This window comes from Schistocerca gregaria, chromosome 2 (genome assembly GCF_023897955.1).
Source record: "Schistocerca gregaria isolate iqSchGreg1 chromosome 2, iqSchGreg1.2, whole genome shotgun sequence".
In the NCBI taxonomy this organism is placed as follows: domain Eukaryota; kingdom Metazoa; phylum Arthropoda; class Insecta; order Orthoptera; family Acrididae; genus Schistocerca; species Schistocerca gregaria.
In genome coordinates this window covers 761,934,144-762,078,322 of record NC_064921.1, presented here as the reverse complement: position 1 = coordinate 762,078,322, position 144,179 = coordinate 761,934,144, and the positions used below count along the sequence as shown (strand labels likewise).

Genomic DNA, 144,179 nt, shown 5'->3' with positions numbered 1-144,179 from the left:
AAGTGATAAAATCATTTTAAAACGTTATTTAATTTAAATCTGAATGGTGCCATGAGCTAATTTTCAGAGAGTTCAAATACTCTCAGAGATACCATTTGTCATAGATCTGTGAACTTTGACCTTGACTGTATTTAGATGAAAACCCGTTATGATGATCTTGTGGGGAGACTGGCGCTCATTTAAATTGAAAAAAAAAACACATTTATTTTGACCTCCTATAAGATACTCTGCTTCTAATGGTCTCACCTACTTAAAGAAAATAATTAATGCTAACCTCTTATCTTACATAGTATCAGAAAGCATATAATCAATATAGAATATTAAAATAGAACCGTTAGAATGTCTATGAAACAGGTTGGATGCTGCACAAAGATAATGCACGGCTGCATATTACATATGTTATAACTGAATATCTTGAAAAAATCAATTTGAAATGCATCTAGTCATCCTTTGTCACTTTTTTTCTATTTCTTAGCCTGAACTACCATCTTTAAGAGAGGCATTCTCCATAACCAGACTCAGTTGTGAAGTGACCGGAGCCGATTTTGAAGGATTTTTCAAAACACATTTCCAGCACATCAGTCAGACTCACCGAAAGATTAGGCCAAGTCCATCACATACAGAGGAGCCTATTTGGAGAAGGACCACCAAAATTATGAGAATGAATAAAGTATTTTGTAAAAAAATCTTTATTTACTGAACAGCCCTCATGTCATGCTCATAACAGTAGGACGTAGAGGAACCATGGGTGAAGTTTATAAGAAAATGTGGCCAAGCATCAGGTACATATCTACCTAATAGAATATTTCGTCATGGGAAGTATCTATAATGATACGCAATTTCTATAAATAAACAGCGAGTATGGTACAACAGGTCTTAAATAATAAATAGAACTATAGATAGTCAGACGCTAAAGTAATTCATTTGACTGTCTAAAGGACCATGCTTGAAACCTTGACATCAAATGTAACACAATGTTATCAAATGATCTTTTATAAACCCCAAAGATATTCTGGTCATATATAAAGTTTGTTAGTGTCCAGACACTCATGGATGATACAGAAACTGAAATGTTAGGTAGCAAAGATAAAACAGAAATGCTGATCACTGTTTTCAAATCTCCCTTTGCAAAGAAAAATTCACAGTGACTGTCTCACTACTGCAAAGGTGATAGACACAAATGTTAGTGGCAGTGGTGTTGAGAAACAACTGAAATCTAAAAAAAAATTAAGAAAGTTCTAGATCACAATGGAATCTCAATCAAATTGTATAGAAACATTTCGTTAAGTTAACTCTCTTTTAACCATAATATACCATGGTTTTTTATATTGTGCCCAGTAGTCAGAAGAGAGTATAGGCTGCACATGTCTCCAAAAATGTTAGCAAAAGTGATCCACAAAACTGTCATCCAGTATCTTAACCTTAAAATATATTTCGATCACTAGATTAAAGAGGTACTACGATCAGAATCACCTCCTACATAAAAAAACAGGCAGTATCAAGCAGTGCAGACGTTTGATACATGCTTTAAACGTAAAAGTGTACACTTTACAAAACACAAAAATGTACTGTACTATGAATAAAATATCAACGATTTACAACTGGAATCGGTCAACTACCAGGATGCAACAACTTGTGAGGAATGGAATGGAACGACCTCATAGCCTCAGTCACATGATATTGGGAAAATGCAAACTGTTTTAAAAGGAGATTGGTAACAAATCCCTTCTATATTCCTCATAAAATATTACACAAGTGTGTAAGACCCATACCTTATAAGTCTAAATGGAGATTTCAATTTTTACAAAGAAGTATAACTCGAGCAATTACAGGTTCGTTTCACCTATGGTAAATCTAAAAACCAGAGGCTACAGACGCTTGGAAATGAGGCATCTATGAATTTACTACAACCCACTGCGTATTGCTACCTTAGGTATCACTATTACAAAATTAATTACATTAAACCACCTATTTGAAGTTCCTCCTGTTCTATTCGAGTGTGAAGTGTGGGAAGTACCTTAGTGAACAGAACAGTGCTTACCATACACCACAGTCAAATGGAACAGGATGAACCCTAAATAAATGATATAATGGGATGTACCCTATGCCAGAAGCATAACAGTGATTTATAGAGTACAGACGTAAACGCAGTTCTCAGCAGACAGGCAGTATCTATATCAGCATTTAAACTGGCAAAAGAATTTGAGCACACATCGCCCTAGTAGTAGGGCAAAGCTGCAATCACCTCACTCTGCATTGTTGCCAAAGTTATTCAAGATGGAATTGTGGTATCACACCAATCTGCATGGTTACCAAATTTATAATCCCCTCTTAACCTATTGCTCTGCCCCAAGTCATCCCCCCTTCTATTGTTCCCCTTCCATTTCACCGACCCCTCTGGGAAATCCCCTTGCTGATACAAACACACTTTTGATATCAAATTAAGTGAATAATTAATTGAACTGACAAACTAATAAAACCCCCTTGTGGTCAATGCCCCAGCCCTCCCCTCCAATCCCCACTCACCTTCCCCTCCTCCATCTGGAAAATGATAGGAAAAAGACACAATCTCTGTTGGAGAGGAAGGATCTCACGATAGAAAATTCAAATAAATAGCAACAAGTACATAGCAAAGGATGTACTTTTCATTTATAAAATTCAATTCACGGGGGTTGGCTCCCTTTTTTATTTGGGGGAGGGGGGAGATCTCATTCTCTGCTGTTTCAGAAGACGCAAGTCTTGTGAAGTTCATTGAAAAGAAGTAGTTAAATGGATTGCTTTTTTCGGATTGTACAAGGAGTATTATCACAAAAGAGACTTCAAAGTAACTCACCGCACACAACTACACTGATAAAAATCTCTCGATCCTGTCTTTCCACTGACAGCAGGGCAGATGCACCAACAACTTTGCCAGGCTAGCCACGTACCAGTCTCTGAGAGGCTGCACTACACCCACTAGGGTTCTGAGACCACTGTCAGCCACCTCACCGACAGCCGTCTCATGGTATTACCACATCCCAAGTGGCTACTTCCTGTCATATACCATACTTGGGAGAAATAAGATCAATCTGTCCAAACCAGAAGACCATAGTGTCTCAGAGTACTGCATGCATTTTTTTGTGACTGTCTGGCAGGTAGGTCACCCCCACAACAGCAGTCCCCTTTGTTAGCACCGGTGTGCTGTGCCACCTCAAATGACTACTTCTGGTTTCATCACCTGCACAATGTGCTCCCAAACACACACCTTATATACTACGTTAGTGGAAGCAGCTGCTCTACGTGTTCACCCTGCTGTATAGATACTTACTGAGTTAGTTCAGAGTACTTTCAGCAGAGGACGCTAGAAGACGGAACCCACCACCCCTTCTACATCCAATTCCTTCCTTTCCTCCCCCTCATCCCTCTGGTTACTTCCAGTTGTTCAAATCATCGGGTGGTGGCAACTATTTGATACAAGTGGTGGCAGCTCTTTAATATTGATATCTGGGAAATTCCTCTCTATACATATGTTTTCTCTCTTTCTCTCTCTCCCCTCTCATATGGCTACTTTCCACCCAGTGAGAGTCTGTCATGCGCCACACTAACGCCACCTTTGTCCTGAACAAAGTAGTGGATACCTGGCAAATCCTCAGCTGTGGATGTCTCGGAAAGACTCCCTCATTCTGTCAGATTGATTGACTAATTAACTAAATCGATACCCTTTGTGTGCGGCCAGATTTTGCTTGCATCCTATTGGTGAATACTAGGACTGGTGTATTTGGCGGGATTAGATCCAGCAACTGGCTGGTTTCCAACCTCTACCCTTTCCCCTTCTGGATTTTCCTCCTCGCCTCCTATTGGTGGACAATGGCACAGTTAGGTCATTTAGTAGGTAGACCATTACGTTGAAGGTAGCTAAAAATTTCAAATTGCAACTCTGTTGCATGTTATATATTTAAACAATTTGTGGGAGCAGCTGGATAGATGTGCACTGGCAATACCACTATTGGAGACAATAAATTGATCAATCGGGAATTTGACATTGCAATTAGGTTTTAAAAGCACTATCGAATTCCGAAGTTGATTCTCTCTGCTACATTCAGAAGGAGGAGGAAGGGCGTACTGTGTGATAGGATAGAGACAACAACAAGTACCACTGCAAGGCAGAGTCCACTGCAATGTATTGAGAAGTAGTAAACACAATATTCTTAAACCACAATCCAATCCATGTCAGTAATTGCCATGAGTAGATGTCACGGATCACTGAAACACTCGTACATTTCACGCGCTCGTGTTCTGCTGTCCACATGTAGTGCTCCAGGCCTGAGACTAGGGCAGCACTAATTGCCACCCATACGCGTGTCTCAGCGATCGTGCCAGGTCAGCGGCCAGGTTCGGCCTGCTGGAGAGGAACACCCAGTCGCGTAGGGTGGCCAGGGATGATTGGTGTGGTAAGAATTCGGATGTTATCAATACCTCCAGCGCCGACACAAGTGTTGGTGCTGGAGGTATTGGAGGGACGTATGTACCCAAGTCACTTGCACAGACTGATGTAAGGTTCGTCGCCCATACTGTAGGAGGACCAAATCCCATACACTATCAGTGACAAGAGAGGGTTCCTCTGTCATTCCTTCATAAATAGTTTGGTACTCTGTTTTTCTGTTGTAAAACATTTAAGCAGTTTATGACTATAGCTTTGTACACCACCATATGCTTTGTTTTTCCATCACTTCGAGATCTGTGTCAGGTGGTAAACCAACAGGAACACTTTTCAAACCGTTGGCTCTCACAGAAAGCTGGTCATCACATGGTGTAAACTATGTTCAAAAAAATGGCTCTGAGCACTATGGGACTTAACATCTGTGGTCATCAGTCCCCTAGAACTTAGAACTACTTAAACCTAACTAACCTAAGGACATCACACACATCCATGCCCGAGGCAGGATTCGAACCTGCGACAGTAGCAGTCACGCGGTCCTGGACTGAGCCCCTGAACCGCTAGACCACCGCGGCCGGCTGTAAACTATGTTGCTCCTACATTTCAGAGGATGGTCGAAATAAAAGACAGAGGCAGTGTTTCTTATTGACAAAAGTGTGGAGCACATCGCGACTTATGGAAACTGGAAGAGTTTGCGGTATTGTGGAGCGTTTCCAGACAGCTATCTGAACGTGATAATCTGTACATTTAATCTCAGCTTCCACAATGATGGGGTAGCAGTTGCCTCAGTATTCCGTTTTTCGAAGAGGCTCTGTGCATTCACTCCTCATATTGGTAATGTATATTGCACCCAGGTATATGATCCACGTTTTACTGTCCTAGGCGGCAGTCATCCTGACCTTCAAATGTTTGGACACTGTGTTTTTCGTTTTCATAACTTACAGTGCATAGCCACATGTAAAACAAGGGGATATTCTGCAAGTCTTAAACTCATAGAGCATGGATAAGCACTATTAGTTGTCCACCTCACTGGTGGAGGAATAGAATGCTTTCCATACACTAAGGCAAGTATGTAAGCACCTTCATCCCTCCACATTTTTTGTTGTATCTTCATCAGTCTTACATGTTTCCATCAATTTTCGAAACTTTACCAGGTTTTCCATGATTTCAGTGCATTTTACTTAATTAGTCACGGTGCAAACCATCACTCTCGATGAGCTGTGGTATCAAGAAATGACTCATTTCATCGTTCTTATGATGCTATCAACCAAAGACATTGCAGGATGGATCAGTTCCTGTATCATTTCTAACCCGCCCCCTACTTTAGCTTGCAAGAGTTATATACATGTGGAGAGAGCTTGTAATGAGGTACGATTTAATGGTAAACCAATGATGCACTCTAAAGAGAGAGATGTTGTGGCTGGTCATTTATCATGCATTTAATCATTTTTTCCTGTTGTTTTGCGAGGTATATCAGTTGTGTGGTATAAAATGCAGTTGACTTATGGACAGGTGTGTGTTCTGTGTGTGATTTAGATTGCCATCTACTTGCAATCATTAACAGCAAACCTTTCCATACCACTGTCAGCAGGGGATTTCGAAAGCATGTGTGATGAATCATGCCCATCGATGGAAAACCTGTTACAACACCCTTGTCTATACGAATGAAGATGTATGTGAAGCACTCCATTTCTCTGTCAAATCATACACATAAATTGTGCCTTGAGTTTCATAACTGCAGTGATTCTATGATAGTGACAGGGGTTTGTGAGGGACTGCAATCCCTATGTATATGTTTCATTGACAAAAAAGTTTTCTATGTGAAAGAGAGTGTGTTCTTTTCATGGAGTTACTGCAGCAAGGCATGTAATTTCACATTTCAAACACCATTGCTATGTGTATGTGTTTATGTTCTACAATCATTTCTCTCTCCCCAGCACCTTCTTGGTATGGAATGCAGACACTACAATAATTCTACAGAATTGATAGCACAAGTGATTTATGTTAAGATGTTTGAAACTCCTTCCATCTGGGGCTCCAGCTAGCATAACTAAAATTTTTATTCTTCTTCGTTATCCTCTTCTTCTTAATCGTCTGTCACATCACCACAACACTCTCAAATGTATCAGGCCCATATCTACTATACACCAATCAAGAGTACTAAACTCCTCAGCACAGAAGCATCTCGAGAGGCTGTGCATAATTGGATGAATGGCGTGAGTAAGATTGGTATGGACAAGCCTTCACAGAATGGCAGTCATAGTACTGGAACGAGAAAACTGGTCTATATCACTGGCACTGGTCAACATAGGTGTTATACTCTTTGTGAATGTAACCGTTGTAGTATCCTCCTAGTTCTGGTCAGTTTCAAATTAAATTGGAGACAGTGTTGTAGGGGGTAGGGGTTGCTTAAAGACAGAGGAAGAGTTAAGAGATGCATAGAGAGAGGCCATGCTGAATTTTGCTCTTTGTCCTTAGCCTATTGGTTCAATGAAGGGATGGGTTGTTTCGAAATAGAGGGCCGAGTGCTAGAAGTTTGGATCACCGACTTTATCGCATAAATTCAAGAATACTTTGCGACTCCATACACATAGTGGAAGGTGGCGAATCAGAATAAAATCTTATTGAATTTATAAAGTGCTTCGGCTGAGGAATGTAGTTTTTGCACGACTATTCCCTACACTAAGAAACAGTATTTGTGTCATGTGATGTAGGCTGTGTAACAGGGTTTGCTATGTGCCCACATGTATACAGGGTCTACATACAGTCCGGGAACACTTTCAATTATCTATTGCACAAGAACTAAACGTTGTACAGATGTCATACATATTGCATTTTGAAGAGAAAGTATGAAAGGTTTTTTACAAACATTCTATATGTGAACCATGAGTGACCCGGCAGATGTCAATATGGTAATCGAATTCTTGCCATATCAATCCTAGCATGGCATCGTCAACTGTGGCAGTCGCTTCCTGCGTTCTCTCTCAGAGCTCTGCTACATCAGGTGGTAGATGCACTACACACACCAGATCTTTAATGTGTCCCCACAGAAAAAAGTTACACAGACTGAGATCTAGTGATCAGTGAAGCCGTTTCATGAAACAGCTCGCTGCGCACCTGAACTCGCCATGTTTGCGACTATCGGCAAATTACCAAACTACGCTGTAGCGGTATACAGGATTTCTCGTCAAAATGACATATGGACGATGTGTGTACAATGTTTGTTTCTTCTGCAAAAAAATAATGGAAAGTGTTCCTGGTATTTATGTACAACCTGTATAGGCCCTGCAAAGTAATGGAGAGGGTGATTTAATAATAATACAGGAAGTGATAACCATCCTGCAATGTCTTAGGTTGATAGCATCATAAGAACGATGCGATTAGACGTTTCTTGACGTGACAACTCGTCGAGAGTGATAGTTTGCACCTCGAGTAATTATGTAAAATGCATTGAAATCATGGAAAACATAGTAAGATTTCGAAAATTGATAAAATACGTAAAATCGATGAAGGTACGACAAAAAATATGGACGGATGAGGGTACTTACATGCTCACCTTACTGTATGAAAATCATTCCATTCCTCCACAGGTGGGATTGACAACTGTGGGTGTATGCTGTCCATGCTCTATGGGTTTAATACCTGCAGAATATCCCTTTGTCTCACATGTGGTTATGCACTGTAAGTCATAAAAATTAAAGATGCAGTGTCCAAACATTTGATGGTCAAGATGTCTACCACCTAGGACACCGAACATCGATCATATACCTGGGTGCAGTATGCGTCACCAAAATGAGAAATGAATGCTCAGGGTCTTTTCGAAAAACGGTATACTGAGATACCTGGTACCTCATCACTGTGGAAAATCAGATTAAATGTATAGATGATCACCTTCGGACAGCTGTTTGGAAATGCTCCACAGTACAATATGTCGCGATGTCCTACACATTTTTGTCAATAAGAAACACTGTCTCTATCTTAGGTGTGGCAGCAGCATAGTTTACATCATGCGATGTCCAGCTTTCTGAGAAAGCCAATGGATTGAAATGTGTTAATATCAGTTTAGCACCTGACACAGATCTCGATGTTGCTGTGGAAAAACAAAGTGCATGGTGGTGTATAAAGCTGTACTCATGTTATGCTTGGAAGTGTTGCAGCATAAAAACAAAGCCATAAAATGTTTATGAAAGAACAACACAGTCATTGATAGTCTGTGGGATGTGGTCCTTCTACAGCATGGGCGACATAACTTTATACTGTTTTGTACAAGCAACTTGGATCACTGGGCACCTGCTCCAATGGACCAAAAGATGTGTATGTAATAGGATTGTCACATATTCTCGATGTCAGCACACAGATGGTATTTATTTTCATTATATCGAAAGAGAGGGATGTGGTAATATCTTATGACTAGATGATGTTGAGGAAGCTATTATAGTTCGTAGTTTTTTCTCTGTTGGATGCCACAAAGTAACGAACAGGAAGAACATGTTTGGGTGACAGACATGAATGCACCCTAAGAGATATAGATTTCATTTAGACATGTATCTGTATGTACTCATAGTTTGAAAACATACCACAATGCAGTAGCAAAATTCTCATCCTTCTTCCAGTTTCCGTATGATGTGTAGTCTTCCTAATTTTCCCTAAGATACACCACAGTAACTGTTTGCACTGTCTTTTCTACTACCTCTTTCTACAGGAGAAAACTTCATTTGGTGTCTGCCTTACGCACTGTACATGGTTGGTGGAGCTATGACAACATGTTCCCATTTCCACCAAGTGGTCAAAACAAGGTCCTGTCGCATTAACTCAGCTCACCCTGTTTCTCCACGGCATGCAAAAGGTAGTAGATACAGTCCTTTCCGACTTCCACTCAGTTTCAACTCAAACTGGAAAATCACATGGACAATGCTGCAGGGAGTATGGGGCAGAGACTGAGGAACAGTTAGGGAAAGAGACTGTCTAAAACATTGCTGGGTTTTGCTGTATGGAATCTTTAGCAGATAGGTTCAAAAAGGTGACTCGTTTCAAGATATGAGAGTGCCATGAATATGGTTCAACAATGACCATACTCATTAAAAGACACCTCCATGGCATTCAATGCAATTGTGTGGTTGAGTGAAGAGACTTAATTCTAGATTGCAGACAGAATTTCTACCAGAAAGGAAAACACTATAGATCTGGAAGGCTAGTGTATTGGCCATAGGCTTTTGTACGTTTCTTATGACTACAATATAGCGTTGCATTTTTTAAACTGGTTCCTCACATAGCGAACCATATACTATAAGTGATCATACTCAGTCATCCATTGTCTTCCCTCAGCTATAACTCCATGGATATTTCGCAGAACCTCTGTTACACTGTCTACATGACAGTCAGATAGTATGCTTTACAAATATTATTTGATAGTATGAGAAATATCTAGCACTGACATGAGGGAGTTGAAAATATCGGCTTAATGCCACGTTGCTTAGCAGAATCACTTTCTAAATTTGGGGAGAAGGGTGATTTTATAAGGAGCTTACACTGCTGGCGACGCGCATCAGCACTTTCGGTCTGTTAATGCACACCCCATCTACATTCAACGTCGCAGTACTCCTGTGGAAGACCACTTCATTTAGAAGCACTACCATACCTCTATTTGTAAAGCATGTACTGTTTTTAACGTGGATATTGTTAGCAACTCTTTTGTGTGCCTGTAGAACCAAGATCGTGTTTCGTGCAGGATGACAGAAAACTAGTCGTTGCGATCGTGTTTTTAATAGCTGGTCGATCATAAGACGATTACATCTCTCTTCGCAAGACACACTGCCGGCCGGTGTGGCCGAGTGGTTCTAGGCGCTTCAGTCTGGAACCGCGCGGCCGCTACGGTCGCAGGTTCGAATACTGCCTCGGGCATGGATATGTGTGATGTCCTTAGGTTCGTTAGGTTTAAGTAGTTCTAAGTTCTAGGGGACTGATGACCTCAGAAGTTAAGTTCCTTAGTGCTCAGAGCCATTTTTGAAAAGCGGAAGGCTGAAAGTTATATAAGATATGGCGGTCGACTTTTGTACCAACGATGTGACAATCGATTACCTTCAATCTAGAATAATGACATTAGTCAGAGATAGACTTACAGTTGGCCCCACATAACATATGGTGGTGCCCTCTATGTGCTTCACATAAATGGTCCCTCCACGGCCTGGCAGCCAGTTGCTGACTCAACTCGAAGATGTTGATTGCAGTTGGTAACAAAATGTCAGGAAGAAGTTTTACAGATCGACCATGGTCTCAGCCTGGAAGTTTTAACGAATGGGGTTAAAATACCCATTTTTAACAATGCTGGTACGATGGATGCAAGCATACATCTGTAAGCTGCCAATTCCTGAAACAAAAGGGTGAAGATACATGAATTAACAAACTGAAGAGCGTATTTCTTACTTTGTTTCACACAGATATTTAACAATGTATCGAAACGTTATCCTTGCCACAAAACAACTCGTTAATTTTCTTTTGGTGGTGTCTTTGGTTTAAAGCTAATTCAATTGTCACAGCTTATATATAACAAAAGAAAAGAGAGAAAATAATATGATTCAATACAGCGCCTAGCATGCTGGGCATTGTCTTTCAAGAATATTCATTTGAAGTAATGCACGTAGCAGGAAAACAAAACATTGTAGCTCATCCATGGTATAGACTGAAACAAGATCAAACCGATAATGCAGAAACCCTATAACAAGTAACAGACTGTCGCCATCTTACTCATGGAAGACAAACACTACCGATGTAGTGTATTAACTGTTCCAGAGTAACGTCAAGCACCGGCACATTGGCCAGGAATGTTACATCAGACAGGGCTGTGACAAGACATCAGCCAATTGTAGGCTGATTGACCCCTCTCTAGGGCTACAACGAGACGGTAGCACCATCTACATGAAGAGAACATCAGCGTCGCCCATCCTGACTGTCTCCGAGATGAAGTCTTGCCTATCTACGAACTCTACAGCAGTGACTTATGAACAGTATTACTGGACTTGTTTTGGAGTTGTATATACTGAAGAGATTGCTTGTGTTTCATATCGCCCTTTGCTTGCGACATCCCATTGTAAATTCGCAAAGTTAATTATTGTCAATTATCTTACTGTGTTAAAAATCAGTTAATACTGTTTGCTTAAATTGTTGTCTAACGATCCGAGAAGCAAGTTGCCTAGGCAATTCATATTAGATGAGTGGGCAGAACACAACACCAACAGGTGCAAGAACATGAAAGAACTACAAGAAACAGTTCCACTTTGGCACAAGGTTAGAAGGCAGCTGAAACAGAATAGTGCAAGCAGTTTGAAATGATGTTACACCTTGTTGTATATGAAATCATCTGAAAATGTAGATAAACTTATTTGGTATACGTCATGTCTGAGGACATTACAGTGTGACAAAGTGTGTAAGGAAACTTAACCTATTTTGCTAGTTTTCCAATATGTGACGAAAAGACGAGTACATCGATTACTAAGCACTTGTGTCACCTGTCAGAAAGCAAAAGCCATCAATCAAATTAATAGGATTGAATTGCGCTCTATTTTGCGTAGCAAAACACTTGACATATTTGCTCTTGAAGTTGCCTATTCATAAATTACTGAATTATGTGATGTTTTTTCAAAGGCTGTAAAGTTATATACTGCTACAGCCCCTTTGACCAATGAACTAAAACACATGAAGCATCACAATCGTGATGCTCATTCCAAAACAGGAATGAGCATTTTATTTGCAATATGTTTACACATTAGTGACCCAGGATCTATACTAGCAGGAGTCGTATTTATACATTTGCAAGTGTAGACTTGTATTAATATGAAGAAGACGTGCATTGCAACAACTCAGTATTATCTATGGTTTTTCCATGTTTATTATGATACTAATTATTTTCACCTGTATAGGTATAACGTCGTTTTCTCTGATTGCAACAGTGCATCTCAGACTTACACACAGCTGAATACCTTCTATGTTTAACGCGTTTCAATATTATGACACTTATTTTGTTGAAATAGTAAAGGATGGTCATGAAATGATGGAATTCAGCAAATAGCGAAACACCAGAGAATGATGTCATGTCAATAAGTGAAAGTATTTATACAGATATACTGTATTGTGTGCCATGTGCATCCAAATGTAATACAGTCACATGTCTTTACATAAAGCCTATTCATAAAATAAACATCAGCAGTGCACTCTTACGAAATGAATTGTAGTGTACTGTTGATGCAAAACTTAGAATTAGAAGTTTTGTCCTCTGGTCCTTTTTGGCGAGCATCAGGTACTGTGCTATTTGCACTCACATACTTCAGACAGTTGTGTGCTGTAGTGACTGAGCTGACTTTTATGTGTATGTAAGAAAATGAAATATTAGCTTCATGATATATGAACCCTACACCCAGATTCTAAAGTATGTTTTAAAAGACTGGAACTAGGATAAGTGAAATTTATAAAAATTATGTGACTGGTTAAAAAACGGATTTAGTACATGACATAACTTGGGCAGAAAATCTTTAAATATTGTATAAGAAATAACATATGAAAGTACCTGAACTTCTATTATAGTGAAAAAACAAACTAGTAGTGTTTAAGTGATAAACAATGACCAATTGCATATTGGGGTAGGAATTAGTGCATTGTGTGTAATCCTGAACTCTGACCGGGTGCTAAAGGAACATTAGGACAAGAAAACAGAATTTCTGTCAGATTCTGATGTATGCACTTGCCACAAGGAAAAACTGAAGCTACATCCTCCAAGAGGGTGTGCTACCAAAGAGCAATGCACACTACTGGACATTCAAATACACATGCTAAAATATGTATATGTAAATAAAGATGGACACAGTAATATTCGTGTCAACTTATCAACTTCTAACTCTTGTAGATAAGTAGCATATTATAACAATAAAAAAGGAGAAACGAATGTTTAATTTTGTCTTAATTAAAACTGTGCTTTTACGATGGGCGATGTCAAAGGTTCTTCATTAAGAAATAACTCATATTGTTCATAGTATGGAAGTCCGAAACTCATGTTACTACTCAAACTTTACCTATGGTATACGTATTTATCTGCATATTTTATCTCTGTATGCACTGTAGAAGTGCATCCTTTTCAAGAGACAGATAGATAGAACAAATGTTTCATTTATTCTGTAGCTTTGACACTGTTGCATGAGAGCAAGCAGACACTGGGGTGAGAAGCAGTAAGACAGCGCTGTGTACATGGGCCTCAGATGTACTAAGAAAACCAAACTGACTGACCTGACGTCGCCTAGGTAACAGTAATGCAACCTGTGCCTAACGCCACAACCTACTCCTGAAGTCACAATCCACGTCTGATGTCACTCCTCTGATAGACGTACAGCCAGCATTGTGTCATGTACACAAACCCACAAGTGCTTAGAATCAACTGACATCATCAGAACAACCTGTTGCTCATTTATGTTGTTGACCACAATCCTTTGCCAAGGATGAACGAATTGAAAATTTATTGAAACGTTTCTTATCGAACAAGTAACATAAATACATAGCCATTAGATTAACTATTCTTTATATATATATATATATATATATATATATATATATATATATATATATATATAAAGTTGAATGACTGCTCAAAATAAAACAACCCACCGTTTTGTAGTCATTCAAGGGGGGACTATAAGGCCTTCTTTATATGAATTATTTTGTGTGTGTGTGAAAATTTCATGTGTCGATTAATAGTCAGAGATTTCATGTTAAATACTTCTGTAATAAAAGAAAACACAGCCTTCAAATTTTTAGATAGCAACTAGAGAAGCCTGGCTGTTCGTGTTTGTCCCTCTATTTCCAGTCATTAGAATGTAAGCATTGTGGGCCATAGTTATTAAGGATTTCTGATATAAGCAACTGATTTTGTATTACCGAGTGTTGTATCTTTATTCGTCCTCCAGATCACATGTTTATGTCAATATTTATTGTATTACAAATTTATTTTTTAACTTTTCTCAGACTGTTTCAGTGTGGCACCAATCTCCCATTAGTGTGATTTTATTACAAATGTACAATGTCCATTTGTGCCTATTGCACATCTAGAACCTGTAGTCATTCACAGAAGAAAACCGAGATGTTTTCAATCAATCATACAGCATAGAGTGGTTATCAAATTGCGATATGCAATGTGCATTTTCTAAAATTCGATCAGTCTGTATCTCTAGTGTGTCACTCCCAACACCAATCTGTGACACTTACAGAATTGATGTCAGTTACGTTTTTTTTAATGTTTTAATGAGCAGAGATGGAAGCCAATTTGCAACAACATTATCCAATATTAAGCACATTAAACACTTCAAACAGTATTAATAAGGCAGTAAACAGAGTCTGTTTACATTAGCCATTTTTCCTTATGTATTTAATAATGTCGTAAATAACTGTATTTTTTTTGGTTCATCAGAGCTGACTTTTTTGCTTGAAATGCTATTTAATAAAATTGCATCATCAACTTATGTTCTTATTTACACACAGTGTGGGTATTATATCTGCATCTGTTATTGTAAAATCTAAATCATTAGTGGCTTTTAATATCTAACATCGCTTGTGGAAGAACACTCAATGGAAAAAATATCATAGTCGTCATGGAACATTTGCAATATGCCACGAAAACAAAGCGAAATAATAAAAAAGATTAAAATGACCATAAAACACGAATTCCACTATTCCACTTCTATAATGTGAGTGAGTGCGATGAAAACAGGTTAATGTCCGACGTAGACAGACGATGACACCACCGAAACTTTCTCCCAGAGAACATTCGACAGGAATTGGCGTGACATGACGTGACGAGACTGTCCGTTGAGCGTTAAGGAATGTTTTGACATGATGTGATGTGAGATGACGTCAGTGTGAATTGGCCTTTAGCTGTAACAGTTAAAAGTACAATCAGCACTAGATCCTGCTGACCATTTCACTACCAAAATGTACGATTTGCAAATTGTAAGCACTGACATGACTCTGTTAGTTACAGGGATATGACAATGTTGTATGGAAATTTTTGACTGACTATAGATTCAAGTAAGCATTATCACTAAAATCAAAGGCTTACACTAAATATCAAATAAAGCCTCTCTTTGACTCTATTACAGATTTTTTCACTTCTAAGGATGTTTAGGTCATTCTACGTATTATCAATTTCACTTGAGAATTTTAGAATTTTATACATTCTGAAATGCATATTTTGCCGGCCGGTGTGGCTGAGTAGTTCTAGGTGCTTCAGACTGGATCAGCACGACTGCTACAGTCACAGGTTCGAATCCTGCCTAGTGCATGGATGTGTGTGATATCCTTAGGTTGGTTAGGTTTAAGTAGTTCTAAGTTCGAGGGGACTGATGACCTCAGATGCTAAATTCCATGGTGCTCAGAGCCATTTGAACCTTTTGAAATACATATTTTAGCAATAATTTTAGCTTACCATTACAATCAGCAGTGCACGTATATTCAGTGCTGATGTCTGTAAAAAGGAATTTCAACAAAAATGAGCTATACACTTAAATTATTGTTTTATATACAACAAAACAATACTCCAGTGCTTTGTAAAATTATATCTTTATTTCATGCGCACAAAACAAAATAAACTTGCAAACTTATTCACTGGTGCACTTTATCACAAATCTAGCTCACTACCCTTCAAGTAGAACTAAATTATTGTAGTTGCATTTGCTTTTGCTTATGTGAGAAAAGACTTCCAGTATTCTCACTGCATGAGTCTTATTAAACTATAATACTGAGTGATTATCAACTGACCATTGATGTCTCGAGTTCAGAAATAAAGACTTGTTTACACATTTACTCATACCAACCATTAAATCAACAGAATTCTGTTGACTTACACATGGCACCATTAGTGAAAGCAGGTGCCCCACTTTGCTATCACTTATTGTTCTAGGATGTGGCAAGCAAGTATTAAATATAACCCTGACATAATAATATGCCCTTATAGAATAAAAGTTAAGGTTTGATGCATAAGACCTTCAAGTTGAGTAATATTTTGTAGGAATGACAGAATATGTTGTCTTGGCAAACTGATGTGATAACTCTTACCCTGGATACATAATTAAGCACTGAAATACCATTCATCTATGTAGTTCTTCTTCTGCAAGACCTTTACACACGAATCATGTAACTAGTTTGCTGCCTGAGGCAATAATTCGCCTGCTGAAGAAGCTGGATTTTCTTCATATTTTGCACATTTATTTCACATATTATATCGATATGAACGACAGTGTTATGAGGTGGTGCACCTGGATTGAAGAAAACAACTTTTGACAACACCAAAAAACAAACAAATGCCCATGTTAATGTTTTTGATGCACAAAAATTGTTATTACTTACTGGAGCAGTTGTTCTCAAAATACAGAATACTATTTCAGCATGGCAATCAGTGCAGCGCAGAATAATAACATATGCAAAAAAGTATCAATATGTTGAAGTTTTTAAACGAATAATTTGTTTTCTATTCGCAAAATTCACTCAGTGGGTTACCTGAAAAGTAAAAATTTAAGTAAGGTATACAATACGTGGACAGTTGCTGTAAAACTAGCTGGCAACAGCAAAGGTATACAGGTTGAGCATCAAATTCTGTCAAACAAATAGGTATCATACACTGAAACATTAGAATTATTTACGAAAAATGTTGTGCCACTTACCTTCTACATGTGATTCTTCAGTTTCTCCAGGCATATTTTATGACGAAATAAATCTCAGGTGAACAGCCTGGTATGAGTATGCATAGGAAACAATATTTCGGCAATCGATCACCTGATGATGGCAACATGGTCGATTGCCGAAATATTGTGTCCTATGCACACTCATACCAGGCTGTTCACCCAAGATTTATTTCCTCCTACCTTCTACACGTATGAAAGAAACGATGAAAAAATACAAGATTCTGACATGAGCATATGATGTTGATATTCGATCAAACTGAGATTTATGGAATAGCTCTGAATATATTGTGCTTTATTTAACTGCGCCCTCCTTCGCAGACATACATATTATAAACATAAATGCTTGTGAGTAAAAACATCGAAACAAATAATCCATATTTAAACCAAGAGAATCATTTCAGCTAAAGCATTTACCTGTAAAAAGTAGCAGCAGACATTCTGCTTCTCTTTGTCCATCCAAAGGTAACACAAGCAACAATTTTTACACAAATCTGCATCTGTTTTTCGTTGAAAATTACTACGGCATGCTCAAGCTACTCACATTGTTTTGGTCTCCAACATATGGTGGAGTGCATATGTTGCTGGCTTCATGTTTATAGTGTTAGGGAATCTCCATAGATTCCAACCTCCTGGGGAAAAGTCAAATATCAGTTTTTTTTCTCCTCACACTAATTATCCATATACATAAAGAAACGATTCAAGATCTTCGACACTGAATGAATAAATGCAGAATAAGAGGAAGCCCATCTAGTGGCAGCTGCTGAAACTCTTGGGCGGTGGTGGGGTAAGGTTCATGAGGTTAGTTAGTTAAAAATATGTTATCTGTTAATGCCATATGTGCACTTGAAACTGAACCAGTAGTGTGGAACGACACACACTGTTTCAAATAAATTGACTACCTCTGTGGAAAAAAAAGTTCGTTTTTGTTGATTAATAAAGGCCAAATTACTTTAACAAATTAACAAAATTAACTTCACTGTTCATGATGACGTTTTATGCTTGATCTGCTATAATAATAATAATCTAGTGTGGCACAGTGTTTGGGTACAAGTCTTCGGTGACTTACACATCCTGAACATACACCAGTTATCTGACCAGGGAAATGTAATCGACGATTTAATGTGGGGACCGAACTATAAGTTGTTTCTGGGGATTCTTCATATCATTGAGAGATGAAGGCTAGGCTAAAACTAACTGAAGAATCCGTGCTCTGAGCGAGGTTTTATCCTTCAAACTCTCTCTCTGTTAACAGGCGCACATTTTACCCTGAGATCATCAAGCCCGACGTTTAGAAGTTGCTAATATAGTGAAAATAGTCTTCTGTAAATATGAGGATGTGTTTTATCTCCCTTGATAGCTCTGTCACAGATATATGTTTTGTTTTTATTTCATGTGAAAGGTGTGCGTGAAGTAAAAACAGAAAACAGGATAATAATGATATCTAAATAACTTAATCATAGCTAACACTTGGTTTAAGAATCATGAAAGGAGGTTGTCTACATGGAAGAACCCTGGAGATACTAAAAGGTATCAGATATATTATATAATGGTAAGACAGAGATTTAGAAACTAGGTTTTAAATTGTGAGACATTTCCAAGGGAAGATGTGGACTCTAACCACAATCTATTGGTTATGAACTGTAGATTAAAACTGAAGAAACTGCAAAAAGGTGGGAATTTAAGGAAATGGGACCTGGATAAACTGAAAGAACCAGAGGTTGTACAGAGTTTCAGGGAGAGCATAAGGGAACAATTGACAGGAATAAGGGAAAGAAATACAGTAGAAAAAGAATGGGTAGCTTTGAGGGATGAAATAGTGAAGGCAGCAGAGGATCAAATAGCTAACAAGACGAGGGCTAGTAGAAACCCTTGGGTAACAGAAGAAATATTGAATTTAACTGATGAAATGAGAGAATATAAAGATACAGTAAATGAAGCAGACAAAAAGGAATACAAACGTCTCAAAAATGATATCGACAGGCAGTGCACAATGGCTAAGCAGGGATGGCTAGAGGACAAATGTAAGGATATAGAGGCTTATCTCGCTAGGGGGAAGATAGATACTGCCTTTGGAGAAAGTAAAACCACTTTTATGGATATCAAGATCTTTGATGGAAATCCAGTTCTAAGCAAAGAAGGGAAAGCAGAAAGATGGAAGGAGTATATAGAGGGTCTATACGAGGGCGATGTACTTGAGGACAATATTATGGAAATGGAAGAGTATGCAGATGAACAAGAAATGGGAGATATGGTACCGCGTGAAGAGTTTGACAGAGCACTGAAAGACCTAAGTCGAAACAAGGCCCCAGAGTAGAAAACATTCAATTAGAACTACTGACAGCCTTGGGAGAGCCAGTCCTGACAAAAATCAACAATCTGGTAAGCAAGATGTATGACACAGCTGAAATACCCTCAGACTTCAAGAAGAATATAGTAATTCCAATCCCAGGCAGGTATCGACAGATGTGAAAATTACTGAACTATCAATTTAATAAGTCACAGCTGCAAAATACTAATGCGAATTCTTTACAGACGAATGCAAAAACTGGTAGAAGCCGACCTCAGTGAAGTTCAGTTTGGATTCCGAAGAAATGTTGGAACATGCAGAGGCAATACTGACCCTACGACTTATCTTAGAAAATAGATTCAGGAAAGGCAAACCTATGTTTCTAGCATTTGTAGACTTAGAGAAAGCTTTTGACAATGTTGACTGGAATACTCTCTTTCAAATTTTGAAGCGGCAGGGGTAAAATACAGTGAGCGAAAGGCTATTTACAATTTGTACAGAAACCAGATGGCAGTTATAAAGAGTAGAGGGGCATGAAAGGGAAGCATTGGTTGAGAAGGGAGTGAGACAGGGTGTAGCCAATCCCCAATGTTATTCAATCTGTACATTGAGCAAGCAGTAAAGGAAACAAAAGAAAAATTCGGAGTTGGAATTAAAATCCATGGAGAAGAAATAAAAACTTTGAGGTTTACCGATGACATTGTAATTCTGTCAGAGACGGCAAAGGACCTGGAAGAGCAGCAGAACGGAATGGTCAGTGTCTTGAAAGGAGGGTATAAGATGAACATGAACAAAAGCAAAACGAGAATAATGGAATTAAATCGGGTGATGCTGCTGGAATTAGATTAGGAAATGAGACACTTAAAGTAGTAAAAGAGTTTTGCTGTTTGGGGAGCAAAATAACCGATAATGGTCGATGTAGAGAGGATATAAAATGTAGATTGTCAATGTTAAGGAAAGCGTTTCTGAAGAAGAGAAATTTGTTAACATCGAGTATAGATTTAAATGTCAAGAAGTCGTTTCTGAAAGTATTTGTATGAGGTGTAGCCATGTATAGAAGTGAAACGTGGACGATAAATAGTTTAGACAAGAAGAGAATAGAAGATTTCGAGGTGCTACAGAAGAATGGTGAATATTAGATGGGTAGATCACATAACTAATGAGGAGGTATTGAATAGAATTGGGGGAAGAGGAGTTTGTGGCACAACTTGACTAGAAGAAGGGTTCGGTTGGTGGGACATGTTCTGAGGCATCAAGGGATCACAAATTTAGTATTGGAGGGCAGCATAGAGGGTAAAAATCGTAGAGGGGGACCAAGAGATGAATACACTAAGCAGATTCAGAAGGATGTAGTTTGCAGTAGGTACTGGGAGATGAAGAAGCTTGCACATGATAGAGTAGCATGGAGAGCTGCATCAAACCAGTCTCAGGACTGAAGACCACAACAACAACGATAAAATTAGTTACGTTGACAATGTCCCTTCTCACCCAACCCCCATCCTCCCAAACGTCTCATACAGGTGTACTGATGCGCAAACTTAGCAGTGTGGGTGTGTCAGAAAATTTTTCTCTGGGTAGGTTCTGGCTGCTTGCTGCTCATTGCTTAAATGGCTAACAGCCACACTCTTAGTAGCCAGAAGTTGTTGCAGTTCTTGCATAAATATGACTACAGCCATACATATGCAAGTGAGCCCACTCCCAGGTGCTTAAATGGACTTATCACACAGGGCCATGAGCAAGTATGGTGTTTCCAGAGGCCCATTGTCTGCCTAGTGTGGCAGAGGTGGGAAGCTTGCGCAGCTTATCGTCGACCTTGGGAATACAGCTTTAAGGCAGGTTTCCATATGGATGAATTTCTTACAAGTGCATGTCCCCACCAGTACATTACGTGCAAGATAGCGTTTCGACAAGCCGAATTTGGAAATGCTACTTACATGATTTTTAAGATGATGACAGCTGAAATTATTTCTATGGCAGTTGTACTGCTTTTTGCTGTAGAGATTATATAAATGTCGCTGAAGTAAAATGGAACTACAAATGTCTGGTATGGAAATGGGTATCTCATAAGAATCATCTGGGAACATCCAAGTCCCTAATAAGGGAGTTATCTGCCGAGGACGATTTTTCGTTCTAAAATTATTTTTCAGTGTGTAAAATCAATTTTGGAATCTTTTTGAACCGTATTTGTGACACTATACAAATGTCTAACAAATATGTATATATGTGTGAGATGCTGTGCAATTTTGCATTTAATTATAAGGGCTATCCAGAAAGTAACACACGTTTGGTCTATCGAGGCCGTAGTTGGGGCTAGAGTCTCATAACCTTCCTATACTCAGTACGCATCCAGCGATGGTAGCATGTGGTCTGTGTCTCTGCTACTTTGCCTTCTATGATGTGTTAAAATGTGTGTTGCATGATAAAATTCAGACACTTGTGAGGTGTATTCTGTGGTTTTTTTGTTGGCAATAAGTTGCAAACCAACTGAAGTTTATTGTTACCTTTGTGATGTGTATGGAAAAAGATAATGAGTGAAAGCCGAGTGAGACAATGGTGCCTTGATTTTAAAGATGGCGCTACCAGTCTTCAAGATGAGGACTGCAGTGACGAGTGTAGCCTAGTGACTGATGAACTGGTGATGAAAATGAAGAACAAAATTCGTGAAAATCGTTATTTCACGATTTCGAAACTTTTGCAACATTTTTTCCTAATTGCATAGAGTTTGGTGCATGAAATTGTAGTGGAGAAGCTTGGTTACCACAAATTTTGTGCTAGGTGGCTTCCCATAAAAACAAACCAGCTGCGGCACTGACTTTCCTGGACATTACGAGCAAAATGGTAACAAAGTTATCGATCGTATCGTAACTGTGGGGGAGACTAGGGTGAAGCATGTCAGTTGAAAAACAAAAAGAGGCAGTCAATGGAATGGGGATACACAAATTCTCCCAACCATCCAAGGAAATATTTTCAAATGCTTTCATTAAGAAACCTCATGGCTATTGTGTTTGGGGACATTAAGGGAGTGATGTTTGTTGATTTCCATGAACGTGGCACAATGATTAACTCAGAAAGGAATTGTGAAACACTGACAAAGATAAGGCGTGCGATACAAAACAAAAGTTGGGGAAACCTTAGCGCAAAAGTCTTATTTTTTCTCAACAATGCACGTCCACAAAGAATTAATCGTACCCGTGAGCTTCTACAGGCGTCTGGATGGAAAATGTTCGATTATCCACGATGCTGCCCAGATTTGTTGCTGAGTGACTGCCACGTCTTTCCAGCTATGAAGACATAGCTTGCTACACAATGCTTTGATATTAATGCCAAACTTTATGCTGATATAAAGGAGTGGTTGCAATCAGAAGTGGCAGATTTTTACAGAGACGATATTGAGACAATTGTGCCACAGTATTATAAGTGTCTCAATTTGAATGGTGATTATGTATAAAAATAGCATAGGAGTGTATCTTTACAAGGTATGTAATAAAATTAGTATTTTCTATGTTGTTAATTTCTATTTCAAAACGTCTGTTACTTTCCAGATAGCCCTTGCACAAGTTACATTGAAATATCTGGTTACTGGATTCACTGCAGTATATGTATTGTATTATGAAGAGCATTATCTATCAGTTACATGTTATCAACAATACTCTGAAGGTACACCAGAATGTAAGGTTTTTACCTCGACATTGCAGCTTTCTTTCTATTTTCAGAGTTAATCAAGGTTCTGATAAGTCACAGGTGCTGTAAATACACACTTGTTTTACCAGTAAAGTACTCAATGTTGTAACCATTTGATTTGGTTTCTGCAGGATGACAAAAAAAACAGTGATCTTAGATGACTATTGCCTGCACTGAAACTGAGTTTATTGTGCCTTTTTCTCCCTTTAATTCTACTAAAGCCAAGTTATGCCCTGAAGAAGGAGTGGGAGACCCTCCCCTGGTTCCTTATTAGAAATTATTTCTTCATGCCCTATCAATAAGAATATTATGTATCATTTGCCCTCCAGAGCTGCAGTCTGGAGGATTAAATGTGGTGTGGCTATATTCTCCTCACCACATACACTACCCTTAGGGGTTTCTTCCTCTACATCCATTGTGTATGCGTGTTCCTTACAGTTCCCATGATCAGTCATTAATACTTACATGAATTGGAACTGTTTCCTGTTCAGATTCAGAATTATATGGCTTTGGCACCATTAACTTTCCATGCATTTGTTTTTGGACTGTAGTACAATACTCTACAAGCACATGTTGCATCCCAATTCAGCTACATAGTTTTGATTTTACCATCACCTTGTGACAATTAGGATAGGTTCTGGCCAAATAAATGGAGTCGTCACACCTGTATTGGCCAGTCTATCAGCTTGTTCACTGCCACTAATGACTCAGTGAGCAGGGATCCACAGCAGCTTTATCCTGTTGCTTTCCTCTTTACTGGTAGAGTTTCACTGAAGAGTTTCAGATTCCAATATTTGTGTTAGATTTGGTTCCCCATAAATGGTACTGCAACAGGTGTCTTGGGACTGACCCTAAGATGCTGTTTTCTGCACCACTTTGATACAGTGTCTAATGCATATTGTGCCATCGTTCTGACAGTACTAGTAAATTTGTCAAGTATTATTATGGCCAAATCATCTTTGTATCCTAGGCAAAAGTATCCTCTAGTACTGAACTCTTCAATGACTTCATTCACCAATAGCTTCCACAGTAGTAGTTTCAAGACGCCCTCCATGTGGACACTCCCTGGTAGTGTTGATAGAGATTTTTTCATTCATCGTGGTGGGTCCTACCTTTCTTCTACTTAGCATGGCCTAAATCCATCTGCATATGGTGGTCTCTGTGCCATGCTCTTCAGTAGCTCTAACCGCAGTTCCAAATGTCATATTACTAAAGTCTCCCTAGACATCCAGGAAGAAGCAGAGAGCTATTTCCTGAAGGTGCAAAACTTTTCCCACTTTCCCTACAAGCTGGTGAAGTGTTATTTCACATGCTTCACCTGGGTGATATGTATGTTGGTTTACATTCAGAGGAATCACAGTTAACATCTTCTCCCTAATGTGCACATAAACCAAGTTGTTTAATGTCTTTAAAAGAAAGGCAGACAGATTGGTTGATCTCATACCATTGGTCTTGGTATTATCAGCTCTTCATGGCTTCAGAATGAAAGCAACCTTCTCTGTCCTCCAAGCATTAGGAATGATTGCTGTTGCTGGTCTGACTCTACGCAATCTACAAAGGAATCGAATTACATCCTCTCCTGGTGTTGTAGCACAGCTGGAAAGATGCTTTCTGGGTCGGGTGACTGAGCAATTGAAATATTCTCACTACCCACTGGTTTTTTTTTTTTTAAATCAACACATTCTCTGGCAGATTCCCTGTTTTCCCTTTGATTACCTGTAAAATGGTGTCTTCATTGACTCACTCCTGACCTGTGTTCTCTGGCAGCTTGCATTGAGGGAAGTGAGTCTTGAGGATCACGTCCAGCATCTCATTCACTGTCCTTGTATACTCACCATCCTTCGTCCATGCAGTACATATTGGATTAGTTAGTATTCTAGTGAGGATTTTATGAAGTCTAGTGTAAGTAGCTATACCTTTCACATTTCCTCACAGAATAGCCTAGAGGAAGATAACTTTGCTTGCTTAATCACAAGTTTGTATTTGAAAAGGGTGTCTCGATATTTTGGCCATTGTTCTTTTTGTTTTTTGCAAGGCTGAAGAGATTTCTCACCTGCTTCGTGCACTCTTCCAGATTGTTGTTCCACCAAGGACATTCCTGTTTGTGCACTTCTTGGTGATAAGACAGTCTTCTAAATGTGAGGTCGTAATGGCTGCCATCCCCCCAGAATCTACTGGATTCCTTATCGAAGTTCTGACTCTAGGTAAGCTTGAGTTTATGTCTTTCCTATAGGAATCCCAGTCTGTTTTCCCAGGGTTCCTCTAGGTTATGGTCTGTTTAACACCATTTTCAACCTCAAACTTAGAATATATGTTGTCACATAAGGGTGGCTCCTTCAGCAATCTGTGATCAGTTTACATAGTATTTTAATGAGGGTCAATACTAGTTTAAAACCTCTAAAGTCACAAATAATTTTCAGTTTCATCATAGTATTTACTCTCAGTGACTGAAGCAAGAAATTGTTATGATTGCAACGGGATAAAAAATATTGTAGGTGATGGTGGACGAAGCAATATTGTGTAAGTCAAGTTTCCAAAGCCTGAATTTCTTACATGTGCATCATTCCACTGCTACACTTAAATTAAGATTAGTGTTTCCACACGCCAAACTTGTAAATGGTACTCACGTGTCTTTTGGGGTGATGACAAGTGAAATTATTTGTATGGGAATTGAGCAGATCTTAGCTTAAGTGCCTATAGTGGCGTTGACGAAGGAAAAAAGTACCCACAAACGCTGCATATGGAAATCAGCATCTCATAAAAATCGTTTGGGAACTTCCAATACGCTAGGGAGGGAGTTATCTTCCAAGGACTATGTTTGAATTAGAAGTCATTTTCAAATGAGTAAAATCAAATTTGAAATCTTTTTGAGCCGTATTTGTGGAACTGAACGACGAAATATCTGGCAACTGCAGTCTCTGCAATAGAAGTATTGCATTCCGAACAGCAATATTTCTAAATTTTCATGTTATTAACAATACACTGAAGAATCATCGGAAAGTGAGGTTTTTGTCTCCACAGTTCAGCTTTGGTTTTGTTTATAGAGTTAGGCAAGGTTATGACAGATCCTAAGTGCTGTAATTATATGTTTGTTTTACTGGTACAGTACTTAATTTTGTAACCAAAGTCTGTGCTACTGTGCAGAACACTAATTACTCAAACATCACTCCAATTCGTACATTGTTATATTTAGGTAGGATTTTAATGATGGTCAAGATTAGTTTGAAATCTCTATAGCCATGAATAAGTTTCCAATACACTGTGTTATTTACACTCAATGACTAAAGCAAAAATTTATGATCATTATTAGAAAAAAAACACATTTACATTACTAGCTGTTCTGCAGTAATACGAATCTCAGCAAGTTCGCTCTTTCAGTTACAATTATTTTTATCAATTTCATCGCTTCAAACCATGGCATGTTACTTTATGATAGATTAGTAATAATAAGAACTTGTTGACTGTTCGAATGATATTTATATCACAGCACTGATGAGCATTTTGTTACTTGAGAAAAGATTAATTTACATAGTTGTAGACTAACCAGTTTATTTTGGCATGACCCTAGCTTTTACGTGCATACGCAAACGATTACCTGTGCTGTCGAACGAATCTACTGGTCGCTGCCGAAGCTCGTGGGAAATGCTGGGAGTAGCGCCATCGTGCAATAAATTAGAGCACTTTTTAACTTTCGTATCTTAAGTGTAAGTTGGCATGACTGTGTGCAAATTGAGTTTCTCAACATATTCGTTGAGTTACGGTACGTATCCAAAAGGAGGTGGAGGTATGCACTTGTAAGGAATTCATGCCTGTGGAAACCTGGTTTAAGAAAGTTAAAGCGCCTTTCAGCTTTCGTAACATGCACATGACAGTGTGCAAGCAGGCTACTTCCACATGTTGCTCGTCATACCCAACAGGTTGTGAAGTTAACGTGCGTGCAAGTAATACATGCCTATGGGCGCTAAACTTTTCTCTAAGAATGTGATTAGTATCTTTGCGTTGATAAGGTTAAATGTATCTATTATCTGTGTATTTTGAAGTGTCGCTGTCAATGTTGCATGGTTATATGTAACACAATACAAAAGCCATGGAGGAATTTACGGAGGAGGATTTAAAGCTGCCGCCTGTGAAATATGAATGTGAGTGAAGACCATTGTGTCCGAAAATGATCAGTCGTCTGTGGCTGGTGTGTAACAGCATTTCTATTTATACTGACAATGCAGATGCAGTGTGGATTTGGCTGCTTGTTATTGTTTCAATTTTGAAGTGTTACTAATAGGAGGTAAATATAAACATGTTATGACATGTTTTGCGCTGGGAAGAGTGTCATGCACAAGCATCTTTATCGTAAACCACATATGTATTTGTATGTCGTCTGTGATGGCAGCCCTTGAAAATCGCCGTAGAGGCATGCCTTGATGCAGGAGGCACTTGCCTTCAGAATACGTGTTGTGTTGCGTGAGTACCAGATTGTTGTATTTGTATTGCAATTACTTATTTTATCTAATAAATTGCAGCCAAATAGCCATGTACAGTTACTTTGCTTAACATTTTACATTTACATATTCATTTATCGATTTCGCTCTTTTATTGCACAGTTCTATGTGTTATCGTTCACAGGCTTCGTTACACAGTTCACATACATATGTTTTGTTTCTGCAGATTAGATGATGAAAGCCGTGAATAGGAAATCTAGTTACATGTCGCTGTTCGAACTTTGCTGCTGTTCATGTGCGGTTCGTCATTGCTTCGGTGCCATAGAACTCGGGCCATAATTTTTCCTCGTTTGTCCTCCATGATATTCAGTTGCTTTCTGGAAACCCTGGTGTGTGGCAGCATATATCGAAGTCTGATGTCTTCAATTAGGAACGTCTCTCTCGGTAACAGCTACACTAGTCTAGATCTTGTTGTCTTTGAGAGACCTAGTGATCTTTTTAGATAAGTCGATTTTACCTTTTCTATTGTTTCTAGATTTTTTTTCCTGTCAGGTGGTCCCATATAACCTCCATCTCATAGGCCATGATTGGCAAGATTTTTGTGTTGAATAATTTCATGGCTGTTTCTAGACTGAGTAGGCGGATGTTTTTGATGTCCTGTATTGCTATTATTGCTTTGGCTGCACGTTCTGTTGTATGTTTTGTGAAGCATTTGGCTGTTGGTTGCAGTGTCACTCCTAGGTATTTAAAGTCTGATGAGATATTTACTTTTTGTCCTCTGATGCTGATTTCCGCCTTAGTGGGTGAAAATTACCATTTCTGTCTTTGTTATGCTTATGTATAGTTCGTGTTCACTGCACCATTTGTCTATTTTTTCAATGATTCTCTGCAGCTTCTGTATATCTGTTGTACTTACGGCTATGTCGTCAGCGTATGCATACACATATACATATACATCTTCTTCACTTTCTCCAATTTGGAGTACTTCTTCAGTGGCAAGAATGTACAGCAAAGGGCTCATTGGGTCACCCTGTAAGACTCTGTTCGATTGCAGAACGGGGTTCGAAAAAGAGAGGTTGTCTGATATTGTGACTAAGTTGTATTTGAGGATTGACCTGATTATTCTTGCCCATACACTATCTTCTCCCATTGTGTTTTCCAGTTTTCGGACTGAGAGAGCTCTTTCCAGTAGGTCTAAGGCTTTGGTAAAGCCTATGAACACTGTGTAGAACATTTGTTTCTTTTGTAGCGCTTTGGCGATGTTGTTTAGAAGAAGATCTGAAACCTATTTGTCGTTCTGGGAGATGACTGTCCGCAGAGGCTTGGATTTTTTTGTGTAATTATCTTTGAAAACATCTTGAATTGAGTTTTTTCTAGGGCTATGCCTCTGTACTTCTTTGGGTCCATTGGGTCTCCCCTACCTTTGTAGAGAAATTTTATTGTCGAGTGTCTCCAGAATTCTTCCAAGTTCCAATCATTTGTCAAATAGTTTGGTCCATATGTGTTGGAGGGCCTCTTTTGCATCTTTTATATGTTCATTATATATGTTTTTGGGTCCTGGTGCTTTTTTGTTCTTCAGTGCTTTTATTACTTCTTCCACATCTTCTTCATTTAGAGGTTCCCATATATTGTCTTTTTCCTTACTTTGGTGTTGTTTCTCGTTCTTTGGGGGTGTTTTAAGTCCTCGTTTGTTCAGTATCTTACTGAAGCGGTCTTCCCATTCCTTTGTGTCTATATTTGGTGTATGAGACATTTTTCTTGGTCTTGCTGCTATGGATGGGTCTTTCGCTGCTTCATCTACTTCTCTTTTTGCCTCTCTTTCTATTTATTCTTTTTTCTTCTCTTCTATTAGTTTTTTGTGGATTCTCCTCTCTTCTGCGTAATGTTTGTATGTTTCCTCGTCGTGCTGGTTTCTTAATCTGTGGAGCGTTCCTAGAACAGTGTTCCTTTTGCTGTAGCATTCAGCATCAAACCATCTTTTTGCTATCCTTGTTTTTGGGTTTGTTTGTATCACTGAGTTTTTTAGGAGGTCTTCTATTTGGTCTGTTGCTTTTTCATGTCTCCTTCCTCTATTACAGTTTCTATTTGTGTTAATTGTTCTTGCTGGTTTGTTAATTTTTCTATATCATCTTTTCTTTGTGTGATTTGGTGGGTCTTTCTTGCTGGCAGTAAAGTGATGATATTTATTTTTATCTTCATTGGAATGTGCTTTTGTATAGGAGTAATGGAGTCATGCCATTTGGTTGAATACTTCCTTCTATTTCTCCCCTTGTTAATGCGATATCAATGGTGCTTTTCCCATTGTGGCATATGTATGTAGGTATCTGTCTGTCGTTAAGTAGGATGAAACCATCTTCTTCTAAGGTTTCAATGACTAGTTTTGTTTTATAGTTTTCTGAGTCTGTTCTGCAGTTGAGATCGCTTGCAATAATGGTGGGTTTGCTGTCGCATTGTTTGATGAGCGTGACTATTTCGTCAATTATTTATACAACATTTGTGTGCAGTTTAAAATAGGCTGCAGTTATGTTTATGTTTGCTGCTTCTACTAGCATACTATTTTCTTGTTTTATGATTTTTTTTGGTGTTGGTCATCCAGGGTTTCAGTAGGTTAGATATTCCTTCCATGGGTTGTCCTCTTTCTCCCTTCTTTGCCACTAGGTGATGATCGTAGAAATCTTTATGTTGCCTGCTGTCTATCAGGAAGGTTTTTGTTAGAATTGCCAGATCTGAGTTTTGCAGAATGTCTCTTGGTGTTAGGTGAAGAGCACATTTTACTCCCTCTGTATTCCACAAGACTGCTTTTATTCCTTGCTCTTCTGGTTTTGTTCTTAGTTTAATTGAGCTCTGCTCCCTCTTACATTGATCGTCTTGGGAAACGAAATCGACATACTCTTATGTTTTCTGGCCAGAATTCTGATTCTTGTGTGATTTGTAGCTTTTCAAATGGAATGCCTAATTTGAAAGTTTTTTTGTTGCCCAATGTGCGCAGTTCTTCACATTCTAGTTGTCCCATTTTATAATTACTTATTTTATGTATCTTTATTATCCCCATATTATATGTACGTATGATTCATACTGTGTACGTAGTTTGTCAAAAGAAATATCGTCATTCATGAAATAACCCCCCCCCCCCCCCCCCCCCCCCCCCCCAATGAACCATGGACCTTGCCGTTGGTGGGAAGGCTTGCATGCCTCAACGATACAGATAGCCGTACTGTAGGTGCAACCACAATGGAGGGGTATCTGTTGAGAGGCCAGACAAACATGTGGTTCCTGAAGAGGGGCAGCAGCCTTTTCAGTAGACAGTCTGGATGGTTGACTTGTAACACTAACCAAAACAGCCTTCCTGTGCTGGTACTGCAAACGGCTGAAAGCAAGGGGAAACTATAAGCCATAATTATTCCCAGGGGCATGCAGCTTCACTGTATGGTTAAATGATAATGGCATTCTCTTGGATAAAATATTCCGGAGGTCAAATAGCCCCCATTCAGATCTCCAGGCGGGGACTACACAGGAAGACATTGTTATTAGGAGAAAGAAAAGTGGCATTCTACGGATTGGAGCGTGGAATGTCAGATCGCTTAATTGGGCAGGTAGGTTAAATAATTTAAAAAGGGAAATGGATAGGTTAAAGTTAGATAGAGTGGGAATTAGTGAAGTTTGGTGGCAGGAGGAATAAGACTTTTGGTCAGGTGAATACAGGGTTATAAATACATAATCGAATAGAGGTAATGCAGGAGTAGCCTTAATAATGAATAGGAATGCGGGTAAGCTACTACAAACAGCATAGTGAATGCATTATTGTGGCCAAGATAGACACAAAGCCCACGCCTACTACAATAGTACAAGTTTATATGCCAATTAGCTCCGCAGATGACAAATATATTGATGAGATAAAATAAATTATTCAGATAGTGAAGGGAGATGAAAATTTAAGTCATGGGTGACTGGAATTCAATAGTAGGAAAAGGCAGAGAAGGAAACGTAGTAGGTGAATATGGATTGGGGGGAAGAAATGAAAGAGGAAGCTGCCTGGTAGAATTTTCCACAGTGCACAGCTTAATCATAGCTAACACTTGGTTCAAGAATAATGAATTAAGGTTCTATACATGGAAGAACCCTGGAGATACTAGAAGGTATTAGATAGATTATATAATGGTAAGACACAGATTCAGGAACTAGGTTTTAAATTGTAAGACATTTCTAGGGGCAGATGTGGACTCGGACCACAATCTATTGGTTATGAACTGTAGAGTAAAACTGAAGAAACTGCAAAAAGGTTGGAATTTAAGAAGATGGGACCTGTATAAACTGAGTAAACCAGCGGTTGTATAGAGTTTCAGAGAGGGCATAAGGGAACAATTGACAAGCATGGGGGAAAGAAATACAGTAGAAGAAGAATGGGTAGCTTTGAGGGATGAAGTAGTGAAGGCAGCAGAGGATCAAGTAGGTAAAAAGACGAGGGCTAGTAGAAATATTTGGGTGACAGAAGTAGTATTGAATTTAATTGACGAAAGGAGAAAATATAAAAATGCAGTAAATGAAGCAGGCAAAAAGAAATATAATCGTCTCAAAAATGAGATCGACAGGAAGTGCAAAATGGCTAAGCAAGGATGGCTAGAGGACAAATGTAAGAATGTAGAGGCACATATCACTAGGGGTAAGATAGATACTGCCCACAGGAAAATTAGAGACACCTTTGGAGAAAAGAGATCCACTTGTATGAATATCAAGAGCTCAGATGGAAACCCAGTTCTAAGCAAAGAGTGGAAAGCAGAAAGGGGGAAGGAGTATATAGAGGGTCTATACAAGGGTGATGTTCTTGAGGACAATATTATGGAAATGGAAGAGGATGTAGATGAATATGAAATGGGAGATATGATACTGCGTGAAGAGTTTGACAGAGCACTGAAAGACCTAAGTCGAAACAAGGCCCCGGGAGTACATAAATTCCATTACAGCCTTGGGAGAGCCAGGTCTAACAAAACTCTACCATCTAGAGAGCAAGATGTATGAGACTGGCGAAATACCCTCAGACTTCAAGAAGAATATAATAATTACCAATCCCAAAGAAAGCAGGTGTTGACAGATGTGAAAATTACTGAAATATCAGTTTAATAAGCCATGGCTGCAAAATACTAACACAAACTCTTTCCAGGCGAATGGAAAAATTGGTAGAAGCCGACCTCGGTGAAGATCAGTTTGGATTCCGTAGAAATGTTGGAACATGCAGAGGCAATACTGACTCTACGACTTATCTTAGAAAATAGATTCAGGAAAGGCAAACCTATGTTTCTAGCATTTGTAGACTTAGAGAAAGCTATTGACAATGTTGACTGGAATACTCTCATTAAAATTATTTACAATTTGTACAGAAACCAGATGGCATTTATAAAGAGTAGAGGGGCATGAAAGGGAAGCATTGGTTGAGAGGGAGTGAGACAGGGTGTAGCCTCTCCCCAATGTTATTCAATCTGTACATTGAGCAAGCAGTGAAGGAAACAAAAGAAAAATTCGGAGTAGGTATTAAAATCCATGGAGAAGAAATAGAAACTTTGAGGTTCGCCGATGACATTGTAATTCCGTCAGAGACGGCAAAGGACCTGGAAGAGCAGCAGAACGGAATGGACTGTGTCTTGAAAGGAGGGTATAAGATGAACATCAACAAAATCAGAACGAGAATAATGGAATTAAATCGGGTGATGCTGCGGGAATTAGGTTAGGAAATGAGACGCTTAAAGTAGTAAATGACTTTGCTATTTGGGGAGCAAAATAAGTGATGATGGTCGAAGTAGAGAGGATAGAAAAGTAGACTGGCAATGGCAAGGAAAGCGTTTTTGAAGAAGAGAAATTCGTTAACATCAAGTATAGTTTTAAGTGTCAGGAAATCTTTTCTGAAAGTATTTGTATGAAGTGTTGCCATATATGGAAGTGAAACGTGGACGATAAATATACAAGAAGAGAATCGAAGCTTTTGAAATGTGGTGCTCTAGAAGAATGGTGAATATTAGATGGGTAGATCACCTAACTAATGAGGAGGTATTGAATAGAATTGGGGGAAGAGGAGTTTGTGGCACAACTTGACTGGAAGAAGGGATCGGTTGGTGGGGCATGTTCTGAGACATCAAGGGATCACCAATTTAGTATTGGAGGGCAGCATGGAGGGTAAAAATCGTAGAGGGAGATCAAGAGAGGAATACTTTAAACAGATTCAGTAGAATGTAGGTTGCAGTAGTTACTGGGAGATGAAGAACCTTGCACAGGATGGAGTAGCATGGAGAGCTGCATCAAACCAGTCTCTGGACTGAAGACCACAACAACAACTACAACAATGAAATAACTTCGCATACACAATTTGACCATAACCTACAGTGATCTTTTAACATTATGACACGATTACAGAATTTGAGTAGGTTGAAGAGTTATAACTATTACTGTGCGTATGTCTTTACCACATCAGATGCATTTTCAAAAGAATATAACTTCATCCATTCACCATAAATCATTTTGTACCAGAGGAAGATTGGTGATTGTCGTTAACAAGTTTCACAAGAGAGGAAATTTCACAGGCTCTTCTGAGCTGGATGATGCAAGTTACACCTGCAGAGATTCTACCCTATATGAGTGAGCTTGCTGTATGCTCTATGGCCAACCTTTCACCTTGTTTCCATTCACCTAATAGAGCTAAGAAAGCCATCTTCAATTCTTTGCCATCTCTACGGCAAATCTCATGTGTAGGTGTAACGTCTGTGGTCAATGAACTGCTGCAGCACACTATTGCCCTGCAGCCAAGTTAAAATGCATGTTCTTCACGATTGAAGATTCCTGGTAAATGGAGTGGAGCTGTGTTGAATTCCTCCATGAAAGAATTAGCAGCTGGTGACAACAGGAAACATTTTGGTGTTCTATCAGTTATTAAATGATTGGCCAGTAAATCTTTCTTCTACTGGTTCTTTGATAAATAGGAAGGAAATCATGAAGCTGACTCTGGCTTCACCCAGGCTGTTCTTAGCTGTTTTTAGGTTCTTGAAACATTTTAGAATTCTTGACATTTTCACAGTGGCCAATTGTAAGTGTCAGTAATTGACTTACATGCAAGGTTGGTGGATGCATACTGACCTATATGTTGTTTGCAATGCCACAGCGAGAAAGTTAAATCTGGTTTTGAATGGGCACCACATCAGTCCTGGTTTCCAGCCCCCAAGAAAAATTAAATGGAAGTGTTGTAACCTGTAAAAGATCTCTGCCTGAGGGTCCTAGTGATTTCGAATGTTGCAGCAGTTATGTTAAGCAGCTTATGTGGAGTATTGCTGAGCTGAAAAAGCATGTCAGAAACTGGAAAAAGTGTTAACACATTGGAGTTTTATAGTCATTGTTTTAAACTGCTGAGAATCTGTCTGAAATTAGATTGTGGGGAAACTGTAACAGACACAGGTCATACACTCAGCAGTTCTCAGTAGCAGGTGTTTGTCAGAGGAAACTCACAGATGAATGATCCTGAAGTTTACTGTCTGTTTTGAATGGCACTGCAAGTCACACTAAGCAGCAAGTGCAAATGTAATCTGTGTGCACTGGGGGGTTTACATTTTGTGTGATGTCTTGACAATATAAGCCAAACAATATGCTGTGTTTCTTGAGCATAAAAGTGGAAGCCTTACTAATGTTGAAAATGTCAGATATTGCCTTGGAGGTAGCTGAAGGTGGATGATAGGGACTGTCGTCAAGAGCTTGCTATTTTATCTAAGGGCTCTGTAACAAGAGACTTCATAAATATCTATACATCATATTCTTTAAGTAAAACAATGTGGGGTGGTACTTGTCTCAAGGCAAATATCGTCAGTGTCATTTCTGATACTTTATGACCTAATTATTCAAATTGTGTGTTTGTTCCAGTTTGTCACTTTTGTGTATCTGTGGCAGTATCTGGAAAAAATGCCACAATAGTTTCCTAGAAGCCTTGGGAACTGAATTTGTGCCCTCACTGCGAACAATTCGTGTTGAATACCCGAGTGTCGAGATGCAGAGTCTGGACGTTGACAAGAGAATGTGGTATAACATTATTAACACTCATGCTTTTAATTGTGGAAGAAGGTAGGTGGATCAATGTTTTTTAATTAAATTGTGGGACAAGGTAAGTGGATCAATGTTTAATAAATATATCGAATATGTTACTCTATTATTAATAAACATTGATCCACCTACCTTCCCTGTAATTTAACTAAAATCATTGATCCTTTTACTCAGTGTGCCTTGACAGTTGGGCATTCAGTATGTATCACCCGCAGTGAGGGTGCTACTTTGATACCCAAGGCGTCTTGGAAATTACCCATGACACAATGAGTGTGGATGATTGGAGCATGTGCAAACATAAAATTCCTCTGATCAAGAATGAATATTTTTGGCAAAACTGTTAGGGCACAAAGGTAATTGTACCAAATGCCTCTTAGAGATTCTAATACTTTGTACACAAGATGAATTTAGGAAGTATGATGCTGGAAAACCTTAAAATGATGTACATACCAACAAAACGTCTGTTGTATGTGGTATGCAATTTTCTTAGCAACAGCTGAACTGTTATCAGTTTTGACAATTCCCAGTGATATTTTGGACTGGAGAGGCATGGCAAAGTTGTTATACATTGTTTTGAATGACTTGCTGATTGTTTACCATATTCCATTTCAAAGGTTGTGAAGTTTTCCGCACTTCCTCTGGTTTTAAGCTGATTTTTGTAGTAAGTTTTTAAATTTGGTCTTAGTGATATTTTGAAAAAAATGTATGTCACTCAAAAGTGCTCTTTTCTAGTCATGTTGTTCTGTACTAAAAACTGTAGCAGTAGTAGTAGGTGTACTTATGGTACATTTCCGTTTCTGTAAATATTCAGATTGCAAAGTGAAACAAAGAGAACAGGAAATAACAAGACGTAGTGAGATGTAAGTGTAACGTCACACATGTACATACTGTTGGTGGGTATATAAATGAGTGGGTTTCAATTCACTCTCCTAAGTAGAATGACCACTGGAGTACATTTAGTGTTGTTCATATTTACATATTTAGTGGTGTTACCCGGCCTGTTAGGGTATATAAGGAGCATGAACAGCTTCACTTGTTAATTGATCAATGTGAAGGACATGGAGATGCTGTGTACTCGTGTGAGACCATGTTATCAGCACCTGACAGTTTGAAAGGGGCCTCACTGTGGGTCTCCATTTTGCTGGCTGGTTGACATGTGCGATATCGAGACTTTTGGAAGCATTCCGGTGTGACATTGGCCTGATGTTGGATTGCGTGGGAACCTGAGGGCAGACATACTCATCAAGGTTCTAGTTAACCATGTCTGACTACCATAAGGGAGGATCATAGTATTGTGCACCAGGTGTCTTGTAACCCCTTCACATCTGCACTTGCCATCTGAAACAAGTAATGAATTCTTTGCAGCATTCTGTCATCCCACTCCATTGGTCAAAAACTAGCAGCAGCCAAAGTAGAGAATTAATGTCCCATGTGTAGGTTGCTATAAACACCACAGCAAAAACAGCTGCATTTTGTGTGGTGCCATGACATGGAAATGTGGTTTGATGAATGATATCATGTTGCGTTCAGTGATAAATTGTGGTTCTGCACTCTCAAGGATGACCATAGTCAGTGAGTATGGCAGTGACCTGGGGAGAGGCATAGCAGTGTTACGCCTGGTGTCATGGTGTAGGGAGCCATCAGGTGTGATTTCTGGTTATGGATAGTAGTGGTTGAGGGATCTCCCGTGATAAATAACGATACATCATGGACATCCTGCATCTTCATGTCACTTGTTGTGCAACAATATTGTGGGCCATTTTTCAACAGTACAGTGGTACAGTGATCTTTCACACATGAGAGCGTGTCTATGAAATGTTTGTGTGGTGTTGACAGGTTGGATGTCAACTCAGTCCCAATGCCAGTATCTAGGATATCGAGGCCCAGTTAAAACATTTAAAGGAGAGGATGCAACAGGTTTCCCAGCCAAATCAGTTCATGCATACAGGTTGGAAGGACTGCCAAATCATTGATAAGTGGGTCATACCTCTTCCGGATGCTTGACTTATTTTGTCTAGCAGTCTGTATTCACTAATATAACAAAAATCAAGGCTTAATGAAGTGCATATATGCAGATAGCAATAGTATCCCATACACAAGGTATAAAAAGAGCAGTGCATTGGTGGAGCTATCATTTGCACACAGGTGATTTATGTGACATGATTATGGCCACACAACAAGAACTAAGACTTTGAACATGGAATGGTAATTGGTGCTAGACTTGGGGGACATTCCATTTTGGAAATGATTAGGAAATCCTGTATTATGACCAAATTTCAAGTATTATCTCTTACCATAGACAACACAGTGGCAGACAGCCTCCATTTAACAATAGAGAGCAGCGGCATTTGCGTAGAGTTGTCAGTGCTAACAGACAAGCAACACTGCATGAAATAGCTGCGGGAATCAATGTACAATGAATGTAACCATTAGGTCAGTGCGGCAAAATCGGGCATTAATGATCTATGCCAGCAGGCGACTGACGTGAGTGCTTTTGCAAATAGCATGATATCATATGCAGTGCCTCTAGTGGTCTCATGACCGTATCGGTTGGACACTAGATGACAAGGAAACCATGACCTGGTCACATGAGTCCCAATTTTAGTTGGTAGGAGCTAATGGTAGGGTTAGTGTATGACACAGACCCCATGAAGCCGTAGACCCAAGTTGTCAACAAGGCACTGTGCATGCTGGTGGTGGCTTCTTAATCATGTGAGTTGTGGTTCACATGGTATGGACCAGATCCTCTGCTCCCACTGAACTGATCATTGACTGGAAATGGTTATGTTTGGTGATTTGGGACTATTTGTAGCCATTTACTTACTTCCTGTTTCCGAACAACAGTGGAATTCTTCTGGATGCCAATGCATCATGTCACTGGTCCTCAGTTGTTCGCGATGGGTTTGAAGAACATTCTGGACAATTCAAGCAAAAGATTTGGCCACCCAGATCACTCAACGTGAATCCCATTGAACATTTATGGGATATAATCGAGAGGTCAGTTTATACAAAAAAATATTGTGCCTGCAACACTTTTGCAAATGTGGACAGCCACAGAGGCTCATTGGGTTTCCACCGACTTGTTGAGTCCATGCTACATTGGGTAGTAGCACTAAATCGGGCAAAAGGAAGTCCAAGCAATATTGGGAGGTATCTCATGATTTTTGTCACTTCAGTTTATGTGCCACCACACAACACCTTGTGAGTGGATCAAGATTTTAATATTTTGCCTGCAATGTTAGCAACTCCATTGAAGTTTTCATTTTGAAGATAAAGAATTTATTTTCTTCTATTCACTGACTAAAACTGGTTGTTTGTTTGTGCTGCTCTTTGCATATGCTGGAGTCCTGTTTTTATCAATATTTTTTATCCACCTACTGGTAGATTTTTCAGGCATCTTGTTTTTTGATGCAGCACAAATAATATTTTTCTTTTTTTTCAGATTTGGATCACACTGCAGATGTACAGTAAGTACATATTAATTATATGTAAAGTAATTCCATAAGCATGTAGCTAAAGTATAATTTCTTCTGAAATGCTGAGTCATGGAATGCACTACATTAGGGAATGTCATGTATTCTATTTGGAAAGGAAAAAAGAAAAAGAATCCTGGAGAATGGACCAAAGATATCATGAGCCCACTATTTTAAAAAGGGCATAAACATTAATCAACAACCTTTGAAGTATACTCTTCCTATCATAGACTGGAAATAATGGAGTTGTAGAATAAAGACCAGATCTTGCGCAACTACAGTTTGAAGATATGTAATATAACTATGCAACATACGTGACTGCAACACGATTGGTATTCGCAGTAAACGTGAGATTCCAATGCGATGGCTGTAATGACAGAAGCTGTATGGCAGCATCTGTGCACCTATCCAGTGACACTACATTGCTGTAACTGAATGCAAGCACTTCCAGTGGCATGTCCGTAGTCACGCGACACCAGACAACAAAATTGCCACTTTGGTCACGTGCAGCTTTAGTGTCATTCTACAGGCAATGGATACTACTATGTGGCTTGTCACTACAGCTGTTGGATTGTAATTGCACCTTAAGGTTGATTGTCAAGATTGCTAGGAGGGTGACCGGCCGGAGTGGTCGTGCGGTTCTAGGCGCTACAGTCTGGAACTGCGAGACCGCTACGGTTGCAGGTTCGAATCCTGCCTCAGGCATGGATGTGTGTGATGTCCTTAGGTTAGTTAGGTTCAAGTAGTTCTGATTTCTAGGGGACTGATGTCCTCAGAAGTTGAATCCCATAGTGCTCAGAGCCATTTGAACCATTTTGCTAGGAGGGTGGAATGAATTTTTCCTGCACAATATTTAAAATGTTGATAAACATAAAAACATAATTGAAAGCGGAAATGCATTATATATTTTAACATTGAAAATACACCCCTACATGGTGGGTCAGAGAATCCTTGCCAGTGACTCCCGGGAAGCAAGAAAGGAACACAGTGAGAAGGGCAGCTGAGAAAGTGGTAGCAGGGGAGAAGATGAAGTGGATAGAGGAGTGGACAAAAATGATGATTAGGGCAGTGAGGGTAGTAGGAATACTAACTTGGTTAACAGTAAGAAGAGGTGCACGATGGAAAATGTCAGGATGATCACTAAAGAAGGAAAGTAAGTTAAGGTATTAACTAAAAGTTCATAGTCAGTATTATGTACTCAGATTGTCCCTATACATACTCATATCATTTTAATATTATTTGTCTTATTAAAATTATTATTTATAAGGTAACTGTGATGTAAAAAAAATACTGTGTCAAGCATGGTCTGATGTAAGAGAGAGCGGACCAGATTAAATAACTGAAATAAAGGCCAATGGAAATATGAAAGTGGACATGAGCAACCTGGGGATATCAAAATGAGCCTAACATGGATAGAAGTAGAAGAGCTATAAAGTGTGTGAAAACACGGTAGGCAGCTAGACTCAATAAAATACATGTGGAAATAGTGAGAGCAGCTGACATTGTTGGATTGCAGTAGTTTTGTGAGGTCATGAGAACAGTATGGAAGGCAGTAAGTGAAGAAAGAAGGAAAAAGGGAATCAAAGGTATTTGAGAAGATCTTGAAAAAAAGCATGTGGTAGGTAGTAGACTAATAGAGGAACATTATGGATTTACACGAGGAAGGTCGACAGGGGATCTTATTCTTATTGTAAGCCAGCTATAAGAGACTATGGATGTGGTAAGTGTGGAAGAAGGCAGACTCTTGGAAACCCATCAGAAAAAGGTGATTGGAAGGCTGATTATGATGAGAATAAAGGAAACATTTCAGAGAGGTATGTGTTACTTAAAAATCTTAGCTATAATCTAGCCATAGGACCCTCTAACAACACAAAATGTGCTCAATAATTGGAAGAAGCAGAAGTGATCCACAAAACTTCTGTCCGGTATACTTGACATCTATTTGTTGTAGAATCTTAGAACATATTCTGAACTCAAACATAGTAAGGTAATTTGAACAGAATGATGTGCTCTATGCCAACTAGCATGAATTCGGAAAAATATTTATCATGTGAAACCCAACTGTTTTCTGATATGACATGAAGCAAGCGAGTCAGGTACATTTCTGACTTACAAAATGCGATTGACAGTACCACACCTTCACTTAGTGTGGTTGTAAGGGGTTAAGTGAAATTTGTTACTGGATTGAAGACTTTTTTGGTAGGGAAGACAGAGCATGTTATGTTGGATGGAGAGTGGTTTGACAGAGGTAGAAGTAACCACGAATGTGCGCCAAGGAGGTGTGTCGAAATCCTTTCTGTTCATGTTATACACTGAAGTGCCAAAGCAACTGGTACAGGCATGCATATTCAAATACAGAGATATGTAAACAGACAGAATGCGATGCTGCTGTCAGCAGTATCTGTGTTAGAGAACAAGTGTCTGCTGCAGTTGTTGGATCGGTTACTGCTGCTGCAATGCCAGGTTATCAAGATTTAAGTTAGTTTGAGCGATGGGACAGAGCATCTCTGAGGTAGTGATGAAGTGGGGATTTTCCAGTATGACCATTTCACGAGTATACGAATATCAAGAATCTGGTAAAACATCAAATCTCAAGACATCAATGCAGCCAGAAAAAGATCCTACACGAACAGGACCAATGACGACTGAAGAGAATCATTCAGTGTGAGAAGTGCAGCCCTTCCACATATTATTGCAGCTTTCCGTGCTAGACCGTCAACAAGTGTCAGTGTGCGAACCATTCAACGAAACATCGTTGATATGGGCTTTCGGAGATGAAGGCCCACTCGTGTACCCTTGATGACTGCCTGACAAAAGCCTTACACCTTGCCTGGGCCCAGCAACACTGTTGATGACTGGAAACATGTTGCCTGGTCGGATAAGTCTCTTTTTTCCAATTGTATTGAGTGGATTGAAGTGGATGGTTATGGAGACAACCTCGTGAATCCATGGAATCTGCATGGCAGCAGGGGTCTGTTCAAGCTGGTGAAGGCTCTGTAATGGTGTGGGGTGTGTGCAGTTGGAGTGATATGGGACCCCTGATAAGTCCAGATACAACTTTGACACATGACACATTGGACTTGGTCAATTCCAGCAGGAGAAAGCAACACCCCACATGCCCATTGTGCATTCTGGTGGATGTGGGCAATTCCAGCAGGAGAAAGCAACACCCCACATGTCCAGAATTGCTACAGAGTGGCCCCAGGAACACTCTTCTGAGTTTAAACACTTCCACTGGCCACCAAACTCCCAGACATGGACATTATTAAGAATATCAGGATACCTTGCAACGTGCTGTTCAGAAGAGATCTCCACCCTGTCGTGCTCTGTTGTGGAAAGCCCATGTTCAGGATCTTGTTCAGAAACTAAATGCTGCTTTATTTACCATTAGAACAGTATCTGAAATAAGTGACAGTTCAACACGAAAAGTAGTCTACTTCGCATATTTTCATACGCTTATGTCATATGGTATTATTTTTTGGGGTAATTCTTCTGATTCAAAAAGGGTATTTTTGGCTCAAAAACGGGCTGTTCGAGCTACATGTGGTGTAATTTCAAGAACATCTTGTCAACCCCTATTCAGTAGTCTGGGAATTCTAACATTGCCCTCACAGTATATATTTTCTGTAATGTGGTTTGTTGTTAGCAATAATAGCTTATTCCCAAGAGTTAGCAGCTTTCACTCAGTTAATACTAGGCAGAAATCAAATGTGCATGTGGAATGCACTTCCTTTACCCTTGTGCAGAAAGGAGTGCAGTATTCTGCTGCATCCATTTTCAATAAGCTACCACAAGAACTTAAAAATCTTAGCAGTAGCCCAAATGCTTTTAAGTCCAAACTGAAGAGTTTCCTCATGGCTCACTACTTCTATTCTGTCGAGGAGCTCCTGGAAGAGCTGAAAAATTAAGCATATTCCAGTGTTACATTGTTGATTTTCTTTATTTAAATTTATGAATTGTTGCCTGAATATGTTTCTTATATTTCATTTTATCTGTTTCTACTATTGTATTATAATTTCATATATTGACTCGTTCCATGACCAGGGAGACTTCTCCTTAATTTGATCCCACGGAACAATAGCTAAATAAATAAACAAATAAGTAAGAATCTTGTCTGATCATCTACATTCATTCATGTCCATTGTGCATTCTAGTGTACTTGGTCAATTCCAGCAGGAGAAAGCAACATCCCACATGTCCAGAATTGCTACAGAGTGGCCTCAGGAACACTCTTCTGAGTTTAAACACTTCCACTGGCCACCAGACTCCCAGGCATGAACATTATTAAGCATATCAGGATACGTGGCAACATGCTGTTCAGAAGAGATCTCCTCCCAGTCATGCTCTTATGGATTAGTGGACAGCCCTACAGAATTCATGGTGACAGTTCCCTTCAGCACTATTTCAGACATTGAGTCAATGCCACATCGTTTTGCAGCACTTCTGCATACTTGGGGGAGGGGGGGCCTACACGATATTAGGCAAGTGTACCAATTTCTTTGGCCCTTCATTGTGTATTAATGACGTTGCAGTCACTATTAATAGTGACTGCAAATTGTTTAGGTGGTGCAGTTATATGTGAAGTACTGGCTGCAAAAAAAGCTGCGCAAGTATTCAGTTCGAATTGAAAATTTTTAAGTGGTGTAAAGATTGGCAAATTGCTTTAAATGTTCAAAGAAATAAAGTTATGCACCTCACAAAATGAAAGGACATATCATATGACTAAAAGACCAATGAGTCACAGGTGGAAATAGTCATCTCGTACAAATAGCTGAATGTAAATATTTGTGGGATATGAAATGGGACACTCACATAGGCTCAGTCATATGTAAAGCAAGTGGTAAGAGTCCAGTTTATTAGTAGAATAATAGGGCAGCGCTATCAATTTATATAGAAGGTTGCATAAAAATCACTCGAGCGGCCCATCCTAGAATATTGTTAGTGTGCAGGATCCGTACCAAATATTACTAACAGGGGACATTGGAAATATACAGAGAAAGGCAACACGCATGGTCACAGGTTGTTTGACTTGTGAGAGTGTGTCACAAAGATGCTGAAAAAATTGAACTGACGGACTGTTGAAGAGAGATGCAGGCTGTCCCAAGAAAACTACGAAGTTACAAGAACAGTCTTTAAATGGTAGTTGTAGGAATATACTAACAACCCCTACATATTGCACTTGTCGGGATTTTGAGGACAAGATCAGATTAATTACACTGCACTGAGAGGCACTTGAACAATCATTATTCCTGTGGAATTGAAAGAAGCCCTAATAACTGGTATAATGGGAAGTACCATGTGCCATTGAGTTCAGTGATTCACAGAATAGGGACACAGGTAGAGTAGTAACTTTCACTGTCTATTTCTTGAGAGACTGAAAACTACTCTTGACTTGAAATAAAATCTCATTCACACAACAGCATTCTTATTGGCACAGCTACTGAATGACAATTCATTCTGCACAATGGTACAAAGTTTGGAGATGATTATGACGTATAGGAATAGTTATGTATACAAAATCAGTGACCCCTCACACTAAGACTAAAAACAAAACTGTTCTTAATTTCAGATATAGCTTCAGGGTAATGCAAACAGCAGCCATAAGTTCACAAAAATACTAAGAAAATGTGCTGTTAGGAGTGCAGCAAGTCCATGCAAATGTTATACCAAGCATATTACACTCAAATTACACATGCATTGGCAACATGGTTCATGAAGAAAAGGCAGGTGAGCAAGATTAAGGTTGCTGCAAGATAAAAGTTCAAAGAAACATGCTAGGAATAATGAAAATGGATATAGTAAGAAATGAAGTGGTAAGAAAAAAAATTGAATGAGATGCCATTGCAAGAGACCATAGAAAACACAAGATGGTATGAATGTGTTAAAAGAATGGGAATTATTATGCTATCAAGACAGGCTCATGAAATAACAGGACACAGGAGACCTAGAGAAGGACAGACAGGGGATTATGTAAGTCTGCAGTCTTTCATATTGGTTGTTATTGATGATAAAAACTTCTGAGTCAATAGGATGAGTCATATCCCACTTCAGACTTCTTCACAGCATGATAGTTAAACCCCTTTGCTGGGATCTTCATGATTCCACCAGTGTCCCTCTACGATTGAACACTATTGAAAGACAGTGTTGCATTTACTTATAAAAGACTATTTTCCCGGGCTTTTTGAGAGGGGTGGTGGTGTTAGGTTAACATATTCTGGTTGCTATTGGTGGACAGTCATTTATTGGGTAAATACTGAAAGCATATACTGACTTGTGATATCCAAAATATTTTTATTGTGCCACTTTGGTTGTTTCCTGGTAACAGCTTGTTTCTTGCTTGTTGTGACTTGATATTAACTTACTTGATAGCGGGTAGGCACAAAGAAGCCTGTAGCTGTCGTCCGTGTTGAAACTGTACTCATTCATCATTAGTATTACTGCTTAATGGACTTTTATTCTATGAACATTAGTTCCTCTGGCAACAGTGGTATGTTTTTAAAAATCCATAACCTGGTTACATTCATCTTGTGCTCCATTTCTGTTGATTTTAGCTTTTGTCTAAAACGTGAATGGACTTTGTGTTCTTTAATGTGTCCTTCCAGATCTACAGAAGACCTGACAATACTCTAGGGCACAGTATTTGCAGGAAACCTACTTGCATACAGGTGTTTAGATACCCCTTTGCATCACCAGCACCCAGTCCAGAAGTAAGGTGCTCTGAGCACTTGGTTTTTTGCAAGCATACCACATTAGTGACAGTAGGCAGTTGTGATCAAAGCTAAATTTTCTTAGAGAAGCATTAATGGCCAATTGCTATGATATTTCCATAAATAGGGTCTTCAGATTACAGCAGCAGCAACAACAACAACAACAACCTGCTGCACGTTCTGTAAGGTTACTGTTTGTGTCTAGAGTAACTGACAGCAAAGGCAGATCCATACAGAAGAATGGTTGGAAGACTATGTTCTTCAGTCGACACTAGATGAGACTGTTATCTTGTGTCGACTGAAGAACATAGTCTTTCAACCATTCTTCTGAATGCATCTGCCTATGCTGTCAGCATAGGCCTAGCCTACAGCAGATGTGCTTCATGGTCTCTACTCTTTGGGGTTATATGAAGTTATATGAAATGGTGTAAAGATGTTATTGTTGTCTGGTGAGCTCATATCAATTTCCATTTCTCCAGTACTTTCTATCAGTTCAGTTGTGGAGACGCTTTAGACAGCTTAGGAAACCAACCCTGGTTTGAAACGTGCGGCCAGACACAGCCATGGCCTTCACCCTCTGTCTGCATTGAGGGTACAGGGCATGGCTGGGTCTGGCACAGTTTGCACCTCTTGACATTTCCCATTTTCCAGTTTTTACATTCCTGCTCAAAATATAAAACAGGAACGGAAGTAGTTGTGTGCCAGTGAGTACGATCCTCTGATAGGGTGCACCAGTTACTCATGTCATTGACTGCTCCTTAAGTTCTTGTTGAACTGATCCTTCCAGCACTTTAGATGAGTACCATGAGGCCTTCTACTTGTGCTTGCTTCACTATACAAAATTTGATGAGAAGGTATGTTATTCCTCCTCTGACCAATCACATTGGCTTCTATACTGTAAATCTTTGCTTTCTCAACAACAGTTGCATGATATGAAATCATCCCATTTTGTGTTCATAATGTATTTCAGCTTCTGTTGGTTGAAGTGCTGTTTCTTAACATAACGGCGATGTAGTGTTCAGGTTTCATAATGGTAGAGCAGGGTAAGGACAAAAAGTGCTTGATACACAGTTAATTTGGTGCATAGTATCATATACCATTCATTTCGTGCATAATATCGGAACTTAATTAAGGAACACCCTAATGTGTGAGACATCTAAAAGTAACATGAGCTGTACATGTTCTGTTCTCTGCATCCATTTCCAACAAGAAATTAGTTGGTAATATAGTTACTAGATAAAGTGATCTATTTGTTCCAAAATGTGCTGCAAATACAGATAGTGAAATCCAGAAAGGCAGTTCCATTAGCAAGTACCTTCTTTTTTGAGGTGATTAGGTGAAAACATTCATATTTGTGTGGCAAGAATATAGCACTGAAACTGGGACAGTAAAAGAAAACATTGAAGAGCACGAACACCATACTCATTGTAAGACAAAAAGGTTAAATTGGGAATTGCGGAACACCAAGGAGAATGTAACCAGGTTATTGACTTTTAAGAACAAGCACGTGCTTGCCAGAGGACATACTATTTGTAAAAGGAAAGTGAGTGCAGCAATCAAAATAACAAATAACAAGTACAATTTCAATAGAGATGATGTCTACAGGCTTAAATCTTTGTGGTTACCCTCTATCATAGAAGTAAACAGGGAACTACAGTAAGTGAGGAACATACGGAGACCAGGAAACGAGCAAGGCTGCACAACAATAACAATGTTTTGGGTTTCTCCTTCCCCTCCCCCTTCTTCCCCATCAGTATCTGCTTTAACTACACTTTGTAACTGAGCTGACATGCCTCTAACAGCTGCACCTCTGTTGCTGGGTGAAAAGTAATTGGTGAAAGTAGGCTATTTCAAATGATGATGCTCACACCAGGTTTACAGTTCAAAGCACTTTCATTGCACTTTGATATTACATAACCTCCTGTTTATGACCAGATTGAGACTCATTCACTGTAATTTAAGCACAGATAAATGATAAGTCACATACTGCACTTGATTGATATACTATAATTATGATTTTTAGATGGCAGTAATTTAACATTGAAATGACAGAAAAGTTTTTGTGTGGCAAGTAAATCATTAACACATTCTCTAATTACTCCTTCAAGTATAACAGTCATATCAACACGAAAATCAGTGAACACAGTAAATTTCATTTGGAAATAACACAGTTCATGATCCAAAACTATCAGTAAAGTTAGCATTATTGAAGATTAACACAGTTCATGAAACTAAGATTCCATTGCCAATCATTGTCAAACGGTCACTGTACAAACTCTTGGACATGGACTTTAGATATAACCTGGCACATTCTTACGACTTGTGATTTGTGCTAACTCTTCTGTGTACATTGCGCAATAATTTTTGAGCTCAGAACTTGCTCACATCATACTGTTCCAGAGACTGACGCAAATGGCTCCCAGCAGCCTTCCTTTTATAAGATGACATTAATTAAAAGTATATTTGTCTATTGCTTGCTGGAATTTTACAAGTTACAATTATACATATGTTTCTAAACAAATGAATGGTAGAGAGAGATTCTTCTAAATGTGAACTTTTAGGTACAACAATAATTGATTTTGTATTATGCTGTCTAGTTTGCCAAAATATAGGATTTTACTTCAGTAACAATGTTTTAGATAAAAATTATATTTACTCTAAAACTAAATGACTGCAAAAGTTGATAACATGTTTGCAGCATCATCTGTCTTGAAACTTCAGTTATTTGTGTTTGCTTTTGAACTACTACTTCTGAAAGTTAGCAGTAGATATAAGTTTACATAAGAACAGTGGTAATGAAGTTTTATAATACTGATATTTGTAATTAGCACAGTTTCTAGGTAAACTAATCACACCAATGGCCTATAATTAAGCAAATGAATGTGATGGATAATAGTAAGGTTGGCTTAGCCCTGAGTTAATAATAAAGATTTTGGGTACCATACAAATCATAAAAATAACACTATTAGAGATATTTGCAAAAAATAAAATAAATATAGTTTTGGGGGAAGAAAAATGTAGCGTGGAAAGAATCCACCTGCTTTGTTATGCCTGTGAAACAGCTCAGGTTTTTATAAGTGGACGTGAAACTCTTTCATCGGTATTCAGCCATCCAGGGACACCAGGGGAGTCCTGAAGAAGTCATAGCAGAGGGGTTGAACAGTCAAGCATTGAAACTTGAAGTGGAATAGGACATGGCCTGATGACTCCGGTGATTTTATCACCAAAGACACATTGATTATTGGGCTGAAAGATTTTGTGAAGAAAAGAGGGCGAGACTGTGACAGGGTGTAGAGGGAAGCATGGTGAGATGACAGGAAAAGTTGGTGAGGCTTACATTCCGAACAGACCCAACCATGAGCTGAAAACTGTAAATGATTCTCAAGACACTGTTTAAGTTATAGCAAAGAAGGTGAAGTAGTTAAAAGCGTTGGTTTGGATTCAGACCACTACCTATCAGTAAGTTCAAGGTTAGATAAGTGTTTATAAATAAGAACTAATATCACCCAAAAAAGCTGGGCGTATAGAAGTTTATCTGGGGGAAATGATTTCAGTAACCTTTTGGCGAAAAAAACTACCTAAGTGTGGGGAACAATTTCAAATAGACAACATACAGACTGCAGAAGAAACTATTCATTTTAAAAAGAAAATGGAAACATGGTCAGCGGAATGATAAAGTGTTAAGAGTTAATTTTAAAGAGACAATGAGCTCAGAATCTCTGGAACAAAAATAAAAATAAGTGCACGGAAAATTTTATAGAAACTGGGAAATTTGCGTAAAAAGGTCTCAAAAAGATCAGAGTATGCCATATAAAAGATAAACTGTCAATTGAACCATATTTTAAGCAGACCAACTTTAGGGACATTTATAAAATATTAAAAAATAGATTAAAGAAGTCCACAAAGAAAGCTTACAGTTTATAGATCCAAAAACACACAAGACTGCATATAACAAATATTGGGAACTGAAGAATGTTTGTGGATCACTTCAAGGAACTGCACAACTATGATCCACCAAAATAAGAATTTAATTTCTGTAACATCATCAAAATATGACCAGACCAAGGCCGCCATCAATAAACGAATTAGAGAAATTATGAAAAAAACTTTAAAAACAGCATCAAGACAAAACATTATACTCGGAGGTGACAAGTCATGGGCTCATTCCTTGTAAACACAACCCCCACCATTATGAAGCCACCACCAGCTTTCACATTGCCTTGTTGACAACTTGCTAGCCCATGAGAGCTGCTGCAGGCAGTGTTGTGGTGTAAGCAAAAGCACTTGCATCAGCCGTCTGCTTCCACAGCCCATTAATGCCACATTTTGCTGCACTGTCCTATCGGATATGTTCATTGTACATTGAGTTCTTAAATGGAGGTCGTTGGATACTGTGTAGTCCATGGTGAGATATTATGCCTGAAATTTGGTATTCTGAGGACACTCTTGACATTGTGGACTGTAAAATATTGAAGTCCTTAATGATTTCCAAAATGGAACATCCCATGTGTCTAGTACCAACCACCATTCTGTATTCAGTGTCTTAATTCCCTTTGTGCTGCCATAATCACACCAGAAACCTTTTCACATGAATCACTCAAGTGCAAATGGCAGCTCTGCCAGTGCACTGCCCTTTTATACCTTGTGTACATGATACTACCACCACTTGCATTTGTGTGTTTTACTGTCCTAAGACTTTTGTCACCTCAGTGTAGTTGCTGAATTAGTGACATCTTAGCTCCAACAGAAACTTGGACAACAAATAGCTTACCATCAGAATGAACATTGACATTAATACATCCACAACATAAAAAAGGAAGAAAGCAAATCCTGACCATTATGATGTAAAAGATGTTCTCCATTGCACGTTTGAAGAGTGCTGAAGGAATACTCACCCCGAAACTAAGAGAATATTGAGCAGGATTTAGGAAGGTAAGGTTTTGTCCAGAGCAGATACCAAATCTAAAGAATATTATAGAAATTGAGAAGGTGAAGACAGTGAAATAAGTGATAACTATTGTTGATTTTAAAAAGATATGTGACTCAGTTGATAGAAATGCATTAATCATCACCATAAAGAAATTTGGACTTGATAATCGGAGATCTTCAAAAACTTTTAAAAGTTGAAGTAGTAGTTCTAAGGAAGCTATGGGAACCTAAAAGTAATAGTAATGCTGAATACAAATTAGGACCAGAGAGCTCTATTTGACAGTTAAAAGCTAACTGACATAATGAGGAAAAGAAGACTATAGTTTTAGGGGGCACAAACATTGAATGGAAAGCAAAAGATTGGCAAAGGATATGTCCAACTTATTGAATAGTTGCAAAAACTACATGGCTCACTGATATTAACAAAGTTATGGAAAACACGAATTAGAATGGTCTTAGTTGATAACAGGATACTTTTTAGAGAAGCAACACAAAATGCAAGATTTCAGGAAAGAAAAAAATAAGGAAGTGGACCCAGGAGGAAAAGGAACAACAGTCGTGAAGGATGAAATAAGTCTGGGAGCAGTGAAAATTAAACACAAAGAAGCGAAACCAAAGTTGAATTTTTGTGCCCTCCAAAACGGTTAGTCGATTAACATAGTAAATAAATAAATAAGTGAAGTAGGTTAAGGGATATTCAGAATGTGTGTAACATGGGAGTGTTCTGTTGCCACTTTCATCCCTTCAAAGAATGAAGTTATGAAAGCAAAGAAATAAATAGTAGAGCACAACTGTGAGTCCAGTTTTATCACCTAATGAGGAAGTTATTGAAAATGAAAGTGCACTTATATGCAGTCAAATTACAGCGTTCTTTGTTGTGTTGTACGACTGCATTTTAATTGTAGAATTTACTTTTGGTGTAGTTTTCTTTATATCGAGGCACTTTGCCAACTTTTTTTTCCAGTGACTGAATTCCACACCTGAAATGCAGAGTCTGATCATCAGCAAGCTACCCATCTGTGGTTACCATAACATCATCTTTAGACTCCAAACATTTTTGCAGCCACAGATTTCTGAATACCTGGTTAACGAAGTGAGACAATTACATGTTTAGAGGCAGCTTACATAGGGATATCCAATGGGACAGTGAACTTGGACTACCTTTGTACACTGTTGTCATATCCTCTGGTGCATAAGGTGCTAGTTAAGCCAGTTGCTCATAAGTCGGAAGCAGCATGTGCACAGCTGGTGGATGCTGTCATCAGCACCTGACCAGTGTTGTTGCAGTGGTTGATCTCAGAGGTGGCATGTGGTTGCCGAGATTGTTCCTCCACACATTTGCTGCTCTGCATAGCAACAGCCAAACATCTCAACATAGGACAAGCTGTGGTGTGCCAGATTACACTGTGGATTCCAAAACTGGAGAGATAACACAGAACCAGGCAGTTGAGAGTTTGCTACCCTTTCAATAGTGGAAGAGAGGGTGCTCATCTCCAGGCTGAAGCTACAGTGTTGTTGCAGTGGTTGATCTCAGAGGTGGCATGTGGTTGCCGAGATTGTTCCTCCACACATCTGCTGCTCTGCATAGCAGCAGCCAAACATCTCAACATAGGACAAGCTGTGGTGTGCCAGATTACACTGTGGATTCCAAAACTGGAGAGATAACACAGAACCAGGCAGTTGAGAGTTTGCTACCCTTTCAATAGTGGAAGAGAGGGTGCTCATCTCCAGGCTGAAGCTACAGCCCAGGAGGAGGCCTGCTGGATGAAAGGCACTGAATTCACCACATTGGCCGTGGCACAAATTGCAGTGCTGCAGCTACCAGCACTACAGTCCCCATGGTGGGATTTGCAGTTCCATATAAATTTGTAGTTGTTACACACGTAGGCAGTGTGCCGTCACAGGTTTCTCCTTGTAACTGGATGTCTGCTGAATGAATTCATCTATGAATCAGGGGCTGATTTGGGACCATTGGCTGTTGATGACTTAATTTTTTGTGCTCTTCTTGTTTGCCAGAGCTGTAACACTGTCCAACTTCACCCTTAAGAAGTGCTAACTAACTTATTTCCCTTTGTCAGATTCCAGAGTGAGCCTTCTAGCAGTGTTAAGTCAGTCTTTCTTCTTAGTGCAGGGTAACCACAATGATGGCAACTCTCTCCCTGTGACATGTTTTTCCATTGATGCCAGATGGTTCAATGCCCCATAGTAGGGTGTTTCTCAGCATTCTTACGAGGCTTCTTGTGTTATCAGTAAAAGCATATTTTACCCAGCACAGCGTTTGAAGTGTAGCAACTGAAGCTCACAGTGAAAGCCCCCATATAAGATAATGAGATTAAGATCTGGCAAAGCAAATCCAAAACTGCAGTCTGGCAGATAACTGATCAGCTGTTGCTGCCACAGCCATATTTCACATTTTGGTAAAGGGGAACAATCACCCCCCTTCCATGCTCAACTGTCAGTGATTTTATTATAGTATTAGAAAGTTACTGTTTTACTATTTGAGAGTAATACAGTGATAAGACTTACCACTTGCTGTCCAAACACCACTTGCTGTAACCTTTGAGGCAGATTTTCACACAGGACTATCTTCAGCCAACTGCGTTGACAATAGTTAAATTTCAAGCATGTTGCAGTGGACTGAGGCCTTATTAATAGTAACAAACCTGCACATAAAATCACTTTGATTCTTTCTAAGTTTCTATAACTTGGCCATTAGTGTTCGTTCTTTCCACGCGCTATACGAGATTGGAATAATAGAGAATTGTGAAGGTGGTTTGATAAACCATCTGCTAGGCACTTAAATGTGATTTGCGGAGTAGCCATGTAGTTGTAGACTGTTAACATTTATAAATGCGGTCCAGAGACCACTGCTAGTGACTGTTCTATATTAGCCTGTTTAAACTATTTTATTTATGCAACATGTTTGTTGCTTTGGAATGCCTTGTGTACACACCGGCTTTGTTTTGCTGTTTCTAGACAAAAGTTTGCAGGATGTAAACGACCCGGGACAACCAGGAGATCCGGGAAAAACTCGGAAATTTTTTCATCTGGGGGAAAACTGGGAAAACCCAGGAATATTTTAGAATTCTGGGGAATTGTTAAATTTTTGTATCTTTGAATGATAAAAACCGATACTGTAACAAAGGATATTGCTTTATTTCTCCACTGCAGAATAATACTGTAGCAATAAAACATAAACGAGAGAAAAGAAAATGAAAATAAGACTTAGGTTGCAAAGGAAATGTGCCCTGTACAACATCAAAACACAGTGCTCATACAAGCTTCTGCCAACAGCAAAATGTGTCAAAGGTGTTAGGAAGACTGCAGTGCCTTATGACAACAAATTGCCTCCGATGAACGTGACGTCACAACTGCTTACATTAGATTCGTTTGAGCAGTTGCGCAGTTAAGTCGTGCACGAGTACCTTCTCCTGCTTCTGGCTGCAGAATGGGACAGTTAACTGTATAAGCAATAGCAGCAAGCAGCCAGATACTACCCGGAAACATTTTACTCACGCGCATAAGCTGGCAGATTCATGCATGCGTAACAAGTCCGGATCTAGGGGACAGGTGGCAAACCGGGATATCTGCCCCGGGTGGTAATTCCGTGGTGGAGGGGGGGAGGGTCAGATTAATCAGATTCATATTCTTGACGAAAAAGACAATGTTTCCCAAAGTGCCTAGCATCCAGCGCACGTTGGTCTATCGATTGCTCATATGATTTTGAAATGGATCCTTGCAGAATTTTGAACATTTTTGAAAAAAATCTAAGTTGATCTCTGAATGAATCGTAAGTTGATTTAAGAACGCGTGCATAGTATATGGGATATTCTCTGCCAGGGAATCCCCGTCGCATCTGAATAAAGCCGAACTGCTGAATGCCCACAGCTGTTTATATGGTTGACTGGGATTGCGAATGATCCATGTTGTTAGGGTTACTAGCTAAATCCACAGGTTGAGACTACCAGAGTGAAAAATAAACGAGTTGCAGGAATAAGAGGTAAGAAAGATTAGATATTGTCTTCTTGGTGTATCCAAGAAAATGAAATTTTGACAGGAAAGTTTTAACCAGACCGTTACACTATTAAGGGCCAGTTGTACAGTCCCCAGCTAGCAGCCGCTAAAGTTGTATTCTGGGAGTAGCGCGGAAAACGTTGTGTACAAACATGTAATAACACCTAACCGGAGAACCAACGTGAGATAACTAAACCGGTGATTGTGGCAGGGTTAGTGAAGTTAACCGGAGAATAAGTTTTGACACTGGCAGGAATAGTTAAAGAATTAGTGATGACAAGGTTGTTTGTGAGAATGAGGAAGGAGAAGAAACGGTGACATCACAGAAATTATCGAAAAATAAGACGATTGGAAATTTATATAAAAATTTCATACTACTACTTTTCGATCTAATGCTTGAGAAGCTGGAGTGTGTGAATGAAATGTGAAACTATTTCTTAACATAAAAATATTTGCTTGTAGGTGGCCTAATAGGCATTTGATATCGGTATGGAAATGGAAGAGGATGTAGATGAAGATGAAATGGGAGATACAATACTGCGTGAAGAGTTTGACACAGCACTGAAAGACCTGAGTCGAAACAAGGCCCCCGGAGTTGACAACATTCCATTGGAAGTACTGACGGCCTTGGGAGAGCCAGTCCTGACAAAACTCTACCATCTGGTGAGCAAGATGTATGAGACAGGTGAAATACCATTAGATTTCAAGAAGAATATAATAATTCCAATCCCAAAGAAAGCAGGTGTTGACAGATGTGAAAATTACCGAACTGTCAGCTTAATTAGTCACAGCTGCAAAATACTAAGGCGAATTCTTTACAGACGAGTGGAAAAACTAGTAGAATCCGACCTCGGGGAAGATCAGTTTGGATTCCGTAGAAATGTTGGAACACGTGAGGCAATACTGACCCTACGACTTATCTTAGAAGCTAGATTAAGGAAGGGCAAACCTACGTTTCTAGCATTTGTAGACTTAGAGAAAGCTTTTGACAATGTTGACTGGAATACTCTTTTTCAAATTCTGAAGGTGGCAGGGGTAAAATACAGGGAGCGAAAGGCTATTTATAATTTGTACAGAAACCAGATGGCAGTTATAAGAGTCGAGGGGCATGAAAGGGAAGCAGTGGTTTGGGAAGGGAGTGACAGGGTTGTAGCCTCTCCCCGATGTTATTCAATCTGTATATTGAGCAAGCAGTGAAGGAAACAAAAGAAAAGTTCGGAGTAGGTATTAAAATCCATGGAGAACAAATAAAAACTTTGAGGTTCGCCGATGACATTGTGATTCTGTCAGAGACAGCAAAGGACTTGAAAGAGCAGTTGAACGGAATGGATAGTGTCTTGAAAGGAGGATATAAGATGAACATCAACAAAAGCAAAACGAGGATAATGGAATGTAGTCGAATTAAGTTGGGTGATGCTGAGGATATTAGGTTAGGAAATGAGACACTTCAAGTAGTAAAGGAGTTTTGCTATTTGGGGAGCAAAATAACTGATGATGGTCGAAGTATATTCTGTGGTGTTATAAAAATGCCAAAACAGTCTTATCTATTTGGCGTGTATTACAATTGCTGCCATATGAGGCAGGCCTATTTCTTTTATGTAGCAGACAGTAACAAATACACTTAATCAGATGGAGAAACCACACCAGTCTTTGTTACTATTTGTATTAACTGTTTTTACAGTGTTAGAAAGCTACATTTGGTTTTTTCAAGTAGGAAAACGTTTTACGAACTTTGATGAGGTAATAGATTTTTTACCAGAAAGGAAAGCACGCCATGTAAAGCTGTAGCAAGAGCAGAGACAAAAAAAAAAAAAAAAACTAGGGCTTAAGGTTTGTAGAAATGTCTACTCTCTTGCTTGTCTTTTGTTTTTACTGGTTTTATGTATCCTATATTTAATTTTATGTCACAAAACCATAAGTTATTACCTAACAAGCAATAAAAAGTGCAAATTTTCTTAAGAGTTCGTGTTCTTCCGGTTACAAATAATCCCATCCAATATTAATTGCGAGTTTTTTTTTAAGAGGAGAAGGATGTCAAACCAGCCGACTGGGAGCGGGAGAGGCACCACAGAACATTTTAATTTCCACTGACTTGAATATTGTTTGATGGCATCCATTACAAAAATTATGTTTGAATGCCATAGAGCGAAATACAGTTGACGTGCGATAGAAAAATGCTGTGTGAGGAGACGTGGCACTGCACTTTGGCACACATACGACCAAATAAAATGTCTCCCATTTCCTTGAAGGAAATGTATCAGATTCTTTAGAAAGATGGGTACTACAGAATGAACATATTTTTTGTAAAGTCGATTTTTTTAAAATTAATGGCGCCCTAACTCAAACGCTCAAGTGGGAAGGGGTAGGGGGTGGGGGGTCGCCATTATCTTGTATTGCCCCTGTTCTGATATATTGTCTGTTCGGAAATATCGTCGATCCCGGTTGATGCACAGAGCAGACTGAGTTGTAGTGGGGAGGTGGGTAGTCTCCCTGTGATCCGTGTTTACGTTTAGTGATTTTGCTGTTTCCTCTTGGTCTATTGCTCTCACGTCAAATGAAAACAAAACGGATTTCTGTGACTGGGGAGCTATCAAGTGAATTAAAATATATTCACAGAATTACGAATGGCTAAAATATGTTATTAGTTTGACTATTTTATTTCCACCTTCTTGACAGTCAAGCATTAATGTCCTTGCACAACAATGAATTTATTTTTGTCGATTTGCTAAAGAAATTTGGCTTTTAATAATCTTTTCCACCGAGGCCATCAATTTATTTGAAACAAAGTGTGTAATTCCACATTATTGGCTAGTTTTAACTATTCGCTGAATTTCAAGTGCACATTTTCATGTTCTAGCACGTTTGGCATTATGCCATAACAAAGAACCAAACATGAGATAATACAGTACTGGTACTCCAAGATTATTTACATCTGAATCAGGACATGTGAATGTGCACTTTAAGCCGAATTATGCATTTTAGTATGATAAAAATATCCACGGGTGGACTGCCGGTCTACAGTGTCAAACGGGCACAATATTTTGGCGATCATACGTATCGCCATTATCAGGTGAACTGACGGACTGAGCTCCTGTGAACGTGCCGGCACGGAGATGGCGTCTGAGATGACGTTGGTGTGATGGCTCTGTCCGCCGTGGTCGTCACAACTACACGTTCGACAGCGCCATCACACTGTCCTCATCTCAGACGCCGTCGCAATCTGTTCAACCGCGCGACCGTGGCGCGGGGCGCGAATGGCGGATGGAACATGCCGCGGGCGGAGGATATTTAAATCAGCCGCCACTGCGACCGAACCCAGTTCTTTCTGAGCAGCCATAGCGTACGTACGGATCTCCGTGCCGGCACGTTCACAGGAGCTCAGTCCGTCAATTCACCTGATGATGCCAACATGTTGTTGTTGTTGTTGTTGTGGTTTTCAGTCCTGAGACTGGTTTGACGCAGCCCTCCATGCTACTGTATCCTGTGCAAGCTTCTTCATCTCCCAGTACCTACTGCAACCTACATCCTTCTGAATCTGCTTACTGTAGTCATCTCTTGGTCTCCCTCTACGATTTTTACCCTCCACGCTGCCCTCCAATATTAAATTGGCGATCCCTTGATGCCTCAGAACATGTCCTACCAACCGATCCCTTCTTCTAGTCAAGTTGTGCCACAAAATTCTCTTCTCGCCAATCCTATTCAACACTTCCTCATTAGTTATGTGATCTACCCATCTAATCTTCAGCATTCTTCTGTAGCACCACATTTTGAAAGCTTCTATTCTCTTCTTGTCCAAACTAGTTATCGTCTATGTTTCACTTCCATACATGACTACACTCCTTACAAATACTTTCAGAAATGACTTCCTCACACTTAAATAAATACTCGATGTTAACAAATTTCTCTTTTTCAGAAACGCTTTCCTTGCCATTGCCAGTCTACGTTTTATATCATCTCTACTTCGACCATCAATCAGTTATTTTGCTCCCCAAATAGCAAAACTCCTTTACTATTTTAAGTGTCTCATTTCCTAATCTAATACCCTCAGCATCTTCCAACTTAATTTGACTACGTTCCATTATCCTCATTTTGCTTTTGTTGATGTTCATCTTATATCCTCCTTTCAAGACGCTATCCATTCCATTCAACTGCTCTTCCAGGCGAAATGCATGATCGCCAAAATATTGTGCCCAGTGGACACTGTGGACTGGGAGTACACCCGTGGATATTTTGATTGTCAAATACACCGGGAGAAACTCAAAAAAACACATTTTAGTATGGTTCACAAAATTCTGATGCTCTTGGAGTATTCTCTAATGTCTTATTTCTTTTATGACATAATGTAAGTTCTTTTAATGTCTTACACATAGCAACTTTAGGGCTTCCTGTGGTGGCGCCTGATATCATGCGCTCTCTATCATTTGATTTCACAAAAACTATTTGGCCCAAAATTTTGATTTTTTACGCCTCTTCTTGACTGATACCTTTCCCCCATAAATGATATAATTTTGTTTCGATGTTCAACACAGTTATTATGCAGCATTAAATGTAGTAAACCATTACACAAAATTTTGAAGAGTTTGCAGAGGTAAAAGTCTATATCGTATACTTTCCGTATGGTCGATTTTAGTTGCCACAATGTTGAGAATGAAATGTGGACAAGATACCTAAATTTCATATAATTTTTGTTCTGACAAAAAATTTAGAGCACAAAAAGTTGTCTCTGGAAACATCTTAAATGAGAACACTTATTCCCAACCGGAACAAAGTGTGTAGATAATGTGACTTAGCAAACGAAAGCGTTGGTATGTTGATAGACACACAAATAAAACCACATACACACACAAAATTCAAGCTTTCGCTACCCACGGTTGCTTCATCAGGAAAGAGGGAAGGAGAGTGAAAGATGAAAGGATGTGGGTTTTAAGGGAGAGGGTAAGGAGTCATTCCAATCCCGTTAGCAGAAAGACTTACCTTAGGGGGAAAAAAGGACAGGTACACACTGGCACGCACACACACATATCCATCCGCACATACACAGACACAAGCAGACATTTGTAAAGGCAAAGAGTTCGGGCAGTGATGTCAGACTGGCATCCTTTCGTCTTTCCCTCTCCTTCCCTCTTTCCTGATGAAGGAACCGTGGGTTGCGAAAGCTTGAATTTTGTGTGTGTTTGTGTGTCTATCAACATACCAAAGATTTCGTTTGGTAAGTCACATCATCTTTGTATCACTTTTAACAGTCCTTTCCACAGAACACACTGCAACTGTGTCAACTGTGTCACTGGATGGTCTCAGGTTTCTTAGAAGCCTCTTCAGTAAAGAATTTAGCACTGAACACCCACGTCAAAGAAACTGACAAGAAACTATAGCATTGTAAGAAATAATTGCAACAAAGAAAGTGACCAGAAATAACTGCAACAAAGGCAATATAAATAAACACTGTAACAATGAAATTAGTAAGAAACAACTTTAGTAAGACTTACATTACCCTTGAAAGTTAAAAAAGAATGATTTTTAAAAATAAAACTGTCCAGCTTGAAGCTCTCCTTTACAAGAATATAGTACTATATGTTATTAATCAACAGAAAAGAAATGTAACTTTCCTGTATTGGCATTTTTGAAGAAAAAAATTTTCTGTAAATTATAAAAAAATTCGAAAGGTGACAGCAAAAGAACTTTTATAGATATGTCCAAATGGAGGATACCATTGTAATCATAAAGCAATTATCTTTCAAATAAAAAACTCTTAACAAAACATCTAGAACAAATAGGGATACAGCATTTTTTTAAAAATTCTTAAATTCGCATCTTCAAAATGGTGTCGTCTTTGGAGGCCTGTATCTCGAGGCAGGAATTTTTTTTGGGGAAAACAAATAAGTTTTTCTTGCTTCCTCCTGAATTTTTACATATGCTAAATGCAATAACATCAGAGTCTATGGAGGTAACCTCCCTGCCTGAAGTTATACAGATTATGCCTTACAGTAGTGTCATATACGCTTGAGATCACACAAATATGAGGGTGATGTGGAGTAGTTTGAAATATAGAAGTAAAATCTTAAACAGTGAAGATTATTAATTATTATTATAATGAGACAATGGACACTCATGGTAAGAAATATCAGCAGTGTAGGAAAAGAGCGATTTTGCGCACACGCACACGCACACATAATTACCGACACCAGCAGTTTAGGCCTGAGCTGCTGGGGTTAGCGGTCATGTGTGCGTGGGGTTGGTTTGCTTGCGTATATGAATGGTGTGTGTTTCTCTTTTGCTGGTGAAGGCTGTGGCCAAAAGCATTGTGTGTCTTTTAATTGTGCCTGTCTGCAACTTAACATGTTTTCTTTATTGTAAGTAGCAATCTGTCTTTTCCTACATTGTTTGTTTATGATGAGTTTCGGCTAATACAAATTGCCATTTTGGGATTTGTAGAGCATATGACTTAAATACAAGCACAATGATGTCAGATTTTCAGTTGTCTTCATTGTACGTGAAAATGAGCTTGTGCAGTTGGTGCAACATGCATCAAATTTTACATAAATCTTGTATTAAAGGTACCCTGTTTCCAGGATACCCCAGAAATGTTGCGACAAATTCCTAGGGGAAGTGGGGCATATCATAAGGATTGAGAATTGCATAGCAGTCCATGGCTGCAAATGTTGTCAGGTGGTGCTAGATGGTGCTGTACATGAAAGTATTGGAGGGGGATGTGAACATTTCCTTATTCGAATGCTAGCCAGCGTATGAGGAGCCTGGAATGGTATACGAATGGTGAGCTTGCAGGCATGACTTAATGTATGGACAAGCCACTGCATGCATTTATCAAGAATACTTCCCATACAGATGTTAACTACATAAGTTTGTTTGCACATTTGTATCTCGCTCTGCTACAAAACTGGCAGAGATGTGTATTTCCCAGCTTATGTGTTGTTCATTGATGAGGCCCCATTCACTAGGAATGTTGTATTCAGTCACCACAATGAGCATTTGTTAGCACCAGAAAATCCTCGATATGTGGCATCTCATGGCACAACATGACTGCTTAGTTGGACCATACTTTTTACAATTCCGCTTGACCGCTGCAAATTACCAGACGTTTCAGGTTCTTCCCAGTGTGCTTGAAGATGTTCTAGCAAATGTGAGGCGTAGCATGTAGTTCCAGCATGATGGGGTGGCTGCTCATTTTGGACCGACTGTTCGTAGACATTTGAACAAGTCATTCACGCATCAGTGGGTTGGGCATGGTTGACTGATTCCTGGTCCCCATGCTCAAAGGATTTTTCGAGCCATGAATTTCTCTCTGTAGGGAGCCATGAAATCTCTCATGTATCATGATCCTGTGGACTGTGAAATGGATCTTCTTGCTAGAAATGTCTGTGCAGCTGCTACACTCAAAGAAACTTCTAGTGTGTTTGAGTGTGTCAAGATGTGCTTGGTGTCTGATGGTGCAAACTTTGAGCCTCTGTTGTACCGTTAGAGTTGTATTCACATTGTACACCATGTGTACTCATTTCATCCAATAGGTCTTTAAAGTGAACAACTCTCTTGTTTAGTTTCTGATCTTTGGCCCCTGCTATCACTTGCCCCTGACATTGTGGCCATGGGTTGCTATGCAATTCTAAATACTTACGTGCCCTACCTCACCTAAAGTTTTTCACAACATTTCTGGGACAACCTCTATATCCATGTTGTGTAAATATGTAGCCTATCTATTAGATCTGACCTGATTATGCTTGTATTTTTGAGCTATATGCTTCACAGCTCCAATGACAGCAACGTAAATTTGCTGTAACCGCTCATCTTAAATAAAATTATAATTAGTGATCTGGCTGTTGCAGTCTTAACTTTGGTATTGAACAAACAATGTGTTGTTAGTGTACTTTTTGATATTGCAGACTGTGGCTAACAAAATCCAGAGTACCACAGTGATTGGAGGAGGAGAATTTGCTAAACTAAGATTAAAAATTACTTGAGTTAAATCTGTGTTTTTAAGTTCAATGTCGCTTTGTATTAATGTTTGTCTGAAGGTGAAAATGTCATACATTGAAATATGGTGCAGGAATAAAGTGATGCAAGCAAGATATCAAAGAATTGTAACAGGTAGTAGGTCCAATAAAAGCTATTTCAGGGTGTATACATGGACAAGGAAAAAAAATCCTGGATTTCCCAGTTAAAAATACACTTTCTCCCCTGTGAGTTAAATCACAGTATACTTACCCTCGGAACTGTAAAACATGTCAATCCTTTGAATGGTTATGGTTTTATAACCGGCATAGAATTTCCTGGCACTTTGGAAAATGAAACTCAGGGGAAAAAGAAAACACTCTGCTCTGTGATTTAAGAAATTCATCGTTCATTCTCGCACATAGTTCATCTTGTGTAAAAGGAAACTTACTTTGAAAGCAGCGCTTTTCAAACCGCCATTCCAAATATTTTCCCGCAACATGTTAGCAATAGGTTCAGTTCAGCAGTTACTAGACAGTGCCGGATAACAGGCATCACTGAGCTTGTGTAACTACAATGACATTAGGAAGCCCGTTCGTATGTGTAAAACATTAAAAGATCTTACAGTATGTCATAAAAGAAACAAGACATCACAGGATACTCCAAAGCATCAGAATTTTGTAAATCATTCTAAAATGTGTACATTCGTATGTCCAGATTCCCAACGAAGTAGGCATTGGCCTGATATTAAGCTTTTCAGTGTAGTTTTCGAGATGTAAATTCTATTGGAGTACCAGTACTGCATTCTCATGTTTGGTTCTTTATGCTGCCATAATGCCATACATGCTAGAAGATGTTAAAGTGCACTTGAAATGCAGCGGACAGTTGAAACAAGCCAATAGTGTGGGATTAAGTACTTCAGTTTCAAATAAACCGAGTGTCTCAGTGGAAAAGATTAATAAAAGCCAAATTTCTTTAGCCAAACAACAAAAATAACTTCATTGTTGTGCAAGGCCATTAATGCTTGACTATCAAAAAGGTGGAAATAAAATAGTCAAACTAATAACATATTTTAGCCTTCCGTAATTATGTGAATGTATTTTAATTCACTTGATAGCCCTCAGCCACAAAATTCAATTTTGTTTTTATTTGACGCAGGAGCAGTAAACGAAGAGCAAACACCAAAATCACTAATTGTAAACTACCCACCTTCCCACTACAACACAGACTGCTCTGCTCATCATCCCTGGCTCTACAATATTTCTGAACCGGGGCAATACTGGATAGTGCCCCCTCCTCCCTCGAGCGTTTGAGATAGGACATTAAAAAAAATTGACTTTTCAAATATACACTCCTGGAAATGGAAAAAAGAATACATTGACACCGGTGTGTCAGACCCACCATACTTGCTCCGGACACTGCGAGAGGGATGTACACGCAATGATGACACGCATGGCACAGCGGACGCACCAGGAACCGTGGTGTTGGCCGTCGAATGGCGCTAGCTGCGCAGCATTTGTGCACCGCCGCCGTCAGTATCAGCCAGTTTGCCGTGGCATACGGAGCTCCATCGCAGTCTTTAACACTGGTAGCATGCCGCGACAGCGTGGACGTGAACCGTATGTGCAGTTGACGGACTTTGAGCGAGAGCGTATAGTGGGCATGCGGGAGGCCGGGTGGACGTACCGCCGAATTGCTCAACACGTGGGGCGTAAGGTCTCCACAGTACATCGATGTTGCCGCCAGTGGTCGGCGGAAGGTGCGCGTGCCCGACGACCTGGGACTGGACCGCAGCGACGCACGGATGCATGCCAAGACCGTAGGATCCTACACAGTGCCATAGGGAACCGCACCGCCACTTCCCAGCAAATTAGGGACACTGTTGCTCCTGGGGTATCGGCGAGGACCATTCGCAACCGTCTCCATGAAGCTGGGCTACGGTCCCGCACACCGTTAGGCCGTCTTCCGCTCACGCCCCAACATCGTGCAGCCCGCCTCCAGTGGTGTCGCGACAGGCGTGAATGGAGGGACGAATGGAGACGTGTCGTCTTCAGCGATGAGAGTCGCTTCTGCCTTGGTGCCAATGATGGTCGTACGCGTGTTTGGCGCCGTGCAGGTGAGCGCCACAATCAGGACTGCATACGACCGAGGCTCACAGGGCCAACACCCGGCATCATGGTGTGGGGAGCGATCTCCTACACTGGCCGTACACCTCTGGTGATCGTCGAGGGGACACTGAATAGTGCACGGTACATCCAAACCGTCATCGAACCCATTGTTCTACCATTCCTAGACCGGCAAGGGAACTTGCTGTTCCAACAGGACAACGCACGTCCGCATGTATCCCGTGCCACCCAACGTGCTCTAGAAGGTGTGAGTCAACTACCCTGGCCAGCAAGATCTCCAGATCTGTCCCCCATTGAGCATGTTTGGGACTGGATGAAGCATCGTCTCACGCGGTCTGCACGTCCAGCACGAACGCTGGTCCAACTGAGGCGCCAGGTGGAAATGGCATGGCAAGCCGTTCCACAGGACTACATCCAGCATCTCTAAGATCGTCTCCATGGGAGAATAGCAGCCTGCATTGCTGCGAAAAGTGGATATACACTGTACTAGTGCCGACATTGTGCATGCTCTGTTGCCTGTGTCTATGTGCCTGTGGTTCTGTCAATGTGATCATGTGATGTATCTGACCCCAGGAATGTGTCAACAAAGTTTCGCCTTCCTGGCACAATGAATTCACGGTGTTCTTATTTCAATTTCCAGGAGTGTACGTTCATTTTATAGCGCACATCTGTCTGAAGAGTCTGGTACATAGAACATATATGTTCATGGAAATATAAGACATGTTCTTTAGACTTCACACAGCATTCTTGTACTGCACGTCACTGTAATTCCCTTTGTGGGACTCAAACGTGTGTATTTTGTAACGGATGCCATCGAATTATATTCAGGACAGTGGAAATTAAAATGTCCTGTGGTGCCTCTCCTGCCTCCAGTTGGCCGGTTTGACATCCTGCCCTCTTAAATCTAGCAGTTAATACTGGACGGGATTATTTGTAACCGGGAGAGCAAGAACTCTTCAGAAAATTTGCACTCTTTATTGCATATTAGCTAATTACTCTCTGTTTTGTGTGACATAAAATTTAATATAGAATACATAAAACCAGTAAAGACAAGAGACAAGCAAGACAGTACACATTTCTTCAATCCTTAGGTCCTAGCATCTTTTCTCTCTAATCTTGCTACAGCCTTACATTGCATGCTTTATTTTCTGCGAAAGAATCTATTACCTCATCAGAGTTCGTCAAATGTTTTGCTACATGAAAAACAGAAATGTCGTTGTCTAATACTGAATAAGCTGTTAATACAAATAGTGCCCAAGACTAGGAAACAGTTTCACATTTCATTCATACGCTCCAGTTTCTCAAGCATGAGATCGAAAAGTAGTAGTATGAAATTTTTATATAAATTTGGAATTCTCAAATTCTTCCATAATTTGTGTGATTTCTTCATTTCTTCTCCTTCCTCCTTCTAACAAACGATCTGGTCATCACTTATTCTTGTAACTATTTCTGCCAGTGTCAAAACTTAATTCTCCAGTTAACTTCACTAATCCTGCCACTATCAGCTGGTCTACTTATCCTATGTTTATTCTCCGGTTAGGCATTATTACATGTTTGTACAACACGTGTTCCGTGCTACTCGTAGAATGGAACTTAAGCGGCTGCTAGCTGGGAACTGTATAACTGACCCTTACTTGTGTAGGGCTCTGGTCCAAGATTTTCTGTCAAAATTTATTTTCTTGGATACATCGAGATGATAATTTACAATCTTTCTTACCTGTTATTCCTGTGAGTCGTTTATTTCCACTCTGGTAATCTGAACCTATGGATTCACTTCTAATCACAACAATGCTGATCATTCGCAAACCCAGTCAACCACATAGACAAACAGCGATTCATCCGTTTGGCTTTATTCCACTCGGCTCGTATAGCCCCATTCCCATTTGTATGCAGGAAAGTTTTTTCTAGGGGCGGAGAGTATTCCCCTGGCAGAGACATCAAGTACACTTTGCTCGCGTTCAAAAGTCAACTTAGATTCATTCAGATATCAATTTAGAATGTGTTCAGAAAGCTCAAAAGCCAAAAGGGATGCGTTTAAAATCACATGAATAACCAATAGACCAAGTGCGCTGAACGCTAGGTACTTTGTGAAACAAGGTCTTTCCCTCAAAAATATGAATTTGACATCCCCTCCCCACCCCTACTCTATCTGCCCCCTGAGATCCGGGCCCGCTGCACATGCATGAATCTGACAGCTTGGGCACACCAGTAAAATTTTTCCGGCTAACATGTGGCTGCTTGCTGCAGCTGCTTAAACAGCCAATGGCTACATTTAGAATATCAGTTATTACCAGTCAGAGTTACAAAAATTTAACTGAAAATGAACAATGAAACATTCCCAAGTTTTCCCAGTTTTCTCCCAGATGAAAAAATTCCCAGATCTCCCGCTTGTCCGGGGTCGTATGCACCCTGTATTTATGAAAATTAAAAACATTACTGAGAAGTTTTTCACATTTGCTTTTGGCCAGCATTCAAAAACAGTTTTTCCATATTTACGTACTTGCTGATGTCCAATACCACATTGTGCTTTACCTCAATGTATACATTCATGGTTACAATATTGAGCCTTGGTTCATGTTTATCACCTTCAAGGAAAAACTATTGATAATGGAGCAGGTGTCTTGTAGTCCTCCTCTGGGTTCAATGAAATTGTTGTTTATGATAGTCCATTTTGAGCAGGCAATTTTATAATTGCATGGTATTCCAGTTTAATGAAATGCAGCAGAGCTACTCCAAAAGCCATATAAAAGAAATCATATATCATATTGAGTGTGAGAAATTTCTGTGCAATATGTATCAGGAGAAAGGAAATAATAACTGATACCAATGACACTGCTTGTTCCACTGTTTTTCACTTCTGATGTCGTTCTCTCACTGAGCTGCCAAGCGTGTGCCATTTTGCAACTTCTTGGCAAATTAAAACTGTGTGCAGGAGAAAGACTGGAACCTGGTTAATGTCCTGGCTTGGTATACAGTTTTAATCCGCTAGGAAGTATCTTGACTTGTTTTACCACCTTTAGGAGCACTCCATGTAATTTCCACAAAATAAGCATTAAATGTATGCATATTGTTGTTGTTGTTGTCTTCAGTCCTGAGACTGGTTTGATGCAGCTCTCCATGCTACTCTATCCTGTGCAAGCTGCTTCATCTCCCAGTACCTACTGCAACCTACATCCTTCTGAATCTGCTTAGTGTACTCGTCTCTTGGTCTCCCTCTACGATTTTTACCCTCCACGCTGCCCTCCAATGCTAAATTTGTGATCCCTTGATGCCTCAAAACATGTCCTACCAACCGATCCCTTCTTCTAGTCAAGTTGTGCCACAAACTTCTCTTCTCCCCAATCCTATTCAATACCTCCTCATTAGTTATGTGATCTATCCACCTTATCTTCAGTATTCTTCTGTAGCACCACATTTCGAAAGCTTCTATTCTCTTCTTGTCCAAACTAGTTATCGTCCATGTTTCACTTCCATACATGGCTACACTCCAAACAAATACTTTCAGAAACGACTTCCTGATACATAAATCTATATTCGATGTTAACAAATTTCTCTTCTTCAGAAATGCTTTCCTTGCCATTGCCAGTCTACATTTTATATCCTCTCTACTTCCACCATCATCAGTTTTTTTACTTCCTAAATAGCAAAACTCCTTTACTACTTTAAGTGTCTCATTTCCTAATCTAATTCCCTCAGCATCACCCGATTTAATTTGACTACATTCCATTATCCTCGTTTTGCTTTTGTTAATGTTCATCTTATATCCTCCTTTCAAGACACTGTCCATTCCGTTCAACTGCTCTTCCAAGTCCTTTGCCGTCTCTGACAGAATTACAATGTCATCGGCGAACCTCAAAGTTTTTACTTCGTCTCCATGAATTTTAATACCTACTCCAAATTTTTCTTTTGTTTCCTTTACTGCTTGCTCAATATACAGATTGAATAACATCGGGGAGAGGCTACAACCCTGTCTCACTCCTTCCCCAACCACTGCTTCCCTTTCATGTCCCTCAACTCTTATAACTGCCATCTGGTTTCTGTACAAATTATAAATAGCCTTTCGCTCCCTGTATTTTACCCCTGCCACCTTTAGAATTTGAAAAAGAGTATTCCAGTCAACATTGTCAAAAGCTTTCTCTAAGTCTACAAATGCTAGAAACGTAGGTTTGCCTTTTTTTAATCTTTCTTCTAAGATAAGTCGTAAGGTCAGTATTGCCTCACGTGTTCCAACATTTCGACGGAATCCAAACTGATCCTCCCCGAGGTCTGCATCTACCAGTTTTTCCATTCGTCTGTAAAGAATTCGCGTTAGTATTTTGCAGCCGTGGCTTATTAAACTGATTGTTCGGTAATTTTCACATCTGTCAGCACCTGCTTTCTTTGGGATTGGAATTATTATATTCTTCTTGAAGTCTGAGGGTATTTCGCCTGTCTCATACATCTTGCTCACCAGCTGGTAGAGTTTTGTCATGACTGGCTCTCCCAAGGCCGTCAGTAGTTCTAATGGAATGTTGTCTACTCCGGGGGCCTTGTTTCGACTCAGGTCTTTCAGTGCTCTGTCAAACTCTTCACGCAGTATCGTATCTCCCATTTCGTCTTCATCTACATCCTCTTCTATTTCCATAATATTGTCCTCAAGTACATCGCCCTTGTATAAACCTTCTATATACTCCTTCCACCTTTCTGCCTTCCCTTCTTTGCTTAGAACTGGGCTGCCATCTGAGCTCTTGATATTCATACACGTGGTTCTCTTCTCTCCAAAGGTCTCTTTAATTTTCCTGTAGGCAGTATCTATCTTACCCCTAGTGAGATAAGCTTCTACATCCTTACATTTGTCCTCTAGCCATCCCTGTTTAGCCGTTTTGCACTTCCTGTCGATCTCATTTTTGAGACGTTTGTATTCCTTTTTGCCTGCTTCATTTACTGCATTTTTATATTTTCTCCTTTCATCAATTAAATTCAATATTTCTTCTGTTACCCAAGGATTTCTAGCAGCCCTCGTCTTTGTACCTACTTTATCCTCTGCTGCCTTCACTACTACATCCCTCAGAGCTACCCATTCTTCTTCTACTGCATTTCTATCCCCTATTCCTGTCAATTGTTCCCTTATGCTCTCTCTGAAACTCTGTGCAACCTCTGGTTCTTTCAGTTTATCCAGGTCCCATCTCCTTAATTTCCCACATTTTTGCAGTTTCTTCAGTTTTACTCTACAGGTCATAACCAATAGATTGTGGTCAGAGTCCACATCTGCCCCTGGAAATGTCTTACAACTTAAAACCTGGTTCCTAAATCTCTGTCTTACCATTATATAATCTATCTGATACCTTTTAGTATCTCCAGGGTTCTTCCACGTATACAACCTTCTTCTTGTGTAAAATATTAAGGTATGCGAAAATCCAGAAAGGGAACAAAGCACAAAAATGACGGGCAAACATTGTGAGTGATGAGTGGCACATTGATGTACTTGTGATCAGAGATAGGGTGAGGATTGCCTGGGGATGTGATCTAGTTGAGGCTTAGGCCATGGGGATGCAAGAATGAGGACTGTAGGGACAGTTTCCATTGGTGCATGGTTACATGATCTTGTGTGTGTGTGTGTGTGTGTGTGTGTGTGTGTGTGTAGCATTTTTTCCCCTCTTACTCAGCAAGCAGTCTGCAATGTACCTAAGAGTAAACTCGTGGGTTTCTTGTTATTTTTATAATAAAACTCATATTAAAATATTTATTTGCAATTCAGAACAATCAGCATACCTATATTGTTGGTAATAATATTAGGATAATTAAAACTGTGTCTTCTAAGGCACTTATAAAACAGAACTGGAAGAAAGTATTTCTTTTTATTTAACTTTTGTGACTTAATCTTTATCATGCATCTGAGCTTTGCAATTCACATTATCACAGCATGTTCATTACACAAATATTTTTGACAGTTAATACATGCCTTTTTTGTCTTCTGATTTTTGCATTGTGGATAGACTTTACATATACCACTGAGTTTTTCAGTGTCAGGAACTTCAGTTTCATTGGTAACTTGCTGTAAAGGATCAGACAAATTTTCCATTGTACTCCTATACACAGTTTGTGGTTATGTTAGCACCAGGTATTGTCTCCCAGTAATAATGACATTTGTTTTTTCTTTATATATTACTTGGCTATTTGTGATTGTATTATTTAAAATTGAAGAAAAAAAAAGTCTTATAGACCACCTATATGATACTCAAGCCATGGAATGTTGCTCTTTCAGATGCTCCACCACATTGACATTTCTTGTTGTCTTATTATAATATGTGACGATTTCGGGTTTTGCGTGTTCCCCTGTTGTTGGATCAGTCCGATCAGTATCATAACTGCATGCCAGAGGAGACTTAACGTGTGTGTGTGTGTGTGGTTTTTTTTTTCTGCCACCACTTTGTGAATAGATTTTTTATATATCCAATTAAATTAAACAATAGTTGTTGTTGGGTCATAAATTCATCAGCCAATGGAATTGAGGTGAGTTTTAATTATCACCTGTTCTATTTCTACCTGTATATATTATATCTTGTGATAAACGTTTCATGACAGCAGGTGCAGCGCTATCAAATTTGTAGGGACCATTTGGTTGCTAGCCCTAGTAAATATCTGCATTACTTTTTGTAAAAAGAATTTGGCTCATACAAAGCATATATCTTAATTGAACAATGTGAGTATTTGTATATGTAATTAGTCAGTGTTTCTTCAGTTCCAAAGAGATGAAAACAGTCCACAATATCTTCGCCATCTTTTGTCCCAGCTTTTACCTCTTTCCTACCAATAACAGTAACTCCACTTCGTTTGCTTGTCTTTGTCTAAGTAAAATAACTGATCACATTCTTAGATTAGATGGAAGAATCGCACCTCCATCTTCTTCTGATTACCATTCTAACTTGGTACAATGGTCACTGTGTTAATTCTCCTGGCCAAATTTCAATACTGTTACCTCTGATAGATGCTACTTAATTATTTTCTAGGTTTTCTTCCTCTTCCAGATTCTTCTCCTTCTTCCACTCATGCCAAAATTCTTTCTTCTTGTCTAGCCATCAATAAAAATACAAAATAATATTAGTTTACTTATTTCATATGTACTTAGCCATCATAAATAACAAAAAACACATTAAACGAAGAGCAACACGCACAAAATGACATTTAAAAAAATATGAATTGCAAGATACACTTATTTTAATGCTCAGGCGATTAGCTAAATGCCACATGGCGATGACTGGCTCAACCAGCTGACCTGTGAGGTGGCACCCGCACGCTGACATGACGACAACAGTTGTGGGGGTGGGGGGATGTATAAAACCTAGATACTGAGCAAATGAGAATCCTGGAGGCATTGTTGACAAAATGTCAGGTGTTTTCAAATTTCTGTGAGCAAAATCCTCATAGTGCGAGTGCTCATCGGTTAAAGCAGCTGTGGTGTCATGAGTGTTGTGTAACGAATGTTATGCAATTGGGTGGTTAAGTTAGCCACAATTAATCAGTTAATAGCATTTTACTGATCTCCCTCTCTCTGCCAAAATGTTCCTGAATCTCCAATCGAGTTATTGCAGCTCTGGAACACTTATTAACTTTCTACCTAGCGATAGTTAGATTACTCAGATTGCAAAGCTTTGTCCGAGTGGGCAGTCTTTTTTTCAGGTCACTCATCAGAGCTTTTTGGCTGGAGACATTGGTATTTTGCAGAGTGGCTGCCTCATCCTGTAAATTCCAGTGATCATTTCATTCTGTTTAGTGTATGTTAGAGATATGACAATCTGATTTTCATTGTGTGTGTGTGTGTGTGTGTGTGTGTGTGTGTGTGTGTGTGTGTGTGTGTGTGTGTGTGGGCGTGTGTGTGTGTGTGGGCGCATGCGTGCGCAAGAGTAGTAAAGTTTCATAAAATGTGATCCACACTCTTACATAAAATTTTTAGTTTGAGTGCTAAAGACCTTGCTGTTGTACAACCATGCCACCTTATCATTATAGACTTATCAGACTTTATTCAATGCAACAGATCTCGTAACAACATTGCTTTACTAAGCAATGGTGAGAAGAATTGGGAATGAATTGTTTTAACTTGGATAACTTATCAAAAAATATTTTTTTAATTGGTATACAGCAGATAAATAACTTTTAAGAGCTCACATTTTACATTTAAAAATGCTTGAGGGCTTAAATAATAATTTAAAATACTTTAAAGTGGTTGCAGCATTGCAGTTTATGCTCAGTTCCAGCCATTTCAGTGTAAGAAAAGGGTATAGGGGCAGACAAACCAACACCAAGGAAAACACCCTGAAACATCATCAGAGGAGAAACGCTCAAACCATCTGATCAGTATACCTTAGACATGCATGTTTCCATGGGGGAACAAACGAGTCTCAATGATCCCAAATTTTATAACGCTGTGGTGGTGTGTAATTATAGTAATCACAATGTGCATTAGATCCACTACAAACTGTTTTTCTCATTACAACACTACATAAAGCAACTTATGTCTCACTCATAATGGGTATCTTATTTTGTAACGTCGTCTTCACGCTGGTCGTCCTGTAAAGGTATGACCAGCTGTGTGGGACAACTCAGCGTATGGCCATCTGGTGTGTGGAGGATTATTGTTTTATCTTCTCAGCTCTCCCAGGTAGTAGTCTGTCTTTATGCCCTTCCTCCACATGGGTCATGTGTGTTTGTCTTTGTGTATCAGAACACTATCCCCATTGTGGAATATGAAAAATCGTCCAAGTATATCTCCAACTTCATGGAAGTTCCTCAGCTCCAATAGATATTCTTTCACCCAATGCTTCCAAAAGCTGTTGGAGAGTTTCTGTATCAGCTGGAATCCTTTTACTAGGTTGGTGTTTGACATAGACTGTGGTCCTATTGGAATTGTTAAATGTACCTTTCCAAGGTACGACAGTGACCTGCATCAGCAACAGGACCTATTCCACACTTAGAGGGGCTGCCTACTCGTGCATGCACAGTTTGATTTTGGGCTGAGGCGTATGGCTGGTGCAGCTGCCACCCACTGCTCTGCTGCTTCAGTGACAAGTGTTGAGGCAGTAGCCCTGTGACTGACGCATACCACAGTCTTGTCGCAAGATGTGTAGATAAAGAATATTACAGTGAGACACTCACAGAAATACTCTGTTAATCTCTCAAGGTCAGTGTTTCTTTGCTTTAAAGCATTGTGTGTACCAGGATGTTTCCTTCCAGCAGTGTCACAGTTAGAAAACTTCCATATGGTTAAAAATTCCTTTGCTTGTTCTGAATGTTTCTCTGTTAAAGGAACTGGGAAATAAATAGACCACATTTCTGTAACATATTCCGTAGAGATTCAGTAGAAAAATACTGTAGATGGTTAAGATTCTCCTATTGCTAACAACATGAAAAAAATTTAATGAAGCTAGTATGATTTCATTTTTAATAAACCTGTATTTCATAGCATTTTAAACAATTTTTTCAAGAAAATGTGTGGAAACATCAAGGATTCATGTCAAAGAAATAAAGAGAAAGCAAGCTTGGAACAGGATTTAATGTCTCGTCAAAATCGAAGAAATGGATTCCTTATGATCACTTGGTTTTCCTGGATATAGTTGATTTTAAGCATACTGCTGTCTTCTGCCAATAGTGTCTGCTTCTTTGCCTTTGGGAACAATAAATTTGGCCTATTACGGTGCTTGAAGAAAATTTAAGGACAGGTCTGTATATTGTTGAATCTGCATGTATTCCTAAACTAACAGGATTTTGGTCAATATTGTACATGACATTATTAGTCATCTTCATTGTGGTTTTCAGTTAAAATTTCACTACTCTAACTTTAATACAGAGAGACCTTCAGAGGTGCTGTACACACCCGTACCTCTAATACCCAGTAGCACGTTCTCTTGTGTTGATGCATGCTTGTGTTTGTCATGGTATACTATCCACAAGTTTATCAAGACTCTGTTGGTCCAGATTGTCCCACTCCTCAATGGCAATTCAGTGTAGATCCCTCAGAGTGGTTGGTGTGTCATGTGGTCCATAAACAACCCTTTTCAATCTATTCCAGGCATGTTCGATAGGGTTCATGTCTGGAGAGCGTGCTGGTCACTCTAGTCGAATGATGTCATTATCCTGAAGGAAGTCATTCACAAGATGTGCATGATGGGGGCATGAATTGTCATCCATGAAGACGAATGCCTCGCCAATATGCTGCCGACGTGGTTGCACTATGGGCCGGAGGATGGCATTCACATATTGTACAGCTATTACAGCACCTTCCACGATCACCAGCGGCTTAAATCGGCCCCACATAATGCCACCACAAAACAACAGGGAACCTCCGCCTTGCTGCACTCGCTGGACAGTGTGTCTAAGGGAGTTTGACCGGATTGCCTCCAAATACGCCTCCGATGATTGTCTGGTAGAAGGCATATGTGACACTCATCGGTGAAGAAAATGTGATGCCAATCGTGAGTGGTTCATTTGGCATGGTGTTGGGCGCATCTGTATCATGCTGCATGGTGTCATGGTTGCAAAGATGGACCTCACCATGGGCGTCAGGAGTGCAGCGTATTGTGCACAATTTTGAGTCGTAACACGACATCCTGTGGCTGCACGAAAAGCATTATTCAACATGTTGGCATTGCTGTCAGGTTTCCTCCGAGCCATAATACATAGGTAGTGGTCATACACTGCAGTATTAGCCCTTGGGCGGCCTGAGTGAGGCATGTCGTCAACAGTTACTGTCTCTCTGTCTCTCCTCCATATTGGAACAACACCGCTTTGGTTCACTCGGAGATGCCTGGATATTTCCCTTGTTGAGAGCCCTTCCTGCCACAAGGTAACAATGCGGATGCGATTGAGCCACAGTATTGACCATCTAGGCATGGTTGAACTACAGGCAATGTGAGTTGGTTACCTCCTTCCTGGTGAAATGACTGGAACTGATCGGCTGCTGGATCCTCTCTGTCTAATAGGTGCTGCTCATGCTTTGTTGTTTACATCTTCAGGCGTGTTTAGTGACATCTCTGAACAGTCAAGGGGACTGTGTCTGTGATAAAATATCCACAGTCAATGTCTATTCTCAGTTCTGGGAACCAGGGTGATGGAGAACTTTTTTTTGGTGTGTGTACTTTTGGAGATTGAATGTTTTCCATTATGTAAGAAAAACCAAAAATCCTATTTTTTTCTAAATAATATGTTTGCTTCCTCAAAAATTGGTAGTCCTACAGCTGTGAAGTTGGGGAGTTTGATAGATGGCCTTATGAGTGAGTACTTTTTTTTTCCAAGTTGTATTATTTTTGTCATCGCTATGTTGTAATGAAGTGGCATTAAAATTTCATTGATATAGAACTAGCAGTTTTAGAGAAAGAAAACATGTTAGGTCAGAGAAAGGGTTTCTTAGCTCTGTTTACAAAATGGAATCTCCAAAAGTATTAGAGCCAGAGCAGCAAAATTTTAACTACAAACCTGAGGTGCTTTGTTTCGTCATAGCACATACGAAAAGAGGAATATGTGACTTGTGCATTTCTCTTTCCACATTGATGAATAGTGGCTCACCAGGTTCTATCCCTGTTACAGCAAATGGTTTAGCACATGTAACTTGTTCAGATTGTAGGGCTGCTTCAATTTTTTGCCCTTGTGGGTTCTTCAGGATTTTACATGCAAAGCAAGAGTGTAGCATTCCTTTTGCCAGTCGAGTTCTGAGGCTCCAAAGCTCAGTTTGGAGTTTGGACAGTACAGAATGAATGCCAAAGTGATGGATGTAGATGTGCCTTTCTCTCAAATAACCAGTTGTATGGAATGATTGGAACCATCAAGGAGCACCAGATGGTTTTCTTCCCTATTGATGCTAGTGCTCCTCCTAGGCATGTCTGAACATCTCCAATGAAAGGGTTGTGTCATTTAATATTTTTACTCTTGACAATGGTAAATTATTTTGAAGTGCATGTAGTTCTCTGACAAATAATTCTCTCTGTGCTACTCATATTCAGTATATTCAGGGAGCTGATAGTTAAATGGCTGCAAGCTCTCCCAAATATTTCTCCCTCTGATGAATGTTGCTTAGAAAATGGAGAGTACATGATGTAGTCTGAAGGAACCTCCAGCATGATCTGAATGTCGATAGGTTCATGAGGCTGGTCAGTGTAAGTGTCAACAGAGCTTGGCTAGGGTTTTTCTTTGTTTTCTCCTCAGGAGGTAATCGATCCACTGTCGGAGTATCAATTGGTCAACACTCAGGAGTGCAAGCTGAGGCAGTCCATGTCACCAAATTTCCAGGTGATGTACTTGATCTCAGAGAAGTCCTTATGAGAGATCAAATGGGTTGGTCTTGTCCTGAGCAGTCTCCATTGTGTGGGTGTCATGTAAGTTTGTATCTTCATTACATGATTACAAATGGACATCTTCAATTTGTTTGAATTGCAGTGAATCCAACTTAATGTAACTGTAGCATCCATCCACAATATTGCATGAGTGAGTTTAAATTCTGTTGCACAGCAAAAGTCACATAGTAATTAGATTCCTACTAATGCGAAAATTGCAATAGGACATTATTCTCTAAAGCTGTATGAATGTACAGAGCTGTTCCATATGCGTTTTCGGATGTCTCACAGGATGCGTGTACCTGAGTGTATCTTGCACGAGTTGTGTCTGACCATTCTGGGGACACATACCTGTGACAACGATGGTAAGTAAGATACCCAAGCGCACCATTGTGCTCCTAGGTCCTAGGGCACGAGTTCATCCCAGACAATTCCCTGGTGTCATGTGTCTAGGAGCAACAATTTTCCAACAAGAGAGGGGGGGGGGGTGGAGAACAATTCAAGTTGATCATAGAACCTAGCTATACATTGCAAGAGCCATCATTTGGTGGCTGGCTCTTCTGATGACTTGCTGGGAATTTCATTGGTATTGTTGGTAGTGCTGTGTACACCTAAAACTTGTGTGTACATGGGGTTCTTGCCCTTCAGCCTTCCAGATAGTTTCAAGTTGCCCTGAGATGGTGGCCCATTGGGTTTTTCAGTTTTTCTGTTAAAAGTTCACATGACGAGGGTGATTCAAATGAAAACCTGAAAAATGCTATAACATTTTTAACAATGACCAAAACATTTTAAATTCATTTCTTGTTGTAGTCTCTTTGACATTCAGTGCATGTAAAGCACTGCTAGATACCACAATGAAAGAATTCTTTTGGTTTTGTGAGTGTGTTGGGGGGAGGTGATGGGGGGGCAATTGTGCATCGCAGTTTTCGTCACTTCTACAATGCCTGCCTCCCATTACTTCTGTATGTGAACCGAAAAATGAGTCACTAGGAAAAGGTCTGATGATTGAGGAGACTGTACCAGACATTCAAATTTAATTTCCTTAATAGTCTCAAATGTCTTTGGGGCTGTATGTGATAGGGTGTTGCCATGCTGTAACAATACTCCTGAAGTCGGAAGTCCTAGTTGTTTACTCCTGATTATAGGCCTAAATAAGAGTAAGAAGTACTGGTTACCATCACTTCCCTATCCATGTAATACTTCAAAATTATTCAATTTACCCCAGAAGAGAATGAGCATGACTTACCCAGCAGTCAGTTGAGTGTGGAATTTATTTGGTTTCAATGATGAGTTGCAGGGCCATTCCTTGCTTGACATTTCATTTCTGGTTGGTGATAGTGGACCCAAGTCTTCTCACCTTTAACACTTTTTTCCAGAAGTGTATCACTTTCGAAGTGGAAGCAATGCAAAAGTTCTTCATAGTCATCTATGCAATTGTCTTTCAGTTCAGCAGTCAAGTGACATGGCACTCATCTTGCAGATGCTTTATTGAAGGGCAGTGAATTGCCAACAATATTCTGGACTGAACCAACACTAACCTTCAAATTTGGGGCTGTTTTGTTCAAAGTTAGTGTATGCACTCCTTAACAAGCTCCTCCACTAACATAGTGTTCTCATCTGTCACTCTGCGGTGATCCTGTCCTGGTTTTGGAGTATCCTCCACAGAAGTTAAACTGCTTTTTAACTTCCTACACCACTTGTGGTCATTCTTGTGATTAATTTCATTTGGTTGGCGTTAGCACTATTAATCCACAAAAAATGCGTTACGATCCCTGCTCAATTGCAGTGTATGTTGATGGTGGGGTGGGCATTTTGCTGTAGATGATGTTGCCTTCTCCTGTATTAGCATCACTCTGCCACCTTTCGGTCACGTTTTGATCTGCAAAGGACACTATTTCCACATATAAACTCCATCACACAACTTTTTGAATTTTATGGAGCTTTTAAGATTTTCATTTGAATCCTCATTTATTGTGATCGCCAAATTATGACTTTCTGTGATCCATGTCTCTATTGCTTTTTATAAAATGTCCCATGGTGGGAAATGTGTTGGCGTGTTCTCTTAGAGTAATGGAGTATAAAAATGGACTGTAGGTCAGGCTGAATGGGAGAAATGGACTGTAGGTCAGGCTGAATGGGAGCCTGGTGAAGTGCGATATTGTATTACGTAGTTTGAAGGTCTCCCGTTTTACTCTGAACCAGAAGAATATGGTCAAGTCTTTGTCTTCTTCATTCAAGACCTGTTGAAGGGACTCCTGCATGATGTCCATGACAGTAACGGTGGCACAGTCTCAATCACAGTAAAATCTCTAGGATCTCGAGTGAGTAGATTCAGTCCTGCCTTTAGTCTCTCATCCAGAGAGGGTGCACAGCTTTCATGAGAGGACACATCTAACACTATTGTCCACTTAATCTTCCAATGTTTCTCTTTCCTCTCTACACGATGAGGAGGAGAAAACAGTGCCATCCCTGAGAACTGGGCAGGAATAATCTCTATTTACCCCATCTTAATCTAGTCCAGGATTAAGTTATATTACATTTGCTTGAAGACTTCTGGACATTGAAATACTGTTCTCAGTTGGCAGCAGAGATACTCTGCAGTCAGTCTGTTACTTGGGTTATATTCAATCTTTTTAGAAGTGAAACTGCTGCTCTCTTCTTTATACAGAAAGAAAGATGCTCTGAACTCGTCAAGAAGACTTGTCCTTATTATTCATGGGTCAGATTGGCAGTAATCCCTATACTCTCAATGTCCTGAAAACATCTGAGGGCAGAGGAGACTAGTCAGGAAGAATAAAGTTCACCGCAGTTGCAAGCATTCAGCCTCCTGACTTGTTTGCACTAATCATCCAGCTAAATAGGGAAGGACCCAACACTAAAGATTCACAGATGCTTATTGGCGAAATATCCTTCACTATTTTACAATAAAAATCGCCTCCTGTGAGAATCACTGTGGGGATACCTTCTGTTGAGTTGGTTTTTGGACCTGCTAACATATGAGTGTTTGATAAACTGTTTACATGTTGTGGAACAGTGGCTGGTGTGAAATGTGAAGACTTCCTAAGGTAGTGAGAGAGACAAAAGGGTTCTTCCAAAGCCCCTTCATATTAAACTGAAAAAGTCTGCACTGTTGTGAGTTTGTAGACTTTGATTCAAATGATGTAGGCTTTGATTCAAATGAACAACACTTAATTCTTACCTATCTATGGTCTACAGCTTCTAATAATCAATGAGCAGTTTTGCTATTAAGCAAGATTGGCTTACTGAATCCAGCTCACACAGAGCTGTCCTAATCAGTCCATCTAAAGGTGCAGGAATCCGTGAGGAGCAACAGCTGTCTGTCCCAAGAAAGTAATGTTTGTCTGGGCTGCAGGAGCATTAGGATCCCTCCCTTCATCACAAGTGGACTTACGATGTAGCTTCCTACACATAGCACTCTAAGCCTGTACCTTCTTCCTGCAATATTAGGCAGTTTGCCCACATTGCAGATAAAGAAAACATCTGCTGTTTCATTTCTGTTTATCTATTAGAGAACTGACACATACGTTCTTGCACTCTTGTGCCCAGCGGCCACAGGATTCACAGGATGCAGAATGGTTTTAGTACTCTAGTATCTTTCAGGGTTGGTATTTTAAATTTCACGTGCATGTGGAGTGAGGCAGCTATGGGAGTGGCACTGGAGGTGATGGAAAGATTATCTCGCGTATGTTGTATGGTAAGTGCCTTCTCCGCTTCCTCTCTCAAAAACTCCATCAGGTGCAAAATATCCCCTTTGGATAGCCCCGTATGCTTGGCATGAGTTATCCTGCAGCAGCACATGTAATCCAGAAAAGTGGGGAGAATTTTAAGTGCAAGGACTCATCCTTGTCTGTTCATGTTTTCCCTGTTCTCCTGGTGAGTTTGAAAATCTCACTGACATTCAATGAATGTCGAATTGAGGTCCTCTGCAATGGCCAGCTGAATGGTTTCCAGGCTTCTATGTAACTTGGTGGGTCTGAATTATCCGATACTTGTTGCCATAATGAGATTGGAGGAGCTTCTGAGCTGCAAAGAAATGTTATTGACAGTAATAACTGATGGGTTCCTGTTGACCATCTGATATAACTAATCCCAGAAGTTTACCCAGGTCTCCACATTGCATGGAAAGGTCTCAAGCTTGGTTGGTGGAAGTCTTATTGAAGGTGAAGGAACACTCGTTGCTACAGATTGTGCTGCGGGGATATCGGAAATATTTAAGCTTGCTGCAGATTTTGTGAGCTGTTCCTCTATTTTGTGCAACATTTGAGAAATAGCATGTTTTGCAGCATCTATATAGCCTTCACATTTTTTGTATGTCGGCCTCATCTTTGTTATCATCTAATAGGTCTAGAATCCCTTCATCTAGTTCACTGAGCTGGTCCAAAACATATTGTTGTCACTTCTGCGACAAAGCATTTAATCTTTGCTCTGCCTCTCATGTATTTCTTCTTTAGGCCGTGTAATTGTGCTTCTGAATTATTGCTCGCCATGTCCAATCCACCACATTTCTTGGAAATGTATGAAAAGCGTCAACTCGCAGTCAGCGGTTCCTGAATCTGTGTTATCTGAGGATCACTAGTCTGAGTAGTACAAGGAACAACAGTCTAGTGGCAGCACTAGTTAGTAAACAGCTGTCAGGTGGCAGCAGTAGTCATATATGCATTTGCAGTAACATTTCTGAATAGTGCTTATTATCGTTACAAGTGAGACAACTGATTTAAGCAGTGACAGAAGCACACATTCACAGGCAATATGCAGTATCCCTCTTATGTCCTGAGCAGCAAATTAACTTATTACTTCCATAGAGGAGGTATTACACATTTTACCAATTTGCATTCTAGTAGAAATGTGTGCCTTTTCTTGTTGTCCATTTCGTCTTTGTAGTATTGTGTACAGCATCCACAACAAACTTTATTTCTCATTGCAGAACTACATACATCAACAAGTTGGATACTTACCCAAAGAATAGTCAGGTAGTCTCTCACTCTTAAATTATCTCTTTCTGTGGCCAACCTTAGCACAGAGAGACAGCTGGAGAAGAATTTTATTTTTACAATACATTCTATAACTCAGTAAAATATGGGCCTACAAAAAACAGCAAAAAGTCACTTTTAAAAAAAATACACATTCTGTTAATTTTTGCAAAATTTCATAATGTTATCATTATTCCATACTGGTTTTTCCGTTTTTTCCATTCATTCTGTTAAACAGTTTTCAAACCTTTTACGACAACTTGCAGTAAGTTTATATCTGTAGTATGATGCTGGGTGCTGACTGTGACACGAAGATAGATAAAAACTTGAATTCTTCAGAAATAAGCAATGTAGGTCCTATGTTGCATGAATTGCTTTCCAAAATGATGACCAATGTCGGACCTAGAGTGGCTGCTTCTCAGTTTTGTGAATGTATTCCAACATATTCCTTAAGTTTGTCATCTGTGTAAAGATACTTTATGATGTTTTTACTAACACAAAAAAATACTCCTCTCTCCTGTTGGTGGAAAAAAACAATAGAGAAAAACACTGTGTGCTGCTTGCTTGGCTATGTTCACGTATCTCTCATTGCCATGTGTTGTGCTACACACAAGGCAAATGGCTTCGACTGTTATTGTTGCATACTTTGTGTTCATTTTCGAGGCAGCCTTACAATGCAGTACTGAAAACTAGTAAAGGGCTAGCCAAAGATATAATTGCTCACAAACTGAAAAAAATGAACTTCAATTTTGCAGATAAGACCATTTGCAGTTAGTGAAATAGGAAGAAACTAGAAATGTATTTATTTTGGTGATAAAACACTAAGATTACGATTAATTTCAGAAGAAAATTGGGAATTATAGAGAAGATGTATTGTGGATTATAATAAATACAGGGCCGGTGTGGACCAAAGCTTATCAGCTAATGGGCTACCACCCTTTTGAGAGGAAGTGAATAAAGTGGTGGAAGAATGCTTTTTCACATTTTTATGACAATGGTTGTAAATTGGTATATTTCATACAAGAAATTGAGGCATACTAGCAAACATTTTCTTGAATTTGTTGCTGGTTGGCAGTGGTTTTGATGAAGAAAGGCCTGGGTGAAATCTGCTTCCACTCAGAGCAGTTCACTTGTAAACAGACTCAGTGAAAAACATTCTCCTAAATCGCTTCCAGCTACAGAAATGTGAAAATGCTCTCAGAGGATATGAAAGATTTGTGCAGAATGGAGCAAGACAAAATCTGGCAATTTGGCAAGAAAAAATAACAGGTAGTGTTGTGAAGAATATGACATAGGACATTGCTCTCCAAAACCCTTCAAAATTTTTCATACTAAGGCAAATGCAACTAAGTAATTTTCAATGAGAAACTAAATTTTTAAACAATTTTTAGTACCAACAGCATCTAATTCTATTTCCATTTAGGAAACAAGACAAAAAAAACTGTTGCTGCAAAAACATGTTCCAATGAAATAAACTTAAGCTCTGTGTGCTAAAATTCAGAAAAATCCAGAGGCAGCACCTTCTCTGCTAGTTGAGGTACACCCTAGCTGCCAGTTACTAAATTGTGAATATAATGCCGTGAGTAATGTTTATATGAGAAGTTGTGTAGAATTTTATCTCGACAATCAGTATATTTTTTTATGCATAGTAAAAAGTCGGTGATCAGTGACAGTTAGCTGTCACAACGGAAGCTGGCAGGGGATACAAATTAAAATGCCACCCACTCTTGCAGTAAGTATCAGAATTATTTTTTCAATACAACTAGCCATATAAACATTACTTATTGTCACATATTAGTCTTTTTATCTATCTTCTTGTTACATCATCTCACTATCGAAATAAACCTGTAACTTCCATGTGCATAACAGGAAGATCTGCCAGAAAAGTTTGAAAACTAGTTCACTCCCTGATGTGAATGCTCTACCCATTAACCTTCCGCATGTGTGGAAGATTGCTTCCGGGCAGAAAATGTTATTTTGTAGATACACAGTGTGATCAAAAGTATCCGGATACCCCCAAAAACATGTTTTTTCATATTAGGTGCATTGTGCTACCACCCACTGTTAGGTACTACATATCAGCAACTTCAGTAGTCTTTACACATTGGGAAGAGCAGAATGGGACACCCCGCAGAACTCACTGACTTCGAATGCGGCCATGTGATAGAGTGTCACTTGTCATACATTCTTACACGAGATTTGCACACTCCTACACATCCCTAGGTCCACTGTTTCCAATGTGATAGTGAAGTGGAAATGTGAAGGCACAAGTACAGCACAAAAGCGTACAGGCCAACTTTGTCTGTTGACTCACAGAGACTGCCGACAGTTGGAGAGGGTTGTAATGTGTAATAGGCAGACATATATCCAGATCATCAGACAGGAATTTCAAACTGCATCAGGATCCACTGCAAGAACTATGACAGTTAGGTGGGAGGTGAGAAAACTTGGATTTCATGGTGGAGCGGCTGCTCATAAGCCACACATCATGCTGGTAAATGTCAAACGATGCCTTGCTTGGTGTAAGGAGTGTAAACATTGGACAATTGAACAGTGGAAAATCATTGTGTGGAGTGACGAATCATGGTACACAATGTGGCAATCCGATGGTAGGGTGTGGGTAAGGCAAATGCCCAGTGAACGTCATCTGTCAGCATGTATAATGCCAACAATAAACTTCGGAGGCGGTATGGGTGGTCACAGCAGAGGCCTACATTCATGTTTTAAGCACCTTCTTGCTTCCTACTGTTGAAGAGCAATTCGGGGATGGCGATTGCATCTTTCAACATGATCGAGCACCTGTTCATAATACACAGCTTATGGCGGAGTGGTTACACATCAATAACATCCCTGTAATGGAATGGCTTGCACAGGGTCCTGACCTGAATCCTGTAGAATGCCTTTGGTTTGTTTTGGAATGCTGACTTCATGCCAGGCCCTCACCGACTGACTTCAGTACCTCTGGTCAGTGCAGCACTCCGTGAAGAATGGGCTGCCATTCCCCAAGAAACCTTCCAGCACCTGATTGAACAAATGCCTGTGAGAGTTTAAGCTGTCATCAAGGCTAAGAACGGGCCAACACCATAATGAATTCCAGCATTACCAATGGAGGGACGCCATGATCTTGCAAGTAATTTTCAGCCAGGTGTCCGGTCCCCCTGTGGGTCCGGGGGTTAGAATAGGCCTGAGGTATTCCTGCCTTTTGTAAGATTACATAGTGCATAGTGTCCATCATACGCTGAGACCTTTTGCATCCTTCGTTGACTTGTATCTGCACTTCTGCCCATTCTCCAGCTGTTGGTTGAGGTCACCCTCCTGGGTGCATTTTCCTCCATCCTCTGTGCAGTATCGCTTTCTGCACTGTCGATCATAAGACTTCTTAGTTCGTTTGGACCTGATATCCAGCATGGTAGCCAGTCCGTTGTTGTGGGGTTGCCGTGTAACCTGTTGGTTGTAGCCCCCTGACCACACAGGGATCACTCTGCTGATGCCTGCGCCGTTAACTCCCCACGTATGCCAAGGAGTAGATGCCTGTCACCCTGGGGCATCGGGACTCCCGGCAATGGCCATCCTGCCAGGTGGCCTTTGCTGTGGGTGGGTGGTGTCTGTGGGGAGGACCTCTGGTTGGAGTGGGTGGCATCAGGGCGGATAATTCGCCACGAAGTGTAGTAAATCATCTCTTGCTGGTGGTCAAACACCAGCAATCTCTAAGCGGTAAAGATCTAACTTCAATGCTAAGAAATGCAACCCCAAATCATCATCCCCCCTCCCTGCCCCCACCATGGGAGGAACGCTAGGCTAAGGATGGCAGCGAAGCTTATTCACCCTGGTACCTTGGATGTACGAGAATTGATGGGGAATCTTTCTTGTCAGTGAAACTTCAGTGTTTTGTGGAGCATTTAGAGGACAAGTTTGGGGAGGTGGGGGGTTGTCCAAAATGCAGTCAGGGTTGGTCTTGATCAAAACAGCATCCTCTGCCCAGTCATGGGTGCTATTTGCCTGTGACAAGCTGGGGGATGTTTCTGTTTTCATCACGCCCCATAAGATCTTAAATATGGTCCAGGGTATCATATTTCACAGGGACAATGAGCTGCACGCCAATTTTGAGCGGCAAGGTGTCCATTTTGTCCGGCACATCCACTAGGGTCTGAAGGATAATCAGGTTGCCACTGGTACCTTCATCTTGGCCTTCGAGGGTGACACACTACCCAAAAGGTCAAGATGATGGTCTACCGCTGAGACCTAAAGCCATAAATCCCCCCCCCCCCCCCCCCCCCCCGATGCGGTGCTGAAAGTGCTGGAAGTTTGGCCATATGTCTTCCTGTTGTACTTCCAGATCACTTGTCGGGATTGTGGACGTCCTTCACATCTCAATAGGCCCTGTGCCCCGCCTTCCATCTGCCTTCCATCTGTGTCAGCTGCAGAAAGCATCATTCACCTTGTTCCCCATACTGCAGGATTCTCGAGAAAGAAAGGAAAATAATGGAATACAAGACCCTGGACAGACTGGTCTAAACTGAGGTTAAGAGGAAATATGAGGGCCTACATCCTGTGCATATGACAACAACCTACACTGCCGCTGTGACAACAGTTCTACCATCTTCCGTTTCGTCATGTAAAGTTGGCTTTCAGAGCTGTCAGACTCCACCTGCCCCCTTGATGGTGAGGACACTCCCCTGCCTGTTGCTCCTGCACTTCAGGAGCAACACCCCAACCCCCCCCCCCCCCCCTCCTTTCCCCCCATCTGGGACATCAGCCCCACTTCTCAGCCGGAGAAGCGTAAGTCTGTTCAGCTCCTCTCGCCAAGAAGGGATCCCTTGCTTGGGTTACTCCCTTCCCAGGTTCCTACCAGTGGCAAAGCTGACACACACCAGTGGCTTAAGCAACCACAGGTATCTGGTCATAAGGCTTCACGATCCTCCTCAGTCCCTGACACTAAAGCAGTGAAGTCCTCCCAGCAGGGCAAACCTAAGTAGTAGTGAGAGAAACCTAAAAATAAAGACTTTCAAGAACTAAGGCACTGAGGTGGCACTCTCACCACCACCACTACCTGCAAACTCTGTGTCTGAGGATGAGGTGGAGATTCTGGCATCCGCTGAGGTTCTAGATCTTGCTGGGCCCTCAGATACAATGGATGTCAATTGCACAGGCAGCAGGTGACCCTGAGGCTTAAACTGCCTCATTGAATGTTCCATGCCTTCCCAGTCTCACGATGATGTCATCCTCCAGTGGAAATGCAGCAGTTTTTTCCACCGCCTGGCTGAGCTACGGCAACTGTTAAGCTTTACGCCTGCTTTCTGCATTGCCTCCAGGAAACCTGGTTCTGGGCAATGCCCTGTCCTCCACGGCTATAAGGGATACTTGGGAACCGTAGCAACTATAATAGTCTGTCAGGTGGAGTTTGTGTCAATGTCCTCAACTCAGTATGTAGTGGACCTGTGCCCCTTCAAATGCCTCTTGAAGCTGTGGCTGTCAGGATAAGGACGGCACAGGAAATAACTGTCTGCAATGTATATCTTCCTCCAGATGGTGCAGAACCCCTCAACATACTGCCTGCACTGATTGATCAACTCCCTAAACCTTTCCTACTTTTGGGAGATTTTAATGCTCATAACACCTTGTGGGGTGGTGCCGTGCTAACTGGCCGAGGTTGGGAGGTCGAAAATTTACTGTCGCAACTCGACCTCGACCTCTGCCTCTTAAATACAACTGCCCCCACGCATTTCAGTGTGGCCATATATTCAGCCATTGATCTCTCGGTTTGCAGTCCTTGTCTTCTCCCATCTATCCACTGAAGAGCACAGCTGAAAACTGAAAGCCAGAGCTAGACTGTGCCTTGTGAATGGCTCCCTGTAGGCACTGCTCACCAACACCAGTACTGGAGAAGCAGTAAGAAATGCAGAAGTCATCCGCATACAGAGATAAACGGCCCTACAGCTGCTGCTAGACCATTAATGGCTGAGGCAGTTAAAGGGCATTGATGAGCTCTACAGTGACATAAGCAGCACCCTTCTCTATAGCACCTAATAGCCTTTAAGCGGCTCCGTGCCCGCATTCACCAGCTTATAAAATGATGGAAACAGGAGTGCAGGGAGAGGTATGTGTCGACCATTGGGTGCCATATGTCACCTTCCCAAGACTGGATGAAGATCAGATGTCTTTTTTGGTACCAGGCCCCAACAGGTTTTGACCGGGACTGGAATGATTGAGCTCTCCCACCATTGCGATGGAAAGACACCATTGCACCAGATCCGGTTGAAGATGACCAGGAGATGTCGCTTGTAGTCACACGAGAGATGTTTAATCATCTGACTGTGGATCTGATCAGGACCAGGAGCTGTGTCGGGGCAATGTGCAAGGGCGCTGAGGAGCTCCCACTCTGTAAATGGGGTATTATAGGCTCATACGGCGGATGGAGAGTGCGAAAGGCTGGGGGATAGTGCGTGCGCTGTCTGCCTTGTTTAAAGCCCATCTGGTTAGGCATCTGTGGCATGACGCTGGGGGAGTTACAGGAAGATGGAGAAGCAGTTACTACCATACAGGTCGTCATGTGCTCTTCAGCTGTGAAGTCATGTGTTGCATCATTCATCCAGAACCAGGAATTTACTTTAATGATGGTCTGCTCACAGTATTGGAGACATATCGATTCTTAGGACTGGTTTTCAACACCCGATTGAATTTGCTACCTCACCTTTGTCTGCTTAAGTGGAAGTGCTGGCTACATCTCAATGCTCTCCTCTGCCTGAGCAACACCAACTGAGATGCACATCACCCTACACTGCTGCAGCGCTACAGAGCCCTTGTTCAATCCTGCCTTGACAATGGGAGTCTCGTTTTTGGTTCGGCAGCGCCATCAGAGTTGTTTACCCGACGCAGTGCACTACTGTGGCATTCGCCTAGTGACAGGAGCTTTTAGAATGAGTTGGGTGACCTGTCCTGGTGGAGGCCGGAGTTCCACCATTGAAGGTTAGTCGTGCACAACTGCTAACCAGTTTCATTGCACACTTTTGTAGTTCTTCTGCGCATCCGAATTACCGTCTCTTTTTTTCCCGACCATGGTGGTTCATCTCCCATATCGGTGGCCCAGGTCAGCGCTTATGATTGCAGTTCACGTCCAGTCCCTTCTATCTGGACTGGAGTCTTTCCCATTACCACCTCTTCTCGAGGTCCATTCACGTACTCCTCCATGGTGTACACCTAAGCTGCAGATTCATCTTGACCTTTCGCATGGCCCTAAGGACTCCGTTAACCCTGCAGCTCTCTGCTGTCCCTACGTCTCAATTCTTACATGTACTGGGGCCATGAAGTGGTTTACACCAACAGCTCGATGGCTGATGGTCACGTAGGCTTTGTGTATTTTCATGGAGGACATACTGAACAGCACTCCTTGCCAGATGGCTACAGTGTTTTCAGTGCAGAGCTGGTGGCCATATCTCGTGCTCCTGAGCATGTCCGCTCATGCCCTGGCTAGTCATTTCTCCTGTGTACTGTCTCCTTGAGGAGCCTACAAGCTATCGACCAGTACCCTCGCCATCCTTTGGTAGTGTCCATTCAGGAGTCCATCTATGCCCTGGAATGGTCCCGTCATTCAGTGGTGTTTGTGTGGACTCCAGGACACGTCGGAATCCCAGGCAACGAACTAGCCGACGGGATGGCCAAACAGGGTGCACGGAAACTGCTTCTGGAGATAAACATCTCCAAAACTGACCTGTCTTATGCTGCAGGGTTTTTCGGCTTTGGAAGACGGAAAGGCGTAACAGTATGCACAACAAACTGTGTGTCGTTAAGGGGACTACGAATCTGTGGAAGTCTTCCATGTGATCCTCTCGGAGGGAATCAGTTGTTTTCTGCCAGGAGGGAATCAGTTGTTTTCTGCCAGCTCTGCATTGACCATATGTGGGTAACCCATGGTTATCTCCTCCGTCACGAGTACCGACCTTGGCATCAGTGTGTCTCACAAATGACGGTTGTCCACCTCTTGCTGATCTGCCCAGTTTTAGCTGCTCCGCAGTGGACTTTCAATTTTCCCAGCACCCTACCTTTGGTGTTTTGTGACAATGCCTCAACAGCAGCTTTAGTTTTATGTTTTATTCGTGCAAGTGGGTTTTATCTTTTGATCTAAGTTTTAGCACATGTCCTTTGTTGCTCTGTATCTTCCACCCTAGTGCTTGTAGGGTGGAAGTTTTAGGATTTTGCAAAGTGGCTGGCTTCTCCTTTTTATTCCCATAGTCAGCCTGCCATGGTAATCTGCTCTCTTGTTTTGATCTTGTTTACATGTTTCTTGCATCTTTCTGTGGTTTTCTTGTCCGATTTTATCCATTTTAGTGTTTGTTGCCCTTCTTTAATTCTTGCGGTTTTCTCCTTTTTTCCAGCTGTGTTTTGTATGTCTCGATTATTTTACTCCCACTCTTGTGGGATCATTTTAATCGGAATGAGGGACCAATGAACTAGCAGTTTGATGTCTGGATACTTTTGATCACATAGTGTAGTTAGGTTTTTCCTCAGACTTTGTCCAACATCTCAGTAGCATATTCGTGGTGAAGCTGCAAGTCATTTCGCTTCAATCCTCACACAATTTGAAGTTAGTTAGCACCAAAGTCAAGTCATTTATTCAAAATCTTGTGAACTGTTGAGTGAGGTATGTGTGTGTGTCTCTTGTGATGCTTGGCAGATGTACTTTAATGACTATCTTTGGATGGTCTCTCCGATTCCCTCTACGATTTCATGAGACGTGTGTTTTTTGCCTGTTTACATGCCTAGTTGTTAGGAACTTGACCTACAAAGCCTTAATTACCTTAACGTCTGGCGGCTCTCTTTGAAATTCACGTTGGCAAGTTCTTTGGATTGCTAGAGGTAATTTTATTTCCACTTACCACACTACACATTGGGCTGTCTTGAAGTTTAGTCATTTCTGGTAACTATTTAGCACCTGACTGAAAATGAAATGAATTGCTTGTAAATTTTTTTTTTACGTGAAACTGTGTTGCTGTACACAGTGGTACAAGCTGTAAGTATTCGTGTTTGTCTTTTTTATTTTTTTTTATTTTATTTTTATGCAAATTGCATTTGGAAATAAAGGTTTTATGTGGGCATCTGTTGAATTGACAGCTGATGTGTAAACTGTGCCTTTCCAATGGAAATAAATCAGTAGAAAGATAAGAATATTCTTGAAAATCTTTCCTCTTTCTGGGAATGAATATGAGTTAGAAGAGGTGTTGAGGAGACAACAGATGAGCCTCTTGGCTCGAAAGTGTCATAGACTCCACAAAGACCGTAGATTCCCTGCAGAACATAGGAGTATACCTGACAAAAAACTGATGGGTAGAAAATTCAGCAGACAGGAGAATTTGGTTGAATTGTCAGGAAGTTATATTTCTTTGAGAAGGTCCATTATTTTCATATTTGATATGTTTGCAATAAAGTGTAAGAATTCAGATTGAAACTCCTAGTGCAAATATTGTGCAAACACTCTCATCACCAATCCTCTATTACTGCACTCTCTCTCTCTCTGCATACTAAAGTGACCATCATAAGGCTTGAGTGAAAGTGGAACATAGTGTGTCTGTTTTTTGCCTTAAATATCCAGATAATGAGGCTGTTCAAAACACATGACAAACATTTGCAAGTTGCTGATATGGTGGATCATGGTTGGGGCCCAAACAGTTGGTAGCAGATAACCTCCAAGTAGCCGATCACACCTAGTTGTTTGAAGCTTATGAAGTAGCAAGCAGGGCTGTGTCTGGGTGTGTGACATTCACCTGATTTATTTCTTCATTGATAGATCTCAGTGTCAATTTACTGCATTGTTATACTAGTTGAAAATTGGCTGGGGGGGGGGGGGGGGGGAGGAGGGGGTGGAAGTTCAGCACTTGACTATTGTAAATGATGTAGCCGACTATTGCGTGTGACAGTTCTTTACTTTCACTGTTTACAGTCCCCCAATATTACAGTTATATGGTCAGTTCACTATTGGTAAATGTTGATAAGGTTCATTTATAGGTTGCAGGCAACATCAGCATACTGCTACAATAGTTTTCTGTTGAACATCTATGAACAGTGAAAATCTAACCACACAGCTCAGTTCTTTTAGAATAATATGGTACGTGTGACACTATTTTTCAAATAAATTTAATAGACATTGTCATTAATTGTTCTAACACATGACCTATTTGTGTTACACTAATTCCACTCTTAAGTTGATACATTGTTGTTGGTCTAAAACCAATACATGTTGAAACTTCCTGGCAGATTAAAACTTTGTGCCGGACCGAGACTCAAACTCGGGACCTTTGCCTTTCGCAGGCAAGTGCTCTACCAACTGAGCTACCCAAGCAGTGCTCTACCAACTGAGCTACCCAAGCACGACTCACGCCCCGTCCTCACAGCTTTAATTCCACCAGTACCTCGTCTCCTACCTTCCAAACTCCACAGAAGCTCTCCTGCGAACCTTGCAGAACTAGCACTCGCCAGGAGAGCTTCTGTAAAGTTTGGAAGGTAGGAGACGAGGTACTGGTGGAATTAAAGCTGTGAGGACGGGGCGTGAGTCGTGCTTGGGTAGCTCAGTTGGTAGAGCACTTGCCTGCGAAATGCAAAGGTCCCGAGTTTGAGTCTCGGTCCGGCACACAGTTTTAATCTGCCAGGAAGTTACATATCAGCGCACACTCCACTGTAGAGTGAAAATTTCATCCCAATACATGTTTCACATCTGAAAATCGGCCGTGGACTGACTGTCTCGGGACTAAAAATCCGTCCTTTATATATTCTCACAGTTATAGGCACTGAAACTATACATTGTTTTAAGTTACAGAAATTACAATTAAAATGTAACTCTTTCAATTAACTGGATACATCTAAAAATTCCTTCTTTTTAACAGTTCCTTTAACCACAAAAGTTAGGCTGAATTATTTCTTTAAATAATGAAATTAACAGATATAGTTATACAAACAATACTTTTGGTTAACCTGGTAATTATTTTGGAATTAATTAAGGGCTGGCTTTGCTAATATGCTTTCGAATAGAGCCAAATAAATAATTTAAGATTCCTAGTAGTTCTTCTTCCAAGTGTTTATAATGAATACAGAATTTATATTTGTTTATAAGTCAACAATAGAATCTGTCAAAACAATTTCTGATTTCACCCACAACAAAGGTATTAACTAGTAATGGTCAAAATAAATTAGTAAATTAATTAATACACAAAACTAAGCATAAAATTAGACCTGGTGCTATATTCCTTAAGACTGAGAGCCAACCTTTCTCTTTTATGGGAATACAGATTATACTCATGCATGTTAATAATAATTAGGCAGAAATGAAAATAAAATGAATTTAAGGAGGCAGATGGTGAAATGAGAGGAAGTAGAGAGATCCCAAGCAGGTGTAAAATTATTTCCTGAGCTCCTTGTTTAAGTAAATGAGTGTTACTGCTTTGCCTTGGTGGATGATTTTTGCCAGTGGCTCATGTTCGCAAGATGATCCATTTTTTGAACTCTATTTCGAAATGAAGGATGTAAACTATCAGCGAGTGCTAATTCTACCAACAGATAGCTTTTGTGTAAAAGCACCTAAGGAAAAAAAATCATAAGAAAATTGTAACACGGCACATATTTGCAAAAAGTTATTTATAGTATCTCTTTACATTCACAAATGCTTGGTCCCACTCGAACCATCTTTGAAATTAATGATAAGGCTTTACAATAACACTCTACTGACCGAGATAGTTATTCTCAAGTGTATAAGCTTTCAAAAAGAATTTCATTAGTAATAGAAATACATAGCACTCTTATTGTCAGCAAGGAGATAGCTAAGTACTGTGATATAATGGAAATTAATGACAAAAGAATTACAGGAAGCAAGAGCAAATGTAGGCATCATAGGTTGAAAAAATTCATCAATAGAAGCAAATGCAATGTTTATTTTAATATTTCACTCTGCCATATACCTGTATATATCACAGCTGGGTTTATCTGCCTCAGAATTAGACCCTAGGTACTGAACCCTATGAGGGGTTTTAAATTTACAAATTTTGACATGCAACTCTTGGTTCTAATGACAAATTAATGTGTGGTTGATGGTGAAAAGGAAGCATTTCAATTGCGAAAATGACCAAAATATAGACATGGATAAATTGTAACCCCATGTGGAGCAGTGATTAGTGTTTGTGCTGTGAAGAGAGAAATCACACACTTCAGGCAACTAGTAGAATGCCACATGTGAGGCTAACCCTCCAGAGTTCACCAAATGTAACCCAAATGTTAGTCGAGCAGAAGTACCTGTATCTGTCACTGCAACTTACCTGCAAAGGAAAATGTTTTCTGAACCCTCAAGTTTTTCAAAACCAAATGGCCTCCTTGTCCACACAAATACCAGCATCTGCAGTTTATTAAGAAAATAAGTTCAACAAAGAAAACTGGACTAAAATTAGTGAACCAGTGAGAACTGTCACTATTTAACAAGCAAAGGTAATATTATGGACCTCAGTCTCCAAGGAGGAACCAAAAGCCCATTTAGAGTCACGTAGGTAAAGTGGCACATTTCATCTCAACTGAAGGAATGTCCTCAGCTGTTGAATTTTCCGTCTGTTTATCTGCCCCTATGGATCTCCACTCGAGCAACAATGTCCCAATGTGGATATAACTTGCAGACCAGAGAGACCCCAACAGGGATCTACTGAAATCGATGTTGACTAAAAGAAATTGGCTGGCGTGTAGCTAGATTTGAACATACAGTGTCCATGACAGGGTGGCGTATATTACAAGTGTGATCCATGATGCCACCCATTCATACCAGAGATCACCGAGCACCCAAAGAGTTAGGCTGCTTAATGGTATAATGATGAATGTTGCTTTGCAGTCAAAGATAGGCAGGCTGCACTGCAAAAATAAAGATCGGGCCATCAGGAGAGGACCTAACAATAATACACCATGGTAAGAATTTGTGAATTACGTTTTTTAATCCAGCTCCAAGGATATGGGAGTTGATCAGAAGGACTGCTGGTATAGGTTGGTTTCCACCTAAAGGTTGTTTGTTTTAACTTGAGAGAACTAAATATCTCAGAGGACACATCATACGAAAAAAGTTCTAGGTGAAAAGTTAATGTTAGTAAAGGAGACATCTGTCTGTTACAACTGGACACATCCTAACCACTCCTCCTACAGGGGCAGGGCCAGCTGTGTATTTTCAAATGAGCAAACCCTACCCCCAATCAATTTTTATTGCATGTTTGGATACTAGGCCAAAAAATATGTATGGTTTACTCAAACCATTGTTTTATTGTATTCTGTTCATGGCACTGTAATTGACAAATATCAGGTGTGCATGTTTTTGCTATTAAGAACTGATGGATTTGATTCCATATTTCCTTTACATTGTAAATGTAAACCTTCATGCTCTAATGGTTAATATTTATGTTTGAAATTTACTTTAGTGCTGCAAGTTTGATTGTACAGTACAGTCTGGTTAGATGATGATGATGATTTTATGGTGGAGGACACTAAACAGCTGGGTCGTCTGGCTAGAAACCACATTTAGTGTGATCTAGGAATGATGATATGGATGTAATAGTTCTCTGTTCACATGGAAATGCCTGATACCAGTGAGTCCCCTTGCCTCACACCATTGGGGTCCTTGATTTCTGAGAGTATCCATAGCAGGTGCACCTCTCACTATCACTTCATGGACATTTTACCTTATTACAATGGTTGTGGTTTGTTTTCTGCCAGCAGCCCCATGGCACACAGTGAGAGTCACTGCAGTTGGATGGAAACACATACTGAAATCAGTCACCCTGATGGCTGGGTTTGAGAGTGGCCTCCAAATAAAGCATTCTCGTGGTTCGGGGTCACACCACAATGAACTCTGCCAGAGGCCAATGTGTAGCCATATTATTTCTACTGTACAGTCTCATTTGCAACCCTCGGGTAATGTTTGAACATAAACTGTTAAATGTAGCACCAAATGTGTCAGTTCTTAAGGTCAGGAACAGGCACACTTGATATTTGTCAATTACAGTGCCATTTACCACAAACAGGAAACAATGGTATGAGTAAACTGTGTGTATTTTTTGGCCTAAAATCCATATATGCAATAAAAAAAGTAGGGGTTCCCATTTGAAAGTACAAAGTTGAGCCCCCCCCCCCCTCCCCCGCCCTTGCAGTGATGGAGATCAGGAGGTGGTCAGCTGTAGCACAGACAAATGTCTCCTTTAATAATATCAACTTTCCACCTAGAACATTTTTAATTTTTGAGATATTTGTCTCAAGTTAAAACAAACACCCTGTGTATTTCACATGTAATTATTTTTTTGTTTAACTTGTCATAGTACAGGCAGGGATTAATATAACATCTGATAGCAACAAATAGGCACATTCTTAGGTCATATAGTAAATGCAGATAAAGGTGCATTTGGAGCAGACAACCAAGAAGAGTATAGCTGCTTGTCTCTGTGAGAGAAAACACTTAGCCTGATGCTAAGGGTACAGCCTCCAAGAACCAGATGTTGTTGAGTATAGTATGAGGTTAAAACAAAGGAAAGATAGTGCCCACAAGTAGTTGCCTAGAAAAGAACTTTGAGTGAATAGTGAACAGAAACCAAATGAGTGTAGTCGTAGAAGCATCTCTTCCAGTGTGGATTCAGGACGTATCATTCGATCCTAGATAAAATGACGCTACTCGAAGTCTCTACACAGGAAGGTTTTCTACCTAGATGTAGATAGCAGAACTTTTTATGGACATTCTTAGACTTTGAATAATTGTATGGCAATGAAGAGAAGATAAAATTTCCAGTTTCACAACTGGAGTTTTATTGGAATCCCGCTTTACAGAGGGGTAACACTATTAACATACAGGGTACCTGCTATTCAGCAATTTCCAATAAGAGAATCATGTCTCATTTTGATTGCCTCAGTCTTTGTTATTGCCTTAGACAGCATAACTAGCACCATGAAGAGTTAAATGTAGACAGTTTTATGCTTTATTTCTCCATCTTTAGCCTTACATACACAACCTGTCAGTTATCTTTACCTACACAATTTGTCAATAATAGTTGATGCTTAAGAGGCAGACAATAGACAGCTCTGTAACTTTTCAGCTGATGACAGTGTGTGTTCATTTTAACAATAGTCTTGCAGTTTTAATGAACCAGAACTGCATTTTAATGGCATCAGTCACCATTTTAGTCAGTTAAGTCCCTGTGTCTCATATTTTTTATCTATGGCTAAAAAAGCTGTAGACTCTTAAAGAAATAATGCTGGAGAAGCTTAAAAATTTTAAGTCTTTTGGTATAAAGGTGAGGGACACAGAGAGGTCCTGCCTACAATATTTTTATAAGGCATTTATCTGGTCCCGTCTAAACCAGGGGTGTATTATTTGTGGTTCAGCCTAAGCTTTGTATCCAATAATGTTAGACACAGTGTACAATGTGCGCATTAGACAGCCTTTGTGCTAGAGCTATTGGGAAACCAATTAATATTTGATGAGAGCTCATGACAAGATAACATTCCATCATTACATAAAAAATAAATTGGCTAAAGTGTCTTCAGCAACCACAATGATTGCTCATTCTCCACTGTAGTCACTATTCCTGAACTGCTCATAAGCTGCAGTGACATTAGGAAACAGCAGAGAACAACATATCCAGGTATCTGTGTTCTCCCAGAGTGTTGGAGTGAGCAGCCAACTTGACCGAGCAGCACAAGTTTTAAATGACTTGTGTTAAACAAATTGAATGCGGCTGATTTTATGTATCGGCTGTTGTTCCTCTGTATTTTAAATGAGTCCTGTAATGATCTACCAATTTGTACAGATGACTTCAAGCAGGGGGACTTGCTGACTGTTCAATAGTTTTCCCAGACAGCATATTAAGGATTCGCCTAACATCAGATTTCACTTTCTTTGATGCCAAGATGTATATGCAATCTCAATGGGGCTGGACCAGAAGAGCTTGTTTAGAATAGCTACAGTACCCTGTTTTCTCTACCTAATTGCAATTTTATTTATGTAGTTTACAAGTACACATAGTAAACTGATACCAGCTGAAAGAGACTGAGATAACAATTTTCCATCACAGTTTGATATCCAAAGACTTCCACCAGTTATTGCTGCAAGTGGGTATGCAAAGCCTATCCAGGCACCCATGAATTTTCTTTACAGAAACAGGATTGAAAGGTATCATTCTATCTGGTTGAAGTTGTGGTACCAAGATTACAGATGTAACAGCCTTAAGGGCAATGTGATGAAAATCCAGCACACCAGTGCATGAGGGAAAGAACATGGCTGGAAAAGGGGAAAAAGCACACTTTAGGAAATTAAACTGAGCACCAGCTTTTGTGTACTTCCACCCAGTCATTCAGACAAAGATATTTTACCTTGTTTCTGTGTAGGGCACCCTTTAACCCATAGCATCCTCCTGCCTCATGGGGATCCTGCAGAGAGCAAAACATGTGACATCAAAATGACTGTTAACCATAATTTTATTGGATGTTAATAGCATGCTAACAAGAGGACATTAAATGCTTTGACTGAAGACATGCCCTCTATCTTAAGCAGTGACAAGTAAAGTTTATTGCAGGTTTCAAAATTTTGTTAGGAATTGTGTGTCCTCAATAAGTTGTTAGGGAGCACATTTTACCTGTCCGATGGCTGTCTCTTAGCTGTAGTTTTGTTATACAAGTTATCAACAGGCCACAGTTATTTGGCAAAACATTTTAGTACTTTTGTTAGCTTATCCTATTTACCCGCCAGGTTAGCCGAGTGCGCTAATACACTGCTTCCTGGGTCGAGTAGGCGCACCAACCAAGAATCAAACCCACCCTGCAGATTAATGATGAGCGCCGATGTGCCGGGCAGCCTGGATGTAGTTTTTAAGCAGTTTTCCACATCCCACTGGGTGCATACTGGGCTGGTCCTCATGTTCTGCCTCAGTTACATGACTCGCAGACATTATTCACTGTCCATGAAGTGAAGTGCTTAGGTTATCCTGCAAAAGTGTGTTAGCAGATATAAAGTGCCCATTGTATACCAGTCGGCTGTCTTCGAGTTAGTGCTACTGTCTGAATAGACTGAAATTCATTTAATTTGTGTTATCAAACGACTGGATCTGGGGCCAGCTGTTTGTCAGCATTCTAAGAAAATTTGAAAATATAGATTGATGCAGATCATATTTTCTTAAGTTTTGACTTTGTTTTTCTTAGTTTTTGATTTTATTATTTTGTCTGCTTTGGGTCACTTGGTATAATAAGGAGAGGTTGGGTGAGGAGGGGGGTGAGCAGAGGTAAGGTAAGGTAGGATGACATCTCCACTGCTTCCCAAGCCTAGTTACATCCCTGTTGTGTAGGAAAATGTGAATCACTTAGCAAGAATACTTAAACTAAATAATTGTTCCATATTGAATATCACAGTATGTAATTCAGCCTAATATCTGGTGGGCTGATATCAGTTTACATATGTAGACTCAGATTTACAATACATTGCCTGCTACCAGCCATTTGATAATGGATGAATGCTGTAGTATTAATTTCAGACATGCCCATTTTTATATGAATTACATATCAGTATTGTAGTTTACAGCTAAACACTTAAGACTAGTGAAAACACCTTAAATATTATTGCAGTACAATGTCAGTTTCTCCACACAGCTATATCAGACATTTTGTTTTGATGGTAAATTAATGTACAATAGAATTCAAGGCTATATATTCCATGATAATATTTGAGATGTCCCACAAAAATTTAGCTCCACAAGTATGACAAGCAGTCATTGGACTTCTTGCTTTGTGGGTAGATGATGTGCGGAATGCTAAGTTTCACCCTTTGATTAATTTCTCTATGGTGTTGACCTGTTCTGGAACAACTCTCTTGGTATTTTAGTCACTCAGCTCTTGAGGCAAGTTTGCTAACTGGTGAGACTACATAATCTAGAAATTGATTGCACTTTGAAACTTCCTGGTGGATAAAAGGTGTGTTGGACTAGGACTCGAACCTGTATGTTCCCGGGTAATGTCTTATCAATTGAGTTATCTAGGCATGTTTCACGATACACCCTTACAGCTTTAGTCCTGGTCTGGCACGGAGTTGTAATGTCTTGAACTTGAACACAGCTCATAAAGTAAGTTACATAATTCAAAATTACCTATTTCTATTTCATATATTTTATGTTTATGAAAATATTGTTCTCACTAAATAGAACATAATTGTCCCAGGTTACACTAAGCCTTAATAAGGAACAAATGGTGCCTGGTTGAAGAAGAGCATGGCATATAGCTGTCAGTATTTTAGTATTATAACCGGTTTGTTGTCAGCAATTTTCACAGTATAAAAAAATCAAATATTACTGTTACATTGATCAGAGACATGGCAAGGTTATTATTACAGATTTGTATCTCACAACAACTTAAAAAAAGAGGAATATCCAACAGACAATACATAATCAAGATGAAGTACTATGACTTCACATCTTGAACACTGCCATTGTACTTTCTCTTGATTAATAAATGTGATTATTAAACGTGCTATCACAAAGATCAACATGACACATAACAATGATTTTTATGCTGTGAAAATAGTTCACAGATTGGTTTTAATCTTCTATATTACGAAACAGTACCACTGTGATTTTTATTTGTGTATTTGGGGTAATCTCATGAACTACTGTAGGGATTTTGATATGTTTTCACTGCCAGATTGATCAGCGAGGAGGATTTATATATATAAAATTTATTACTACTAAGTAATGAGTGTGGAATACGTGTTTCTATCTGCTCTATATATAATTGGCATTTGGAGTCGTCTTGTGGTAGTGATGAGAGCTGAAACCTTGTCAGCGTGAGAGGAGGCAGTATTCGGCAGGAAAAGTGCCGCAAAGTAACAGCCGCCGCAAGTCCAGATAGTAGTGAAGCTAACCAGGATGTAGACGTATTATAAATTTAAGTTCCCACTGTGCCCCCCCCCCCCCCCCCCTTCCCCTCCTGCAGTATGCTCAGGAACTACAGAAAGAATTTTGATATGAATTTCAATAGACAGACTGATTCACAAGGAAGGCTCATGTATATCATTCACATTAAAAACAATACGTCCAGTTGTAGATGCGTAGCGCCATCTGTGTGAAGCCAGGGTGAGTTATTAGTAATAAAAAATAAAACAAAGACTGCTGGATATCATACAATTCCTAAAATATATATAAAAGCTGTTGCCAGTTTGCAACAAAGATGTTTCAATTCTGCCCTTGCCAGACACCTGTACACTCCAATACGACTGGCAAAAAGGTGGTATTCTAAAGAGTGCTCTTGGACACTACTTTCTGCATAACTAACATTTTGCTTTAACTTTAAACAAAAAGTACAATGAGTAACAATATTATTAGTCCTTTGATTTCCATTTTGTGCATCTCTTTAAATCTGCAGCTGTAGTCTCTCTGGTTACTGTAGTCTGTTTCTGGCATCACAAAAGATTGAATAGTTCTTTGAATTGCTCCAAGAACATGTCATCATTGGCTTTGCTTATTTCCTCGGGATATATTGTATGAAAATGAACACAAAATACAATTGCATTAATATTTCATTTATTTGTCACTCCTCCATTTATAGTCCTTACATTTACTGCAAAAAATAATTCTGTGATTACAAATTTTTGAATATTGATAGTTACTCAATCGTACAAGCTTCTTCCTTTTTTTCTTTCTTTTAAAGGCTGATAAAAATGTGTTTGACATCTTCCTAAACGAGTCTCCATTCCTTCGAAACTAACAATATAACCATAGAGCAGATTCAGCTTAAATTCACAGTAAGTAGTATTGATAGCAGTTGATCACTGCCAGGGCGAACACCAATCATCGGGAGTCAGAGTATGCAGGACTGAGGACTTGTTCCCGGACTAGGAGGATGTAACACCAAGATGCTGTTCTCTTAAGGAGGGAGCAATGTCGCAGAAGATGCTGAGTAGCACATTCACTGTGGTGTAATGGTTATGATACTAGACTGTTGCGTGGAGGGTCGTGAGTTCAAAACTCATCTGAACTGTAAAACTTAAATTTCTATATTTGGTTCGGTACATTCTAGAAGTATCCACAAATGTCAAGAATCATTATACTGGAATGTTCTATATGTGCTCTCTCATCATACAGGCCAAGTACAGGGTCAGTCGTCAGAGCTTTACGCAGCACATGGAAAGAATCTTGTTGAGTACCATCCCATATAAATTTAGCATTGGCTTTTAACAACTCTTGGAGTGGCCCGGCTTTGACACACAAGTTTTTGATAAAACGACAGTAATGAGAACATAATCCGAGGAAGCTTCTCACATCTCTAATACTTTTAGGAATAGGAAATTCTGTTACAGATCTCACATTTTCTGGGTCTGGCCGCACACCTTCGTTTGACACAAGGTGTCCACATATTTTGATTTCTTTTGCTCCAAAGAGACTTTCTTAGATTAAGTCTCAGTCCGCCTTGTTGGAGACACCTAAGTATAGCCCTCAGTCTTTTTACATGTTTATCAAATGTCTCTGAGAACACTATAATGTCATCTAAATAACAGACACATCATCCACTTTAGGTGACTTAGAAGATTATCCATCATCTGTTCAAAAGTTGCTGGTGCATTACACAAACTAAACGGTATTACCTTAAACTCATACAGGCCCTCAGAGGTGATGAATGCAGTTTTCTCACGATGAGCCTCATCTACTTCGATTTGTCAGTGACCCAAGTACATGTCCATGGTTGAGGAAAACTTAGCCCCCTTCAGACAATCTAGTGTATCGTCAATTCATGGAAGGTGGTAAACGTCCTTTTTAGTTATCTTATTAAGCTTCCTGTAATCAACACAAAAGTGCCAACTGCCATCGTTCTTCCTGACGAGAACCACTGGTGACAACCATAGGCTCTGCGAAGGCTGAAGTATCTCATCTCGTCTAGCATAATCTTTGAGAGACCACAATCTATAACTGCCTGAGGAGCTTTCGAAAAGTCCCATCCAAGAATGACGTCATGACTACACTCTTGTAAGATGATGAATTCTAAGGGCTGTGTATGGCCACTTATACCCACACAAATGACACATCTTCCTGTAGGTTTTACAGGTTTCCCACTAACCACCTTCAGCAGAGATGTATTGTTGTCTACGAATACGGTTTTCTGCAACTGATGACGGTACTTCTCTGAAATGACTGAATATGATGCTCCAGAGTCCACAAGAGCTTGGGCTGTTCAGCCATCCATGAGGATATCGACGTAGTTTCCTATCATTTTTGTAGTGATCGACGGAGGATGTTCATCTGCTGCGGCCTCATCTCCAAGGAAGGTCACACCCTTTAGTTTTCCAGGTTGAGGCAACGAGGCAATCGGCTGGAGCTTCTAAATGGTGATGGAGACCCACGTCGTCCTGCAAACGCGTCTTGTTGTTCATCTTCGTCATCTAGGAGTTGGCGTCAGCTAAGATCAGACTGCTGTCTTCTGGTGCGGGCATCATCAAATATCCGCTGTCTTTCTCGACAATAGCGTACCACAGTGTCGCAGTGGAAACATACTGGTTGGTTATCCTGGGTCCTCCAGACGTCAGTCTTCTTTGGTGCCGAAACAGTTCCCTCATGCAGTATTGTGGGAGCGCAACTTCGCCTTGGTCTCAACTATTTCACCATTTTAAAGGGAAATGAAAGACAAGAGATTGGGTTCAATGTCTGTTCCACTTCCTCCCTTATGACCTCTTGGAGTGTCTCAGTTGTTTCTCACTGTACAATCCAAGTGCCTTCTGAGCTTCCTCTCTCACTATCTGATGAAGAACACTTGTGAAATCAGTTGCTTCCTCCATCACAGACATTGATACGATGTTTGGAAGCCGTTCCAATTTCTTGATTGTAATTCTTTTTTTGGTGCATTGTCTCGATATACTGACATCATTTTATGAAGTCGTCTGCTGTCAAAACCTCCTTCAGGTGTAGGGCTTGATGCATGTCCTCAGCAACACACTTCATGAGATGTGCTTATCTTCCTCCTTCATTCTAGGATCCACTATTTTTCACAGCTCCAAGACGTCATGAATGTAGGATGCTGTAGTTTCTCCTGGACACTGTGCCCTGCACTTTAATTTATCTGCAGCCTTGCACTTCTGTCATTGTGTGTCAATGAAATACTTGCGCAGTTCCGCCTGGAATACTTCCCAGCTTGTGAACTTCTCCCTGCTGTTCTCACACCATTGCTTGGCAGTGCCCTCCAAGTAGACAAATATGTTAGCCAGACACACGGTGTCACCCCATTTGTTAAATTTGACTATACGCTCATATACCTTCAGCCTCTTGTTTGGATCTTCACCACGTCACCAGGAAGGATGTCTCATGTGATGGCACACAGTTGGTGTCATTGTAATGTCCTCTTCTTCCTCTGTCTTCGTTAGATTGCGATCTATTGAATATGGCTTGAACGATCTATTGAATATGGCTTGAAATCTGGTTTCTCGCCACATAAATGGCAGCTCTGTCATGGCATGATGGGAGCCCCTGTGTCGTCGATAATGTACGCTGTCACAAGTTCCAATATCCAGTGCCTCCACCAGAATAATGTCACCTAGAAGAAGGTGTAATTAGATGAATGACGAACTCTAACTTCACTTAACGAAGGTTTATTCAGCACTTGCCCATACAAGAGCGAGGAGTGAACTGCCTCTGGCCAGAACACATACGGTATATATACAGTTACAGAACATTCCAGTAACTGTAATTCTTGATATTTGTGGATACTTCTAGAATGTACTCAAACCGAATATAGAAATTAAAATTTTACACTTCAGGTGAGTTTTGAACTTGCAACCCTCCATGCAAGTCTAGTACCATAATCACTACACCATGGTGACTGTGCTACTCAGCTTCTTCTGCGACAATATCATCTCAGTTGTGCAACTGGATTCACAGTTTCCTATCGGAGAGGTGACAGTTTGTAATAGTTGATGGCAAGTCATGAAGTAAAACGGAAGTGATATCTGGCATTCCACAAGGAAGTGTTATAGGCCCTCTGCTATTTCTGATCTATACAAATGATGCAGGAGATAATATCAGCAGTCCTCTTAGATTGTTTGTAAATGTGTGTGTTTATTTACCATCTAGTAAAGTCATCAGAAGATCAAAAGCAATTGCAAAATGATTTAGGTAATATATCTGTAACAGTGTGAAAAGTGGCATTTTTTATTTTTTATTTTTTTAATAATGAAAAGCATGAAGTCATCCAACTTTTGGTGCCGTGATAAAATTATACAATCTAAAGGCTGTCAATTAGGGATTACAATCACAAACAACTTAAATTGGAACTATCACATAGATAATGTTGTGGGGAAGATGAAACAAGGACTGTGTTTTATTGGCAGAACACTTACAGAACACAACAGATCTGAAGTGAAACTTAGAATTTTCCTAGTGAACTAAATGTTTGAAGAGCTTTTGGAATTACAACTGTTCATTGCAAACTTCCCTCCATGATATTTCAACTGAACACCTGCCAGTCCTATTCAGGTGAGCCATCGAAGACTGATGAAAGCGTTCTCCCCTCTGACCTAAGCGGCTCGCTGAGAGTATTGTGCATGCGTCAGAGACACGGTGAGAGATGGACCACACCACCCAGCGGCAGTCCTCGCTAATGGAACTGCAAAAATCAGCTGTCTTCAGTGTTGCCACTCGCGGCAGCCTTTGGAGTACTCTGGCGTCTTCATCTGCAGCAAATCTCAGAGATGAGGGATTCCATCCATTACCCAGCTGGTAGCTGCTGTCATGGTTCATTAGATTTTCCAGGATGCATATTTCAATGGATTCTTTTATAATGGAGTCTCAAAAAGATGTTGCTGTGGCTAAAATTAATGTTTTTGTCATACTTCATTGAATGCCCGTTGGCGATACAATATTTAGCAATTGCAGTCTTGCTGGGTTGCAAAAAGCAAGTGCCACATTTATATTCTGTGCAGTGTTCTTCCACGGTGCGTGTTGTTTGTCCTATATAGGCCGTACCACACTGGCCAGGTATTCTGTAAATTCCCACCTTCTGCAATAACAAATTATCCTCCACGGATCCCAGTAGGTCCAAAATCTTAGGTAGTGAGCAGAAAATTACTTTCAGTTGAAAATTACTAAGGATTCCTGCTATTTTGTCAGAAATATTTCCCAGGAAGGGAAGAAAAGTGAGGGACTTTGGCGATGCATTCTCCTCTTTATCCATTCACCAGTTCTTGGTTTTAGCTGAGAATGTCCTGTTAATTTGCCAGGTAGAGTATCCATTGTTTCTGAATGCTGTCTTTAAATGTGCAAGCTCTTTAGGCAAACTATCTGCATACGATGCTGTATGGGCTCTGTGTACAATGGTTTTAAGCAAACTCATGGTTTGGTATGGTGATGGCAACATGAAGAGTGTAAGGACAAATCGGTATGAGTGGGCTTACAACAAACAATGTCCCAGAGAGCCATTACTTTTCTATATTACCAAAACATCCAGGAATGAGAGACAACCATCTTTCTCTAATTCCATTGTAAATCGAATGTTCTCATGAATGGAGTTGAGATGATGTAAAAAATTCATTAACTTATCTTCTCTGTGGTGCCACACTATGAAAGTATCATCCACATACATCCCCCCCCCCCCCCAAAAAAAGTTGGTTTACGAACCACTGATTAAAGTGCTCTTTCCCCAAAATCTTCCATAAAAAAGCGAAGGGGGACAAGGGGCTGCCCATGGTGACACCATCAGTCTGTTCAAAATATTCTTTGTTGAACATAAAATAGGTTGAGTAAAGAACTTGCCGGAACAAAGCAATGATGCCCGTCTGAAACTGTTTACCAATCAGTGCCAAGGAATTGGCAAGAAGTACCTTTGTAAAAAGAGATACTACATCAAAACTCACTAAAAGATCTGAACTACTTAGGTGTAGGGCCTGTTGATAAAATTTGCTGAGTTCTGTGTATGATGTGGACATTTGCCAACGAATTGACTCAGCAACAAAGCAAGATATTTTGCAAAATCGTATCTGGGGCCATCAATATTACTCACTATGGGTCATAACAGAAGACCATACAGTCTTGGTGGTAATGCTGCCATGTTGTCTTATCTGCTTGATAGTCTCTGGAGGTAATGAGGAATAATTAAAGAGTGTACATGTCTTCCACTGCACGTTGTCTTCCATGCAGTGGCAGTCTTAATAAAATGTCGTGCTGGTAAATTTTAGTGTTATGCCACAGTTGTGACATCTCGTTAACTTTTTCATTTAGGATTTTGAGGAAAGAGCACTTGAATTAGTGTTTCTTAAACCAACAGTTTTTTGGAGGTACTTGGGTGATACTTTCACAGTGTGTCACCACGGAGAAGATAAATTAATGGAGTTTTTACATCATTTCAACTCCATTCATAAGAACATTTGATTTACAATGGAATTGGAGAAGGATGGTTGTCTCCCATTCCTGGATGTTTCAGTTCAGCAGAAGAGTGATGGCTTTCTGGGACATTCTGTTTATTTTAAACCCACTCTCACAGATTTTTACTTACTCTTATTAAAGTTGCCATGACTCATTCCAGAACATGAATGTGCTTAAAACCTTAGTACACAGAGCCCATACGGAGTCGTACGCAGAGTTTGCCTAAAGAGCTCGCACATTTAAAGAAAGCATTCAGAGACAGTGGATACTCTGCCTGTCAAATTAATGGGGCATTTTCAGCTAAAACCACGAACTGGGAAATAGATAAATAGGAGAATGCCTCAGCAAAGTCCCTAGCTTTTCTTCCCTTCCTTGGAAATATTTTTGATAAAGTAACAAGAATGCTTAGTGATTTTCTACTAAGATTTTGGTCCTGCTGAGACCAATGAAGGATAATTTGTAGGTAGGAATTTACAAAATACCTGGCCAGTGTGGTAAAGCTTATATAAGGCAAACAGCATGCACAGTGGAAGAACACTGAATAGAACATAAATGTTGCACTCACCTTTTGCAACCCAGCACGTCTAACAGCAGAACATTTAATCTCCAATGGACATTCAATGTAAGACAATACATTAATTTTGGCCACAGCATCATCTTTTTGAGACCCCATTATTAAAGAATAAGTTGAAATATGCACAGTGGAAAATCTAATGAACCGTGACAATAGCTACCACCTGAATAATGCTTGGAATCTCGTCATCTCAGAGACTTGCTCCAGATGAAGATGCAAGAATACTCTGGTGGCTTCAGCGAGCAGCAACACCAAAGGCAGTTGATCTTCACATTTCCACCAGTGAGGGCACTGCCACCGGGCAGTGTAGTCAATCTGTCACAGTGACTGATGCATACATGCCAATACTCTGTGCTCTATATAGGGTGGAGCAGAGAATGTCTGCCTCAGTCTTAAATGGCTCACCTGAGTATGACTGGCAAGTGTCCAGTTGAAATATTGTGGAGTGAAGTTTATGGTGTCTGGCCGCAATCCCGAAATTTCTTCAAACGTGCAACAGGTCTGCTAAAGATTGCCTACACTATGTTTGTCCCTCCTCTTCTGGAGTACTGCTTCATGGTAGGAGGGCCCGTCCCATGTAGTATTGACAGAGGACATTCAAAAATTTCAAAGAAGGGTAGCTCCTTTTTTTATCATCACAAAATGGGGAGAGAGTGTCACAGATATGATCTGCGAGTTGGGTGATTAAAACAAAGGTATTTTTCATTGTGGCAAGATCTTTTCACAAAATTTCAGTCACCACATTTCTTGTCCAGATATACAATTTTTTTTCTTTTTTTTATGCCACTCTTCATATCTAATAAAATCAGAACTTGCATGGAGAGATTTAAGCATTTGTTTTTCCCATGTGCTGCTAGAGATTGGAACGGTAGGAAAATAGTTTGCATGTGGTTTGATTAACACTCTGCCACGCACTTACGTGTGAATTTGAGTGGTCACCTTGATGTATTTTGGAGCCAGAACAAAATAACACACACGGTAAAAAGATTTGTAAAGACTTGTACCATTCTCCACAGTGAAATATAACATTGCAACGTGCAGTGTTAGGTTTAAGGGGTGCAATTAATTAAAGTAAAATTTTATGCATTTCCATTGACAGCTAGCTGTCTCTTGACTGCTTTCTCACAAATGGATTTTTCGCAGTTGCTGCAGTGGGATAAGAAGTGAAAATTATATAAAAACATGTTTCTTCTGTTTCACAGTTATTTACATTAACATTGCTCCTTTAAATGCACAAGTAAAGTATGCTATATGTGTGTGATTTCTTTTTTTATATAGATTGCATGCCTGGGGGGACAACTTGGAAGAAGCATTTGAACAGTGTGCAATGGCAATGTTTGCTTACATGACAGAAATTGAATATGTGGAAATGAAGGAAGCACAAGAAATTGAAGCAACTGGTCATGATATGCTGTCTCTGCTGTTCCACTTTTTGGATGAATTTCTTTTTCTATTTTGTGCTGAACCATTCTTTATTGCAAGGGTAAGTGCATTTACATACCTGAGTCTATTTTAGTCCATTGCACTTATAGGTGGCATTTGGATATGAAAATCACACTTTGGAAGTTCGTGCACTTTTATCCTGTTACTTGTATCACTATGGTTGTTGTCCTGATATGCAGGCTGCATAGGGAACAAGCTCACAAACTTCATTCTTAGTATCCTTTATTGCTGGGTTCAGGAAACGTCTGTGACAGTTGCAGGTTAACATAAAAGTTGATTAATGTGGAACAAAGACCACCCACATTCACACAACAGTATATAATTCAGAAAACGTGTGTGTACATGGGACGTGCGCGCACACATTCAATAAACTGATACAGAATTGAAGCACTTAATGTACATACATACCTCATATGTGGTATTTTGGACAGGACCTTTCACTTGTATGTGGAAATCTGAAGAATTTGAAACAATGGCAGTTTTTTTCAGTTACTGAAGGATATACCAATATTTTGTAACAAAGGAACCAATCTATGTCAATATTTACACTGAATGTTCAGTAGTGGTTTTTGCCACCCGCTCCAACATCTGTGCATTTGATTTTAATTAACTATATTGTGAGACATGGGAAAAAGACTTTAAAGTGGAACAGGAGAAATGAAGTCTGTGTTTTAGTTTACAAAAAAAGGTAATAAACTTCAATATACCTCTGAGAGAATAAATGTATAAGATAGAAAGGGGAACAGTAAATGAAGTTTAGGATATAGTTTTGTCCATAAGTACTCTAAGATAGCTGCTCCAGTTGGACATTGATTTATTACAATGACCAATTAGTGTCTAGTCATTCTCAATTAGTATGAAAAACTGTACCTCTGAGTGTCTGCTGAGCTAATGTTCTCTTAAAATAGTTTATTTCTGAGGAATATACAAGTAGATAACATTCAGTGTAGAGCAGACACTTAAGTTGTTACAGATTCATCATCCAGTGGCGTGTTCATGTGTCATTAAATACCTCAAAAACCACTATTCTAGATGGACACCAATGCTGCAGACAGTCATTAAGAGTACAACTTTTCATACAATCCAGTGATTAGTAACTAGTCAAAACCAGTCAAAGCAATAAATCAGTGTACCACTGGAGCTGCTTTTTAGTCCTTAAAAGGAGAAAATTGAGAAATTTTATACTGGAAGCTGTAAGATATTGTTTAATCAAATACTAGTTGGTATGAGTGCATAATGAATAATGGTATTAGATACCACTTATTTCGTTCTGAATATTCTTCTTTCTTTATTGTAAGTGACATTCATTCACAGTGATGTTTGTAACATGCAGGAATAGTGAGTTGTTCTTGCAGTATTAAAACCAGAATTAACAGGAAGAGTGAATGATTGGTTTCATCAGACTGGGCCTGTTTGGAACATAAGCCTCGCCATCTAATTATGTTTTCCCACCATACGTCTGTGTTCAATCTGGTCAAGCCCGAGGCTACTTTTTAAACATACACCTCCACACTTTCAACCAGGTAGTCCTTGGTCTTCCTCTTGGTCATTTCCTTCACACCCTCATTTCATGTATCTTCTTGGGAATCCTCTTTTTTTTCAGTCTCTTTAAGTGCTCATACCATGTTAACCTTGATGTTTCTACCATGCTGTGCAAGGGGTTCCTCTTTCACTATTTCCCTTACCCTTCAATTTCTCATCCTCTCCCCCCTTGTTAATCCTGTTTTCTTTTGAGGAACTTCATTTCACATACATGTAATGTGCTTGCAACTCTTTCCTTTGTTGCCTTTGTTTGAGATGCATGGATCAGTATTGGGATGTAGTAACTTCTATACAGAACTTCTTTGCATTTTTGTGGGATATCTTCAGTGCTTCTGCCTGTCTGCCACATTTACTGATATCTTTCTCATTTCTGCCATTTTCCACCGTCGCACTTCCCAAGTATTTGATGCTTTCCACCTTCTTCAATTATTCACCATCAATCCTTCTTTTGCTTGTTGGTCCATCTTACTTTCTAGATGCAACCAAGGTCTCAAATTTGTTTACATTAAACTTGATTCCATGCTGTTTCACAGTTTCTTCCCAAGCATCCAGCTGTTTCCGAATCTCCTCCTCGCTGTTTCTCCAGATCAAGTCATCCATGGACAGCACTGCTCTCATCTTCTCCAGTTTTTCCTGCCACCTTAGTTACTATTTCATACAATACTACAGTGAAGGGGAGATGTGACAATGCACTGCCCTATTTCACACAAATTTGTCCTTTCATTTTCCACTTTCACCCAACTCAAGACTTCCACAGTACATCTCTTCCACTCTTTTTCTTGCCTCTTTCCACTTCCTCTTTTCTAGTGCTTTGCAGACCTTTCTTTGACAGATATCCTTTCTGTATCGAGAATGGCAATTACTGGTCATACCCAAATTCATAGTGGTGCTCCTGGATCACTGCAGATATGAGGTCAGCAGTTGACCTCCCAGGTCTGAAGCCATGTGGCTTCTCTCTCAATTTATTTTTGACCCTTGTTTAGATTCTGCTCTCCAGGATCTTTTTTTTATACCTCAGCACAGTGTGGTATCAGTGGACTGACTGGTTTGATGTTTCTAAAGTGATCTCACCACAAAACAGGTTGTTAAATTTTCTCACCCCTAAACATAAAATGCCATATTGTTATATTTATCACATGTGATTAGATTAGATTAGATTAGATTAGATTAGATTAATACTTGTTCCATAGATCATGAATACGACACTTCGTAATGATGTGGAACGTGTCAGGTTAATAAAAGATGTCTGTACAAGAAATTACATTACACAAAATATTGCATGACACTAATGATAAAGGTTTTTTTTTTTATATATATACTTACTTTATATCTGAAAATTCAGCCAATGAGTAGAAGGAGTTGTCATCTAGAAATTCTTTTAATTTATTTTTAAATGTTAGTTGGCTATCTGTCAGGCTTTTGATGCTGTTTGGTAGGTGCCCAAAGACTTTTGTGGCAGCATAATTTACCCCTTTCTGTGCCAAAGTCAGATTTAACCCTGCATAGTGAAGATCATCCTTTCTCCTGGTGTTATAGGTATGCACACTGCTATTACTTTTGAATTGGGTTGGATTATTATCAACAAATTTCATAAGGGAATATATATACTGTGAGGTTACTGTGAGGATCCCTAGATCCTTAAATAGATGTCTGCAGGATGACCGTGGGTGGGCTCCAGCAATTATTCTGATTACACGTTTTTGTGCAATGAATACTTTTCTACTCAACGATGAATTACCCCAGAATATGATGCCATACGAAAGCAGTGAATGAAAGTAGGCATAGTAAGCTAATTTACTGAGATTCTTATCACCAAAATTTGCAATAACCCTAATAGCATACGTAGCTGAACTCAGACGTTTCAGCAGACCATCAATGTGTTGTTTGAAAGATACTGTACTGTTAAGCAGTTTTAACTTACTGTTCAGAAGAAGTGAGAACAAGTTTTATGACAAAAGTAAAAGCCACAGGATTCTATAAATCCTGCCACAAAAGGAATTCACAGTGCAAAAAATTTGTGAACATGAGTACACGCCGGCCGCGGTGGTCTAGCGGTTCTAGGCCCTCAGTCCGGAACCGCGTGACTGCTACGGCCGCAGGTTCGAATCCTGCCTCGGGCATGGATGTGTTTGATGTCCTTAGGTTAGTTAGGTTTAAGTGTTCTAAGTTCTAGGGGACTGATGATGACCACAGATGTTAAGTCTCATAGTGCTCAGAGCCATTTTCGAACATGAGTACAGGGTACCAATTGTGTTCTTTAGTCTATTAAGATATAGAAGTTAAACATAACTTTAGATATCAACAGTTGTTTCTAGATGTTATCATTCTAATTGAACATTCCTTCCACTACTTCAGTACAAATCATTACAGCTGTAAGAGAGCCCAAACATTAGTCTGGGACCCAAAGAAATGCTGCTAGTAGATCAGACTTAAAATCTTAGTGATTTGCTGCTGTAGGATTTGCAACCAAGTCCCAAAATTTGAAGCAGTGGAAAACTACAGTACAGAAAACTACTAACACCTGAAATTGACAGCAGTGAGATATTTGGGATAATCCTAGTGTGTGTTGAAAGGAGAGGTCAGTGGGGAATGGAGGTGGTGTATTTGTAGGCAAGAAATTTGTATCCAGTGAAGTAGCAATTGAAGCTGCATTAGAGTGTTTTGGCAAGATTCAGTATCAGTGGTGGACATTCAACCCTCTACCAACCATGATACTAAAAACTTTGGAGAAAAACCTGTTTCTTGTACATACAGTTTCCCAACAATACGGCCATAATTGGAAGAGATGTTAATCATCCAAAAATCAACTGGGAAATGACAGTTTAGTTGGGGAGTGTGACAGGACATTCTGAAAAACAATACTTAATGCTTTCTCTGAAAATTACTTAGAACAGGTACATTGAAAGCCCACTCTCAATGGAAATATATTACATCCCAATGGCAAGAACCACTTCGAGAGTGTCCGCATAAAACTGGCATCAGTCACCATGAAGTAGTTTTACCTATATTATCCTAGTACAAAGAGAAACTAAAACAAGGAGAAAAAGCACACTAAGTAAACTGGATGAGAGATATTAGTTTCATCTCTCAAGACTTCACACATTCATCTGTAGGCAGGTTCATACAGCAAACATGCTTAGCAGCCAAAAGGGCAATGTGTGAAGCCTTCAGTGACTGCCATAGTGGAATCATATTAAAATACCTCTAGCAAAACCCAAATAATTTCTGGTTTAGTTAAGGCTGTTAGTGGTTCCAAAGTTAATGTTTGAACACTGATGGATGAAACGAACCAAAATTTAAGAAAATGAAGCAAATGCAGAAATGCTTGTTAAAAATGTTCTTTTAAAGAGAAAGATTTAGCAGTACTGCCATTAAACAAGGACAGTACTACTAGATCTTTCTTGTCTCTGCCAATATGAGTGGTAGAGATGTGGTCTGATTTTGTATAGGATTTGCACCTGTGTTAGTCCTTCTCTTATTCACCCCCCCCCCCCCCCTAGGTTGAAGGAAAGAATAGATCACTGTCTGTGAAGTGAGTAAAAGAAGTGATTCACCAAACTTACATCCAATATGTTTTACACCCATTTGTTTAGAGAATCGTAGTAGATAATTCAGGCTAAAACTTAATGAGGTATCTTGAACAGGTGGAGTGCCTACACGCTAACAAGTGTTGTTTCCAGAAATGTGGGTGACGCAAAAACCAATCTGTGTATTGCATTCTGAAAGTCAGCATTCAAGGTAATAAGGCAGATACACTATTTTTTTTACTCCCATTAAGCACTTGGCTCAGTACAGTATCAACATTCATTGACACATGGCCGTATAAAGTGATAATTGTTGAACTGATGATTTACTAGATGGGGAGTAATCAGCAGGTGCAGAGGTAACTTCAGATGTGTCACAAGGAAGTCTGCTAGGAAACTTTCTGCTCATACTGCATATTAATGACCTTTCAGTCAGTACTAATAGTATCCTCAGACATTTTGCATACGAAACAGTTATAATGTAGTACTTTCTGGGGGAAAAGCTGTACAAATATTCAGTCGGATGTTAGTGAGATTTCAAAGTGCTGCAGAGATTAACAACTTGCTTTAAATGTTCAGAAACGTAAAATTTGCACTCACAAAACTAAAAAAAAAAAAACAACTTCCATATCAATACAAACTTATATGAATCCTTGGGAGTAACAATCACATTGCACTCACAGATAAAGCAGATGACAGCTCTTTGTTGACAGCATACTGGAAAAATCTAGTTAGGGTTCTAGGTCCACAAAGGAGATTGCTTACAAAACTCTTGAGCGACGCATACTAGGATATTGCTCAAGTGTGTTATACCTGTATCAAATAGAGCTGACGGATTACACAGAGGTGATGAAAGTTATGGAATAGTGATATGCAGATGGAGTAGTATTGCATACACAACGTATAAAAGGGCAGTGCATTGGCAAGAGTTGACATTTGTGCTCAGGTGATTCACATGAAAATGTTGCCGACATGATTACAGCTGCACAATGGGAATTAAGACTTTGTATCTGGAGTGGAAGTTGAAGCTAGACACAAGGGACATTCCATTTCAGAAATCGTTAGAGAATTCCATATTTAGAGATCCATAGTGTCAGGAGTGTGTCAAAAATACCTAATTTCAGGCATTGGCTCACACAACACTTTGGCTGAGAGCAGCGGCTTTTGCGTAGTGTTGTCACAGCATTTACATAGAGTTGTCACTGCTAACAGACAAACAATACTGCATGAAGTAACTTCAGAAATCAATGTGGGATGTAAGATGAACGTATGTGTTATGACAGTGCAGTGAATTTTGGTATTAATGGGCTATGGCGGCAGACAACTGACCCAACACCTCTCCTGGGCTCGTGATCATATCAATTGGATCCTGGACTGTGGGCTGGTCATACGAGTCCTGATTTCAGTTGGTAATGGCTGATAGTAGGGTTAGTGTGTGAATTACTACGAACTTTAGCTGAGCACAGTGTGGCAGAGTCAGGGACGTGAAGTGTGTTGGAACCAGAAGCGGTACAGATATTGTTGGAAAAGTAGCACAATTGACAGCGGACAGTACGGAGTTGAGAAATGAATTAGCATCTAGAAGTGTATGGGAAACCGCATCAGATCAGTCTTTTTTGCCTAGGGCGCCGCAGCAGGAGATTGATCTACCTGCCACGAGTTTGATTATTCAATTTTCTGGCAAGGCATATGAGGATGTGTGTTCATTTGTGGAGGTCTTGGAAACTTAAGCTGTGATGAATGGTTGGTCTGATGAACAGTTCTACATCTACATCCATACTCCACAAGTCACCTGATGATGTTGCTACATGTAGCCAAGATTAGATTATTGGGTGAAGCGAGACCTATGCAAGGTGTTCTCAGGCATTAAGGAAGGCAGGACAGTTTAAGCAGTTGAAGGAGGGGCTTTTACAGAGGTGCAAGAAGCAGTAAAGCACTCGGTACTTCAGGGAGAGATTGAGTACAATGACGAAGAGGCAGGGGGAGATGGTAGAGAAATTTGCGGACAGGATAAGAGAAATTAACAAGTATACTTAAGAGTTGGGTCAGAGTGATAAAGTGAATGGTTTTCTGTTGCAGGAGGCCGAGCAAAGGGCTTTTGATGTATTTTTAAGGTAGTTACTGGCACATATTCTGCGGAAAGTGCGTGAAGGGACTCCGAAATATTTGTGTTAGGCCATTCATCTGGCAATCCAATGTGAGGAAATAGATGTGGCAATGGGGGTACGTGATAGACAAACAGTGGTCACAACAGGTATAAAATGTTATAAGTGTGGTCGTACGGGGCATATGCAGAGGCAGTGTACCCAGTCAGCAAGGAATAGAGGAAGGAGTGGAAATCAGCAGCGTGGATGATGATGTGGAGTTAGTAGAGATGGACCATCGTTACACGGCAGAGGGGGCCCAAGACCCACCTAAGGGGACTCCTGTTTAATTTCAGTGCTACAAATACTTATGCAGAAGTGGGATGTTCAGTGGTAGGATCCATAGGAATTAAGATTTTGTTGGACACAGGGGTAAAAGTCTCAGGGGCTACTAGGAATATAATGGGACGAAGGAAGTTAGGCCCACCATGTTATAGATTGCGTGGGGTGGGGAATAAGGAGGTCACGCCTTTGGAGTCGGTGACAGTTGACTTTCGTATAGAGAAAGTCCGATTTGATGCATGCATGGAGGTAGTACCATGGGTAAGCAAGGGCTGCGACACGATCCTAGGAGAAGATTTGTTGCATCAAAATCATGGCAAAATTGACCTTGGACATCAAACTGGAATGTTATTTCCTCTAGGGGAAACTATTGTCTATGCAGAGCTGTTGTGAGGGGCGTTCTGTGTAATTAATAAACCAATTGAACCGCGTACATTAGCATTAAGGCTTAATTCAGATGAGTATATGTCTGGTGGCACCGGGACGTCACTTTGGGTAGGCGTAGAGTCAGATCTACTGGTGGGTACGGTATGTGTTATTGGACTATTTGAAGATAATGAATTTTTGGATCCATGAGGTTGTTTTTTGAAATGTAGTAATGTACGCATACAAGAGGGAAACGATGGGCGAGCAGTCCTGCGAACGTGGATAATTTTAGTGCCGTAGATGTGAATTTGAGAAAAGGGAGTTTTAGTTTTAGCAGTGAATTTGGATATACCAGATGACGAAGACTGGTGTTAGATAGGTAGGTGTAGCAATCGACCCCTAAGTACCGATAGAACTGCATTGTGTAACAAAGTTAAGCATTTGAAAGGAGGAGAGAAAAAGACCATACGGTAGTATTGTGGGAATTTAAGTATTTGTTTTTTCCACAAGAGCCATTACCAGCAACTCCATTAGTTCAACATAGGAAATGTTAGGTTAGGATATATTCTGATAAATTTACACATCCTAACAAGGGTGTTAGGTGAATGTGTGTGTGTTGTAAAATAAGTGGGGGGGCAGGTAGTTTGCATGAAGACAGTGAGGTATCAAATGGAACCAGGAAACTTATCATGACTTTTGTATCCTCATTCATTTTGGAATTCTGGTAAGTGTGAAGATAATTATTTTGAAGTAAATGTTAGGTGGTTTTATGGATTGAGATCTATTGGCAAAGGATCTGTTGAATGTGAGTCAATGAAGGGTGCTGCAAACGAAGCCGTTGAAGTAAAAGATAGTATGACTGACATACCAGCAGCTTTTGATGGCACATGGCAGAAGTGTGGCTACAGTTCTAAGAATTCTGTTGCTACAGTGACCAGGGTACTGCAAGGGTAATAGTTTCCAGGTTTTAACCAAACATTGTTATAAGTGTAAATCATCGAATAAAGGAAGGGCATATCTGTGACAGAAATAATGAAGGAACAAGTGGTGGTATGGAGGCCTCTGCAGCTATTGAATTTTTTAGTCGATCTGTGAACAAAAGAGGTGTGTGTTACACTAAGTTCTTAGGTAATGGAGACTCAACTAACATTGTAGTAGCCACTCAGCCTTATGGTGAGAAGATTATCACAAAACTGAACTGTGTTGGTCATGTCCAGAAAAGGATGGGCACCAGGTTGAGGAAGTTGAAACAAAGTTTGAGAGACAAGAAACTTCCTGATGGTAAAGACGAAAGAGGCAGGCTGACAAACAAAATGATTGATCAAGTACAGCAGTATTATGGAACGGACATTAGAAATACTACCAAGGATTTGTTGAAAATGAAGTAGGCAGTATGGGCTACTTTCTTCCACAGACTGTCAACTGATGAAAATCCAGTACACCACCTTCGTACTCCTGGACCTGATTCATGGTGCAATTACTGCTATGCCCAGTACTTACAATTCATACAGCCATAAAAATTCCATCCCAGCAGTCATAGATATTATGAAACCTATTTGCAGAGACTTGGCAAATCCTGAAGTACTGAAGAAGTGTCTGCATGGTCAGACTAAAAATCCCAATGAGTCGTTCAATAATTGTATATGGATTTGCTTACCAAAAAATGTTTTTGTTGGAATGAAGACATTAAAGGGGGACATTGGTAGGATGAAAGTGCTGCAGCATATGGGAATTAATCCTGGAGCAAACTGTATCAGAGAACTTGAACAGATGGTCATGGTTTGCATTGATAAAGCAGGGTATGCAGCACAGTTGTCCAAAAAGAAGAAAAAATATGGAAAAAGATCAAGAGGTTGATATACAGTATGGTGCAGGAAGCTTCTGAGTGACTAAAAATAAAAAAAAATAGGCATATATTAGGAGAGTTACAGTCTTTTGAAACTTTAGAAGTCGTTCTTGAAAATTTACATTTTCCCCTAAATCTCAGAAACCACTTCGAGTATTCAAAATTGTATGGAGTAATAACATACATATCCTGAGAGAACATATTATTATGTATAATTAAAATTATTTAGGATAATGTACAAAAAAGTACACACAATTTTAACTGTTTAATTAAAAAATTGTATTTCTGAAGTAGTGTCTGAAATGCAATTATTGTACTTCAGTAGACTCAGAACACACAGTTTAATGTCATGTAAAAGTTTCACGTCAATGGGTAAAGTGGTTCCTGAAATACAGGGAAGCCAAGTCGTTAAATTTAACGTAACCGGGATAGGGTGGTCCATCTTCCCTTAAGAGAAACTTAGCAAGGGGGTGTTGCAAAAAAATGTATTAATTTTTTTATTTTGCCTCAAGGTAAGGATTTTTAGTTGATATATATTGTAGATGTCAAAGTAAATGATAATGTTAAAAAGCAGTTACAATTACATTTTGACTTGGGCAAATCCTGACATGTTGATTTTGGATTTCTCAAAGGAAAAAGCCATGCTACTTATGCACTTCCCAAGCTAGTTTAATAAGATTTCTTTTTGGTCACAATTTTTTCTCCATCAGACTATTCATATTCATGTAATAATGTCACAGAAGTGATTTCTGGCATGAAGAGGCCCTGTTAACTTTCATTTCCATATTTCAGCAGCTCCGTAAAGTTATGTATTTTGTGAGTTGTGTTAATTTCATATATTGATGAAATTGATGATGAGCGTCTTTAAATACACAAACTTTTATTTACAAGTAATGCTATACCACAGTTTCACGAAAAACATAATGGCACTTTATAAGGCAGTGTTCTTAACTCTAGACAGTGTCAGGGAGCCCTCCACACAGTTGTTGCTTCACTGAAACATTCATTTGATAATGACAGTAAGAGAAAGTGTGTGAAGGCATGGGAAGCAATGCTAAATAATAGAAAGTGCAGAGTGAGTTATATCATTGTTTGTCTGCAGAAGAGGAGTGTAGGGTTTTTAAAGAGTCATTATTTGAAATCAAGAGGTGCATGTGGCCACATTTATACTTTGTCATTCAGCTGATCTTCGGAACTCATTGATAATCTCAATATTGAATGTATGTTAAAATACAGCATACAAAAAAGAAAATGTAACAACAAACCCAAACTTTCAAAACATGGTTTTTAATCTTTTTGTGTTGCCAAATTGTCATTAATTTTCCATTCAGTTAACTTTATACTGATTGTTTTGTTGCTCTGTTTATAACCAGACTCTAAAATTGAGTTTGAAGAAAAGGTATCCTTGCTGTACCTTTATCTCATCCTTCATATCAACTACTTTTCAGTATTGACAGTTTCTGTGACCATTCATGCTGTTCTTCTTTGTATATGTTCAATATCTCCTGTCAGACCTATTTGGTATGGGTCTGACACCCTTGAGCATTATTTTAGGATGGGATGAACAAGTGATTCGTAAGCAATCTCTCTCATGGATTGACAGAATTTTCACACTATCGTCATTGAACTGAAGTTTTAGCACCTCCCTAGCCAACAACCATACTTTTCTGGTCATTCCACTTTATATATGTACAAATCTTTTACTCGCGTATCTATAAGAGTTGACTGATTCCAATTACTGCTGTTGTAGTTTTAGGGAACTAAGTTTTTTACATTTCTGAACACTGAAAGCCAATTGCCAGTCTTTGCACTACTTAGAAATGCTTGCAAGATTTATGTAAATGTATGTGGTGCTTGTATCACCCAGTACTTCATTATAGATAATGCGACCATATTTTCTGAAGCAGAAAACAAACACTTCTCAACTGATCTTATTTTAAAATTAGTGTTAACCTTAAGTAATGAAAATAATGCAATTAGAAAAAATATAACCTTATTTATGTATTTATTATTAATAAACAAAATGATTATTGGAGTGAGTACTTAACATATTCATTAGGACAAAGTCAACGTTATTACAGTGTACAAAATAATATTGTGTATTGCATTACTATAAATATAATATGACGACTGTTCTGGCATTTATATCACTTATAAAAACAATGTTCTTTATTGGACATATTTTTCTGAAGAACAAATTTTCTTCAGAAGTTTCTCATTCTTCCCAGAGTTAACTCAAGGCAACTGTATTTGAAATTGGTTGTGGTAAGTGACAATGCTTTCTATTGTAATTTTTTATGTTCATATTTTGCTCATGCTTGCAAAAACACACACTAGGGGTGCATTAGTAAGCTGGCAGTGATAATCCAAATTCTCTACCTTAGAAAAGCTGCTGAATAACTTTTGAGAAGAGAGATACTGAAACATTACCTCATTATTCCAATGACCTACCTTGTATGCTGTAGCAATTTGTTTAACATAAACAACTTAGCTGAAAATGGTACTATCATTGATATTTGTTGATTCAGCAGATGCATTTCTAATCTTTGGCGTGCATATTTCAACGTAAGCTCATTTTAGAACATTGTTAATCAATATCAATAAAAATGTGAGATAAAATTGTTTTCCTTTTTCTCTGTTCAGCTTGGAAAGAGCCATAGCTACGTTTACATTTCTTTTATGCTCAACTTCTACCTGGAGAACTGGCTGGTGAGAAGTTGTGGCTTGGTTATGGAAAAAAATGGGTTTTCAGAAAAGGATACCTGTATTATCATTACTGTACATTTTTCTCTAAGAAAATAGGACTTCAGTCCTTCTAAAAGTGCAAGAACTCTTCAGTCATCTATTGTTCGCATCATGTAAGAAGGCGGCCCAATTTTCAGCCATTCTGCCCATCCCCGACCACTAGCCACTGGAGGCCAATGATGTTTATTTTCTTTCCAAGCGGCTCACAGAGCAAGAATGTCACTCCTACATGCTGCACTGTTGCCACACTTCGCGACAGTTTAATGATTCATTCAACTACTAATATTTTTGTTTCAATTTTTTTTTCTTGCAGCAGTATAGCTGTGTAAATATTTATCTTGTAAATGTTTAAGTGTGATGGAAAAAAAGTCAGGTGATGGTGAAGAGCTTCATAAGTAAGCAAAGTGGATTATTTACCGCCTTTATAACTTTTTCAAACGTGAATTTAAAAGCAGGTCTACTACTGTTGACATTCAAAAAACACAAGGACAGACTCCAGAACCATGCAAGAGAACTTCAGAGAGAATTGTAAAGTGAAGTCAGAGCTGTAGGAACTGTAGAAAGAGTTGGTTTCATGTCACTTGCTAAGCATCGAAATTGCATGGAACCTGTAACACAAAGTGCTTCATGTGATTGATGAATGTCCAACATAACAAAAATGCGTTACAGTTGTGCAGGCCTCAATGTTGACCACTTGGTCGAGGTAAAGAGTTTTAAAGACATTGCTTCCAGATATGTTGTAAAGAGGGTTTTTAGTTCAAAGAAGTGACATAGGTGCAGCATGAACTTTATATCCCATATAAAGATCCATGATACAAGAGGAGGGGATAGGTCAGCAGTGTATTGCCTTGATGAAACATGGGTCAGTTAGAATCTGTCCAAGATAATCTACTGGAAAATGAGTGATGGTACTGCCAGTTTTAAAGGGACAGGTTCTCAGATAATTATTCTGCATGCTGACTCTTCTTTTAAGTTTCATTTCTGAGAATAAACTTGTATTTAAGTGCAAGAAAAAACAGCAGTGATTACTGCTCGGCAATGAATGCTGTCAGTTTCATGATGTGATTTTCACAATTCGTGCCATACCTTGCTTCTGAGTCTGTCATTGCCAGTTATAATTTAATTGTTACAGAGAAACCATCAATTCCAAACACCAGAAAAGCAGATACTTTTCCCCAGCTTAAAAATAAAAATATTAAGCACCGTATGAACCAGACTTGTGCCCATCTCCTGCAGCTTGTTAATTTATACTGTACAAGTCACATGACAGAATGTACAAACTTGAATTCCTTGTATGTGAATGGGATTACACAGTTTTGCATTTACCCACATGTCACTGTCATTCTAGCCCCATTGGAATTAATTTGGGCTAAGGGTTTACGTCTATGTGGGAGGGGGGGGGGGGGGGACACCACAACATTAAAGATAACATACAGTGAATCGCTTGTGTGTGACGCAACAGACAAAGTCCCACCTGTAGCTGGGCACTGTGTGTGGCAAGCTGAGAACTTCAGAAAGAATAATTTGACAGGGAGGTGATGATGGGTATAAGTCTTGAACCTCTATCACCGTAATTTAAAATCAGATTTTTCGGAAACAGACTCAAATAGAAGTGACGATGCTATTATGATGTAGACTTTGGAATAAAGTAATAATATTTCTTAGTTTTAAAGACTCGTGGTTTAAAAAAAAAAAAAAACATTTGTCAGCATATATGTTGAATACATAATAATGAGAACTTCCTAACCATTTTGATTAGGACTTTGTATCCTTTGAATTATGCAATGTTAAATTATATAATGTTAAACACATTGCCCAGGGAGTAGTTGAGCTTCTCCCACCATGTTGCAAACCTCTGTCATTTTCAAGGCACAAACTGGATAAGGCCCTAAAATGACAGTAACTGTTACTTGTCGCAATAACGGTTGTTTACGATGTTATCAATCAGATTCCCTGGAGTTATTTGCAGCTGATGGCTGTTTGCTTGTTCAATGGATTATATTGCGGTCTCTCACTGTAATATTGAACATAACGCCCGTTTACAACAAAAAATATGACAATTTACTGGCCATTTTTAAAGACATATTGATCAGTTGTAGAATTTTGGAACATGTATTATGTTCGACTATAATGTCTTTTCTGGAGACTAGAAATCTACTCTGTAGGAATCAGCATGGGTTTCGAAAAAGATGGTCGTGTGAAACCCAGCTCGCGCTATTCGTCCACGAGACTCAGAGGGCCTTAGACACGGGTTCACAGGTAGATGCCGTGTTTCTTGACTTCCGCAAAGCTTTTGACACAGTTCCCCACAGTCGATTAATGAACAAAGTAAGAGCATACGGACTATCAGATCAATTGTGTGATTGGATTGAGGAGCATGTCATTCTCAATGGAGAGAAGTCTTCCGAAGTAAGAGTGATTTCAGGTGTGCCGCAGGGGAGTGTCATAGGACCGTTGCTATTCACAATATACATAAATGACCTGGTGGATGACATTGGAAGTTCACTGAGGCTTTTTGCAGATGATGCTGTGGTGTATCGAGAGTTTGCAACAATGGAAAATTGTACTGAAATGCCAGGAGGATCTACAGCGAATTGATGCATGGTGCACGGAATGGCAATTCAATCTCAATGTAGGCAAGTGTAATGTGATGCGAATACATAGAAAGATAGGTCCCTTATCATTTAGCTACAATATAGCAGGTCAGCAACTGGAAGCAGAATTCCATAAATTATCTGGGAGTACGCATTAGGAGTGATTTAAAATGGAATGATCATATAAAATTGATCATCATTAAAGCAGATGCCAGATTGAGATTCATTGGAAGAATCCTAAGGAAATGCAATCCGACAACAAAGGAAGTAGGTTACAGTACGCTTTTTCGCCCACTGCTTGAATACTGCTCAGCAGTGTGGGATCCGCACCAGATAGGGTTGATAGAAGAGATAGAGAAGATCCAACGGAGAGCAGCGCATTTCGTTACAGGATCATTTAGTAATTGCGAAAGCGTTACGGAGATGATAGATAAGCTCCAGTGGAAGACTCTGCAGGAGAGACGCTCAGTAGCTCGGTACGGGCTTTTGTTAAAGCTCCGAGAACATACCTTCACCAAAGAGTCAAGCAGTATATTGCTCCCTCCTACGTATATCTCGCGAAGAGACCATGAGGAAAAAATCAGAGAGATTAGAGCCCACACAGAAGCATACCGACAATCCTTCTTTCCACGTACAATACGAGACTGGAATAGAAGGGAGAACCGATAGAGGTACTCAGGGTACCCTCCGCCACACACCGTCAGGTGGCTTGCGGAGTATGGATGTAGATGTAGATAGATTTTTACGGTAGTCTTTCCTACCAGTAATTCTTTTTTACACGCAGTGATTACACTTAACTATTGTCAAACACATACACATGCACGCACAAAACTTACACATTTAAAAAAAATATATTGAGCAGAAGTAGTTGTTAAGCAAATATGATTTTGGTTTGTGCTTGAAGTTAATTTTGTGGTGTATTAAATCTTTTACTTATAATGCAGTTCAAATTGCATTAAATGGTAATTATTGCAAGCATTTTCAATTTCGCTATCAGAAGAATTGTACTTCACATAACATGCCAGCTGTTCTCACCTCCAGACATCACACAGAGTAAATCTGTGGAGCTGTGGCCGTGAATTAACATTTCTCCCATAACGATTGATCAAAATTGATTTTAATATGTATTATTCCCCTCATAGATTTGAACATATAAAACAATGTGCCGTAGGCAAATTAGCCTGACTGTTATCTACAACAATGTTGTTCAGCAGTGTGGACTAAGTTCATCCGCACTCTGCTGCCGCGCATTCGTAGTTATCATCATCATCTCCCCCCCCCCCCCCCCCCCCCCCCCATTTCCTTTTCGCTCAGACACTGTGTGGAAGTGCTGCCGTCCTAGGTGACTTGGACTTTAGTGTTACTGTAACCTAATAACTTTTCGTATTCAGTCTCAGCAAATCTGCAGAACTCCTTCAGTGATTCTGTGCCAGGGGTGGTCAGGATTTCAGCCCAGTTTCACTTTACATGTCCCTCACCACCAAGCCGCGCTGTCTAAATGCAAGGAGGGGGCGAACAATGTAGATCACAAACAAAACAAGTTTTCAGTATTAATTAATTATTTTTTGCATGCTGAAGATGTATAATTTTTATCTGGTACAGGTGCAGACACTTTCAGAGGTTTGCACTCAAGTTGCCATCTAATCATGACTTATTTAGCTTCATAATCAAAAAATGGCCTTTAACACAAATGTTGATTGAAATATTGTAGCAGTTTTGCAACCTCATTGTGGTGACTTGTAAAATGTAGACGTCCAGGACAGTTACATCTGCACATGCAAAGGGTACTTTCAATTGAAACAGCAAATGGTCTTGAAAACAGATGTAAGATTGTCATTGTCACCAAATCCTTTATAAAACTGTTGTAATTCTTCCAAAGCCACAATGAATTCATCAAACCTTGCCCTTTCTTTAATGCCAGTGAGCTTAGGAAACTGGATTGCCTTTGCTTCTACAAAGCGATTTTCTTTTTAAATGCATCCCCATCAAATCAGGAGGAAGTTACTACGCAGTGTCTTAGTGTGGGCAAGTCTACTTAAAATATGAAGTCTGCTATCCACTACAGATGTTCTAATTTTTGTTCTTGCACTCTGTTTTTCTTCATAAATTCAACAATTGGGAGATCAAAGTTAAAAAATCGTTCCAGGTGTGCCTCCTTGACTCAATAAAACGGTCCTTTGGAAAGTAATACCCCACTTTTTCTCTCAGAACATATTTATTGTTAAGAGTCAGAATTTGATGACACTATACAGCAACATGTCTTGTCCATGTACTATTTTTCTACATAGTCTTCATCACATTGTATGGCTATACGCCAACGCTGTGGAAGAGCACATATTCCCTGCTGGTATAAGCTCTTGTCCTGTAGGTGTAGCCATGTTTTCGTTGCATGACTGACACTCTTTGTCATCTACAAAGTGTGTTCCCCATGGAGAATCTTTTAAGTGGCCCAAAGAGATGGAAGTCCGAGGGTGCCAGGTCTGGAATGTGGGGTGGATGAGGCAGTGATGTCCAACCCAATTTGGCGATGTTTTCCCAGGTTCTCAGAATTGTGTGTGGGCAAGCATTATCGTGTTGGAGCAAGATTTCCTGCTGGATTCTTGTTTTGAACACGGCGGAAACCCCCCCTGTGGGTTCGGGGGTAAGAATAGGCCCACGGTATTCCTGCCTGTCGTAAGAGGCGACTAAAAGGAGTCTCAAACGTTTTGGCCTTGTGAGATGGTCCCCTAACGGGTTTGACCTCCATCCTTCTAAATTTTCCGAAGAGCGAGCCGATTGGGGAAGGGCGCCTTACAAGGAGCGATGTGTCCATCAAGCATTACCATCTCTAGCCAGGTTTGTCGTCATCGCTTAGCAGTCCCGCTCACCTACCATCTCTTGGGCGTGGATTTGTTCTTGGGTGCGGTTTCTTGCAGTCTGCTATGCTGTGCCGCTTTATGCGCCAATGACGATATTGGACTACATCACCTGAAATCCAGCACGGTAGCCAGTCCGTTGTGGTGGGGCCGCCATGTACCCTGTTGGTTGTAGCCCCCTGACTACACAGGGATCGCTCTGCTGATGCCAGCGCCGTTAACTCCCCACGTATGCCAAGGAGTAGATGCCTATCTCCTTGGGGCATTGGGACTCCCGGCAATGGCCATCCTGCCAGGTGGTCGTTGCTGAGGCTGGGTGGCGCCCGTGGGGAGGGCCCTTGGTCGGAGTAGGTGGCATCAGGGCGGATGACCCGCAATGAAGCGTGGTACATCATCTCTTGCTGGTGGCCAGCCGCCAGCAGTCTCTAAGCGTTCCAGGGCTCAATACAACGCAACTACATATGACCCCAAATCGTTCCCCTCCCTGGCTACACCATGGGAGGAACGAAAGACTAAGGATGCCAGCGAACCATACTCGCCCCGCTACCTGGTGTGTACGAGAGCTGATGGTGAATCCTTTACATCCATGAAGCCTCAGTTCTTCGTCGAGCACTTAGAGGACAAGTTCGGGGAGGTGGAGGGCTTGTCCAAAATGCGCTCGGGCTCGGTTTTGATCAAATCGGCGTCCTCCGCCCAGTCCCGCCGGTTACTCGATTGTAACAAGCTGGGGGATGTTCCGGTTACAATCATGCCCCATAAGAGTCTTAATATGGTCCAGGGCATAATATTCCATCGGGACCTTCTATTGCAGTCCGATGACGAGCTTCGCGCCAATTTAGAGCGGCGAGGTGTTCACTTCGTCCGGCGCGTACATCGTGGTCCAAGGGATAAGCAGGTTGCCACCGGTGCCTTCATCTTGGCCTTCGAGGGTGATACTTTACCTGAGAAGGTCAAGGTGATGGTCTATCGTTGTGACGTCAAGCCATATATCCCTCCCCCGATGCGGTGCTTTAAGTGCTGGAAGTTCGGGCATATGTCTTCCCGCTGTACTTCCGGCCTCACATGTCGAGATTGTGGACGCCCATCACATCCCGATACTCCATGTGCTCCGCCTCCCATCTGTGTAAACTGCGGAGAGCACCACTCACCTTGCTCGCCGGACTCAGGATCTACCAGAAAGAGCGCAAAATCATGGAGTATAAGACCCTGGACTGCCTGACATACACTGAGGCCAGGCAGAAGTTCGAACGCCTCCATACTGTTCGAATGCCTGCCTCTTACGCCGCGGCTACTACTGTTATGGCCCCATTAGCTCTCCCTCAGACTGCCACCTCTCAGAGCCGGAATGCTACACCTGCCCCCTTGATGGTGGGGGGCACTTCACTCCCTGCTGCTCCTGCACTACCTGCCTCAGGAGCAGCAACCCCCCAACCATCGGGGACATCAGTCCCCACTTCTAAGCTGGGGAAGCCTCAAACTTCCCCTGCTCGAATAGCACGGAAAGGGTCCCTTGGGTCCCTTCCTTCCCAGGTTTCCGCCACTGGGAAGGGTGACGTCAGCCAATGGAAGAAAAGCAGACCAGCGGCTGATCGCAGGGCTTCCCGCTCCTCCTCCGTCCTGGAGACTGACTCGCTGGAGCCCTCCCAGCCAATGAAACCCAAGGACCAGAGAGACAAGACGAAGAAGAAGACCTCTAAGGCCAAGGACCACGCGGTGGCATCCACCCCACTGCTCCCTACAGGCTCTGCGTCCGGGGATAAGGTGGAGATCCGGGCGTCCGCTGAGGACCTGGATCTCGCCAGACCCTCAGACGCCATGGAAGCAGATTGTACTGGTCCTCCATCGGTGGCAGCAGGTGACCCAGTGGCGTGATCTGCCTCCTCGGCCCCTTCACGCCTTTTTCGGACATGGACAAAGCAATACTCCAGTGGAACTGCAGCGCTTTTTTCCACCACCTTGCTGAGCTTCGCCAACTCATCAGCAGTCACCCTTTCCTCTGCATTGCCCTACAGGAAACTTGGTTTCCGGCAATGCGGACCCCTGCCCTACGTGGGTATCGGGGTTATTACAAGAACCGGGCAGCTTATGAGAGGGTATCTGGTGGAGTCTGCGTCTACATCCTTAACTCTGTCTACAGCGAATGTGTACCTCTTCACACACCTTTAGAGGCTGTCGCTGTAAGGATGTGGACGCCTCAGCCTATTACTGTCTGCAGTTTGTATCTTCCGCCAGATGGTGATGTCTCGCGTCATGTGTTGGCTGCATTGATAGCACAACTGCCTCCTCCTTTTGTGTTACTGGGCGACTTTAACGCCCATAACCCCCTGTGGGGTAGCGCCGCGATTACTGGCCGGGGTAGAGATGTCGAGACTCTTCTCTCGCAGCTTGACCTCTGCCTCTTAAACACGGGAGAGCCGACACATTTCAGCGTCGTCCATGGCACATTTTCGGCCATCGACCTTTCTATCTGCAGCCCCGGACTTTCACCATCCATCCACTGGAGTGTCCATGACGACTTATGTGGTAGTGACCATTTCCCCATCTTTCTGTCACTACCACAGCGTCACTCTTCTGAACGCCCCTCCAGATGGGCTCTGAATAAGGCTGATTGGGGCTTGTTCTCCTCTCTCGCCACTATCGCACCTCCTTCCCCTGACACCATTGATGCGGTGGTTCAGTCGGTCACCACCGGCATCGTTTCTGCGGCGGCATCTGCGATTCCCTGTTCATCCGAGTCCCCTCGGCGGAGGACTGTGCCTTGGTGGGCGCCCGAGATCGCAGAGGCTATTAGAGATCGCCGGCGGGCTCTTCAACGCCATAAGCGGCACCCGTCCTTGGAGAACCTCATCGTTTTTAAACAGCTCCGTGCCCGTGCCCGACGCCTTATTCGCCAACGGAAGCAGGAGTGCTGGGAACGGTATGTTTCCACCATTGGCGTCCGTACCTCTGCATCGCAGGTTTGGGCTAAGATTAGGCGACTCCATGGCTATCGGCCGCCTGTCTCTGTCCCTGGGCTTTCGCTGAATGGAGTGGTGTGTACTGACTCCGACACGATTGCGGACCGGTTAGCAGCACATTTTGCTCAGTGTTCCGCATCTACGAATTACCCACTGGCCTTCCGCTCCCGGAAAGAACGGTTGGAAAGTTGGAGGCTTTCCTTTCACACGCACCACGCGGAGTCGTACAATGCTCCTTTCAGCGACTGGGAATTCCAGAGTGCCCTATCTGCTTGCCCTGATACGGCTCCTGGGCCAGACCGCATCCACAGCCAGATGCTGAAACACCTCTCTGTGAATTGCAAGCGACGCCTCCTAGATGTTTTCAACCGCATCTGGGTTGAGGGTGTGTTCCCGTCTCAATGGCGAGAAAGCATCGTCCTCCCCGTGTTGAAACCTGGCAAGAACCCACTGGAGGTGGACAGCTACCGCCCCATAAGCCTCACCAACGTTCTTTGCAAGTTGCTAGAACGTATGGTGAGCCGGAGGTTGAGTTGGCTCCTCGAGTCTCGAGGCCTTCTGGCTCCGTCTCAGGGTGGGTTCCGCAAAGGCCGCTCTGCCGTCGATAATCTGGTCTCCCTAGAGTCTGCCGTCCGTACAGCCTTTGCACGCCGCCAACATCTGGTTGCCGTCTTCTTCGACATGCGGAAGGCGTACGATACGACTTGGCGATATCACATCCTGGCCACACTTCATGGGTGGGGTCTTAGGGGCCCGCTCCCGATTTTTATTCAGATTTTTCTGTCGTCTCGTTCCTTCCGCGTGCAAGTTGCTGCGTCCCATAGTTCCTCCTGGGTCCAGGAGAACGGGGTCCCACAGGGGTCTGTCCTCAGTGTCTCCCTGTTTTTAATTGCGATCAATGGGCTTGCTGAGGCGGTGGGATCGTCCGTCGCAGCTTCGTTGTATGCAGACGATTTCTGCCTCTACTACAGCTCCGCTGGCATTGCAGTTGCTGAGCGCCAGCTGCAGGGCGCTATCCGCAAGGCGCAGTCGTGGGCTGTAGCGCACGGCTTCCAGTTTTCGGCCGCTAAGACCTGCGTTGTGCATTTCTGCCGGCGTCGCACGGTTCACCCTGAGCCACGCCTTTACCTTGACGGTGAACCTCTTGCTGTGGTAGAGACGCATCGGTTCTTGGGACTGGTATTTGATGCCCGATTGACTTGGCTGCCTCATATTAGGCAGCTTAAACAAACATGCTGGCGGCATTTAAACGCTCTCCGTTGCCTTAGCCACACCGGATGGGGTGCCGATCGGTCCACCCTTCTCCGGCTGTATCAAGCGCTGATCCAGTCCCGCCTTGATTATGGGTGTGTGGCTTATGGTTCGGCGTCGCCATCAGCGTTGCAATTGCTGGATCCCATCCATCACTGCGGGATCCGACTCGCCACAGGAGCATTTCGGACAAGCCCTGTTGACAGCTTACTTGTGGAGGCTGGTGTTCCTCCATTGCGGATCCGGCGCGACCGACTTCTGGCCGCTTATGCTGCCCACGTTTGTAGCTTGCCAGGGCATCCCAACTACCGTCTCCTGTTCCCGCACTCGATCGTCCATCTTCCAGACAGGCGGCCCCGGTCAGGGTGTACGATCGCGGTTCGCATCCAGGCTCTACTGTGTGGGATTGAGTTTTTTCCTCTCCCGCCTGTTTTCCGGGCCAATCTCCGTCTGTCCCCTTGGTGTGTGCGCCGACCATGCATTCGGCTGGATTTGGCACAGGGTCCGAAAGACTCGGTCCCTCCTCCGGCCCTCCGCCGCCGCTTTGTTGCTCTCCTTGCCGAGTTTCCCGGATCTGCCGTGGCCTATACCGACGGTTCGATGGTCTCTGGTTGCACTGGTTACGCTCTTACTCTAGAGGATCATTGTGAGCAACGGTCGCTGGCACCCGGGAACAGTGTATACACTGCCGAGTTGGTTGCCATCTATCGCGCCCTAGAGTGTATCCGCTCCCGCTCAGGTGAGTCCTTTGTCATCTGTAGTGACTCCCTGAGTGGTTTACGAGCTCTTGACCAGTGCTTTCCTCTTTCCCGTCTGGTGATGGCCATCCATGAGTCGCTCCATGCTCTTGCCCGTTGCGGCCGCTCCGTGGTCTTTGTTTGGACCCCAGGTCATGTCGGCATCCCAGGCAATGAGCGGGTTGACACGCTGGCTAAACAGGCAGTGAGTTCACCGGCTCTGGAACTCGGCCTTATGGAGTGTGATCTCCTGTCGCTTTTGCGCCAGAAAGTGCTTGGTGCCTGGGGTGACGAGTGGCGCACCCTGCCCACACACAACAAACTTCGGGCGGTGAAGGAGACGACCGGTGTGTGGCGCTCCTCCATGCGGGCCTCTCGGAAGGACTCTGTCGTCCTCTGCCGGCTGCGCGTTGGCCACACGTGGCTGACGCACGGCCATTTGTTGCGCCGGGAGGACCCACCGCTATGTCGCTGCGGGGCAGCTCTGACGGTGGTCCACATTTTGGTGGACTGCCCGCTTTTAACAGGACTCAGGCAGACGTTTGCGCTGCCTGATACCCTCCCTGCCCTTTTATGTGATGACGATGCTATGGTGGACCTCGTGTTGAGTTTTATTCGGGCAGGGGGTTTTTATCGTATGATTTGAGTGTTTGTCCTTTTATTTCCCGTATTGACTTGGGCCTTTGGCCTGTGGTTTTAAACTGTGGGTTTTAATGTCATTAGGTGGTTGGCTTTTCCTTATTTTCATGGTCGGCCAACCACCTTCACACTCGGTGCGATTTTAGTTCCGTTTGTCTGGTCTTTGTCTGCCTTTCTTGTATTGTGTCGTCCCTTCTCTTAGTTCTCCGTTTTTAACGACTGACAGTTTTTATTTCGTGTGATTTTATCGTGGAACAAGGGACCGATGACCTTAGCAGTCTGGTCCCTTCAATCCCACACCCAACCAACCAACGGCGGAAACGGTTCTTTAGAGTCTTCATGTAGCCTCGGAATTGATGGTTGACCCTTTTGACATCACATCCATGAGAATGACGCAATCACAAGCCCAGAAGACTGTCACCATGACTTTTCTGGCAGCGGGGAGGTTGTCTTGAATTTCTTCTTTTGTGGTGAATGAGGATGATGCCACTCGATGGACTGCCTTTTTGTTTCTGGCGCAAAGCGGTGTACCAACTTTGGTGCCCCGTAACGATCCGTGACAAAAAGGCCTTTCCATCTGTCTCAAAACACTCAAACAATTCAGATGAATCTTACGGTCCGCTGTGAACATCACTTTGAAAATCCAAGAGTCTCAATCATTGCAGATGCACTTCCAATGCTGACTGAAAACTGTAGACTCAATTGTGGAGTTATGATGTGCCAGTTGGCATGTGCGCAGTTCAGTATGTCTGGAGCAGTGGTTGTGACAGGACGTCTCAAGTGTGGCTGATCACGGAGCTCTATTGCTGCATATCCTTAGGTTGTAACTTTCTTTATCCTTTGCCAAATTGTAGTCCTATGAACGACAGCATTGCCACACACTGCACACAAGAATTCAATAACAGCACACTGCTTGTAATGCGAGTCTTATGTACACCCTTCATTTCCATTGAAAACTGTTGCAAATGAAAATGGGAGTGACTTCAAGAAGCTGGTGGTATGAACATTAAACATTTCTGAAGTGCTCCATGCCTGCAAATTTAGCACAAAGTGCTTCTATAATTTCTCTCTCTTTAATTGTCATTGAAAGGTTTAAATTCCTTACCCATGGCACTATGTCCCTTCATAGCAAATAAGCACCGTTCAGTTCTCATCCTTCTCTTCTCCTATTCGCATTTATTTTAAAGGATTGTGATTATTGATTGCTAGACTGCCATTTTTGTGCAAACAGCCACTAGACCTGTGAACGTCATTCATACCATGAACAAATAGCAAAGTGTAAACAGTGCCAACACCACGATTCTGCCAAAGTCTGAGAGTTGTGCCGACTGCAAAATGCTGCACTGCAATACTAAATGAAATGTCCTGCTGTTCTGTGTATTTCCTATTAAAGCCAAGTTGCAGGCTCGACCTTGGCCTTCACATGGTACACAACGTTAAGTTAGACACTGTGTGGCCAGCCCTGTTCTATGGGGTGTTTGTGTGAAAATGACAGTAAATTTTGTGAATAACCATTTGTACATCAATAGGTATACAGGGTGTATACGACCTGGGACAACTGGGAATTTTTCGGAATTCCGGGAATTTTTCATTGTTTTAGCTTTCAGTTAAATTTTTGTAATTTCGACTGCAGAATTGATTCTCTACCATGAATGTTGTTGTATTCTGTTACTGGAGAATGATACTGCAGCAATTAAATATTAACGAGATGAAAGAAATTAAAACTTTAGTGGCAACGGAAATCTGCGATTTACAACTACAAAAAACTGTGCACGCACAAAAGCGTCTGCAAATAGCAAAAATATGTCAAAGGCCGCAGGGTGCAGACTGTAATTCTTCATAACAATAAACTGCTTGCTATGAGCATAACGTTTTAACTGTTCACATTAGGTTTGTTTGACCAATTGCTAGCAGTCTGTTGCGCATGCGCATTTCACTCGCGTGTAAGCAGTACCTTTTCCCACTACTTGAAGTTTGGCTGTTAGCAGCAAGAAGCCAGAGGCAAAAGAGAAAAATTTTTCTCCCGCGCCCTAGCTGCCAGGTTCATGCTTGCACAGAGTTGTCTGATTGTAGTGGGGAGGGGGTTAATCTCCACGTGACCCATGATTGCGTTAAGTGATTTCGCTGATTCTCTTCGTGTACAGCTCCCACGTCAAATGAAAACAAAACGGATTTCTGAGGCCGGGAGCTATCAAGTGAATTAAAATACATTCACATAATTACGGAGGGCAAAAATATTATTAATTTCAGTTTTCTGATTTTATTTTATTTCCAAGTTAGTAGCAGTCAAGCATTAATCACCTTGCAGAACAATGAAGTTATTTTTCAAGTTCGCTAAAGAAATTTGGCTTTATTAATCTATCCGCCGATGCAATCATTTTATTTGAAACGAAGTATTTTACTCTACAGTATTGGCTAGTTTCAACTGTTCGCTGAATTTCAAGTGCACATTATCATCTTCTGCCATAATAAAGAACCAAAAATGAGATCTTAGAGTACTGGTACTCCAAGAAAATTTACATCCCAAAAACCACACTGAAAAGCTTAATATCAGATGGGACCTACTTAATGGTGAATCTGGAAAAAGCCAATTTGCACTTCAAATCGAATTATGCATTTTAGTATGGTTTACGAAATTCCGATGCTCTTTGGAGTATACTCTGATTCCCTGTTTCTTTTATGGTGTAATCCCCATGACCCATGGACCTTGCCGTTGGTGGGGAGGCTTGCGTGCCTCAGCGATACAGACAGCCGTACCGTAGGTTCAACCACAACGGAGGGGTATCTGTTGAGAGGCCAGACAAACATGTGGTTCCTGAAGAGGGGCAGCAGCAGCCTTTTCAGTAGTTGCAGGGGCAACAGTCTGGATGATTGACTGATCTGGCCTTGTAATAATAACCAAAACGGCCTTGCTGTGCTGGTACTGCGAACGGCTGAAAGCAGGGGGAAACTACGGCCGTAATCTTTTCCGAAGGTATGCAGCTTTACTGTATGATTAAATGATGATGGCGTCCTCTTGGGTAAAATATTCCGGAGGTAAAATAGTCCCCCATTCGGATCCTCGGGCGGGGACTACTCAAGAGGATGTCGTTATCAGGAGAAAGAAAACTGGCGTTCTACGGATCAGAGCGTGGAATGTCAGATCCCTTAATCGGGCAGGTAGATTAGAAAATTTAAAAAGGGAAATGGATAGGTTAAAGTTAGATTAGTGGGAATTAGTGAAGTTCGGTGGCAGGAGGAACAAGACTTTTGGTCAGGTGACTACAGGGTTATAAATACAAAATCAAATAGGGGTAATGCAGGAGTAGGTTTAATAATGAATAGGGAAATAGGAATGCAGATAAGCTGCTACAAACAGCATAGTGAACGCATTATTGTGGCCAAGATAGATATGAAGGCCACACCTACTACAGTAGTACAAATTTATATGCCAACTAGCTCTGCAGATGATGAAGAAATTGATGAAATGTATGATGGGATAAAAGAAATTATTCAGACAGTGAAGTGAGACGAAAATTTAATAGTCATGGGTGACTGGAATTCGGTAGTAGGAAAAGGGAGAGAAGGAAACGTAGTAGGTGAATATGGACTGGGGCAAAGAAATGAAAGAGGAAGCTGCCTGGTAGAATTTTGCACAGAGCACAACTTAATCATAGCTAACACTTGGTTTAAGAATCACGAAAGAAGGTTGTATACATGGAAGAACTGTGGAGATACTAAAAGGTATCAGATAGATTATATAATGGTAAGACAGAGATTTAGGAACAAGCTTTTAAATTGTAAGACATTTCTAGGGGCAGATGTGGACTCTGGCCATAATCTATTGGTTATGAACTGTAGATTAAAACTGAAGAAATTGCAAAAAGGTGGGAATTTAAGGAGGTGGTACCTGTATAAACTAAAAGAACCAGAGGTAGTACAGAGTTTCAGGGAGAGCATAAGGGAGCAATTGACAGGAATGGAGGAAAGAAATACAGTAGAAGAAGAATGGGTAGCTTTGAGGGATGAAGTAGTGAAGGCAGCAGAGGATCAAGTAGGTAAAAAGACGAAGGCTAGTAGAAATCTTTGGGTGACAGAATAAATATTGAATTTAATTGATGAAAGGAGAAAATATAAAAATGCAGTAAATGAAGCAGGCAAAAAGGAATACAGACGTGTCAAGGAGATCGACAAGAAGTGCAAAATGGCTAAGCAAGGATGGCTAGAGGACAAATGTAAGGATGTAGAGGCTTATCTCACTAGGGGTAAGATAGATACTGCCTACAGGAAAATTAAAGAAGCCTTTGGAGAAAAGAGATCCACTTGGATGAACATCAAGAGCTCAGAAGGGAAAGCAGAAAGGTGGAACGAGTATAGAGTATATAGAGGATCTATACAAGGGCAATGCACTTGAGGACAATATTATGGAAATGGAAGAGGATGAGAGCACTGAAAGACCTGAGTCGAAACAAGGCCCCCGGAGTAGACAACATTCTATTGGAACTACTGACATCCTTGGGAGAGCCAATCCTGACAAAACTCTACCATCTGGTGAGCAAGATGTATGAGACATGCGAAATACCCTCAGACTTCAAGAAGAATATAATAATTCCAATCCCAAAGAAAGCAGGTGTTGACAGATGTGAAAATTACTGAACTATCAGTTTAGTAAGCAACAGTTGCAAAATACTAACGCGAATTCTTTACAGACGAATGGAAAAACTAGTAGAAGCCGACCTCGGGGAAGATCAGTTTCGATTTTGTAGAAATGTTGGAACACGTGAGGCAATACTGACCCTACAAATTATCTTAGAAGAAAGATTAAGAAAAGGCAAACCTACGTTTCTAGCATTTGTAGACTTAGAGAAAGCTTTTGACAATGTTGACTGGAATACCCTTTTTCAAATTCTAAAGGTGGCAGGGGTAAAATACAGGGAGCGAAAGGCTATTTACAATTTGTACAGAAACCAGATGGCAGTTATAAGAGTCGAGGGACATGAAAGGGAAGCAGTGGTTTGGGAAGGGAGTGACAGGGTTGTAGCCTCTCCCCGATGTTATTCAATCTGTATATTGAGCAAGCAGTAAAGGAAACAAAAGAAAAATTTGGAGTAGGTATTAAAATCCATGGAGAAGAAATAAAAACTTTGAGGTTCGCCGCTGACATCGTAATTCTGTCGGAGACAGCAAAGGACTTGGAAGAGCAGTTGAATGGAATGGACAGTGTCTTGAAAGGAGGATATAAGATGAACATCAACAAAAGCAAAACGAGGATAATGGAATGTAGTCAAATTAAATTGGGTGATGCTGAGGATATTAGATTAGGAAATGAGACACTTAAAGTAGTAAAGGAGTTTTGCTATTTGGGGAGCAAAATAACTGATGATGGTCAAAGTAGAGAGGATATAAAATGTAGAATGGCACTGGCAAGTAAAGCGTTTCTGAAGCAGAGAAATTTGTTAACATCGAGTATAGATTTAAGTGTCAGGCAGTCGTTTCTGGAAGTATTTGTATGAAGTGTAGCCATGTATGGAAGTGAAACATGGACGATAACTAGTTTGGACAAGAAGAGAATAGAAGCTTTCGAAATGTGGTGCTACAGAAGAATGCTGAAGATTAGATGGGTCGATCACATAACTAATGAGGAAGTGTTGAATAGGATTGGGGAGAAGAGAATTTTGTGGCACAACTTGACTAGAAGAAGGGGTCGGTTGGTAGGACATGTTCTGAGGCATCAAGGGATCGCCAATTTAATATTGGAGGGCAGCGTGGAGGGTAAAAATCGTAGAGGGAGACCAAGAGATGAGTACACTAAGCAGATTCAGAAGGATGTAGGTTGCAGTAGGTACTGGGAGATGAAGAAGCTTGGACAAGATAGAATAGCATGGAGAGCTGCATCAAATCAGTCTCAGGACTGAAGACAACATCATCATGATGCGGGCTGCCTACACCACTGCAGTTGCACACACACAATAATGCCTGTTTTCTGGCGCTCTCTGACAACTGAACTGGTAAATCGAACCTATTTGTAACAGTCTCCGGATAATATATTGTGAACGGTAGTTAGAAAAACTTTACTTTCAAAGTAAATTTCTTTTTACACAAGATGAATTATGTTACGTGTGAGAAAGTGGGATGGAAATCTAAATCACAGAGCGTTCGAAACTGAACTGTGTGAGGACCAGCCACTTACAAGAATTTTGAGCCGAGACATTTATGTAATAATTTTAAGTTTACACATTTGTGTGATGTTTTTTAAAGCACAACACACGCAAAAAGATCCATATTACATGTGAAGGCTTAGCTTCTGTTGTAGCGTGTTAATGTTAGAGACTAATATTATGTGTGGAAGCTTAGCTTTTGTTGCAGATATACGGTACTGTGTACATTAATGTAAACCGCTAACTTTTCTTCTTGCGTGTTCGCCCTATATAACCAGTGAGCTTGCTATTGGCTGACTATAACACGTGTCCTATGCTCTGAATAGCTGCTGTCATCAGCTGACAAAAGGAAATCGCAACCTCGGTTTCAACGCTCCGGAAACTAATGCGCTGTGTTTGGTGCAATTCGAATTTATACTTTCGTAATACGAAAATATGCAGCGTATACGTTGCTTGCAAATCAAAGGTCTTTCCAAAACTTCTCTCTTTTTTATTAAAAGTCTCTCCAAAACGTCTTTGCCCCATCTTTATTATTATTATTATTATTATTATTTTTTTTTTCTTCCGGGGAAGTTCTACGCGATTGTACAAAACGTTAACCATTCTAAGGATTGATAAGTTTTACAGATCCGAGGGAAAATCTACGAAAAACCTACTATCATTTAGCACAGAAAAAGTGCATTTTCGCCGGGGAAAAAAAGCATATTTTTTTTTTCCTTGTCCTGGGATACTCCCTGGTATACAATCTGCAGCAGTCTTAATTGTGTTGTGCGCTATATCTGCTGTGCATGAAACCCCAAAAATTTCGCAAGCACATCAGTCAGATAGTTGGTAACAGTATCTGCTGTTTCGCCGGAAAGTCCATCAGGATCAAAAATTCTGACATGGACACCATGTAGTGATAAAAAGTACTTAATCATAACATAAAAAAATTTCTCTCAAAAATTGGAAGCATTTAACACTATAACCTAACTGACTTCTTGTCACTCTTTTTGTAACATTTCACAAGGAGGGGTAGATATGTTCGAAACAATGGTTTCAGTCTTTGTGTGACAGGGAGAATTTCTGTTCAAAGCAGTGTTATTTGAGCAAAAACTATCATTTTATTTAGCCATATGGTAAGCCCAGTCTCCTTCAATCCCAGCCAACTGCAATTCAGTCTGTTGCTGGAAAAATGAAGTTATGACGCAACAGCAAGTACTGTTTTTTTTTTTTTTTTTTTTTTTTTTTTTTAATGTTTACTTGAATTTGGATGTTTCTCCATGACGTGTGCATAACTTAGTGTTACAAATGGTGCAATGAGCATCAGAATCTGACTCATAAGTGAAAAAAAGCTGTATTTGATTTTTACACATAATTATTGCAAGTTAATTCAAAGGTCTCTTATGAATTGCAAGTCCTATATCACATGCTAAGAAATTTACTTTTCTTGCAATGCAGCAGTGAGCATATATTGCCATCTTGTCATCTTTAATCTGTCATGGAACTGCTGAAACAATGCATATCACATGCCAACTGTTACTGAGAGATCAGAATTGAATTGCCAAAGTGAAGCACAGGAAACAAAACATTTGTCAGCATTGTGATCATTTATATTTGTTTTTCATAACTAATTTTGTCCATCGAAACCACTTTCATTCTTAGTAATTATGGACATAAAGATTCAAATATGACGTGTGACAAGGTAATGAGACTGGTTTTTTGTGTGTGTGTGTGTGTGTGTGTGTGTGTGTGTGTGTGTGTGTGTTGGGGGGGGGGGGGTTGGAATTGGTTCCTTACCGTTTAAGTCAAGTTTCGTGTTGTCTCCTTCAAAGTAGCTCCCTTCTGATTGCACACACTTTTTCCAGCACGTCTGACATTGATGGTAACTTTTCTGGAACTCATCTTATGTGATATCCTCCAACAACCTTTGTTAACTTTGGAACCACTAACAGCCTTAACTAAACCAGAAATTATTTGGGTTGTGCTAGAGGTATTTTAATATGATTCCACTATGGCAGTCACTGAAGGCTTCACAGATTGCCCTTTTGGCTGCTAAGCATGTTTGCTGTATGAACCTGCCTACAGATGAATGTGTGAAGTCTTGAGAGATGAAACTAATATCTCTCATCCAGTTTACTTAGTGTGCTTTGGGAATCTTGTGTTGTTTGAAAATGGTGTCCCTTGACTGCTGTTTTGACTCTTGGAAATAGAAAAAGTCAAGTCACTGCACTGACCACTGACAGAGCAGTATGGGATGGTGCATTATCATGATGCAGAATGCAATTATCAGCAATGTTGACATGGACATGAACTCTTTTACAAAGTCTTTCTAAAATTTCTTTGTAGTAATATTGGTTAACTGTTTGTCCAGGAAGCACTCACTCTTTATGAACAATTCCGTTGGATCAAAGGTGCACATAAGCAGGCATTTCACTTTTGACTTTGACACACGAGTTTTTTTTTTTTTGGTTGGGTGATCCCTTTGAGCCCACCGTAAGTAGTCACATTTTCACCCAATTTAACGCAAAAAGAAATGGCATACGATAGCACAATATTATGTGGTTCCATCTCTGTGACAAGACACACAAACACGTGTTAACTTATTAACAGCACAACTCACGACTGAGCAGTTGCATCGATGTGCCGCTTGGACTAGAAGCAGCTTATAGACCAAGGTCAAAGATACTGTGCCTAGGCAAGCATGCAGGGTTGCCACAGTCTGCAAAGAAAATAAGTCTCATTACTTTGTCATACCTTATGTAGTATAACAAAGAGAATAAGAAAAATAAATGCCATTTTCTAACAAAATGGGACAAAGTGGCATACTGGCAAACTCTTTCAGGACACCAGGAATGAATGTTGAAAAGCAGTACTTGCCTTTCGAAAAAAAAAAAAGTGCATCTGGTCATTTTATTATAGGTGATTGCATCTTATGAGATTACATTGTCATCTGCAACATCATTAATACATGAGAGGCTGCTGAAAAGTAATGCCTATGAATTATGTGAAAACCATTAAAGCTTTCTGAATAAAATAAACATTAATAACATTCTACACCAACAGTGTAGGAGAAGACAGATTACTACAAAGAGGTTGAATTTGTAATTGTGATCACAATACCTCAAACACTGACTCGAAGAATTGGGTCAATGAGTAGAAAAAGTGGGAATATTATTTCAACAAATTTACTATGGTATGCATTATGCACAACACTCATTAACATCTGAAAAATTTCAAAAATACTTCTTCATATAAATAGACAGTGTAATTTGGGGACGACTGGTTATGAGTGAGGATACTGTTGCAAAAAGTTCCTACAAAACACATGAAGTTGGCAAGTAGTAGAAATTTGAATGTAATCTGGCACACAAAGGAAGTAATTTATTATTACTTTAACTCTGCTTATATTGTGAAATCTATGGTAACCCTTCCACAAAAACTCTTTAAACTTAGAGGACTCTGAATTGCGGCATGTGACTATGGCAGTGCACGAGAAATAATGTGCTGTAATCAAGTTTGATTTAGAGTTTGTGCACACATGGAATGTAGACATGAATATGTGTGTGTAGAATGTTAATAAAGTTTGTTTTATTTAAAAAGCTTAAGAGTTTTCAAATAAAAAATTCAGAGGCTTCAGTTTATAAAGTGAACATAATCTTTGAGCACCAACAAAGCTGATCTTCCTCTCGGGGTGGCTGACTTAATTCTTTTCCTAGAGTTGGTACTTGAACCACAATTGCAGTTCCTATTTTTATTATTTCCCTGTACTTAATGAAATTGTTTCTAATATATCTCTTAATGTCATTCTATATTTTGTTCTTTAGTGTATTTTTAATGCATTTGCTGTTTTTCTTTTAAGTAAATAAAATGCTTTTCTTCTGAGATTACATTTGTCAGAGAGGCTATAACTAAAATGTAGTTCTCATATGTTGTTTAAGAACTGTTGTATAGATCACCTTTTATTTAAGATTCTCAGTTTTAGACATTTATTCTTGAATTTCTTTTGTTGTTTTAGAAAGTAAAAATCCTTGAATTTGATCGAGCAAATTTTCACATTAAAGCTCGAGGATATGGTGAAGAATTCCAACTAGGGAAGCATCCACAGGGCACAGAAGTGAAAGCAATAACCTATTCAAACATGCAGGTTCATGATAATGAAGGACAGCATGAAGTGTTTGTAATTATTGATATTTAAAAAAAAACTGCATCAAAGTGTACAAAACTTAGACTTAAGCACATAGCTCATTTTATGAGCCATTCTTATGTACAGAACAGTGATGTTACAGTGGTTTGTGTCACCTGCTCTTGTTTTGTACCATACTATTTCAATATTATCATTTCTTCATACATGTGTCAATTACACTTGCTTGTAGACATGCCCTGCGAATAAAAGCCTTTATGTAAATATGTGCCACATTTCACATGAACCTGACAATCTGGAAAGCTGTTAACAATTCTTTAAATTTCACATTATGAACATGTGTGAAAACAAGGTAATATTTGCCATGGTGACAATCATGTCAGATTCTTATCATCCCAGCATAATTAAATGACCTAACAAGCCTTTTTTTCCTACATTAGAAATTTTCTGTATTTTCTATTTTTATATTGTCATGCAAAGACATGGAGTTGTCACACAGCTATCCATGTATACATTTTTAATGTCCTCTGTTTCAAAGATGAACAAAACATCAACCTTAATTTCAGAGCTATGGCTGATTCTTTTAGAGTCAAAAGGTGCTGAATGGAAATTTAGTTTATTGAAAACCAATATATAACAAGACACAATAAAATTTCCTCTTGGCCTAAGATTTCTTTTCAGCACAAATGACTTGTCACAAATCTTGGTAGGGGATACCAGGAGAAAAATCAGCTTTCAAGGATTAAGTGCTCAGATGCAGTAGGAGAACACAATTGGATAACAAACACTAAGGTAAGAAAAGGGTTCAGAAAATATGTGTACATCTGAGAGCAATTAACCATAACACCACAAGAAAATGGGAAATAATTACAACATTCCAGGAAAGTAAGAAAACTTTAGGATTGCAGAGGATCATCATTCATTTGAAAATATAAGAAATTACAAAACTGC

General features: G+C 40.4%; 1 protein-coding gene across 2 annotated transcripts; it reads left to right on the top strand.

Moving 5' to 3' along the window:
• Positions 1 to 26,858: 26,858 nt before the first annotated feature.
• On the top strand, positions 26,859 to 143,494 carry LOC126334975 (protein archease-like). 2 transcript variants are annotated; one of them, XM_049997766.1, is made up of 4 exons: positions 26,859 to 27,240; positions 39,050 to 39,074; positions 109,322 to 109,526; positions 143,103 to 143,494. In XM_049997766.1, exons 1-4 carry the CDS (start codon positions 27,189 to 27,191, stop codon positions 143,280 to 143,282), a joined length of 462 nt encoding a protein of 153 aa, XP_049853723.1. In that variant the 5' UTR covers positions 26,859 to 27,188; the 3' UTR covers positions 143,283 to 143,494. The 2 variants fall into 2 exon arrangements, with proteins under 2 accessions (XP_049853723.1, XP_049853724.1); XM_049997767.1 differs by having other exon boundaries at positions 26,859 to 27,559.
• Positions 143,495 to 144,179: the final 685 nt, after the last annotated feature.

Bases quoted from the DNA above. Each gene is read 5' to 3' on its own strand.
- LOC126334975 (XM_049997766.1), top strand. From the start codon at position 27,189: ATGGAGGAATTTACGGAGGAGGATTTAAAGCTGCCGCCTGTGAAATAT. The intron at 27,241-39,049 runs GTGAGTGAAGAC...CTTTTTTTTCAG, and splicing joins GCCGCCTGTGAAATATGAAT to ATTTGGATCACACTGCAGAT. The intron at 109,527-143,102 runs GTAAGTGCATTT...TTGTTGTTTTAG, and splicing joins AACCATTCTTTATTGCAAGG to AAAGTAAAAATCCTTGAATT.